We start from the raw sequence: 144,179 nt of genomic DNA, 5'->3' as shown, positions 1-144,179 counted from the left end.
TACATTTACTGGTTACGTTCCCACGTTATGTTTCTATCAGATGAAACATAGAGATCATAACCGGGAACCAGTATGTAAACAAAACAAATCATCTATGAATATGATATATCTCCCCAAAAGAGGCGTGGTTTGAGAAACAGCTGTATTTACAAAGTGCAACCTATAATGTTTTTTGCATATTTTCAATCTTTTGGTAACATGTTTTTACTAGACTCAGTTTTAAAACATTCAGCGTTTGTGTTAAAACTTCTCAATTTAAGATGACAAATACCCCGAATTGAACAATTTGGATTGTAAACTATATCAACGTTATATGTGTCATTGTGTGTATGCTAAATCCTGCCTGTATAGGTGTAAGCAAAATTTCTATACCATATTCATGATATTTTGTTTGAACTTTAAAGACAATTCCTTTTGCATGGCTTCTCCTTTGTGTTCAGTTGATAAACATAGATTGTTTTCTATAACAACTAGTCAATCTGTTCATGATTAGTAATCGCTTAGTTCATATTTGTCGTTATTCAATCCCCCAATACGTAATATATTGACTCATTGTTGACATGGTTTAACATGTCTTGTCTTATTATTATTATAGAATTGTAATGCTGAATATTTTATAACATTTCGTACTGTTGTGGAATCCAATGGTTGTGTAAAGATACAAATGATAATATTTTGTTATTCTTAACAACGTGTTTTATTAAAATTAAAATTATTTCTTAACATCTTAAAGGTTTTCCCTATTAACTGTTGTATGAGTCACACAGTATACAATAACGTTCAAGCTTCCATTTGTTACTGATTACTAGTGATATCATTTTGCTTTTAAATTTCCAAACTTGTCTTTTTGACAAATACAAACTATAAACATATTGAAATTGAGGTTTGTTCTTTTTAAACGGCGATATTGCAACTTGTGTAGAAAGTTTTTTAATTAATATCAATCTGACTACTAATTTTAACATAGAAATATGAAGGTTAACAATAAAAAAAATCAACTTTTCAATTCTATACAATATGTTTTGCTGTTCTTCAAATTAGTTGTGTGAAAGGAAATATTTCCACGATTATGATATTGTTGAGTGTTAGACAAAATAATTAATAATATATAGGCCAATCATGTCAATACATTGATATTGTATTCCTTTTCTTTAATTCTCAATGTTAACATTAATGATTTTTTTAAATAAAGATAATTTCATTCGTTAATGTTTAATGTAGTATAAAGTATCTTACATAATTTGCATTATTGTAAATATTTATATTGTATACAGAAAGAGGTACACAATTCATATTAAAAAGTAAAATCACAAAAATACTGAACTCAGAGGAAAATTGAAAACGGAAATTCACTAATCAAATGGCAAAATAAAAAGCTCAAACACAGCAATTGATTGGATAACAACTGTCATATTCCGGCCTAGTACAGGCATTTTCGTATGTAGACAAAGGTGGATTGAACCTTGTATTATAGCACTAAACATCTCAATTTTACGACAGTCGCAACCAATCGTACTAACCGTAGCATTAACAATATTTATAAGTGATGTATGGTGTTCCGAAATAGCCTCTATGTTTTTTTCCCCCCAGCATTCTTTAAAAAGTAATAGAAAACATCAAAAGGTTGTCAAAATTATATGGCGAAAATGCTACACAATTTATCATTTTATAAATAATTGAGAAATTGCTAGATTACAAAATAGCATTGATTATCTTAAATTTGTTGCGTAATTACCCAAGATCTTTATCACTAGTAGCACGATTTCAGTCCGAAACGGTCATTTTGGTCTGATCACATCTTGATTGACTGGATTTACCGCTAGAGAAATTCGTCAAGATAGTTCAGATCGTTTAGTCGCCGTTCAGATCGATAGCCTCATCAAGTAAATCAGTTCGTTAAGGCGTATAAAGACGGAAAAGACTGAATCGTCTAGTGGGTTGTTAAGACCCGTTAAGACCGTGTCAGACCAAAACAGACCATGGATACAAAATTACGTTCAACATGTTCAGACCCTGTTTAGATCCGTTTAGTATACCGGTTTGATAACACGAGTTGCGCCCCTTCTACTCGATAATGCATTTTAGATTAATTTGTATATTTGTTTTTTTTTATATTAGGATTTGTTTGAAGTATATTTTGATTAATTACAAAGAAAAATTAAATCTTCTGTTGATTCTTTATTTCTTTTCTTGTTTTGTCGAGGAACTAATAAATTATTCGTCTATATATGTTGTTTATTTTTTAATAAATGTTAGTTTATATAAATGTATATTGGTAATTAAATGCAAGGACGTATGTTAATTGTATACACACCAGAATGTATGCCATCAACCTTAAAATGTTGTGAACACAAAATAGCATTGATTATCTTAAATTTGTTGCGTAATTACCCAAGATCTTTATCACTAGTAGCACGATTTCAGTCTGAAACGGTCATTTTGGTCTGATCACATCTTGATTGACTGGATTTACCGCTAGAGAAATTCGTCAAGATATTTCAGATCGTTTAGTCGCCGTTCAGATCGATAGCCTCATCAGGTAAATCAGTTCGTTAAGGCGTATCAAGACGGAAAAGACTGAATCGTCTAGTGGGTTGTTTAGACCCGTTAAGACCGTGTCAGACCAAAACAGACCATGGATACAAAATTACGTTCAACATGTTCAGACCCTGTTTAGATCCGTTTAGTATACCGGTTTGATAACACGAGTTGCGCCCCTTCTACTCGATAATGCATTTTAGATTAATTTGTATATTTGTTTTTTTTATATTAGGATTTGTTTGAAGTATATTTTGATTAATTACAAAGAAAAATTAAATCTTCTGTTGATTCTTTATTTCTTTTCTTGTTTTGTCGAGGAACTAATAAATTATTCGTCTATATATGTTGTTTATTTTTTAATAAATGTTAGTTTATATAAATGTATATTGGTAATTAAATGCAAGGACGTATGTTAATTGTATACACACCAGAATGTATGCCATAAACCTTAAAATGTTGTGAACACAAAATAGCATTGATTATCTTAAATTTGTTGCGTAATTACCCAAGATCTTTATCACTAGTAGCACGATTTCAGTCTGAAACGGTCATTTTGGTCTGATCACATCTTGATTGACTGGATTTACCGCTAGAGAAATTCGTCAAGATATTTCAGATCGTTTAGTCGCCGTTCAGATCGATAGCCTCATCAGGTAAATCAGTTCGTTAAGGCGTATCAAGACGGAAAAGACTGAATCGTCTAGTGGGTTGTTTAGACCCGTTAAGACCGTGTCAGACCAAAACAGACCATGGATACAAAATTACGTTCAACATGTTCAGACCCTGTTTAGATCCGTTTAGTATACCGGTTTGATAACACGAGTTGCGCCCCTTCTACTCGATAATGAATTTTAGATTAATTTGTATATATGTTTTTTTTTATATTAGGATTTGTTTGAAGTATATTTTGAATAATTACAAAGAAAAATTAAATCTTCTGTTGATTCTTTATTTCTTTTCTTGTTTTGTCGAGGAACTAATAAATTATTCGTCTATATATGTTGTTTATTTTTTAATAAATGTTAGTTTATATAAATGTATATTGGTAATTAAATGCAAGGACGTATGTTAATTGTATACACACCAGAATGTATGCCATAAACCTTAAAATGTTGTGAACACCGGAAAATGTTTTTCGTATTTGAAGATTAGTAACGGAAAATCCTAAACGTAACCTAAAAAAGTTAAGGATCCACAGAAATGCACCGGAGGCAAATTAACACATGCATATTTTGGTTTTATGTATGACATTTGCTTTAATTCGTTTTCTGTTGATATATGTCCTAGTTAACCGTTGAAGCTGTTGATTTTTGTTTGCATGTGTATTAATTTAGTGAGATTTACTCTATTTAAGTTGGAAAAAAATATTCCCGACATCCGGAAATTCGAAAAAGACTACTCGGATCCCGAAACCTGATCATCATACTGCATTCATTCAGTCTCTGTCGGGACAGTGTTAAAGTATCACCGTATAATATTCATTTTCTAATCCATATGATAGGTATACTGTACTTAGTGTACATATGGCGTTAACTTAAACAAAATCTATTTTAGTTAAAATGGTCGAGTTCGATGGCACGTGCTAGTAATCAACCGGGTCAACAGGTAACAAAATCAATGATCCGTAACGTAAGAAAGTACATGCCTATTATATATTCCAATTACTCTCATCATCATTAATTCTTAATAGAAAGGTGCCGTAGGGCTAAACGTTAATAAAGAATTAATGAATTTGTGTATACACGTATTAGTGATGTCTGATCGTCAGTTTTTAATATACATGCTTATGTTTTCAAGATTTTAAATTGAGCAAATAAACATGAACTGTTCGGAAGTTTGTTAAGTATTCAAAAGAAACTTTTCGCTTCTCTACTTATATAGTTTACAGAGTATTCCTTTAAATTTTGTCAGTTAAATAAAGTAGTGTGTATTTGTATTCTATTTATTTTGCTAATTGTATCATTATAATATTCATTTTGTATTTCACTACTATATATACTTTAAGTTGTAGTGTGATTGATTGTTGGTTGTTAAAAGTCCAGTGGCAAATATTTCATGCATTTTCAGGACCAGCTGTAAGTTGAAGACATATATGGAACTCACCGGTGTAGTTTTCACGTGTTATAATAGATAAAAGAATAATTAATTTCTAAAATATCGAAACATAAAGGGGGCAAGGCGCATGGAATACCCGCACTTATCAGTTCTTTTCTCTGTTTTGTCTTAAAAAAATAATGTTATTTCTTTATTTTTTTTTATATGTTTATATAATTTACGATAACTGCGGTGTATAGGTGCTGTCAGACGAAAGATAAATATGTGCCCTTTAAATGTCTTTTTTACCATGGATCGCTTGCTTTCGTCGTATTGAATGGAAGCTGCGCTCAAAGTATTAATTCTGTGGCGTATAACGACCAACCATGATGTGAACAATCTTCTAAAGATTAATTTTGAAATGTCTGACATTGTAAAGATCGACTACAGTAAAACTTGTAAAATGCATTTTTTTGTACAAAAAACACTTCATTTTGTTATAAAAATTTTAGTTGGATAAAACCTTTTTTTTCATACATTTTTTGTTCGATTTAAAGCCAATGTTATCATTAACTACGTTTCAATATTATTTTACAAATATTTTATCATATTCCATCCAAAATAAGAGACTAATTTTTCATGTTTTAAAAAATTAAGGTGTTGCAATACTTTTTTCCATGTGTATATATGTTTCTGCATGAGAGATTTGTACAGTTATATAAATACAGATTTAATGTATTTACAAAATGTATTCATTTACACGTAATGAACGAATTTGGTAAGTGTCATTGTTTGTCGGGAATACACGTACTTGTAATAATTATACAATCATTTGACTGTTTTTCCCCGAGGGCTAATCATAACCTATGCCATATGGCATGGAGATATTAATATAATAGTTTGAAAGGGTTTAAGCTATTATTTCGGGCGATATCTATTTGTGCCAAAAAGTAACTCATTTGCGCCACAACTTAATTGCGCCAATACTTCTTTGGCGCCACTTAATTTTCAAAACTATAGGTATCATTTGCGCCAATAAAATAATCATCTAATTGCGCCAATTTTTTTTATTTATATAAAATAACTAAATGATTGACTTCCCTCCTTCTTTATCCGGGCTTCAGATCGGCAGTTTACCGACTGGCCGAGTTAAAGTCATTTTAATAACAAAAAGTATGCTGAATTAAAACGTTCACTTGTATATATATACACAGTTACACCTTAAAATGTCTCTGTACATCATTGAACTGAAGGTGCAGCCATCAATAACCGGTTTGTTTAACCGTACAGTTGCAAGTTAAATGCATATATCCATGCAGGTCAAGATCATGATAATGATAAATGAATGTTGAAACTATTTTGTTCTACATGGCGCTGGACTTTCACTCGTTTGTTCAAAATGCAACAGTCAGACTGAGAGCATATATATATCTTATAAGTGGGTATGGCTTTTTTCCACCTATTTTCAAACATGAAAGGAGACCTCTTTCAGCGACACGAGTCTGGAACATGTACATGTGGCAGTTGCAAGTAATAGCTATATAAATATAAAAGAGAAGATGTGGTATGATTGCGAATGAGACTGGCAACTGTCCAAAAGAAACCAAAATTACACAGACATTAACAACTATATGTCACCGTACGGCCGTCAACAATGAGCAAAGCCCATACCGCATAGTCCGCTATAAAATGCATTTCAAAGATACTATAATTAGAATGAAAGGTTATAGAGTATATTAAAAGTACTTACAAAATATGTCATCTTGTAGAATGTGATTTCACAAATATATTATTTTCAAATTCGCAGTCCAAGTCAACGTAAAATCAGTTACACACATTTTTCATGCTATAAATCCATTTCAACAATATCATTTCAAACACACACTAGCTTGCCTTTTCATTATTTTAAATAATACAAATTCAGCTAAATATTGTTTATTCCCATCAACAGAGAAATCTCACACTTATCCTAGACGTTAATAATACTCATGCACTTCAATTTTATTAAACAATTTATTGATACGGATGACAACACTTTAAAAATACGGTAACATCAGGGTGTAAAAAAAGTGAATTTGTTTTAATTTGAATTCAAAGATAGATTAAACGGTAGCTTTAATAGTGAAATGTACTATTTTTTGAAGACTCGCCTAAATGTATGTTGCATAGATGTATTTGACCCCAACAATTTTATTAAGATCATGCTGTAAATTATATTTATAAAACCTTTCATTTGTAAATACCGCATATATCTGCTCACTGTTTGAATATAGAAACTTGTCGATTTTATAATATTGAGACATATCCGAGATTTTGTAATATGTGTGATAAACAAGTAATTGAAGATGAATATCATTTTATTTTAGTATGTGAAAAGTATAATGAACTTCGAAAGAAATTTATCAAACCATATTGTTGGAGGAAACCGTTGAGTCATAAACTTATAAGACGATCAATGCATTTGAACGGGGACATATAGTTGGAACTCGCCCCTTTTTTTTGTGTGATCGGTTGGGACCCCAATACAGGCTCATAGTATTTTGAAGCATTTTTGAAGTAATCAAATATAATAAACCAGAGACATATATAACTTGTAATTTATGTCTCTAAATGGACGAATGATAATTTTTACGAAAAGAAAGAAAAAGCAAGTCTATCCGAAAGGTGATTGTCTATTTGATATTTAAAAGGAAAATGTATAACTATAGTGTGTTCATTGTAAACTTAAACCATAATGCATAGAATTGTCTCTGCATGTTTATAACAGTCACAAGTCACTTCTAGAATTAAAGGTCAGCGATCGATTAAAAATTCGTGCAATTATATTTTGTCAAAATTTTCCAGAACACGTTAAATTTAATATCAGAGCCATATAATACATGTTTTATATCTTTGACTATTATGCTAGTAGACTAGTATAGTTTTCTCAGGTTATATTCTCCGTTGATATGTATCTTTCCTTTAAAGTCTTGTTTTTTCTCTCTAACACTTTAGAATAGTATATAAGGACCACTTCCGAAAATAATCTTTCAAAATGCAAATTTAAAACTTGTATGTCAAATAATTTGACCACATGACAAAAAATTCTACAATAAACATTGGTCACGCTCGACAGATTTCGATATGAGACAGTCACACGTGCCGTTACAATAGCCAGTGTACACGCATCAGCGCACACATGTATGTCAAATAGGTCTGATTGGAGGAATGTTTCCGAAAACACGCCTACCTCAAACTAATACCCAATCAAACGCCTTTACCAGAAACATAAATAATACTTGGAGATTTGGTTGCGTATTATATTCTTTTATTATTTTATTATTTACTTAATCTTACATTTTTTACTTTTTTTATTCATTTATTTATTCAAATTTTTGCTTTTAAAATTTTTGTTTTTATTAAACTTTCTTATCATTCTAAATTATTTAAATTACCACATGGTAAAAATATTAAATTATTTAATGCCCAAAAAGGCGCAAGCCAGGGCCGACCGTGCAAGGGCTGTATAGCCAGTCAAGGTCGTTAAAAACTTCCATTTGTTGGTTGCGTATTCAACGTTTGAAAAAGTTTATAAAACTCTTTAATTCAAGCTAAGAAGCAAAGAATATGCCCGAAATGCAAGTTTCCCAATAAATTTCAGCTATCTAGTGATGAAAATAAATTTAAAAAAATACAAATTAAAAGTTTTTCGAGTTATATAACTATAAGTCTTTTATCTGGCAAGAACAGCCCAATTTAGCGGACAAGCAGTCAAGTTATTCTTTTTGCTGTTACTGAATATACCAACAAAGAAAATAAATCCCGATATTAATTTGAAACTTTATTACTGAATACTTTTCCAAGAAAATATTCACATCTCTTGGTAACATGCATGTCGGAACAGAAAATTCTCTTGGGACGTCCAGTAGCATATATATAACGTGCATGTTGGAACAGAAAATTTGGCATACAGTACTTCAGAACGATGTTCACATTATAATACATTATACCCAACAATTGTGATGACGAATTCCTTCCTTTGTTCGAGAACAATTTTATTTAAAAAGAAATCAGTGATTTTACTTTGTCCATTACTTCGACGAACCAGAGCAGGTTAAATATCGACCTGTTTTTAATTCAAATTGGTTCTCTTCTTCTTCTTTTGGTATACAATAGTCCATCGACATCCCATGATAACATGCTCAGTGGCGGATCCAGGAATTTTCGTAAGTGATGGCCCACTGACTGACCTAAGAGAGGGACCGCTCCAGTCACGGTTCAGTGATTTCCTATATAAGCAACCATTTTTTTTCCCAAAAAGGGAGGGGGCAAATTGCATGTTTATTTATGTTTAATTGTCATTGTGCTTATTTTCTTTGGTTACATCTTCTGACATCAGACTCGGACTTTTCTTGAATTGAATGAATTTTAAATGTACGTATTGTTATGCGTTTACTTTACTACATTGGCTAGAGGTATAGGGGGAGGGTTGAGATCTCATAAACATGTTTAACCCCGCCGTATTTTTTGCGCCTGTCCCAAGTCAGAAGCCTCTGGTCTTTGTTAGTCTTGTATTATTAAATTTTAGTTTCTTGTGTACAATTTGGATATTAGTATGGTGTTCATTATCACTGATTGAGTGAACTTGTATATATTTGTTTAGGGGCCAGCAAAAGGACACCTCCAGGAGCGGGAATGTCTCGTTACATTGCATTGAAGACCTGTTGGTGACCTTCCGCTTCCTCTTCGATACATTACCCATTTCCATTCTCAATTGTATTTCTTTCTTATGTTCAATATAAAAATGTATATAATTTTAAATTGCAACTATCTATAGTTCCGTAACTTTCTATCAAGGCGTATAAAAGAATGGTCGTTAAGTGCGTATATATATATTTTTGTTAATTTTTCTTGTATGTTTCAAACTGGCCTTCACTTTTGACAACGAGTACTTACATTTCCCCAAATTTACCATTGGAAAAAATGTGTAAGCAAATTTTTATTTTATCAAATCTCTTTTTTGGAATTATTTAAATTTTTAGGAATAATATTCTTTACACCAGAAATGTTATTTATAAACAGTAATCACTAGTGTGTCACTATCGGACACGCAGGACAGAGATGTTTATTATCAAATGATTACCTATGCACCTGAAAGTTTAAAATGGAAAGATTCAAGTTTTTGTCGGTCGTGTACACTGACAGAAGTGAAATGATGCATGAACTTGCAAGTCCGACAGGGAATCGCTTGAATACCTGGAGGTGTCACCTGCCAATACATCTGGGAGTAATACCTTTAGCCATCAGACAAGGGAAGGTCTGAATTTATTTAAATAAGTTTATTACATAAAAGAATTATGGACAAATTAGATTTTTGAAAACAATTTTCACGGAACGTCAGGGTAATACTTGTACAAGACATTAGTTAATTTTATTTACTTTACATTAAAGTAAATAAACCCAATTCAGGAGCCTGTTATTCAGTGGTTGTCGTTTGTTTATGTGTTACATCAAGGATTTGTATAGTGAGACACTATACAAATCCTTGGTTACATATTTGTTTTTGATAATTTATTTTCATAAATAAGGCCGTCAGTTTTCTCGTTTGAATCGTTTTACTTTTTCTTATCGGGGCCTTTTATAGCTGACTAGGCGGTATGGGCTTTGCTCATTGTTGAAAGCTGTACGGTGACCTATAATTGTTAATGTTTGTGTCATTTTGGTCTTTTGTGGAGAGTTGTCTCATTGGCAATCATACCACATCTTCTTTTTTATATTTAAATAGTCTTTTTTGTCTGTAGTGTTTTTGTTGATTGCTGTTTATCACATATTTGTTTGTTTGTAGCTCATGTATACTAGTATAAATCAAGTTGTCATCACTGTTGGGTTCTCGTCTGAATTTTTTACATTAACTCTGTTAGAAGCCTAGCTCTTTCCAAGCAGAGCCATTTATAGGGTGCTCATCATAAAGTTTAAGTTTTTGGTCTTTGCTGAAGGGTGTGCAGTGACCTATTATATAGTGACTAAAAAGAAAATCACTTGGTCTAGATGGTTTATAGTTTAAGTTATGAAAGTCGTCTCATCAAAATTCATACCCAGTGGATGATCCAGGGGGAGGGTTCAGGGGGTTGGAACCCCCCTTTTTTGGACGATCATGGAATGGGGACATATAGTTGGAACCCCTCCTTTTGTCTTGGGTTGGGAACCCCCCCCCCCTTTTTTAAATGGCTGGATTCACCCCTGATACCATATCTCCTTAGGCAAAAAAAAAATTATGTTTGTTTCCAACATGTTCAATGTAGCTTACAGCTTCTGAGAAACAATTCAAACATTGATGACCTTCTGCTGTTGTCTGCTCTGTAGTCGGGTTGTTGTCTTATTGGCACATTCCCCATTTCCAGTCTCTAATTTCATTACGAAGTATCTGAGAAACAAACCTAACCATGTTAACATTGTATTAAACTGAAATAACCTAAATCACTTAAATTATCCATGAAATAAAATTCAGGTCAGGTCAACCTAACCTGATAGACAAGTAGATCTTGCAAGGTACTCATATACAATAAAATGTATCCAATTACATGTAATAAAATGTAACAGTATATTTTACACTCATTCACTGAACCAGCTCTTTTAGCTTTTATAAATGTAAAGCTCTATTAAAAATAGCTTACATCATCACCCCAAGACTGTAATACATATTTCTTGCATATATACAACCAACTTTCATGACTTTCATGTAAGGCGAGACAAAATAAATTGATACTTTGAAGTACATGTATTGTTTAATATGTTCGACTACTACATGTACTAGTATAAAATGCCAGTTTCAGAATGAACAGTAATTTAGAAGATTGTCAACATACATGTAGATTCATTCAGACTATTTGAACTACAAATGTATACAGCAAGCTGTCATTTGACTCTTAGTCCAACCAACAACCGTGCCAGGGCTGTAAAGCTTATCTAGCTTGGTGAAACTTCCATAATCATGCATATATGACACTAACCAATAGTGACGGACCGTGACAGACCCTCACGAAAGGTCAAAAAGGTTTAACAATCCCAGCTGGTGGTACATGAAGCCAACAGTAGCAACGCCAGCACAGAAATTCTTATTATATCCAAATTCTTATTTTAAATGTATAATTATCCAAGGTGAATTCAGATATATATGATCATGATGATGCACTTGTAGTATTGACAATGATCATGATGATTGTAAGATAATCACTGAAACTATGAATTTTCATTATTCCAATTTCCTACTTTTTTTCCTATGAATTTCAAGTTTGCTATTTGTTCAATTCACAATTTCCTTTTTGTCCAATCAGAACATCCCATCAACATCATGGCATAATGCTGTTAGCTTTATCAACGTTATTTCCAATTGCAATAAGTAACTCAAAATTATGAATGAATCCACCGTTTCGCAATTTACAGCTACAGAGGTGAAGTACCGTATGAGAGTAATTTAGTGACACTATATATTTCCTATGTATATATGATATATATGCCCCTTCATAATCTTGCTGGGAATCATGCTCAAACCAATGTGATATCTTATCTACAAAAAAAATTTACATTAAGAATTAAGTATTTATAACTTGTATTACATGCATGACATGCGACTTCTATAACATGTATAAAATTAAATAAGTCAATAGCATTAATACGATTTTATATACTACTGTCAATTCAGAAATTAATGTGAGGTTTTTAATATTGCGAAAAATGCGACTGAGTTGTAAACGCAATAATTTAAACGCACATTTTGTGATATTTTATATGAATTAAACAGGATTTTTCACAAAATCGTAAAAAATAAAATCGCATTTAAGTCTAAAATGAAAAATTCGCAATAATTTGCAAGCAATAATTTCTGAATTTACAGTAACTACATGTATTTGATTTGTGATATTTGTAGTAATAATAATTCAACAAATTCTTTTAATAATACTTTTTTATTCCAAAATAGAATTTGTAGAATATTACTACATACATGACAAAGCAATGGTATGCATAGATTATAACATGTTATATTTAAGTTCTACAAAATTTAGAGCAAAACAAATCATTGATAACAATTCAGGGGCGAGTCCAGCCATTTTGAAAACCAGGACAAAGGGGAGTTCCAATTACATGTCCCAATTCAAATGCATTGATCCTCAAAAAGAGAAAGGGTTCCAACCCCTGGAACCCACCTCTGGATCCGCGCCTGCAATTTAATGAAACATGCCTGGAAAATTATCTTAAATTTCTTATCACAAAAGTGTAAAAAATTGTCGTTAAGGACGCAATGCTGTCACATCATTTGGAATCAGGGCTCAATATCAATATACTCTTTTTTTGCCCCCGGCAATTTAGAGGTTATTGCATATGCAAACCCAAGCCTTGAAGGTATTCATAACAAATATGTGATAAATTATAATTATTGTACATCACCCACCAGTGGCTATATAAATAGGTGCATCATCATTGTAACATACATGTGAAGATTGGTTGGTTATGAGTTATAAAAAATCCAGTGACAGATATTTCATGCAAATTTTAGGACGTGACAGTTATCAATACATTATTAAACATACAATTAATATGAATATGTAGGGTTACTCTAGTCCAAATAATTATGACGTTTGGCAAGGCTATTTAATTTTTTTTCTGGGACGCCTTCCTACAACGTCCTAGGAAGGCGTCCCAGAAAAAAAATAAAATAGCCTTGCCAGACGTCATAATTATTTGGACAAGGGTTACTCCATCAGGGGGTTAGGTCTGGTAATGGCAATAAACAGGTGTGTATCCAGCCCTTTTTAAAAGGGAGGATTTAAACCATAGTTTATATGTGCCTTTTTCAAATCATGCATTGATCTTCCACAAAGGGGGGGGGGGGGGTCCAATCACAGGAATAATTTTTTTTACAAGCCCAAATTCTTACTTTGCCTTTGAACAAGTTACTGTACAAAAATGTGGTGTATTAGAAAGTCAATTCATACCTGTATGCACAAATGTAACAAATGTAAACATCTTTCCTTCAAACTCTTGGCCGGATCAATGATTATTCTCATGTCTGATAGGCATGTTTTAAAATATTATTCATTTCTACTCACCAATTGTAATTTCCAGCTCAGCTTATATTGTGCTGTAGTGTCCATCTACCATCATGGCATGTCAACGAATTTGTGTAAAATAAATTTGCCATTTGAAGATGCCGACATGCGACAAGTAAAGAGGGTACGGTAACGTTAAATCGTTTACGGGCGTATTTTCCGTTTTTAATCAAACTTGTCAGATTTGATTAATTATCGTCAGAAACTGTCCCTTATGGATAGTAATTCAAATTAAACCAGCTTTATTATGCTGTATTCATGTAATATATATAACCTGGTCTTCAAATGTACTTCAGGCACACTGGCCTTTTTCTGCTATAATATTCAAAATTTATCTTTTAACAAAGTCTTCTGGTGTGTAATATTTTTTTTATAAAAGGCTCTCGAATTATAGACTAAGAGAAAAATAAAGATGGAAAGTCAAACGCATGAGTCTGGCAAAAATGAACGGACAATGGCATGACAGTAAACGGAAAACGAGAAAAGACATAGATTCTAGTTATATATATATTTTTTTCCCTGCCTCACTCAAATGCAATTTATATAGCCAACATTAAAAGTTAAATGAATGCATTCATTTACAATATTAAAAAAATGTTACATCTTAAATTTAGTTAAACATAATTATTAAGATCACGCGTTTTCAAGTGTTCACGCACAGAGACAAGTGCCTGTGTGTTCACGGCCGACATCCGTAATTATTTAATACGGGTGTAAAAATTATCTATTGCGTCAACATGACAAATTTTTCACCACCCACGACAGTCTGTAATTGCAAAAACATGTATTGTAATCACTTGTAAACCTTTAATATAAAGGTTCAGGTGCTTACATTCAATGAATAAATGTTATTTCGGCAATCTGTTCAATTTTTTTTTAGTCATTTCGCGGCGGTTTGTTCAGCAGTATGACTTTGAGCTATTTTTTAAAATATATACAAAACATGTTAAATAGGATGTAGTAAGAATTCAAATTGAATATTTTTTTTATTTAATTAACATGATTAAAGGGACGTGGTAGACTTTCAGTTAACATAAACCGTCTTCTTTCTAACTTTTATTTTATTTTTAAAAGGGGAGCAACCCCTGATAAACAATGGGAAAGTTTCACTCGTTTTGTGTCCAAATGATTAAAATCTGAACACGACTGGACACGGTCTGACAACATCTTGACGTAACTTTGTATCCATGGTCTGTTTTGGTCTGACATGGTCTTAACGGGTCCAAACAACCCGCTAGACGATTCAGTCTTTTCCGTCTTGATACGCCTTAACAAACTGATTTACCTGATGAGGCTATCGATCTGAACGGCGACTAAACGATCTGAAAAATCTTGACGAATTTCTCTAGCGGTAAATCCAGTCAATCAAGATGTGATCATACCAAAATGGCCGTTTCAGACTGAAATCGGGCTTCTAGTGTATTCTATGCACAAAAGTGGATTTGCAAGACAGAACTCTTCTATACCTTATGCCTTTTGTATAACTTCTATTATCAATTTAAATGATTCAAATGGCTTATGATGAGTCTTCTTCTATATTTGGGCCTACCTGGCATCTTGAAAAGATATTCGAAAAAAAATCTGATTATATGAAACACAGATAAAATATCATTAGATCCATCACCTTCCCGAACATACTATCAAAACCAAACAAAACTTAAAATTAACATTCTTTGATCTAAGTCATTTATCTTCTGTGTTGCCTTTTTATTTAAAATTGCAATACTTTGGAACTGGTTAATTTTCCGAATAATTTACTTGGTTAATCAAAAGGAAGGAGTATTTTTCAATGTATTTCCATTTCTTTAGTTCAAACATGTTACAAACTTCATTTGATGAACCTTATAGTAATTCAAATATATGTTTTTCTCTCTACGGAATCGTTGTTTTAATTTCTTTTTGATTTTAAATGCAGTATCAAAAGCATTACAAACATTAAAACTGTAAAGGCCTGTACATATGAAGTGAAAGAGACACAAGATTTAATCATGTTTAATATTGAAATACAAAATTTGGTCTATTTACTGTATCTACGAATAATTTTATGGTTTAAGTTAAATATCTGAATAACACATGTGTTGCTACATTTTGTCTGTGTGTTTCAAACTTTTAAACGGCAAATCATGAAACATGTCATATCCAAATTTCAAGAAAGAGGTAGGGCCAATTTGCCTTGTTTTTTTTTAACAGAAGGGCCAATTTCAAAAAGGGCTGAAAGTATAAAGTTTACAATAAAAACAAAGAATAAAAATGCTTTTTGATCAATATCTCGATTCTTATATATCATGAAATGTGTGATAAATATCTCATTTAACCCCCCAAAAAGGATGAAAGTCGATTATGCGGAATTTTTGGTGTTTTTGGGTGGTAAAAATAGGGAATCCCCCGAGAAGGACATTACAAACCAAAAAAAAGTTATGTTTTGTGTTATTGTTGTAATTTATACAACTTTTTCCGACAAAAATGAAATTGGTTAAGTATGTCCGTAATACCTAAAAAAAACAACTTTTTAAGGAAATAAGTGGATCATTGCTAAATTGTACCTATATAGCTTCTTAATAATTATGTCATATACAAGCATCGCCGTGACTCCCTCAGTATTATCAAGAGAAAACAAGAGCATATAACTGCAAAGGAAAGATTGTTTTGAAGATAGGGTTCAAATGTCGCTTAGATGTTTTGCATTGTTTGTGTTGAAATATTAAATTTTAATGTTTCTATCATATATTTTCGGATGCTTGCTTAATTCATAGAGTCATAATGGATCATTTTTACTATAAGAAAAAAAATGTGTCGCTTATTGTGCGCATTCCTGTAACTATCAATATTATTGACTTACTTTAAATTCCTGTGTTTACATTTATTATATATATGCAAGGAACAATTGCCGTCGAACTGAAGTAGGTGTCTGTACATAACCAATAACACGAGAATTGATTATACAGCAATGAGTCTCAAATGTTGCGTGTGTAATATACACATTGTTAAATAAGGTCATTGTAGAAAAGTTTCAAAACAACACAAGCAATTTTTCGAAACCTTGTACAAGATTTTTTTACCATGGTACTATATGTAACTAATGCATTGTTGTCGCCAATTCACCAACTGTGTAGATACTAGTACTGACATTTTTATCACCGTCCCTGAACCGGTACCTAAGCCATCAGAAAATAAAACAACACCACAGAAAAACTCAATTACACTACAAATCGTGACTGTAGGTAAAACATCAACAAGCTGTTGCATCTGTATCACAACGAAGGGCCCATTTGTTAAAATGCCAGAAAAGGCCATAGTACATGTGTTTTAAACACAAGGTGTTCTATGACCAACTGGTGTAAGATGTCCGGTTAAAATATATCTTTTCTTATCGTATTTTAAAGACGATTAAACCCTAAAGACCAGGACAAATACAGATATACATGTATTCAGAACGATAACAACAAAATCCCATTTGAATTTGTACGATATTATTTGGCTTCTTTACAAGTTACGTGGTATGGTACCTTATGCGCATAACAATTAAACAAAATCAATATTAAAAATCGATAGTCTTGGCCTTGTTTTTTGAAGGAATACCTGTTATGAAAATAGATGCTGTGACGTATGTTCATGTACTATAATTAGCATACATCGGGCTGTTTAAAACATGATTTACCTATCTAATCGAATGAACAAACTCCGGGGAAAATGGCCCTGGCTCTTGATCAGATGCATGTGAGACCTGTCAACAAAATTCAGCTAACGTTTCATGTTAAGATGTGTGGTACTGTTTAAGGAATTGATAAGATTAAAGAATAATACAAAATGTGTATCCCTTCTGATATGTGAATATACGACTTGTTTTACCATTTCTTAACCGCCTCGATATCGATTTAGAAATAGATGTCCTATTTCTGTGATGGCATATTGTCGTAAAGGACCAACAATTTAGCTTCTTCACCCATTGAATGTGACCTGTTATAATTTTTATAAAGACATCACATTTATAAAAGGTTGGTAAATTTACTATGCAACAGTCTTAGATATGGTTTACCAGTGAAGTGTCTAATTAAAATATTTTATTATTTTAAAGTATGTGATGTACCTACATGTATACTAATATGGTTATGTACAGACGATACATGTATTAAATACAGAAAAGTATTAAACTCACTAAAAAATTTAACTAAAGACAATTTGATAAATTAAGACAGAAAAAGACAAGAACGTGTTTCAGTAAGTTTTTTTTTCAGACACATCGCCAGAAATGAAAACATTTCTGAAAGATTTAAAGTGATATAATAAAACATACAGATTCGATAGACCGCAGATGGAATAAAAGCATCATCAAGACGTGTTGAAATCTTTATTATCGAAGTCCTCAAACCTTTCAAGATTTGAGGAATACAAGTATCTGTATACTCCTGGCGGACTGTTACAAAAGTATAAGAATATTAATCCACAAAATCCAGGGACAAATGAAGAAGTTTTCAGAAGGATGAAAAAACTGCAAAGAAAGTTGGTCTACCTAAATCAGGATATATATTCCTGGGTTAGTTCACAATGAGACACCAATACAACTGGTCCTTGTGATTAATGTGAAATGCAATGAAAAGACGTAAGTGGGAAGGGTTGAAACGAGAGAGGAAACTGAATGTCTTCGCATTTTAAAAGAAAAAAAAGTAAAACAGTCACTTGCTCCAAAGGTATTACTTGATTAATTTCTCTTGACTGGGCGGGGTTTAACCGGTTTGCTTATTTAAGACCATTCCATCTATAGACAGGTGTTTTGGGATAAACTCATCAATGAAGTGTCCAGTTATTTGTCCCATATAATACAGTCAGTTCATTTTTTATCAGTTTGGTGATTAGAAATCAATTATAATTATAAAGGCCATCATCCTTATCTCACACATCTTCAAAAAGACTGTTCACATGATAATTAAAACGTAAGCTCCGCCCGATCAGTTGAAATAACATTGGTAATATTGCAGGTGTCTTATACAGGGTTTCGATATCCTGTTGCTCATTATTCTACAATTTGAGAAACGTCATTTTAATAAATGCGTTTTTTTTTTTTAAATATATTTGTTCACTCGTTTGGTCTTTTAAAAAAATGTTGTTTGTGTTGTATTTAGACCCCTCTACTTCGAATTTATTTTTACATGAAGAAAATTGCGCTTTTTATCCAACGCAATCATCGGATTGAACGTTGCTGTCAATTTAGACTTTTATATTTATTCCGTTTGGGCTTTGACTATATTTTCCCTCCGGTTTATATAATCCGTTCATCCTATTTCGACTCTTTAAAATTCAAGAGTCTATCATACATTTGGGGTAAATAAAATGGCCTTCTAAATACTGTTCGATCCCTAACATCACTGAAGAGACATTACTTGTCGAAATCCGGATATGGTGTAAAAAATTGAAAGTAAAATAAAAAAATATTGAATTCAGAGGAGAATACACAACGACAAGTCGTAATCAAATGGCAAACACTTTGACTTTGTTTTAACATGTTTAAAGCGACTATGTCTTGGACCCTATTGAGAAAATAGCGTTAACACGTCTTTTCTTTAAATTATAACATAAGAACTGGACACTCTGAAAAAATTCAGGTGTTCAGCCTGAACCATCGAATCATTCATTGTTTGCAGATTATTTGAAACCTCTTGTTTTGCACATTTGGAATATCAAGTCATTTTGAAATTTAAAAGAATAGCAAGGACACTTTTTTTACCGATTTTTCCATTTTCTAGTATTGAACCTTCCAAATTAATACTTCTTACACGTTACGAACTACATTCAAAACTCATCCACAATGGCCAATTTCGATTTTTTTCATGTGAAGTTCGTTTGACGTCTTAGTCTGAATCCAAAAATTGTATTGTATGAAAATGCAGTAAAATACGTTGAAATTGTACAAATGTCAGGTCAAAAACTCTATGTTATGCTTATTCAATGTTACAAGTTTTACACATTTATGCCGTTTTCTCCATGTTCGTTTCATAACCTTTCTAATAATGTGGATTGTAATGTCTAGCTTTCATAAAAAACAAAATCCTATTTAAAATATATGTTTAACACGATTGTATAAAACTACTTTTAAAAGCACAAATTACAGTTGCCGTCAACTTAGTGCACCTTTTATTTCAATTAAATCATTTATAACTAATTTGTTAACGCATCACAAACCTGACCCCAAGGTTTGCATGCAACCTCACAGAATTACCTAAATCCTATACGTGTTGAGAAAGCTTTTTACTAAAAATATTTACATTATTTCAATTAAATGAAAAGAATGTCAATATTGAAAGTAAAACAAAGATAAATCACTTGATTGACTGATTCAATCCGAAAAAAAAATCAATCTTATACAGATGAAAACGATGATTCACATATATTTTTAACCTATAATATGAAAATAAACAGACCCAGAAAAATCCAAAATACACGATAATGTCACTTTAAGATTTATAGATGATGTTGATATAAACAGGAATAAAAGTGACTAGGATTTAGATGCATGCAATTCAATTCTTCAATTCAATGTTTTATTAAAGTCTCATCTCTCAACAAGTACAATCAATCTTTCTATACATTATAAAATAACACTAAATAAAATGAGAGCCATTCTATACAGAATTATAAGAGACTATTAAAATGCATAGATATAATACACAATATGAAATAAAATACTATTTACAATATATACAAGTTATACGCCTTTTTAAAATCAAATGACAGGTTTTGGCACACACACGTATCATATTTACATCTGAGAATAAAAACACTAACTTTTGGTTATCATCTAAAGTATTAAAATTATCTTTAAAAGTTTCAGCAACATAATATAAATGGTTTCTAAAATCGTGATAAAGAGGACATCTGAATAAAACATTCGCTTCATCTTCAATAAAAACGTCACATATATGGCACACTCTGTTTTCTAAAACAATATTTTCATATCTTCCTGTTTCAATCCTTAGGGTAGCAACACTACATCTAAATTTGGCGAAAGCACTTCTGTGATTTAAGGGTAAAGCTATTTTTCTTTAAACAGTCTGTACGTTCGTAGCTTATCGCCACCTCTACCCGATATAGATTGATCAGAATGTAAAACAGCATGCCAATTATCGACATCTTTATCGTGTAATTTTGACATAAACATTTTTACAACATAGTTAGTGTCCATATTTCCAGGACAGGATAAATTACTTGAATTTAGTTCACAGAAGGTTTTCTTTACTAAAAAAATCGAGTTTTTACCACACTGATGATTAATACTCATACTATCAGCCCACTTGTTAACTTTTGCATATAACCGATTTGAAATCATGTTATATAATCTACACAACAAACGAATAATACTTTTCCACTGCTTATCAAAAATAGGTGTTATACCTAAGTCTCCAGTAACTGCTGCATTTGGTGCATATTTTCGTAATCCCAGAAAAAATCTACATGCCCTATTATGTATGGAGTTAATACAAGAATATGTTTTTACACCCCATATACCTGCTCCATATTCCATGTATTCTATTATAGGACAAACCAAACTTTCATATAATTTTACAAATACATCGAAACAAACACCACCTAAAAGTTTACACTTGGCTATTACCAACCCTAAATCTCTATTTGCTGAAGATGCAACGGCTTTTGCAGTAATATTATAGTCTAAATGCTCATTTAAAACGAGACAAACATAAGTATGAATACTTGAAAACTTAATAGTATGACCATTACAAATTAAAATTACGTCAGATCTAGGTATAGATGGCGGTCTAAAATGTACACCGTTACTCTTATTTGCATTAATTGTCATACAATTGTCTTCACTCCATGTAGATAAAGCATTAAACAGAAGTTGTAGCTCTTTTTCATCGTTTGCTATAATAACAACGTCATCAGCATATAATAAAATACACAGTGTGTCATCACATATTTCTATTCCGCAGTCAAATGACTTAAGAAATGTAACTAAATCCCTAATATACAAGTTGAACAAAATGGACGACAAGGGACATCCTAGTTTCAAGCCACAGTTAACATCAAACCAATCTGTGAAATAACCGTTTATTCTTACAGAACATAAAACATTTGTATAAATTGACTTAATAGCAGAACGACCGTCCAGACTGTATTTAAAAAAAAACAAAATAAACAATAAATATATATATATATCGAATTGTTAAAAGTCTTGAGTATAAATAAATACGTCTAAATAAAAAAGTCAAATATTTCCGGATAATGCATATATTATTTAATATTCACAAGTACTGTCATGTGTTACAACAATCTGCAGGTGAAAGGCGAATAATTGTAACTATGAGACGGTAGTAAAGTACGTAACGTCATAAAACAATTACAAAAGGGAGATAAACGTTCTAAAATAAAACATTGAAAGCCAATTGTAACGCTATTGAAAGCCTAATGCGCATTTAGTTTTGGCTTAAATTTGCTTATAAAATATTGTTCCTTTATGGACCTTCTAATGTCACAGTCTACATTAATTTTAACTGAGAAATTTTAAAAAGCCCTCTACCCGAACGATCTAAATGTTCGCTAAGAGGGATTTTCCTATATTGCGGCTGTCGGATGTGCTGTCGATGAATGCGGGTTCTTTCCACTAAACTATAACCGGTTTGTCCGATGTAAATTTCTTTGCAGCCGCAGCATTCAATGCAGTAAATAAATGTTTCACTTTTACACGTCATGTTGGTATTGGCATATATCGTTTGTCCGCATTTTGTCCTAAGTTCGCTTCCGATATATATGTATGCACATGTACCACAACGAGAATCTGTGCATTTCGACACCTTGAATTGTTTTTCCTTTTCGGTTGGGTCGAACTTGGCACGGGTCAATAGACGTTTTAAGTTCTTAGGTTGCCGTTTGCCTTGTACCAACGTTTCTTGGTTTATAAGGGTACTTAATTTTGAATCTTGTCAAAGAATTGCTAAATTTCTCCCCGCTACAGAAAATATATTCTGGTTATGAGAATTGTGTGTGACAACAAACGGTATCCTATCATTTTCGGTAAATTTTTAAATTGTTGTCCGTAGATTTTCAATCGGGATTTGTTTAGCCATTTCAATATCTGTTTTGATTAGGCTGAATGGATATTTTTGTTTAACAAGAAATACTTCGAGTTCTTGTAGTCGTTCATCCCTTAATACTTCATTCTCAACTACTGTGCATATTTTCCTGGCTAGACAGTGGGGTATGTTTCTTTTTGTATGCGCTCGATGGCAGAAATTGAAGTTTAAATATTGGTGTGTGTCAGTGTCTTTATAATAAATATCCATTTTAAAATCAGTGCCTTCTTTAATAATCATAATATCCAGAAATGATAGTTTGTGAGAATTTACTTCCATGGTGAACTTTATAGATGTATAGAGACTGTTTAAAATATGAGAAAACATTTTAAGCTCTTTATGGGATTTTGTCCAAATTATAAAGCAGTCTTCAAGATATCTTTTTCGGGAGGTTTCAAGTTGCCTGGCCATTTCTAAACCAAATGTATTTTTAATCTACTGGTACTATTTCTGTTCTAAAACCCCCCTTACTAATGTAGCGTAAGTTTGGGCAAACTTTGTACCCATAGTAGTTCCTCTCGTTTGTGTATAATTATTCCCATCAAAATAAAATGTATTGTTTTCCAAAATTAATTTTACGGAATCTAAAATGAAATCAATGGTAAAGCGACTGGATATTGCTTCTCTGTGTTTTTCTATCCAATATTTGACAGGTGCAATACCCAAATCATGAGGTATATTTGTATACAAACTTGTTTCATTGAAACTTACATGGCGGGCATTCTCCATTGTATTCTTTGGTAGATGTGATAAAAAATCGATGTCATCTCTAATGTAAATTGGTATATAGGAACATAAAGGTTTTATTATTATGTCGATAAAATTACTTAGGCAGTGAGTCGGACATATTGGTCCAGCAATTATGGGTCTCAGTTTAAGATCTGCAGGGTTTTAAAGTTTAATATATTCATTATTTTGCTCCTTGACTGCTTTTTGTATTTTTTTGGATTTATGTACTTTTGGCAGACCATAAAAGTTGCTGTTTTTTTTCAAAATTGGTTAAGTAGTCATACTCTTTGTCCGTTGTGGCTGATGTATATTTCGATAATAATTTGTTCAATCGCCTAATGATCAAATGATCAATATTATTCGGAAGTTGATGTTAAGACGAGTTGTATATACATTATGTATAAACATCAACCCAATAATGTTAGATCTGTAAATTTGCTTTCGCAAATTTTTTGTTCTTCCCTCGCCTTGATTCGAACCCATGCTACTGAGATATCGTAACACCAAATCGCCTGGACTGCAGCCGTCCCGCTTGATCCTATGACCTCCTGGGATTCACAAAAAAAAAAGCTTTCGGTGGCCGTGTGTTATCTTTCCTCCTCAGTTTTAATCTACCGTCGTACTACAGTACATGATATATAAGGCATGGAGATGTTATTGTTACAGATCAGCTCAATTATCTATAGTAAAGGATCCTGCAAATTAATGTAAGATACAGCCACAGAAAATAATTATATTTATAAGTACGTCTGAGTTAGTGACAACTCTACAACAGATTTATCCATCGGATCACCATCAATGATGGTAATACATGGCTGTGTACATGATGTATAAACAACTCGTCTAAACATCAACCCAACAATTTTAGATCTGTAAATTTGCTTTCGCAATTTGTTTGTTCTTCCCTCGCCGTGATTCGAACCTATGCTACTGAGATATCGTGACACCAAATCACCTGCACTGCAGCCGTCCCGCTAGACCACACGACCACCTGGTCTTAAATCTGTTGTAGAGTTGTCACTGACTCAGACGTATATATATATATATATATATATAAAATGACTGAATAAATAGTCAATGATCAATCTTACAGGGCGATGGATCATGTAATATGATTCTGTACACTACAAAATATAATATATAACAAGTCAAAAAGGGTACAACATCACCATTTAATAACTATAAAATGAACAAATATTAGATATTTCGGATAACAGATATCTTTCTTCAATAATAGCACGATGTCAAATGAATCATGTCAATATATTCAAACTGAGAAACTTTTTCTAAATCTTGAATTTATACAATTTAAGCGAATACCACAGACGCTGATAACATTTTAAAATTTCCAAACACGGCGCAAAGATATGCCAAATGAAAATAATTATTTTCGATGTGAACTGGCACAACAGTTTAGATGTTAAAACTGCATTGAGGGCAGTCCTAAAAAAAAAATCAAAAATGTCCTAACCGATCCAAGTTGGTATAATATTTCAAATTTGACAACGGTAGGGCAATTGCAACAGAAACTACATATTCAAGCCTCCCAAACGAATAGCAGTCTAATAATTATTAGAAAAATAAGTTTTATCTAATGAGATATAATAATTGAACGTGGCTACGTAATTATACATCCATCCCGAATGAATGGAGCCCTGTAATTTAAACCGGTATTTTAATTTTTATAATAATAGATATATTTCTGATATAAGGTTAAACAATTCATTGATTTTGTAGACTTTTGTTATATATGTCAGTTAAAAAGAAATTTATTTTAACAGTAAAAAAAGTAGAGGTTATTTGGTCCAGTATGGTTCAGACTGGTCGAGTATTGTTCAGACTGGTCGAGTATTGTTCAGACCTTTGGTTAAGTATGGTTTAGACTGAAAAAATAGGTCGAGTACAGGTCGGGAATTGGTTAAGACTGTTTCAGACAGGTCGAGTAATAGTTCAGACTATTTGCAATGGTAAAGATAAGGTTCAAGCAGGATTCAGTACAGTCGAGTATGGTTCAGACTGGGGTCGAGTAATGATAAGTAAAAGTCAGACCAATTCAGACTGGTCGAGTAAAAATTAGTACAATCGAGTGCAGATATAGGCCATTTCAGACTGGTTTGTAGTGCTAGCTACGAGATATATTAAAAATCTAATATATGATTTGTTTTGTTCAATCATTAATGAAAGTGAAATGGTTAAATAATTATTCGCTTTTAGCAGCCAGTATGGTACAGTTTTGTCAAAATAAGCGAAGAAACATGTATGATGAATTATTCACTTGCAAGTGAATAATTCGACCTCATTGAATCCGTATTCATGTGAACTTCGATTTAACCCCTTAGCTAGGGAAGGATAAGTTTTTTAAAGGACAAGAATGTCAACATTGAAAGTGAAACAAAGGTATAGCATTTGATTGACTGATTTGATCCACAAAACTAACATTCTTATACAGTAAAAAAACGATGATTAACATATATTTGTAATCTATAACATGAAATTAAACAGACCATGAAAAATCATATAGCACGAGTTCGCTCAATCTATTTATATCTATATTTATGTTTACATCGCTTATATGGTCATCAGATGACTTTGGGGTCATTTTTATCTAGATAGTTAATTAGATGGCGTCTAAATTAAAATACACACGAAACGAAGCTACGTATTATCATGACTATTCCCTGTTAATTGTTTATATTAGACTTTTAATAGTTTCGATAAATGTTTTTCATTGTTATAAATCAAATATGAGAATTTGAGTCAAATCGATGAACATGAATTTGACAGCTAGTGCTCCTTTAAAATTGAATATACTATTGGTCTACTAGTACTTATCTTATAAAATACGATCCTGGAAAAGGAAATTTGATCGACAGGATTTACCAACAAATTAGGTATTATTTTTCTAGTTTAAATAAAATTTACATAAGTACATAAGACAAGATTTTTACAGGACAAATTTGAGGACTTTTACATCAGCAAACAGTTATTTAAGTAGTACATTTTAATGTGGATGTCAAACAATTTTCCTCAATACTTTGCATTCTGTATATATATATTATTTTTCTTATAGTATACACACATGACTCTATATGAACCATTTTAACTGAATAGATTTTTTGTTTTTGTTTTAGTTTAGTTTGCCTGAAAGTGAAGCTACAACGATACAAACATGAAAACGCACAATGGACGTATTACTCTTTAATCTCTGATAGATAATTATTTAGAAAAAGAATATGACATGAGGGCACATAAATTGCACCTATTTCGACAGTTTTTAGCCGACGTGTATGACCCAGACATAAGCATCCAGTCTATGCTTATTTTGTAGATGTATCTTTATTTACTATAAAATTACACCAGTTTAATTGTGAATCCAATTTGAAACATAGAAAAAAAGTGTAAACCGACTTCCAAATGATCCGTGATTCTATAATGAGGATTTCCAAAATTGCATCTTTGCTCAAATTCATATCTTTAAAAATCGAATAACAGATTTTTTGTCTTTTTTCTTCAAATGTTTAGAACAATTTGACATAAATTTATGCTTACTATTCATTTAAAAAAAAAATGGATACTTTTTCCAGCGATTACACAATATGTTGGTATGTACTGTTAATGTGTTGTGTATTTTATAATATTTCTACATATGTTAAAAGATGTGTATAACGCCAAATCATAAAAATACAAATTGTTTAGTCTCAAAGAAAACTTGTATGATTTCCGTTGCTATTTTTGCGAAATAGGTAGTCTTTGATTTGGGTACTCTGTGTTATTAGGTACTGTAACGTTACATACTAGGGAGGGATTTATGTGGTAGCCTTGTTTGCACACAATAATTTCATTTTGTATACAACATACCTATTCAGAAAATTTATACCACAATTATATATATCCAAAATTGATTTCATTTATTTCTTAGATAACTATTTAGTAAACAAAAAATTCTCAGTTTTATGTAATAACAACTCGATTTCTTATAAAAATCGAAGATATCAATTTGACAATATGAATAAAGATCTCGAATAACTTAATCGAGAACTTGTACAAACAATTCAAAATTTTGATTCGTAAAAAATAGTTGTTGATTATTATCTTATCTGGATGATAATACACGGAGACATTGGTAAAACAGTCGTTACCATAGTTTGTTTTAAGGATTTAACAGTTTCCTCGTAAAATTGTTAATGATTCAGGTCAAACTTATAATCAAGTATATATTTAGACAATTTCTGGACAGAAACATACCCTCTGCTCTGTTTAGCGTATCTCAAATACTATGTTTCGCTCTTGCATAGTCACACTAACATTATCAGGGTGTGTTTATAACGCTCCAATAGAGAGGTTGACAAATAAGAAGTGTCTGTGTAGGAACTATCAAGCGACATCTTTTTTTTTAAGTCTACGGTATTCAGAATAGTCGTCTAGACTGTTATTTCACCAATTGTGTCCTATTACCAATTGTTGATTGATTGATTGATTGATTGATTGTTTGTGTGAAACGTTACTTACATTTCTCTTACGTATATATGTAGGTAGTTTTTTTATATCTGGAGGAAGCTGAGATGTTCGTAATTTCCATCGACCTCGCCACATATGGAGTTTGAACTCACAACCACATGGTTACCAGGATTGTGATTCTGTGGATGAAATACATAAACAAATCGGCTATTTCCGGTTGTGACATTTTTACAGAATGTCGATTCATTTGAACACAAAAGTACTGAACACTAGGATAATACTCACAGAGAGAAAACGTCCACCAGCAACGACATGGACCCAGTGGTTAAAAACACATTACAATGATATACAGCTTACAATTTGGTACAGAACATCGAAATTAAAGAATCAAATTTCAGAAGCGGGTTTTTTGTCCGTTTTTTCTATTTGTTTGAAGTTGTTTCTCAGGCTAGCAGCGAAACATTTAATATCATTTAAATATCTATTAAAGTTCTATTTAATAGATATAAGAAGTAGTGTAAAACACAATCCACCATGTGTTAATAGGTTTTAATTTATTTATATAAATACTATAAAAATATCTAAATACGTACTGTTTTGAACCGTCATGTGGCATTATTTAATTTGTTTACTCTCTGTGAGTGGTGATGATTTACTTTTATCTTTTTATAAACCCATTTTGCAACTCGGAATAGTAATACATATTACCATCTGTTGTGTTTCTAAATCACAATTAATACAATTGTATTTTATTTTTAATTGTATGCTATAGTTCCTAGCTGTTTACTATAAGTAATCGACTTAACGTAACTTTTGTTTGGCTTAGTTAGTTCTTACAGACATTTGCATACAGCCAGTAATAAATATTGACATTTTGTAAATTGGACAATGCTCTTGTCTGAAATTTCATCTGATTGTATAATTTTAACATCTGTTACATATAATAGAAAAGAATTATTTCCCAACTATCAAGGAAAACACAGTACTTTGATTGAAATCAATCTCTAGCAAGCAAGACTTAATTAAAATGAGAGTCATAACAGAGATATAAGCGTATTTGATTTTTTTGTATTATTTACTGTTAAACTATAAAGAAACTAAGGCTTCAACTCAGAAAGTGCACCTCAACAAGAATGTGCACTAGTTTAGCGAAAATGAACATAGATAAAATAAATATACAAGACCCATAAAGGTCAGAGGTACAGTTGGGTGCAGACAAAGCATTACATGAAGAAGGGCGGAAAAAGTTAACGCGGCGTTTACTCGCGTGCACTTCATGTAAACGCCGCGTTAACTGTGCGTCAACTCCGAAATTTCAGTAGACATAAAAAGTAAACGAGCGTTTACTTTTGCGTTTACCTCCGCGTTAACACAAAAACGGCGCGTCTTCTATTTTTTCAAAAGAGTGAACGGGCGTTTACTTTGGGTTTTACTTCCGCGTTAACGTGAAAAAAAGGCGCGTCTTCTATTTTCGTCAAAAGTAAACGCACATTTACTGTTTGTAGTAAACACGCGTTAACGCAGATTGTCATCGTATCCTGGATACAATGAACTTAAATATTTTAAATGATAAGGTACATCAAATTAAAAGACCAAGTGGTCATTTTCGATTGATATATTGACGATTACAGGTAATTACAAAATTTATTGATTAATAGGAAATTAATCATAGTAAATTTCTTTTTCTGCACAAATAAACAGTTCAAGCATATTTTTCTTTTGTTCCGAAATAATTAAATCATTACCAAAATCCAGATTTTTCACATGTCAGACTGGCTGACTCATGATGAATCGTATAACAAAATTAGTTGACCCCATTAACCAAAACTGACCATATTTGCACTTTATCATGTAAATCTATATAGCCGCATTCTATAGTATGCAGTTATATTTTTATGTCAGGAGGGACGGTATTATACAAGGCAGTGGCTATTTTGCCGGCTTTCTGAATCAACCGAGAGTACCAAAATGTCCGCTTTGTATTCAAAATATTGAATGGTAAACACATTTCAGTAGTTTTGATATCTCAGACTGACTCACATACCAAAATCATTTGTCCACATCAACCAAAACTGACCATATTTTCACTTTATTGTGTGAATCTTATAGTCGCATAGTACATCAGTAATTTTTTTTATGTCAGAACAGAATGTGAAATAAAGATGACAGTTATATTGGAACACAATGACTACAAAATAATTTCCGCATCAATTCTGAGTACCAACATGACCTCTTTTTCTTTAAATTATTTAAAAATCGTAACAAATTTCAGTAGTTTCTTTGACCGCATCAACCAAAACTGACCATATATGCACCTTATTATGTTATCTAAATAGCCGCATAGTAAATCAGTAATATTTTTATATGTCAGTAGGGACTGTTTAATAAAAATGACAGTAATATTGGGGCACAATGAATACAAACAAATTTGCACATCAATTTACAGTACTAGCATGTCCTCTTTTTATTTAAGATATTGAATGGTAAACGAATTTCAGTACTTTTGATATCTCAGACTGACTCGTATAACACAACTATTTGTCCACATTAACCAAAATAGTTATCAAAGGTACCAAGTGGTGTCAAATACGGCTAAGGTAATCTACTCCTGGGATAAGAAAATCCTTAGTTTTTCGAAAAAATCAAAGTTTTGTAAACAGGAAATTTATAAAAATTACCATATAATTGATATTTATGTCAACACCGACGTGCTGACTACTTGGCTGGTGATACCCTCGGAGACGAAACGTCCACCAGCAGTGGCATCGACCCAGTGGGGTAAAATAGTTATCAAAGGTACCAGGATAATAATTTAATACGCCAGACGTGCGTTTCGTCTACATAAGACTCATTAGTGACGCTCATATCAAAACATTTAAAAAGCCAAACAAGTACAAAGTTGAAGAGCAGTGAGGACCCAAATTTTTTAAAAGTTGTGCCAAATACGGCTAAGGTAATCTACTCCTGGGATATGAAAATCCTTAGTTTTTCGAAAAATTCTAAGTTTTGTAAACAGGAAGTTTATAAAAATGACCATGTAATTGATATTCATGTCAACACCGAAGTGCTGACTACTGGGCTGGTGATACCCTCGGGGACGAAACGTCCTCCAGCAGTGGCATCGATCCAGTGGTGTAAAATAATTATCAAAAGTACAAACTGACCATATTTGCTCTTTATTTTATAAATATATATGGCCACATAGTAAATCAGTAATATTTTTATGTCAGGAGGGACTGTATAATACAAATGACAGCAATATTGGTATAAAATGACTACACAACATTTTCTGCATCAATATAGAGTACCAGCATGTCCTATTTTTATTCAAAATATTGAATGGTAAACACATTTCAGTAGTTTTGAAATCTCAGACTGACTTGTTTAACAAAATTATTTGTCCACATCAACCAAAACTGACCATATTTGCACTTTATCATGGACATATATATATGGCTTCATCGTAAATCAGTAATATAGTAATAATCCTATGTCAGGACGGATTGTATAATAAAGATGACAGCAATATTGGAACACAATGATTACAAAATGCTGTCCACATCAATTAAGAGTGCCATCATTTCCTCTCTGTATCCATAATAATGAACAGTCACTAAAGTCAGTATTTTTGGATGGTTTGTATTCTTCTTCTTTTCTATCATTTCCTCCACTATCTGGAGTACCACTACTTTTGTAATATAGCACGGATAAACAACTGTTACTATCAGCAACTGTTTGGATGTGCAGTGAATATAATCGATGCACAAACCAATATAATTACGCCTATAAATCAATTTTTCAAGATACTGGTATCAGTCATTTCAAAATAAAGTACAAATTCGGAATCTGAACATTTCCAAAAAAAATGTTAAAATAAATGCAAATTAATTTAAAAAACCAATAGCATATTGATTTGTTAATATATTTTCAAAATATGCAATCTTACCAAGACCTGAAAATTTTTTATTCTAAAATTGTGTGCCAGCTTGTGTCAGATTTTGTCCATCCTGTTACTTTTTTTTACTGATAGTAAAAGTGATAATAGAAAAGAAAATATCCAATGAAAAGTGTGGCTCACATTTGCATAGCAGTGTTCATTTGAAATCACATTTACATTCATCATTTATGTAGATTACCCAAAAAATATCTGCAGATAGTCGGTACGTTCAGGAAACTCATCACATTTCTTATTTTTCAAACACTCTTAAAAAAATATTGTGGAGACAGTGGCATTGAACATTTACTATTTTGTCCCTTTTCAATTATACTAACTGGAAACTTAGTCAATAGTTATGTTGATTGTAAAAATTATTTTACACATTTTTTGGGGTAACATGAACGAACAAAGGCAGTAACAGGGAGGACAAAGTGGTAACAGTAGAGACAAAACATAATTTGGGTCACGAAAATCAATAACAAAAACTGGATTTTGAATTTCATAGGGATACGAACGGGAGATATTAGTATCTAAACATTATACACGAACCATTTATACGTGTATCAACCCTGTTCGGGTCAAACAAACAAAACAAAATAAAAACAAATGAAAAATTGGTATTGGTGTTTTTTGTTTTTTTTCCCGCTAAGTATGAAGTAAGGTTTGGTTGCCGCAAGTCGTAAAAATCAGTACATAAGATGACATGCCTTTCTGTGAACTACCGCTTTTAAGACCAAGCTCTGATTCCTTTCACGAATTTGACTTTTTGGACCTTTTGGATTCTAGCTCTTCATCTTTTATATAAGCTTTGGATTTCAAATATTTTGGCCACGAGCATCACTGAAGAGACATGTTTTGTCGAAATGCGCATCTGGTGCAACAAAATTGGTACCGTTGATTGTATTACTACCACTGGGTCGATGCCTCTGCTGGTGGACTATTAGTCCCCGAGGGTATCACCAGCCCAGTAGCCAGTACTTCAGTACTGGCATGAAAATACGGATCTATTGTGTTATTAAAATTTACTGTTACAAAATATTAGAAATTATTATAAATTAAGGAATGTATCTCCCTCATGCAAAGCTCTGATTCCTTTCACGAATTTGACTCTACTTTTTGGACCTTTTGGATTCTAGCTCTTCATCTTTTATATAAGCTTTGGATTTCAAATATTTTGGCCACGAGCATCACTGAAGAGACATGTTTTGTCGAAATGCGCATCTGGTGCAACAAAATTGGTACCGTTGATTTTATTACTACCACTGGGTCGATGCCTCTGCTGGTGGACTATAAGTCCCCGAGGGTATCGCCAGCCCAGTAGCCAGTACTTCGGTACTGGCATGAAAATACGGATTTATTGTGTTATTAAAATTTACTGTTACAAAATATTAGAAATTATTAAAAATTAAGGAATGTATCTCCCTCATGCAAAGCTCTGATTCCTTTCACGAATTTGACTATACTTTTTGGACCTTTTGGATTCTAGCTCTTCATCTTTTATATAAGCTTTGGATTTCAAATATTTTGGCCACGAGCATCACTGAAGAGACATGTTTTGTCGAAATGCGCATCTGGTGCAACAAAATTGGTACCGTTGATTTTATTCAGTATGTTGGTTCTTATTTATTTTTCATATTCTCTTCCTGAATATGCCTGTAAGTGTTCACTGGAGGCTAACCAATCACCAGAACATCCACCCATCGTACCGTCTTAGAGAAGGTTGAAGATATAGGCGTAAAAAGCAAAACTAATTTCATATGTTTAAAACATGAGGACAATTAAAAGATAACAACAATACAACTGAACGAAAATTCAAATTATTTTTTTCTTATTGTCAATGATTCTGATAAACATGTATCTAGTTTCTGACACATTTTATCACTGAAGGTTTGTCATTCTTGGATTTTTGGATCATCTCCATAAGTTCACGAAGAGGTTCTGATTTTATTTGGAATGGTAGCCAATATTCTGGAAGTTGTAGCAGCGTCTCTTAATGGGTTTGAAAAAGAAAAGCACGGAGGCGTCCAAAAAAAAGGGGGATATGTCATTATAAAAATTATAAATATGAATAATACACACAGATTTGCCGCTGGTGTGCGTATTTATATTTGGATCGGCAAATATATCAATGACCTGCAACTTTAAGAAGGCAATACATCAATGGGTAGAAATTCTTATATCAAATAATGGGTCGACCCATACGTACATGATGTGCACCTACTGTAGACTAAAATTGGTGTTCTAATATTTGTATCACCTAATATCATCTCATTTAAGTATGATAGTGGTAGCTGTGAAATATATATGTGACGGAGAAGGGATTTTCACATTGTTATTTTATGAATAGGCAAGGGAGTTCAAACCACAACCGGAGGTATAATATACCCACATTTATATGTTGTGCACCCCCCCCCCCCCCCTTTTTGAAATAAAAGACATAATTTTGTGTCATAAGTGTTGCTGTCGTCTCGCAAGGTCTGTATCTCTATTTGCCTGTAACGAGAAAGTATCGTGTCTCTAAGAAACCAGTACAAAAGTTGGAAAATATGATGATAGTTTTACAACCCAAGCAGAACAAAATAACACATCAAGGAACAAAATGAACCAAATTAGGTTCAGGTATAAAGAAAACATTTAAGTACAAATCGCAAAGGGTAAAGCATTCAAAGGGTATTGAAAAGAAACAAGTCCATATGACACGCTTGAATAATAGCTGTACAGTAATATCGGCAACTGAATTCTAAATAATAGTTGCACAATTAATAATTTTGTCCATCCTGTTACCAGTCAATGTAGCACTTGACTTGTTCTAGAAATACCTCAATACAAATGTACATTTGATGAATTAATATATCGTACGGTACTAAATATGTGTAACAATTTATTTGCGATAATGTAAGAGGCATTTTGAGTTTTCTTACAAAGTATGTCTATCCTGTTTCCATATTTGTCCCTCCTGTTACCACTGTCTTTGTAACAGGAAGGACAGTAACAGGATGGAAAAATTAGTACATAACTTAAATTGCTTTTAAAATAGTCGCTCCCTAATAATTGATGTAGTGTTTTTATACTTCCGGCCCATGCCTAAGTTACGGTAACAAGCGTTTCATTAGTCTTAAGCAATTAAAACTTATCTATCAACTGGTAACATTAAAGACATTATAAAAAGGTACGCATACATCAATACCTACCGATCTTTTGATTCTGATGACCAAAATCTTTCCACATAAAAAATTTCACCATGTCGTTACGTCCTGTATCCACGCCTACGACGTCACCATTAAAAACCGCCGTTATTTGAGGGAGAAACTAGTTTTATTCCGTAAACAAATAAATAGTAACAGGAAGGACAAATATTGATGAACAGACATTCCAGTGACTGTGGAATAAAATTTGTCATGATTTGAAACATGGATAGTTATTTATTTTTAATTATGATGTTACTAAATGAAGAAAAACAGTGTCCTTCTCTACCTTAAATGCAGTTTTATGTACAGAGAATTTCAATGCAAATGTTATTTATCAAAAATTAACGCATGCAAATTGGCGAATTTTCATACTTCAACGAATATAAATAAAATATGAAACTTTTTGCACACTAATATTTGCATGTACTATCTTGCACAATATGTAAACTCTTATGTTAAATTAAAAAAATATGTCAAACTTACAAATAAAACAGACAATAGACAATAAGCGAAAAATGTACATTTTTTTTAAATGACTGGTATAAAGGATATTAACACTGCCTGACGTACCCACCACCAATTTAAAACAAAGCTCTTTAATGGCATCACCAAACACTGATATGACTGATTCATGTACTTTATTATTAAAGTAGAGTGAAAGGTAAGAGAAGTTCTCTTCTTGGATTAGTGTACTGTAAATATTTTATGATCTGTATGTCAGTCGCGCAGGTTTTATTTGACCTTGATCTCATTTTCATGGTTCATTGTTAAATATTTGTGTTTTGGTCTGTTTTTCTTAATTTATAAACTATAGATCAACTATTTGTTGTATGAAATAATTGTTAGCTGTACATACAAGTCTGCCTGCATGGTTCCTGTGACCTTGACCTTATTTTCATGGTTCATTGATAAATGTTGAGTTTTCTTGGTTAATGTTGAGTTTATGTGACAGTTGTAATAAAGCTTTATATTTAGGACTGTCAACATAATATCAATGATTAGTAAAGAAGTCGAGACATTTCAGCGGGTGCACTCTTGTTTTTTTATGTATTTTATTTTGAATAAGAAATTTTGTTACAAAATGCATATTACCAATTGTAGATACATGTGGAATGTGTCATATTTATATAATTATAGTGCTACAGTAATACTTTTAAAATGTTTCTTTTTTCTTTTCTTTTCCTTCTGTGTTACTTCATGGCATTACATTAACTTGACTAGATCCACTTGGAAGAGTATTGCCAATTTTAGAATGCAATTCTGGTGATTAATTTAAAATTCTATATTTTTTTCCAACACAGAACTTGTTTAAAAATATTGACAAAAATAATCATTTCTGAACTTTTAGTCAGAAGATTCCTTGGTGGTTGTTGTTTATATCCTCTAAAAAGGGTTCCATAAGGAGGTTTACAGGAATTCATTGGCTCAAATTGGTTGCAAATAACAGATTTGATTCATAACAATTTAAGACTAGGTTATTTGAGCGTTTGGTTTTACTCATTTGATAATCAGCTTGGATTCAACATAGAATCAATCCATGCAAGTAATGTAAATGTACAGATATTACCTTTTCCTTTGACCAGCCTGCAACATTTATGTAGCGGAAGCTAGACATAATAATCCTATATTCCATCATCGTCAGTGACGGCGTCAACATTTATGCTCAGTCTGTGGATTCAGATTTTTCAGACATCATTAATTTTGCAAAACTTCAATTTATTAAATTTTTACAGAAGCATTTTACGTCCAAAAAGACAGCAATATTAAAACATTGTTTTTCCTTTTTGTCGAGCCGTCGACTTTAGTCGAAAAAGCGAGACATAGCGATCCTACATTTCGTCGGCGTCGGCGTTCACAAATATTCACTCTGTGGTTAAAGATTTTGAAATTTTAATAACTTTCTTAAACTATCCTTGATATCTATCAAACTTGAACAGAAGCTTTTTTATGATCACAAGATAGTATCTAGAAGTAAATTTTGTAAAAGTTGTTTTCTATTTTTCCCGTATTTTACTGATAACTGGACTTAGTTTTTCTGCCAGGAAATATTACATTCACTCTGTTGGTTAAATTTTTTTAAATCTTAATAACTTTCTTAAACTATCCTGGGTTTGTACCATACTTAGAGAGCAGGGTTGTGTCTGATCATAAGATAGTATCCAGCAGTAAATATTGTAATAAAATCCTTTTTTTCCGTATTTTACTTATAAATGGACTTAGTTTTTCTTTCATTAAACATTACAAACAGTCTGCAATTAAAGTTTTTAAAACATTTATAAGATTCAGAAAGATCCCAGATTTTTTCCAAACTTGCACTGAAGCTTCTTACAAAGATAGTATCGAGAAGAATATTTTTATTGATTTTTTTCCCTCATTTTTGTTTATTGTGCGATTAATAGCAAAAGTAGGCGAGACACTGCATGGGTTCCGGGGAACCCTTACGAATTTTCCATATTTTACTGATAAATTGACTTAGTTTTTTGTAATTAACAATTATATAAAGTCTCGGGTTAAAGTTTATTAGTCTTCAATAATTGTGTCAAACCTTCATGGAATATAAATGTTACAGATGCTTTTCTATGATTAAAAAACAATATTCAAGAGTATATAGTCACGAAAATATTTATTGTTTTTCTGTTGGTTACTGATTAAATGACTTAATTTGTTCGCAGTGATCATGTAGAAACAGTCTGGTGTTAAAATTTGAAAGTCACAGTAAGGCCTTTAACATTCGTAAAGGTTGAGTGTATGTAGATTGAATTGGTCTGTACTTGCGATACAGGTGATGTGAACCTCAGGAAGACCAACCCTTTCGAAAGACTTATTGGTCACATACATTAGTATTCATAAGGTGTGGTTGTATGTCGAATAAATTGGTCTGCACTTGAGTTACAGTTATTGTGTACGCGTCGAAAAAACAAAGCCTGTCGATATTTTTTTTATTGTAATACACATTAATATTTCTTAGATTTTGGTTTATCTAAATGTAGATGGTCTTTGTTGGTAATTGAAATTCCTGTTCATTTGATTCAAGTGTATGAAGATTGTTTTGTTCTGCACTTGAGGTACAAATGATGTGAACTTCATGTAGACCAGGCTTGTCGAACGTTTTGATGTAATATACATAAATTTTCATTATATTTGGGTGTATATAGATTTGAATTGGTCTGTACTTGATGCACAGTTGATGTGTACCTCCAGTATACAAAGCCTGTCGAAAGTTTTGATGGTAATAAACATCAGTATTCATTATGTTTCGGTTTATGTAGATTGCATTGGTCTGTATTTGAGGTACAGTTGATGTCTACCTCAAGTAGACCAAGCCTGTCGAGAGTGTTAATGGTAACGATTATCAGTATTCATCAGCGTTGGTTGTATGTCGATTCAATCAGTCGCCGTGGTGTAGTGGTTAGTGCATCGATCTACTATAACAAAGGTTCCTGGTTCGATTTCCGTCTGGGATGAAAATTTCAGGGGCTGAATTTTCGGCCCTCCCTTGACACCATTTGCGAGTATGGTCTTGAGGAAACGATGGTAGTCCGTCGGAAGGGGACGATAAATGGCTGACCCGTGTTAAGAGAGAGCCATATCTCTTGCACGTTAAAGACACCCTTGTAAGATTTCGCAAAAGAGCAGGCTAATGCCGCTACAAGGCAGCACTAGGACCTGCAAAGTGGATAGGGATTAATATAAGTTGCAAAACTTGTTTCCCAATCCACTATAATTAAATATGTTTAAACGAAATTCAATCATTCTGTATTTGAGGTAGAGATGATTTGTATTTCAAGTAGACAAGGCCTGTCGAATGTTTTTGTTGGAAATCACGCCCAGAAGAGAACGTTAACATAACGCGGCATTATTGTATATTCAACATCGTTTACTTGTGACGTTATCTTGTACTTCAGTCATCAATACAAATTCATACAGTTTAGACGTCTTTCTTATTACATATGCAGTTTAAGTAAAACCACTTAACGATGTAGGTACCGTGACTAGAAGAAGATGACTACAAAGCTTCAATCTATCCGAGCGGGACACAGAGGCGCAGTTTTTAGGATTTTAACAAGATTTGACGAAAGGAGTGAATCAGAAGAAAATCCGTTGAAGGAAAAGCAAGATATTCTGGAGGATTTGGATAAGAACATTTTAGAAAGTGTACAGGAGGATATAGAGCAAGAGATACTTGACAAAGATGAATATAAATTTAACTTAGAGACGAAAATTCTCAAAATTCGTAAATTCATTTACGTTGAAATATCTGATTTGAATGCAGCCGCTAGAAATTTTTTCCCAAATAATGAGACACTGCCACTCATTCAAAATGTTGGCCCCGCATATAGCTTTAGAAATGAATCACAAAATACTGGCCCTAATTTCAACTCTTTACGTTCAAATTCAAGCGTCAATAGCAAATACCGAAATTGAATTTACCTACTTTTGATGGAAACGTACTTAAATGGCAATACTTTTTGGATTCTTTTGATCCGGCAATTCACCACAACAACACACTAACCGACGTTCAAAAGTTCAATTACCTAAAGTCTTAACTAGAGGGAGAAGCGTCATACACCATTGCCGGATTTGCTCTTACGCACACAAACTACAACAAAGCTATTAAACTTAAACATGAAAGATTCGGACAAAAGCATTAGATCATTCAATCGTACATGCAAGCACTACTAGAGACACCCGCACCAAAGTATACGCTTACGCACCTTAAAACAACTACGATAGAATCGAAACACACATACGAGGACTAAAATCACTTGGACAAGCTCAAGACTCGTACGGCTCGTTATAAGTACCAGTCATACTCAATAAAATGCCTGGTGAAATAGGAAAAAACTTAACAAGTGAACACGGTTCAACCGATTGGATTCTTGGTAATCTTAGATCTATTTTTAAGGAGCTAGCAATTTTAGAGTCTGGTAGAAGAACAGAAACATTTGAAAGACCTAGCGCTACAGCTACATGCACTTTCTACACAAACACAAAATCACGCGAGATCTGGTCAAAAACCAATTCACCACAGAAATCTTATCAAACAAACTGAACCTCACTTTTCATCAGAATGTTATAAATATACGGATCCAAACGACCGCACAAAAATTGTAAAAGAAGATGAATTGTGCTTTAATTGCTTAGAGCGACACCGCGTAGTAGATTGCAAATCAAAATCTAACTGCAAGAAATGTGAAAGACGTCACCACACAAGCCTATGCAACAAGGAACATGATAAAGAAACTACAAGTACAAGTAGTACAAGTACACTACAAAAACACAATGCGGAGAAATCGGAGACTTCTGTTTTATATTCATCTTTAAACTGTGATCGCCCAAATGTTTTGTTAAAGACCGCAATAGCACAACTAAGCTACAAAGATCAAACGATTGACGCAGATATCTTTTTTGACAAAGGCGCCACAAGGTTATTTATTACAAGTCATTTAGCAAAGAAATTAGAGTTAAAAACCACAGGAAGTGAGGCAATTACGCTATCTAGATTTGGAGACGACAATGAGAACAACACTATTGAACAGATTAACACAGCAACAGTGACGATACAAACTATCTATGGCCACGAAATACCAGTCGATGTTTTGAGTATACCTAAAATCGCTGCACCATTTAAGACTACCATTGAAACTACCATTGAAAAAAAAATGCCATATTTGCAAAACTTAAGATTAGGACACACCGTAACTGAGGACACATCATTTGAAATTAAACTGCTTGTTGGAGCTGACCAATGCTGGGACATTGTCGAAGATGAGATTATTAGGGGCGAGGGACCAACAGCAGTAAAGTCCAAACTAGGATACCTACTCGCAGGAGCACTAAAAAGAACAAATTCAATCAATAAAACACACTTCCGTACTACAAATTTAGGAGAAACAGAAGAGACGCACAATACCGAGGATATTACAGAGAGGAATACTATAAACATTGAACATATTTCTAGAATTGTGGTTTCACTAAAACAATACGATGGAATTGAGAGAGAGAAAATTATGTGTCGTTCTTGGGGTTTATCCAAACCACTAGTTTTCAACCAGCTTGATATTTGTTTACAAAGGCTTCATACGGTACTTATTTGTTTGTATATTTCGACGTTTTATTATTCTTCTAAAAGTAAAAGAAGTTAAAAAAATCATTTCCCGATTTTAAGTCAGATTAAGTTTCATTTTCAAATATATAAAAGAGACTAATGTTTTAAAAATGTTCCACAGTTTTTAGTACAGTATTCACGAATTTTTTTTCAGTATGTGTAAATTTAGAGCTAAAGATATAATTCTGACAGAGAAAGAGAATGCTTCGTATGAATGCCTTGAAAATATGCCTTTACCACATGATGTGTAAATAATTATTTTTTGTAATGCATTATAATCAGAATATTTAAACCTAAATATATCACGCGAAAAAACGAAAAAGCCGACAGAAATATTTTCAACTATAATTTCTTTAAATCTACTTTTCTTAAAGAAGAACAAGTATCACAGGCACTTGTCTCAGAAAAGGTATATAGGAATTTTTTTCTGAGACAAATGCCTGTGGCAAGTATGTTAGAAGGAAATCCGATTTGTATTGTTTTTAACAAATTGTCTACTTAACATATCGTACGAAATAATTTATGAAATAATGACTATGTGCTATGCGCTTTACTCACTGTTGAAGGCCCGAAATATATTACTCAAACGGGTCATATATGAACTTAGTGTGTTGCATATAGTAAAAATGCATTATCTTATTGGTTTCGTTTTGTCCAGTTATACATTTCTTAAAATGTCTTCATATATGAAAATAAATTTTGAACAGTGCACCATAAGAAACAAACTAAAGTGTTCCAGCTCCAAACCAGTCTATTGTTCAAACACATGTCAGTCGTCGCCTGTCATCACATTAAAGCATGCTTGCAAGAAAAAATAAACAGAATAGAGATACGGGTACAAAACACATTATAGATAATGTGTCCGACCACCTGAAAAATAAAATTGGTTCAATCAGAGACATATAATAGAATGTATTATATGTCTCTGGTTCAAGAGACAAAGAACGCTACGAAATATTAGATTAATTTTTCGGTTCTACCGGGCTTATCACAGCCCAATAACAAGATGAATCTAATAAAAACGCAACAAGCATCTGCCGGTTATCCAAACTTCAACACGTACTTTAAAAAAAGATATATATATATAAATGTGAATTAAATATCTATAAAAATTTGTATTTCAGTCACTTATTAATATGAACATCAAATAAAAATCCGACATTAGATATATTTCTCTGGTGACAAATTTATTATTTACAAGAAATATACACTTGAGAAAATACTTCTTCATTCAGATTTTTTTGTTAATAAAATTTCAACAACAATTCATTTATTAGTATCCAACTTTACCAAAAGGATTCCCGTGTAATCAATTAATATGTAATTTGACACGTGTCAAACGGTTCATGGATTTTCGGCACATCAAAGAAAAACAGGCACGTGTCTAAATAATGTTGAATATCTCCTTAATTTATTGAAATTTATGCATTAAATATCAATTTCTACCGTAATATGAAAAGAAATTGCATGTAACAGCTCTCCATATAGTTCTTAGTGGCATGTTATCAGTCCTTAGTGCACTAAGGACTCCTTAGCAGTGTTTAGACACACCCAGAATATCATTCGTAACTAAAACTTTAAAAAAAAAATCATTATTGCTGATAATTTCAGAGATTAAAAGGACAAATCATTTTGCTTTTGTTTTATTTCTCTTCCTATAAATATGTTCGTGTGCATGGCTTTGATGGGCGCCAACTCTTAAATTAGAATATGGTGAGCTTGTTAAAATGTTTATACATGTATTAAAAAGTTTTATCAAGAAAATGTAATAGAAATGTCGACAATAACAAACTGAGATATTCTATGCTGAAAATAGATATAAATATAATTAGGGGTATGAGTGCTAATATTACAGTTGATTTGGCAATGGAGAAAAATGTTCGTATCCATCAAAAAATTTAAAACTTTATACACTCTGTGTTCTCTTTGATTTTTTTTTTATAAAAACCTATCTCCATTTCCAAGGTGTGGTCCCTTACGCGGAATTTTGTTGAAATTTGAAGACTATTAAAAATTTAATAGGTCAAAGAATAGCCTGCAACATTTGAGGCTTTTTATAGCCAAGGCTGCGTTTAGTTTAAACATATTTTATTTAAAAATTGAATAGGTCAAAGAACAGCCTTCAACACGGATCCTTGGAAATTAGAAAATTTGCAATTAGAGGCCGCAAGAATAGTTACAGGTCTACTAATATTTACAAAACCTGAAACTTTATATTCTGAGGTTGCCTGGGAATCTCTTTTTGAAAGAATAAGGATGTAGTCGTAATTGCGTGTCGATATCTTGTCAATCGTACTGTTGTTTTATTCGACTAACTAACTTTATACGGAAAATTTTTGCATTTTTTTTAAATTACCATGGTCTGTTGTTTTTAAACTGTTAATATTGGAATTAAGTAAAGAGTCAAGGTTGAAATCATGAATAAGTGTTCCGTGAAAATTGTTTTCGAAAATATAATTTGTTCATAATTCTTTAAAGTAATAAACTTTTTTCAAATAAATTCTGATCTTCCCTCATCTGATCACCAGCATGGCTTAATGTATTACTTCCAAAGGTATTGTAAGGGGTGTGAGGTGACACGTCCAGGTATTCAAGCGATTTCCTGTCGGACTTGCAAGTTCATGCATCGTTTCACTTCTGCAGGTAATATTCAGTGTACACGGCCGATAACTTATAACTTTCCATTTTGAACTATCAGATGTATAATATACAACTCTTGTCTTACTTGTCATAACTAAACTCATACGCTTGTTTATAAATAAAATTTCTGGTGTAAAATAAAAATATAAATAATACCCAAAAAATAAGATTTGATGAAATTACAATCTATTTAAATATTTTTTCCAAGGTTGACTTTGGGAAAATGTAATATATACTCGATGTCAATAGTGAAGGACAGATTGGAACATACCAGAAATATTGATTTAAAAAAATGTACGCACTTGTCGATGATACGTCTATACGACTGGGTAGAAAGTTACGGAACTATAGCGCAATTTAAAATATATACATGTATACATTAAACATAACAAAAAAACATATATTTTGAATAAATTGGGGTAAAAGTTTTGTAAATAGACTAGTCCACGTATGCCAATAGTATGTAATCATCCAATGTCGATAGACTATTGTATACCAAAAGAAAAAAGACAAAGAAGAAGAAGAGAACCAATTTGATTTAGATACAGGTCGATGTTTAACTTGCTTTGGTTCATCGAAGTTGTGGACATAGTAAAATCACAGATTTATATTGACGTTACGCACGGTATTGGTGCCACTTAGCGTTACACGACGTTCCTAATAAAACAACGATTTTGACGTTGTTCCAAAAAATGTACGCACTTGTCGACGATTCGTTTATACGACTGGGTAGAAAGTTACGGAACAAGACTGAAAAATACGGAACAAGACGGAACAAGCCTGAAAGTTATGGAACAAGACGGAACAAGACTGAAAACGTTTCAAACGTTGACCTTATATTTTACTCATGTGAAAATGCAGCTTAAAGTACAGAGAATTTCGATGTTGCTTCTTTATATGTTTTTATTTTTTTCAAGTGGTTGCAAATGCAAAATTCCATTTAATTAAAATAATTTTTAATATTTGAAAAGAATTGTCTGCAACAGTAACACAAAATAACAATTTGATGTCTTGTAAAATGATTTAAATATATAAAAAAGATGTGGTATGATTGCAAATGAGTCCACATTTCACAAGAGACCAAATTGTCACAAAAAATAAACAACTATAGGTCACTGTACGGCCTTCAACAATGAGCAAAGTCCATACCGCTTAGTCTGTTTTAACAAGGCCCCGAAATGACAATGTGAAACAATTCAGTCGAGAAAACTAACTGCCTCATTCATGTTACAAAATGAACGAAAAAGTCTGTTTTGTATATTTTTTTACTTTTTTTTTTATCTTCGAAATGTTTTAAAACTTTCAAATGTGAGGCTCTTATTTTATCAACACAACACTTTAATTCTTGGACTATTACACTAACGTTAATATAATAGTCCCAGAATTTTATTTTTTATTTTTCTTAAACAGTGACTTATATATTGTAGGCAAATAATTAAGAAAATTCAGGTTATCAAGGAATTTTCACCTTTTGTACACAAATCAGGCCGTTAGTTTTCTCGTTTGAATTGTTTTTACATTTATCATTTCGGGTCTTTTATAAATGACTACAAGGTTAGGGTTTTGCTCATTGTTGATTGCATATAGAAATAAGATTGTTATGTATGCCACTGGACGAACACTAATTGTGAATATTTTGATAGGAAACTATTGAGTATCAAAGTTCCAAATTAATTTCGGGATTTATTTTCTTTCTCGATATTCAATAACAGAAAGAAAAAAAAATTGCTTGTCCGCTAAATAGGGATTTTCTTGTTGAACATCGTTAAAAAGATGTGTGTCTAAGGTGAACGCCATAAGAACCCTGTAATACTAGTACGAGAGTATAGCATGTAAACATTCCTTCTTAATGATATGGTTGTTTTGGAAATCTTTTCTTACAACTCATGTCGGCGCTAACATGTCCTTTAGGTAGTTATTTTTTTTTTTCCAAAAGTCCAATTTCACGTTTCCGCATTTTCGTGCATTACTTTTCCGAAATAAGTAGCGGCGTTTTTACGTTTCCGCAAATTGGTATTACTTTTCCAGAAAAAGAAATTACTATTCCGGAAAAAAAATAATTAAGGTATACCTGTTGATTGAAATAATAAAAAATAAATATTTATTAAGTTAAAGGTCATCATAACAAAGTCTACAGTAGTACATATACATTCACCGTTTACTAGTTTTGTATTTTGGTCAAGAAAGAAGTCCATCTTTTCCTTTTCATATTTCTGAACGTTTTTTTTTTAAAGTTAGAGTTATCATCTTTATGCAAAATTGAATGATTTCGTATACTAGTAGTATTACGTTTTCTGTGTCTCTTAGATTTTTTAAGAATACATTTTCGCATGCTTAAACATGATAAAGAAAGCACGTCAACTGTTGGACTCGTGAAAATATTTTTCAACTTTTTAAAGCTTCATCTGTGTGATCGAAATTGTCGAAAGATTCTTATGACAATTTTAATAAAAAGTGATGCAAGTACAAGGGACCAGACGATATGATATAATTGGCACTAGGGAATGAATTATAGAAGTAAACTATTTCAAAATAAATAATTCAATATTTTATATTAATAACATCTTTAAGAATTACAAAATTTAATGTTTTATCGACACATGCCACGTTCAATATTGATTGCAATCTGTGTAATCGATTGAAATTCATGATCATTCAACCATGGACCGCTAATCACGCACGTGTGTACAAACAGTTTGACTATGAATATGTTTTTTCGGCGACTGTTTTTTCGTCATGTGTTTGGTTTTTCAATTGGTTTATAAAACAAATTATGGATATCAATAGGTCAATCGGGGAAAAAAATATTCCATTTATCATAAAAAGCTTCACAAGTTCCAAGAAATGGTTTGACACGAAATAAAGATATGTATCTGCTTTTAAGCTATTCTATAATATATATATATTATAACGTTACTTAAAACTGCGAAAAAAACCTGAACCATCTGTCGATAAAAAACGGACGAACGAAATTGTAAAAAATATATATTATCTTTAAAATTTTTTAGTATATTTATTCTAGTTTATAAATCAAAGGTTGATCACCAGCAGTATGTGTGCCTTACTAGTTTATAATGTCGTGGACTGTGATGTATGCTGCCACCTTCGAGACGTATTTGCTAACGGTTCATTAAAAAAGAGGGTCAGGATGGGGTCGATGAATAGTGAATAATGGGTTAAAAGTGCCGAATAAAGGAAAATAAATAATGACTACAGAAACATAGAGAAAAAGATAAGGAATAGAGAATGACGAAGTGCTTATATATATAAAGAACACAGAAAAAGACTGAACAATTATAGAATTAAGGACCCCCGTACAGGTCCTCATACAATTGACACATCTTATTTTCACACCTAGCAGTTTCTTGGTATATACACATAGTGGTCAGCGTACATCTGCAATGTTCAATTAGATGTGAAATTTTAATCTGGTAATTAAGATTAAATATAAAAGATGAATATAATGATTATTTCATTATAGTGTCGCACATTGGTCTTACAGTTAAAACAAAGATCGATAGCCAGCCTTCATAAAATTACGAGACACTAAATTTACAATAAAATTAATTAAAATGTATACAATTATGAATTAGTTACAACAAGGATTTGTATAGTTACACACACATCTTTATCAATGAAATCCAGGATTTGTTTAGTAAATCTTTGATGAAATTAAAATAATATCCACATTTGATATAAGCAGAGACATATAATACATAATGTATTATATGTCCCTGATATAAGTAACAAAATAAACGAATAAAATCTTTATTAAAATGCTAATATTCTGATGATGGATATTATAATAAAATTGTCAATTGAAATTATCTTTGCAAAAGAAAATAAAGGTATATAAACTTGGGATTTTATTTGAAACACATCACAGTAACCTTTATGTAAGAAACAAATATGCACAAAGAAAGACAATAATAATACTGAAGATATATTGTTTGTAAATCATAATTTCATAAAAACTTTTTTCTTCTAATAAAAAAACTATTTATTGTACGAGCTAAAAACTTTTGTTTGTATTTACAGTTCATATGAGCAATACATCTTTTCTCTGTGTTCATTCTGTCAAAGTTAATATGTTCACGTGATGTTTTAAAAAGTTCATATCGGAAGTCTGTATATAAAAGACAGACCATTAAAACATGTATTTCGTTTTCCACACAGTTCGAACTACAAAATTTACAAAGTCTATCATTAAATGGTATCTGCGGTATGGAATATCGTTCCGTCTTAACGGCTAGCAAAGTTATGATTTCGCAGAAAAAAATATGAAGATGTTAAATAAAATTATTTAAACCTTTCTCACAGACTTTTTCCCAACGTGTACACTTTGATTACATTTTTGTGACTTTCGTCCTACTTATAAAAACATGTGCGACTTTTCCCTCAGCATACATGTAAATCATGGGATTCGTAGAAATACTACAAAGGACCTCCTTAGTGCACTAAGAACAAAATTGTACACTAATGACCTGATGGTATCACGACGGAAATGGCATCTAGAAAAAGACTTTGTAAAAAATCATAAAATCAAATTTTATAATTATATCATTTTTAATTAGAAAGTTATCTAATATTTTCTCGACACGTGCTTCAATCGGTTGATTGCCACCTTTAGTGTAATCAGTAGAAATTCATGTTCGCTCAACCCTGTCCCGTTTATAATCCTCTTGTATATACCGATTTTAACATGTATATGGTATTTCAAATTGTTCTCTTGGTTTTTTTTTCGTTTGTTTGTTTCTGCCGTGTTTATTCTGTCTGGTAATTTTTTTACTTCTAAGGTAATAGCGTCTTCTCAAATATTTTCAGTTTTTGGAAATGTTTATCCTTTTTTTTTTATTTTAAAAATACAAATAAGTGTAAACACTTCACGGAAAGGTGAGGTTTAATACTTGGTTGCTTAACGTCCAGTGGCCTATACTTCACTTTTTTTTCTGATGTCAGAAACCATGCCTCACCGCAAGGTTTTTAAAAGGATAGAACACAGGCAAATGCAAAAAGATTCTAATGACTATCTTTGCTGCCTAGGTCTATATATAATGATTTATGTTTTATGGGATACTAAACTCCTGTTCTACAAAAACAAATATATTCAGTTTAAGTGAGGTTTTAGTCTGATCTAAGTTCTGATGTGATTTACTGAGAATGTTTCACTTATTTATAAGAGGCAGTACCAAACATGTTTATCTTTAACATGTTGTCAGGTTAAATACATATAGGGTTAAACACTTTCCTCGACATGTTTAGGAGAGGAACATATTTAGGGTACGAACTTGTTTACAAATGCATTACAAAGTATAGATATATGTAATTTGATGTTCAGGCCCCGGCTAAACACATTTTTAGACTGTAAAATATGACTTATTTATTTCTTACAGCTACTTCAATTTCAACGTTTGTGGATAGGTGTTTCATTGACATACCACATCTCCTTTTGCTTATTTTTGTTGTATATATTTTTTTTTTCATTTTCCTTGTCTTTTAGAAAACATTCCATTATAAATTTTATTTGATGCCGAAAATAAGAATACGAAGAGTTATTTGTTAAATGCTATAACTAAGCGAAGTAAAACAACCATTAATAATTGTGTATAAGAGCATCATATATATTTATAAAAAAAAATCAAATACAAGCAGACATACCATTTGTGACACCAATTTCATTTATTTCCAAATCTTAAAATCTTATATTTCCACAGTTGTCCAGTTCTTTAGCGTCTCTTAATAATGACAGAACGGGCTTTAGAGTCATATGATTAAGTTAACTAAATTATTTAGTTCTCCCATGCACATTGTGAATTATATTTCTTACATCACTGCTTATTACATTATACAATAAAATGGTATTCATCTTCAATTGTTGAATAAAGATGAGTTGTTAAAAAAAAAGCATTGACATCAGTTTTGAAGTTATCGTTCATAGAAGACATTTATGATGTATATTCTTTTTTTAAAAACGTAATATAGTATTTACCCCTTGGAGTTTTTCTATATTACTTCTGTAATCGAATTTGAAGAACCCCACGGACGCCACATACTCTCATATGTCTCTTAAGGTATAATGATAGTCTATAAACTCTAGTTTTGTAAATAAGGACATGAAATCGCAAAAGCTTTGTTTCTCACTTTGTATCTCAAAATTGGCTTCTTTAAATAAACAAAGAAGCTTACATAGCAATATCCTTAGAAACAAAATAAAACAAAGGCAAAGTAAACACAAACATTTTGAATTGTGGTTCCATTTTGCAGGCTTTCCCTGAATCGTTTATTCCTTCTATAGTTCCTGAGTGGAATAAACCTGATACAAAACATTGCAGTGTCAACTCTATATCTAAATTTGAGAAAGAATTGAAAACAAAAACCAATATATTTTGGTATGAAATTAAATATTAATTTTTAACGCAATTGCGATGCTCCGCTTTATTCTAAAACTATGAAATTTTTCCAGCTTATATTACAAATGACCTGTTTTGCAAATGTGTGTCAGATATTGTGGATCGGTACGTCTAAATAACAACACAGGACTTCCTGTACGAATAGGGACATAAAAAGTATACCCAAGGCAAGTTATAGATATAGGAAGATGTGGTGTGAGTGTGAGATATAGGATGATGTGGTATCGATATGCATTCGGCACTTTATTTATTTCAAAAAATATTCGTGTATTGAAAAATTTGTGTAAATTAATTAGAAATATCAATATAGACGTATGTTCTCCAGGTTGATCTCCAATCTCTCATTCTTGTTGCTCGTTTTGTGCAAACTTGTCATGCGCAAAATCGGTATGTTATTATATGTAAAAATATCGTTCCTTGTACCATTAAACTTGGTTTTATAAGAAATAAAGAATCTTGATAGAAAATTTATTTTTTGATCTTATACTTTTTGTTTTGATAAAATCAATTCAATATTTGAGAAGCTATTTACAAAAAACGTTAAATACACTTTTCGTTTTGTTTCAACTTTATAATGAAACTCGTCCTCGATTTCATCTAATTTTACATAAAGTATATATAATGAATAAAATGTTCTCTTTAACTATTTTGCCATCTACCAATTTCAATAGACATTTTTTTAATTGTGTTCAAAGTTCTAAATCTACAAAAGAATAACTATTTTTGTAACATTGAATACCAAAGAAAGCTTCGAAAGTTAAACTGTTTTTTGGCATAATTGTTTTTATTCCCCCTTTTCTGAAACTCCTGATAGAATAGAACATCACAAAACAGCTTACACATGCACATTTGTTTAAAAAAATATTTTCCGCCATTAAAACTCATTCTTGTCCCGTATGACATTTCCTGAACGAGTGAAAATCTGAAATAATTATTTTATTAAGCTTATATCTTTATTGCGGTAGCCTATTATTGAAAAAGGTCCATATACATTAATATACATTATATTTCAATGCATGTAGATTAAATTGGTCTATACTTGAGGTATAGTTGATGTGTACCTAAAATATACATATCCTAGATATTGACTGTGGTCACCTCTGGTATGATATTCTGATCACTTTACTTTTTTATATGATTTGTTTGCCTCTGACTTTGATTCCATTTGTTCTCTATAGACATATATTGACTTTCTGTTGACCTCTGCTCACTATAATAACACATATGTTGACCTTGGGTACCAAGGCTCACCTACCATATAACCATAAATTGTTTATTTTGTTACCTCTTTTCAACTTACAAGGATATTACACATCTATTTTACTTTAGTTATATCTGGTCACTTGTACATATATCGACTATGTTTACCTATTGACGCCTAACAAGGACGTGTTGGTCACATTCTACCGATATTCAATATGGTTACCTCTTGTCACCTTACATATATACTTTCTTGGGTAACCTGTGGTCACATTGCACATCTATTGACTGCATTACAATGATGTTCTGGTCACATTAAACAGATATTCAATTGGTTACCTCTGGTAACCATACAAATATATTGATGTTATCTTACACATATATTCATTTTGGTTACCTTTGTCACCTTGCATTGATATTGACTATGCCCTCTGGTCATCTTACAATGATGTTTTAGTTATTGTTAGACGTGATAACTAGTGTAACCTCTGGTCACCTTACTTTCCGATGTTAACTTAAGTTACCCAAATATCATCTATCACAGATATTGATTTCTTTAATTCAGATCACCATACACAGATATTGACTATGGTTACCTCTAGTCACTATATAATGATGTTCTGTTCACTTAACACTTTTATCCCATTTGGTTACCTCTGGTTTCTTTACCCTGATAATGAATTTATTACATCTACTTGATTGACACAAATATTGAATTTGGGAAGTTCTCGTCACCTAGCACATATTTGGTTCTCTTTGTTGGCTTTATACAAATGTTTACTTTGGTTTCCATTGTTCTCTTTACAAATATTGACTTTGGTTACCACTGTTAACAATAATTACACATATGTTGACTTTGGATACCGATGCTCACCTAACATGAATTGTGTATTTTGTTACTTCATGCTAGGGAATACAAGCACGGGAATGTGTTCCCTTACACAGAAATTGATTTTTGATACCTCTAAATACCTTACATTGATGTTCTGGTCACCAGACCCTTATATTTAATTTAGTAACCTCTGATCAACTTGCAAGGATATTGACTATGTGTACCTCTGGTCAACTTACAACGATGCTCTGGTCACGTTACACAATAAATCAATTTGGCAACCTCTGGTATCCTTACACATGTAGTGACGTTGGATACCTCTTGTCATTTACACAGATAATTACTTTGGTTACCTCTTGTCATTTGGTTAATAGGAACCAATTCCCTCTCCTATCACTATGATGATCTTCTGATCATGGAACTTCTATGTTCTGATCAATCAATATCTGTGACATTAGCTCCTGTCGCAAGACTATTTAGAATTGCTGTTAAAGTGTTCAGACCAGAGAGATTCAGCATAAATGACATAACATTAAAATAACTAGTGATTATCAAATGCAATGCTTAAACTGAGCTTACATGCATATTTTACACATGCATTATATATACATGTATAATATTGTTAACAAATATCATAATGAAATGTAATGTGTAATTTAATTAATTACTTTAGTAAAGTAATTGCAATTTGATTATTTACATTTCCAAAACTGTGTAATGTGTAATTAGTGTAATGGATCATTTTTGCAATGTAATGTGTAATTTAATTAATTACATTCCAATGTAATTGACCCCAAGTCTGTAATAAACCATCATCATTACATACACCCCATTGACTTGCAACTACTGAAAAACGAAATATTACATCACTTCCGAATAATACAAACATTTTTTTTGGAGATACCACCGTTGTCAACTATATTTTAACCGCTAATTCTTTGAGCCTAAAATCCATTTATTTTAAAATTGCATAAACATACATTTTAAACTGATCGACCTCTAATCACTATTACTGATATCAATGTTAATTTTGTTAGCAATATCTATGTAAGACTTTGTTATAACAAGTTTGTAAAAGTCATACCATCATTTATAAAAACAACACATCACTTTTCTGCACTCTAATTATTTTTATAAAAGGTTTATAAATGACTTTTTATGATACTTCTGAAGATAATTTATAACTACAAATAACACATAAATAATGATAGGATTATCCTTTTCAAAGGTGAACTATCATTTAAAAAATCATATAAAGTGTCCGCAACTTGTAATTTAATATATTTCTACAGTACATTTGCGTTCCGTTACATTTTTAATCAATGGAAAAGGATTCCCGCCTTCGTGATATAATAGCCTGATTCGCAAAGGTGATAAATGTACGAAATAACTTTGAATAAATGTTTATATCTGAATTTTACCAGGGTGAAAGGGTTGTTTTCGAGACAATTACACAGTAGTTAAACTGAGTTGAACTATGATTCCATTGAACACACAACGTATTTCCGTCTTTAATTTCCACTTAATTACCAGATAGTAATTTGAAATAAACGATATTTTATTTTTAGCCACAAATATCCATTAGCGAGAGAGTCGTCATGAAGCTCAATCGAAATCACTTCATGTAACGTACTAAACAAATTAACATATCTATCGGTGATTTGTGCATTTGCCTTTGATGTGTACTCTCTGATAATGTCAATATCAGTGAACTGGTCGTAATATAAAAATTATTTGGTCAGTTCGCAATTGACATGAACGTTTGCACGGATCTACATAACTTTGATATACAAAATTGCTTTGGATATTTTTCGCACGTTTTTTGTTGGTGAATGAAAAACTTTTACTTGTTTGGACGTGAAGAAATAGCCTTTTTGACTATTGGTGTGAAATTAAAATTTGAAAAAAAAATGTTTGAAAACCCGGATAAACTTATAAAAAGTTTAGGTTATCTGCAAAATTATTGATAGGTATCGTTGCTATGCACAATCACGTATAACCAACATATTGTCCATGCTATGCTATAATTCGGAGTTTAGTATGGCGTCCATTATCACTAAACTAGTATAGATATTTGTTTAGGGGCCAGCTGAAGGACGCCTCCGGGTGCGGGAGTTTCTCGCTGCATTGCAGACCTATTGGTGACTTTCTGCTTTTGTCTGTTCTATTGTCGGGTTGTTGTCACTTTGACACATTCCCCATTCTCAATTTTATTTTGATCTGAGATTTTATCCCTTCATAGCCTGGTGCCAATAAGTTTTTTTGTTTCTTGAGAAGTATATCTTTTACCTGTTTAGTAAATATAAAGTGTTACGATTCATATGTATATGTAACACAATGAAAAGATACCAAAAAGGTACCACAATCGCATGCGATAATCTAGAAAAAAATGAAATGTACACGTTTTCGACATATTACTTGGACCATCATATACAATTCTTATCAGAAGATGTGGTTTCATTGTCAACATACATGAGTAGACAGATATTCGTAGAACAAAGAACACATAAGTAACCAGATTAGAATATTTACTAACTCCGAAAGAATTAAACACTTAAATAAATTTTTGCCACATGAATTCTGGATCCGAATATGTGACTATTGTAATTAATTTGTTCTCAAAGTCACAGACGGAGTGAGATCTCAATCGTTCCCGTTACCTCTAGCCTATGTGGAATAAAGAAACACACATCAATACGCACAGTGTATGGGTTTGAACTCTCAACCACAGGATTGCCAACCACTAAGATACACTCAGGAACGAAACGTCCATCAGTAACGACATCGCACCAGTGGATAAAAACAGACCACAATGATACCAAACTTACAATTTGGTAGATAACAGTGAAATTAAAGAATTATATTTTAAAAACAGTTGTATAGTACGTTTTCCCTATGTGTGTTAAGTTATTTGTTAAGCTGACGCCGACAAATTAAATATCTATTGGATATCTTTTAAAAATATATATTTAGTACATGTTATATGTTGCACTTTGTAAATACAGCTGTTTCTCAAAACACGCCTCTTTTGGGCAGATCTTGAATATTCATAGAAAATTAATTTTGTTTACATTCTGGTTCCCAGTTATGCTCCCTGTGTTCCATCTCACAGAGACATAACTTGGGAATGTAACCTGTAAATAAACATGTGCATATTGTTTACATTGAAATCTGTGGTAACCTTTCATTCGAGGTAGGGGTAGTGTAGAAATTTGGTGTTAGTTTAAACTCTGAGAAGTTCAAGGCATACACACGTTGAAAATATGCCGCACAGCCCTATATTTTGACCTTTGAAAACAATTGTGATGCATATATACTTTCAATTCTAGGATAAGAGTTTTTTCAAAACTTCATAGTAAAAGTGGTACAGTTTAAGACGTAAAAGGAGTTCCTAAGGGAAATTGCATTGTCAATATATACAGAAATGCAACCTATAAGTAGTGTATAACAATATCCACCATATGTTTATAGGTTTATATAAATGTCCCAGACCATATGACGATTTGGACCGTACGCAGAATGAAAACAGACCACAATGATACGTTCCTGATCGTATGCGTATAAACGTGCATTATAGGACGAACTGGAACCATATATGTATTTGGACCGTATGGGTAAATTTTAGACAAACATTTATTGGAATTTACAAATTTATATTATTACAATTAGTTAAATGAAGTGAAATATATCATCAGCCCTACATAATAATCTGGAAATATTATATCAATAACTGGTATTATAAGGGTAACAAAGCTACTTTATTCATACTTTTCGACACGTTTTTATTATATTTTCTCATTGTATTTTCGACGGATTTTAAAAAAAAATATTGTTTAGATTCTTTTACGGTTTTTGTAGTAAACTTCCGCAATATTGTACAATCTTTTCTTTCGAATTATGTTTACTTCTAATAACTTCAATATTCAAAGTAAAACTGTACCAAAAGGTTTAAACATCAAAGTGAGTCGCCAGGCACCGGGACATAAATCCAAAAGATTCATGAGCCGTTGGAATGAAATTCTGTTTAACTGTTCAATCCAGCTTCTTCAAATGTTACTTTCCTTTACAACCACAAATTACAAACAAATTGTAAATGAAATATCAGATATCTGATACTCTTCAACTTCGTACTTTATTTGGCTTTTTAAAACTTATTTTGGATTTGAGCGTCACTGATGAGTCTTTTGTAGACGAAACGCGCGTCTGGCGTATATATAAAATTTAGTCCTGATATCTATGATGAGTTTGTATCATCAACAATAGTAACATTTCTCGTGACGATTTAGCAATAATTAAACGTCGACTCGCAGATATTGAACAAATTGAACTATCGAAACATAAAGAGACACAAAGGAATAAATTTCAAAATGATAAAATTCACACTGTCCATATAAATCAGCATATGAATGATATTAATACAACAGACCATAAGATCCCTAGAAAAAGAAAATTTAAAAGACGGAAACAAAAAACAGAAAGCATTGTTGTAAATTTGTCATCTAAAGAACTTACACGTGCTGAGGAATCTCTTTTAAGTAAAGGTTTAAACTTCTGTCCTATCCAATCAACTGTAAACAACTTTTTAGCTAGACGGAGACCTAGACCAATTCGCTAGACGTTTACGCTTGAAAGATTTTTTCTACAATAGGGGCAAGAAAAACCTTGAAGAAGCCGGATTAACAGATTCAGATACTGACACCAATGAAGAAGTCACGGCAATCCCAAAATTTAGGACAACAAGTTCATGGAAACCACCAAAGAGAAAAAATGATAACTTGGAGTCATTCATTAACTACGTGAGGTCTGATATAAAGTCCTGTATAAAAAATACAAGAAATTATAATTTATCCAAGTCAGAAAGTATAGCTTTGAAAGCGTTAAAAGATCAAGAGGATATTGTAATAAAACCTGCCGACAAAGGGGGCGTTGTGGTTATCATGAATAAAACAGATTATATAGCAGAGGGGAATCGCCAACTTTCTAACTCCATTTTTATAAACAATTAACCACAGATCCAACGCTTAATACTATTCGAAGGATCAACACCGTCCTTCAAGAGATGTTCGACAATAAGCATATAGACAATGACACCTTTGATTATGTCCGACCTCTTGAGAACGAAGCAAAGGCCGGACGATTCTATATGCTGCCTAAAATACATAAAACGGACAATCGAGGTCGACCAATTGTGTCAGCGAATAGTCATCCAACTGAAAATATATCAGAATTTGTAGACCATCATCTAAGACCTCACGTGAAAGAACTACCCTCATTCATTCAAGATACAACTGATTATCTCAAGAAAATGGAAAACCTCAATCCTTTACCAAGCAATACTATACTTGCATCCATGGACGTGTCTTCTATACATACCAACATTCCACAAGACGAAGGAATAGCAGCGTGTGAAGATGCATGGACCACTCGTAGTGAAAAAAAGCCTCCTACTGAGTGCCTTGTTACACTTCTGAAACTAGTACTGGAGAATAACAACTTCCCTTTCAATGAAAAACACTATCTCCAGATAGACGGTACAAACATTTCCCCGTCATATGCCAACATATTTATGGGCCAACTTGAAAAACGCCTCTTGGCTAGTGCTCCATATCAGCCTTTACCATGGTTCCGATTCATGGACGATATTGACTTCAATTGGATAGATTCACAACAACATCTCAATGATACTACGAGTTACATCAAGAACGAAACCATTATAACGGACCTTCATACCAAACAAACGGACAACCATCAATTCCTTTCTCCTAAAAGTTGCCATCCTAAACACTGCTCTCATGGTATCCCATTGAGCCAGGCATTGCGAATCAAAAGAATATGCTCTACTGAAAATACAAAAAATTCTAGACTTCGTAAACATCTAGTTGTTTGAGGATACAATAACAACATCATTGATAGTGCTTTCGAAAGAGCAAACAGAACTAGTCGCCAAGAACTTCTTGGGTACAAAGATAAGAATAAAACAGCTAACAGAACACCCCTTGTACTCACTTACCATGTGTCATCCATTGTTCAGAAGCATTGGAAAATTATAGAAAATAAATTTAAATCTAAAAAAGTTTTTTCATCACCACCAGTCATGGCCTTCAGAAGACCTAAAAACATCAGTGACAAATTAGTGACATCTGTATTAGCACAGCAGCCTAATCCTAATCCATCGCCCGGTTGCTACAAACAATGTGGTCGAAAAATTGTTTGTGTTGTAAATCTGCCAATACAAGCAGTTCTTTCATCAGCTCCGTTACTAAACAAAATTATACCATCTACTCTTATTCCAACTGTAAAACGGAAAACTCAATTTATATATTAACATGTGACACTTGTGGCATTCAGTATGTGGGATGTGGGAGAAACAATTGACAAATTTAATATTCGGCTCAATAACCATCTTTCATCGTACAAAACCAACAAAAACTGTCCTCTCACAAGACATCTTAGTTCAACGAAACATCCTTTTGCTAATGTTACTTTCCAAATTATAGAAGTCAACACCGCGGGACACCACGGCGAGGAGAAGAGAAAACTTTAGGATCCACCAACTCCACACTTTGGAACCTGATGGTCTTTACGAAAAAGACAAAAAAAGATACAGGAAAGATACAGAATAATTTAATACAAAGCATCGTCCTTTTTATCCCGTAATATTGGCCAATGGACGTTGCTATCTTCAACTACAAATTATGTATTTTCAAGGTAGCTAAATCCAAGTGCAACATATACATTGAGCTGCAAAATTTTCTTATTTTCAAAGCAGCTAAATTCAATTGCTCATAGACATTGGGCTGCAAAATTTTCTTATTTTCAAGGCAGCTAAGTGCAACACATACATTGAGCTGCAAAAGTTTCTTATCATCTAATCCGATTTCACCTGGATAGATGCTGGCTTGATAAAGCTAGTTGGTCTAGCGAAATATTGCGTTTATTTTCATCATTTTGTAAATATTTTAAACATTCATATATTTACATACTAAATAGTGTGTTAACATTACATTGTTAGGCAATTATATATATATATATGGGATCGGTAAATTACATATCGGGTGAAAGCGAAGCTCGAATCCGAATATGGAATTTACTGACTCCATTTATATCGTATTAGTTCACTAGCACAGTATGTGACGAATTTATCTTACCAACTATCTCAACATGTGATATTAAGACTTGTGGTCTATAAAAGTGATCAAGTCTTCAATACTGTTAGTATTATGAACCAACAGCCATAGGTCTATTTAAAAACAAGAGCCAACAATAAAAACTTGTTAGCTTTAAATGTGTTGTATGGGATTAGTTCCAATCGTTCATTATCGATTTAAGATTTTTTTTCTCACCGCCGTGTTGTTTGTATAAAGGGACACAACTCCACTACTAACATAATATGGATTATACACTGTCTCCACGTGGTTGCTCTTAACCAATCATATTCTTAGAAATGTATAGGAGGTAAGATAAAATTAAATCTCATGTATTACTGACATGCTGGATACACAATCGTAACATATCAAATTTACGTGACCTTTTTAAACAGTTAAAATATTAAGTTTTATTTCATTTACATTTGAAATTAGGTAGACCCTATGCGTACAGTCTGACCGTATACGCATTTTGAAAAAAGTAGGCATAGATCCAAACAAATACTCATATGGTCTGGAACATAAATACTATTAAATATCTTAATACATACTGTTATGACCCGTCAGTGGCATTATTTAATTTGTGTACTTTCTGGGATTGTAGTGTTGATGGTTTACTTTTATCCTTATTTAATTCCATTTTGCAACTCGGAAATTGAATGAAGATTATCGGCCGTTGTGTTTCCTAATCATAATTAATAGAATTGTATTTTGTTTTAAGTGTATATATACGACAGTTCCTTGCTATTTACTAAGTTAACGATTTAAAGTAGCTTCTGTTTTGCTTAGTAAATTCTTACATACGTTTGCATACAGCCAGTAATGAGTATATATATATATATTGTAAATTTGCCAATCAATTTTCATGGTTGCCACAAAGAAAGCATGAACCTTGTAGATGTCTGTAATTTCATATGATTGTATAATTTTAACATCTGTAAAATTCAATACAAAAGAAATTTTTCTCAACTGTCAAATAGAACACATTTCTCTGATTGAAATAAATCTCTCTCAAGAGAGACATTATTAAAATGAGAATTAAAACAGAGATTTAAATCTATTAATATTTTAATGCCTTTTTAATGCAATTATTACCTTGAGTCTCATGTTTTGTTGAGACCAGATACCAGAGATTAGATTGTTCAATTCATTTACACACATGGAACATGCATATGATGAATAAACCACTCAAGTGTTTCGACAACTATGATCGATTGCTTTAAAATTGAAATTCTTACCGTAATTCTTAATGTTAAATTATAGATTTAATCTCTTCTACGTCAGATAAATAAACCATCAATTCAAATTCTTAAATCGGCAATCCAACCCATATTATTCTTATTATTCTGCATTAATGTGGTACCCAACACTTTCACTAAAATTTATTTGGCTGGTTTAATTTTCATAAAATTTTGTCAAAGTATTAACTTTGACCCTTTAACGAAAATATAAAAATTTAAAAAATTTTGAACCAACCATGTTGTCAGAAAAATTACACTGGTTATATATCAGTTTGACAAACACAAATTTTGTTCATTGAGAAGCCTAATATTCCTTTGACAACACAACGTAATTAAAACGTTTAGCTGACTTTACAGAGTTATCTCCCTGTAGTGTTAGGTACCACCTTAATATACAAAAGTATGATGTAATTTGCGTAATTTTGTTGTATGATGTTCTGGTCACCTTAGCACTAGAAGCCCGATTTCAGTCTGAAACGGCCATTTTGGTCTGATCACATCTTGATTGACTGGATTTACCGCTAGAGAAATTCGTCCAGATATTTCAGATCGTTTAGTCGCCGTTCAGATCGATAGCCTGATCAGGTAAATCAGTTCGTTAAGGCGTATCAAGACGGAAAAGACTGAATCGTCTAGTGGGTTGTTTAGACCCGTTAAGACCGTGTCAGACCAAAACAGACCATTGATACAAAATTACGTTCAACATGTTCAGACCCTGTTTAGATCCGTTTAGTATACCGGTTTGATAACACGAGTTGCGCCCCTTCTACTCGATAATGCATTTTAGATTAATTTGTATATATGTTTTTTTTTTATATTAGGATTTGTTTGAAGTATTATTTTGATTAATTACAAAGAAAAATTAAATCTTCTGTTGATTCTTTATTTCTTTTCTTGTTTTGTCGAGGAACTAATAAATTATTCGTCTATATATGTTGTTTATTTTTTTAATAAATGTTAGTTTATATAAATGTATATTGGTAATTAAATGCACAGACGTATGTTAATTGTATACACACCAGAATGTATGCCATAAACCTTAAAATGTTGTGAACACCGGTGAAAATGTTTTTCGTATTTGAAGATTAGTAACGGAAAATCCTAAACGTAACCTAAAAAAGTTAAGGATCCACAGAAATGCACTGGAGGCAAATTAACACATGCATATTTTGGTTTTATGTATGACATTTGCTTTAATTCGTTTTCTGTTGATATATGTCCTAGTTAACCGTTGAAGCTGTTGCTTTTTGTTTGCATGTGTATTAATTTAGTGAGATTTACTCTATTTAAGTTGGAAAAAAATATTCCCGACATCTGGAAATTCGAAAAAAGACTTCTCGATCCCGAAACCTGATCATCATACTGCATTCATTCAGACTCTGTCGGGACAGTGTTAAAGTATCACCGTATAATATGCATTTTCTAATCCATATGATAGGTATACTGTACTTAGTATACATATGGCGTTAACTTAAACAAAATCTATTTTAGTTAAAATGGTTGAGTTCGATGGCACGTGCTAGTAATCAACCGGGTCAACAGGTAACAAAATCAATGATCCGTAACGTAAGAAAGTACATGCCTATTATATATTACAATTACTCTCATCATCATTCTTAATAGAAAGGTGCCGTAGGGCTAAACGTTAATAAAGAATTAATGAATTTGTGTATACACGTATTAGTGATGTCTGATCGTCAGTTTTTAATATACATGCTTATGTTTTCAAGATTTTAAATTGAGCAAAAAAACATGAGCTGTTCGGAAGTTTGTTAAGTATACAAAAGAAACTTTTCGCTTCTCTACTTATATAGTTTACAGAGTATTCCTTTAAATTATGTCAGTTAAATAAAGTAGTGTGTATTTGTATTCTATTTATTTTGCTAATTGTATCATTATAATATTCATTTTGTATTTCACTACTATATATACTTTAAGTTGTAGTGTGATTGATTGTTGGTTGTTAAAAGTCCAGTGGCAAATATTTTATGCATTTTCAGGACCAGCTGTAAGTTGAAGACATATATGGAACTCACCGGTGTAGTTTTCACGTGTTATAATAGATAAAAGAATAATTAATTTCTAAAATATCGAAACATAAAGGAGGCAAGGCGCATGGAATACCCGCACTTATCAGTTCTTTTCTCTGTTTTGTCTTAAAAAAATAATATTATTTTTTTTTTTTTTTTTATATGTTTATATAATTCACGATAACTGCGGTGTATACGTGCTGTCAGACGAAAGATAAATATGTGCCCTTTAAATGTCTTTTTTACCATGGATCGCTTGCTTTCGTCGTATTGAATGGAAGCTGCGCTCAAAGTACTAATTCTTTGGCGTATAACGACCAACCATGATGTGAACAATCTTCTAAAGATTAATTTTGAAATATCTGACATTGTAAAGTTCGTCTACAGTAAAACTTGTAAAATGCATTTTTTTGTACAAAAAAACACTTCATTTTGTTATAAAAATTTTAGTTCGAAAAAACCTTTTTTTTCATACATTTTTTGTTCGATTTAAAGCCAATGTTATCATTAACTACGTTTCAATATTATTTTACAAATATTTTATCATATTCCATCCAAAATAAGAGACTAATTTTTCATGTTTTAAAAAAATAAGGTGTTGCAATACTTTTTTCCATGTGTATATATGTTTCTGCATGGGTGATTTGTTCAGTTATATAAATACAGATTTAATGTTTTTACAAAATGCATTCATTTACACGTAATGAACGAATTTGGTAATTGTCATTGTTTGTCGGGAAAACACGTACTTGTAATAATTATCCATTCATTTGACTGTTTTTCCCCGAGGGCTAATCATAACCTATGCCATATGGCATGGAGAGATTAATAGAATAGTTTGAAAGGGTTTAAGCTATTATTTCGGGCGATATCTATTTGTGCCAAAAAGTAACTCATTTGCGCCACAACTTAATTGCGCCAATACTTCTTTGACGCCACTTAATTTTCAAAACTATAGGTATCATTTGCGCCAATAAAATAATCATCTAATTGCGCCAATTTTTTTTTATTTATATAAAATAACTAAATGATTGACTTCCCTCCTTCTTTATCCGGGCTCGGGATCGGCAGTTTACCGACTGGCGGAGTTAAAGTCATTTTAATAACAAAAAGTATGCTGAATTAAAACGTTCACTTGTATAAATATACACAGTTACACCTTAAAATGTCTCTGTACATCATTGAACTAAAGGCTGGTATTTGTAGTTGAGAATAGACACATATATAATGTCCTATCTTGAAGCCATGCATGTATAGTATAAAGTTGTTTGAAATATTTTGGACAAATTTTATAGATACCAGCAAAAACTTCCTCTGAAATTGTACACAGAAATTTTAAATTTTAAATTAGCTTTGCATCCTAATAAAATGATCCCGCTTTCTGGATCGTTACACAATACAAAGTCATCATCTTTGTTTGTAACAACACCAATAACATCCACTATTCAGTGAAATTCGGCTGGAATTTAAGTTGAGCCGGTGAAGTTTTCTTCTCTCTATATACATTTACTGACGCACATATTTTAAATCTTTCTTTTCTTAGTTTTCTTCTTCAATTTTGAAGAGCTCTGGATTTATTATTTTTTTAAGGTAGCTCTGACAACATACCATTTGCTTTTCTTTTGCTATAGGTAAAAAAATATTTACAGGTAAATATGGCGCAATTTCATTTAATTAATTGATAAAAAATAAAGGTTCCGTCGTCAGCATTCACGCCGACTAATTCAGCATTTAGGTTCAGTCTGTGGTTAAAGTTTTGTTTTACATCTAAATCGTTGTCAAACATAATGGAATTTCGGAAAATTGGGACATTGGCTTCTTTATGTCCAAAACACAGTATCCAGGGGAAAATTTTGCAAATATTTATTTTCATTTTTCCGTATTTTACTACTAGATGGACTTCGTTTTTCCTGAACAGTTAATTTCATGTTTTGTCTGAGGTTAAATATTTTTGTGCAGCCATCAATAACCGGTTTGTTTAACCGTACAGTTGCAAGTTAAATGCATATATCCATGCAGGTCAAGATCATGATAATGATAAATGAATGTTGAAACTATTTTGTTCTACATGGCGCTGGACTTTCACTCGTTTGTTCAAAATGCAACAGTCAGACTGAGAGCATGTATATATCTTATAAGTGGGTGTGGCTTTTTTCCACCTATTTTCAAACTTGAAAGGAGACCTCTTTCAGCGACACGAGTCTAGAACATGTACATGTGGCAGTTGCAAGTAATAGCTATATAAATATAAAAGAGAAGATGTGGTATGATTGCGAATGAGACAACTGTCCAAAAGAAACCAAAATTACACAGACATTAACAACTATATGTCACCGTACGGCCGTCAACAATGAGCAAAGCCCATACCGCATAGTCCGCTATAAAATGCATTTCAAAGATACTATAATTAGAATGAAAGGTTATAGAGTATATTAAACGTACTTACAAAATATGTCATCTTGTAGAATGTGATTTCACAAATATATTATTTTCAAATTCGCAGTCCAAGTCAACGTAAAATCAGTTACACACATTTTTCATGCTATAAATCCATTTCAACAATATCATTTCAAACACACACTAGCTTGCCTTTTCATTAATTTAAATAATACAAATTCAGCTAAATTTTGTTTATTCCCATCAACAGAGAAATCTCACACTTATCCTAGACGTTAATAATACTCATGCACTTCAATTTTATTAAACAATTTATTGATACGGATGACAACACTTTAAAAATACGGTTACATCAGGGTGTAAAAAAAGTGAATTTGTTTTAATTTGAATTCAAAGATAGATTAAACGGTAGCTTTAATAGTGAAATGTACTATTTTTTGAAGACTCGCCTAAATGTATGTTGCATAGATGTATTTGACCCCAACAATTTTATTAAGATCATGCTGTAAATTATATTTATAAAACCATTCATTTGTAAATACCGCATATATCTGCTCACTGTTTGAATATAGAAACTTGTCGATTTTATAATATTGAGACATATCCGAGATTTTGTATTATGTGTGATAAACAAGTAATTGAAGATGAATATCATTTTATTTTAGTATGTGAAAAGTAATGAACTTCGAAAGAAATTAATCAAACCATATTGTTGGAGGAAACCGTTGAGTCATAAACTTATAAGACGATCAATGCATTTGAACGGGGACATATAGTTGGAACTCGCCCCTTTTTTTGTGTGATCGGTTGGGACCCCAATACAGGCTCATAGTATTTTGAAGCATTTTTGAAGTAATCAAATATAATAAACCAGAGACATATATAACTTGTAATTTATGTCTCTAAATGGACGAATGATATTTTTTACGAAAAGAAAGAAAAAGCAAGTCTATCCGAAAGGTGATTGTCTATTTGATATTTAAAAGGAAAATGTATAACTATAGTGTGTTCATTGTAAACTTAAACCATAATACATAGAATTGTCTCTGCATGTTTATAACAGTCACAAGTCACTTCTAGAATTAAAGGTCAGCGATCGATTAAAAATTCGTGCAATTATATTTTGTCAAAATTTTCCAGAACACGTTAAATTTAATATCAGAGCCATATAATACATGTTTTATATCTTTGACTATTATGCTAGTAGACTAGTATAGTTTTCTCAGGTTATATTCTCCGTTGATATGTATCTTTCCTTTAAAGTCTTGTTTTTTTCTCTCTAACACTTTAGAATAGTATATACGGGACAACTTCCGAAAATAATCTTTCAAAATGCAAATTTAAAACTTGTATGTCAAATAATTTGACCACATGACAAAAAAATCTACAATAAACATTGGTCAAGCTCGACAGATTTCGATATGAGACAGTCACACGTGCCGTTACAATAGCCAGTGTACACGCATCAGCGCACACATGTATGTCAAATAGGTCTGATTGGAGGAATGTTTCCGAAAACACGCCTACCTCAAACTAATACCCAATCAAACGCCTTTACCAGAAACATAAATAATACTTGGAGATTTGGTTGCGTATTATATTCTTTTATTATTTTATTATTTACTTAATCTTAAATTTTTTACTTTTTTTATTCATTTATTTATCCAAATTTTTGCGTTTTAAATTTTTGTTTTTATTAAACTTTCTCATCATTCTAAATTATTTAAATTACCACATGGTAAACATATTAAATTATTTAATGCCCAAAAAGGCGCAAGCCAGGGCCGACCGTGCAAGGGCTGTATAGCCAGTAAAGGTCGTTAAAAACTTCCATTTGTTGGTTGCGTATTCAACATTTGAAAAAGTTTATAACAATCTTTAATTCGAGCTAAGAAGCAAAGAATATGCCCGAAATGCAAGTTTCCCAATAAATTTCAGCTATCTAGTGATGAAAATAAATTAAAAAAAAATAAATACAAATTAAAAGTTGTTCGAGTTATATAACTATAAGTCTTTTATCTGGCAAGAACAGCCTTATTTAGCGGACAAGCAGTCAAGTTATTCTTTTTGCTGTTACTGAATATATCAAGAAAGAAAATAAATCCCGATATTAATTTGAAACTTTGTTACTGAATACTTTTCCAAGGAAATATTCACATCTCTTGGTAACATGCATGTCGGAACAGAAAATTCTCTTGGGACGTCCAGTAGCATATATATAACGTGCATGTTGGAACAGAAAATTTGGCGTACAGTACTTCAGAACGATATTCACATTATAATACATTATACCAGAGACATATATACACATGTGTATATATGTCTCTGATTATACCCAACAATTGTGATGACGAATTCCTTCCTTTGTTCGAGAACAATTTTATTTAAATAGAAATCTGTGATTTTACTTTGTCCATTACTTCGACGAACCAGAGCAGGTTAAATATCGACCTGTTTTTAATTCAAATTGGTTCTCTTCTTCTTCTTTTGGTATACAATATTCCATCGACATCCCATGCTCAGTGGCGGATCCAGGAATTTTCGTAAGTGAAGGCCCACTGACTGACCTAAGAGAGGGACCGCTCCAGTCACGGTTCAGTGATTCCCTATATAAGCAACCAATTTTTTTCCCAAAAAGGGAGGGGGCAAATTGCATGTTTATTTATGTTTAATTGTCATTTTGCTTATTTTCTTTGGTTACATCTTCTGACATCAGACTCGGACTTTTCTTGAATTGAATGAATCTTAAATGTACGTATTGTTATGCGTTTACTTTACTACATTGGCTAGAGGTATAGGGGGAGGGTTGAGATCTCATAAACATGTTTAACCCCGCCGCATTTTTTGCGTCTGTCCCAAGTCAGAAGCCTCTGGTCTTTGTTAGTCTTGTATTATAAAATTTTAGTTTCTTGTGTACAATTTGGAAATTAGTATGGTGTTCATTATCACTGAACTTGTATATATTTGTTTAGGGGCCAGCTAAAGGACACCTCCAGGAGCGGGAATTTCTCGTTACATTGCATTGAAGACCTGTTGGTGACCTTCCGCTTCCTCTTCGATACATTCCCCATTTCCATTCTCAATTTTATTTCTTTCTTATGTTCAATGTAAAAATGTATATAATTTTAAATTGCAACTATCTATAGTTCCGTAACTTTCTATCAAGGCGTATACAAGAATGGTCGTTAAGTGCGTATATATATATATATTTTTGTTAAATCAATTTTTCTTGTATGTTTCAAACTGGCCTTTACTTTTGACAACGGGTACTTACATTTCCCCAAATTTACCATTGGAAAAAATGTGTAAGCACATTTTTATTTTATCAAATCTCTTTTTTGGAATTATTTAAATTTTTATGAATAATATTCTTTACACCAGAAATGTTATTTATAAACAGTAATGACTAGTGTATCACTATCGGACACGCAGGACAGAGATGTATATTATCAAATGATTACCTATGCAGCTGAAAGTTTAAAATGGAAAGATTCAAGTTTTCGGTCGTGTACACTGACAGAAGTGAAATGATGCATGAACTTGCAAGTCCGACAGGAAATCGCTTGAATACCTGGAGGTGTCACCTGCCAATACACCTGGGAGTAATACCTTTAGCCATGCTGGTGATCAGACAGGTGAAGGTCTGAATTTATTTAAATAAGTTTATTACATAAAAGAATTATGGACAAATTAGATTTTTGAAAACAATTTTCACGGAACGTCAGGGTAATACTTGTACAAGACATTAGTTAATTTTATTTACTTTACATTAAAGTAAATAAACCCAAGTCAGGAGCCTGTTATTAAGTGGTTGTCGTTTGTTTTTGTGTTACATCAAGGATTTGTATAGTGAGACACTATACAAATCCTTGGTTACATATTTGTTTTTGTTCATTTATTTTCATAAATAAGGCCGTCAGTTTTCTCGTTTGAATCGTTTTACTTTTTCTTATAGTTATCGGGGCCTTTTATAGCTGACTAGGCGGTATGGGCTTTGCTCATTGTTGAAAGCTGTACGGTGACCTATAATTGTTAATGTTTGTGTCATTTTGGTCTTTTGTGGAGAGTTGTCTCATTGGCAATCATACCACATCTTCTTTTTTTATATTTAAATAGTCTCCCCTTAATTTTTTGTCTGTAGTGTTTTTGTTGATTGCTGTTTATCACATATTTGTTTGTTTGTAGCTCATGTATACTAGTATAAATCAAGTTGTCATCACTGTTGGGTTCTCGTCTGAATTTTTTACATTAACTCTGTTAGAAGCCTAGCTCTTTCCAAGCAGAGCCATTTATAGGGTGCTCATCATGAAGTTTAAGTTTTTGGTCTTTGCTGAAGGGTGTGCAGTGCACTATTATATAGTGACTAAAAAGAAAATCACTTGGTCTACATGGTTTATAGTTTAAGTAATGCAAGTCGTCTCATCAAAATTCATACCCAGTGGTGGATCCAGGGGGAGGGTTCAGGGGGTTGGAACCCCCCTTTTTTGGACGATCATGGAATGGGGACATATAGTTGGAACCCCCCCTTTTGTCTTGGGTTGGGAACCCCCCCTTTTTTAAATGGCTGGATTCACCCCTGATACCATATCTCCTTAGGCAAAACAAAAATTATGTTTGTTTCCAACATGTTCAATGTAGCTTACAGCTTCTGAGAAACAATTCAAACATTGATGACCTTCTGCTGTTGTCTGCTCTGTAGTCAGGTTGTTGTCTTATTGGCACATTCCCCATTTCCAGTCTCTAATTTCATTACGAAGTATCTGAGAAACAAACCTAACCATGTTAACATTGTATTAAACTGAAATAACCTAAATCACTTAGATTATCCATGAAATAAAATTAAGGTCAGGTCAACCTAACCTGATAGACAAGTAGACCTTGCAAGGTACTCATATACAATAAAATGTATCCAATTACATGTAATAAAATGTAACAGTATATTTTACACTCATTCCCTGAACCAGCTCTTTTAGCTTTTATAAATTTAAAGCTCTATTAAAAATAGCTTACATCATCACCCCAAGACTGTAATACATATTTCTTGCATATATACAACCAACTTTCATGACTTTCTTGTAAGGCGAGACAAAATAAATTGATACTTTGAAGTACATGTATTGTTTAATATGTTCGACTACTACATGTACTAGTATAAAATGCCAGTTTCAGAATGAACAGTAATTTAAAAGATTGTCACCATACATGTAGATTCATTCAGACTATTTGAACTACAAATGTATACAGCAAGCTGTCATTTGACTCTAAGTGCAACCAACAACCGTGCCAGGGCTGTAAAGCTTGTCTAGGTTGGTGAAACTTCCATAATCATGCATATATGACACTAACCAATTGTGACGGACCGTGACAGACCCTCACGAAAGGTCAAAAAGGTTTAACACTCCCAGCTGGTGGTACATGAAGCCAACAGTAGCAACGCCAGCACAGAAATTCTTATTATACCCAAATTCTTATTTTAAATGTATAATTATCCAAGGTGAATTCAGATATATATGATCATGATGATGCACTTGTAGTATTGACAATGATCATGATGATTGTAAGATAATCACTGAAACTATGAATTTTCATTATTCCAATTTCCTACTTTTTTTCCTATGAATTTCAAGTTTGCTATTTGTTCAATTCACAATTTCCTTTTTGTCCAATCAGAACATCCCATCAACATCATGGCATAATGCTGTTAGCTTTATCAACGTTATTTCCAATTGCAATAAGTAACTCAAAATTATGAATGAATCCACCATTTCGCAATTTACAGCTACAGAGGTGAGGTACCGTATGAGAGTAATTTAGTGACACTATATATTTCCTATGTATATATGATATATATGCCCCGTCATAATCTTGCTGGGAATCATGCTCAAACCAATGTGATTTTATCTTTTCTACAAAAAAAATTTACATTAAGAATTAAGTATTTATAACTTGTATTACATGCGACTTCTATAACATGTATAAAATTAAATAAGTCAATAGCATTAATACTATTTTATATACTACTGTCGATTCAGAAATTAATGTGAGGTTTTTATTATTGCGAAAAATGCGACTGAGTTGTAAACGCAATAACTTAAACGCACATTTTGTGATATTTTATATGAATTAAACAGGATTTTTCACAAAATCGTAAAAATTAAAATCGCATTAAAGTCTAAAATGAAAAATTCGCAATAATTTGCAAGCAATAATTTCTGAATTTACAGTAACTACATGTATTTGATTTGTGATATTTGTAGTAATAATAATTCAACAAATTCTTTTAATAATACTTTTTTATTTCAAAATAGAATTTGTAGAATATTACTACATACATGACAAAGCAATGGTATGCATAGATTATAACATGTTATATTTAAGTTCTACAAAATTTAGAGCAAAACAAATCATTGATAACAATTCAGGGGAGAGTCCAGCCATTTTGAAAACAAGGACAAAGGGGGGTTCCAATTACATGTCCCAATTCAAATTGATCCTCAAAAAGAGAAAGGGTTCCAACCCCTGGAACCCCCCTCTGGATCAGCGCCTGCAATTTCATGAAACATGCCTGGAAAATTATCTTAAATTTCTTATCACAAAAGTGTAAAAAATTGTCGTTAAGGACGCAATGCTGTCACATCATTTGGAATCAGGGCACAATATCCATGATATCAATATACTCTTTTTTTTGCCCCCGGCAATTTAGAGGTTATTGCATATGCAAACCCAAGCCTTGAAGGTATTCATAACAAATATGTGATAAATTATAATTATTGTACATCACCCACCAGTGGCTATATAAATAGGTGCATCATCATTGTAACATACATGTGAAGATTGGTTGGTTATGAGTTATAAAAAATCCTGTGACAGATATTTCATGCAAATTTTAGGACGTGACAGTTATCAATACATTATTAAACATACAATAAATATGAATATGTAGGGTTACTCTAGTCCAAATAATTATGACGATTGGCAAGGCTATTTATTTTTTTTTCTTGGACGCCTTCCTACAACGTCCTATGAAGGCGTCTCAGAAAAAAAAAATAGCCTTGCCAGACGTCATAATTATTTGGACTAGGGTTACTCCATCAGGGGGTTAGGTCTGGTAATAGGCCCCCCTCCCCCCCCCAATACACACAATGGTTTAGGCAATAAACAGGTGTGTATCCAGCCCTTTTTTAAAGGGAAGATTTAAACCATAGTTTATATGTACCTTTTTCAAATCATGCATTGATCTTCCAAAAAGGGGGGGGGGGGGGTCCAATCACAGGAATAATTTTTTTTACAAGCCCAAATTCTTACTTTACCTTTGAACAAGTTACTGTACAAGAATGTGGTGTATTAGAAAGTCAATTCATACCTGTATGCACAAATGTAACAAATGTAAACATCTTTCCTTCAAACTCTTGGCCGGATCAATGATTATTCTCATGTCTGATAGGCATGTTTTAAAATATTATTCATTTCTACTCACCAATTGTAATTTCCAGCTCAGCTTATATTGTGCTGTAGTGTCCATCTACCATCATGGCATGTCAACGAATTTGTGTAAAATAAATTTGCCATTTGAAGATGCCGACATGCGACAAGTAAAGAGGGTACGGTAACGTTAAATCGTTTACGGGCTTATTTTCCGTTTTTAATCAAACTTGTCAGATTTGATTAATTATCGTCAGAAAATGTCCCTAATGGATAGTAATTCAAATTAAACCAGCTTTATTATGCTGTATTCATGTAATATATATAACCTGGTCTTCAAATGTACTTCAGGTACACTGGCCTTTTTCTGCTATAATATTCAAACTTTATCTTTTAACAAAGTCTTCTGGTGTGTAATATTTTTTTTATAAAAGGCTCTCGAATTATAGACTAAGTGAAAAATAAAGATGGAAAGTCAAACGCATGAGTCTGGCAAAAATGAACGGACAATGGCATGACAGTAAACGGAAAAAGAGAAAAGACAAAGATTCTAGTTATATATATATTTTTTTCCCTGCCTCACTCAAATGCAATTTATATAGCCAACATTAAAAGTTAAATGAATGCATTCATTTACAATATTAAAAAATATTACATCTTAAATTTAATTAAACATAACTATTAAGATCACGCGTTTTCAAGTGTTCACGCACAGGCACTTGTCTCAGAAAAAAAAATTCCTATATACCTTATTATAATAAGGTATATAGGAAATTTTTTGGCACTTGTCTCAGAAAAAAAAAATTCCTATATACCTTATTATAATAAGGTATATAGGAAATTTATTTTCTGAGACAAGTGCCTGTGTGTTCACGGCCGACATCCGTAATTATTTAATACGGGTGTAAAAATGATCTATTGCGTCAACATGACAAATTTTTCACCACCCACGACAGTCTGTAATTGCAAAAACATGTATTGTAATCACTTGTAAACCTTTTTATATAAAGGTTCAGGTGCTTACATTCAATAAATAAATGTTATTTCGGCAATCTGTTGAATTTTTTTTAGTCATTTCGCGGCGGTTTGTTCAGCAGTATGACTTTGAGCTATTTTTTAAAATATATACAAAACATGTTAAATAGGATGTAGTAAGAATTCAAATTGAATATTTTTTTTTATTTAAATTAACATGATTAAAGGGACGTGGTAGACTTTCAGTTAACATAAACCGTCTTCTTTCTAACTTTTATTTTATTTTTAAAAGGGGAGCAACCCCTGATAAACAATGGGAAAGTTTCACTCGTTTTGTGTCCAAATGATTAAAATCTGAACACGACTGGACACGGTCTGACAACATCTTGACGTAACTTTGTATCCATGGTCTGTTTTGGTCTGACACGGTCTTAACGGGTCTAAACAACCCGCTAGATGATTCAGTCTTTTCCGTCTTGATACGCCTTAACGAACTGATTTACCTGATGAGGCTATCGATCTGAACGGCGACTAAACGATCTGAAATATCTGGACGAATTTCTCTAGCGGTAAATCCAGTCAATCAAGATGTGATCAGACCAAAATGGCCGTTTCAGACTGAAATCGGGCTTCTAGTGTAGGCTATAATGAAAAATAAGGTTTCAACTCAGAAGTCCGTAAAAGCGCTTCTGACGCATGCCAGTAATACACGTATAATAAAACCTTCAAATTGAAAAACAGTTTGTCTGATCTATTTTTCATTTTTGGACACTAAAGTATGTTTAAATAACAGTAGAGTAAAAGTCGATTTAGGGATCCTTTATTTTGACATGTTTCAATAATAGTCCGATAACTTCGATAGCATTTCAACTCAATGTGAGCCTATTTAGGACTAGTTCCCTACATGCAACGACACTTATTAAATTAGATTTTTCATGAGATATAGGATGTCGGGACGTACGATAGGTAAACTTATAGTACCACCAGGTGGAAGGAGATAACTCTGCAAAATATTCTAAATATATGGCATAGTAGTCAGAAGAAGAAATACCCCTAAATTTTGTTAAAGTACTCCTACACTCCGCCCCCACAGGTACACTTTTAAAATTACAATGTTGAATAAATTAACATAAGAAAATACCAAAGCAAATAAATGCTGATGCTCGTTATAAACTTGTGAATCATCGCCTTTTCCTATGTTATATTCATTATAAACTTGTGATGTGCCCATACACCGGAGTTAGGCTCATAATTGAACGGTTATTTTAGCGCATATTTGTGATTTGGCCTTGGGTGTCGAGTGACCAATATGGGTCTATCTTTCAAGTTTGTTTACTGTTTAATGGTCATTATTATTTCTACAATATATTGGATGCAAAACTGCAGATTTATTTTCTTGATATATATTAATGTGATAAAATGTGTATATAGATGAAATAACCGATCTACTTGTATATATTTATTTGATTTTAAGAGCAGATTATGGAGTGTGGCGTACAATAGTACCTTTTCGTAACAGACACGTTCATAGCCTCCAATTTTAGCTCTTAGCCTTAATCTAGTCTTCACAATTAATCAGATAGAGAGAGAGAGACCGTTTAATTTCCCCGAAAAAGTTTTTCATTTTTGCTATCACTGTAAAAGCACGAGCATTTAACTTCAGGGGTTATACCTTTTCCTAAACAAATATTCTGATTTCCAATTTGACAAAAAAGTATTGTGGTCAAGCAGATTAATGCTGTTTTACCGGATCAACCAAAGACTCTTTATTGTTATTGTTTAAATGTAATACGTGCTTCATTTACGTTCGTTCGTACCTTTTGGCAAAACATAAAAAAGCTCTATGAAAAGAGTATATTGATATTTGGTCTCAAAATTGAATTGAATTGAGTGTTTAATTCTAAAATACCGGGATGTTTCGATTTTGTGTTTATTGCAATTAATAAGTTTATATAAGATTAAAACAAATGATTACAATCTAACAGGCGGTTACTTACTAACTACACGGCTCCAGATAACTGTTTCCCTGTCATTTGTGTAATATCTGGACAGATGCACAATTGAAACCTTAAAAATTGTGGTTTCTCATATACACAATATCATAAAAGAGGGACGAAAGATACCAGAGGGACATAAGTTGCCATTTAAATTTCAGTATAATTTCATAAATGGACGATGAAATATCAAATAATTGTACAAAATTTAATGTTGACATTTTAGATTTGTGGCTGTTTCTCCCTACATTTATCAAAATGTGTTACTCTTTACATTCCAAATTAATGACGTTTTTCCCTTGACTCTTTTTCCGTGAACCTATTTCAACTAGATAAGGTATGCCATAACTGTGAAATAGTTTCGAAATATGAACGAACGAAACATCGTTTAAGTGCATCATAGAAAAGAGAAATACATTATATTGTTCTTTAATTTACGTTTTTAATGAACACAAGCTTTTTCTAACCAAATATAACTGAAATCATTTTATATATTTCATCAATACAGCAGTTCTAGATATAGAGTATTTGGAGGCCTGTGCAAGGCCGACTCCGACTGAATATCAAATGATATCCTAAACTTGTCATTAAACAGGCTAACTTTAACATAAAAGGTACTGAAGAAAAGTTAAATAAATGAATATTCTTAAAACATTATAAAAACATCAAAAGTTAAATACTAAAATAGTTAAATAAATAATTCTTACTTTTATCTTACTATGTTTAAACCAAATCAAATCTAAAATAAACATTTACATACTAAATAATTAATCTGTCCAAATTAAGGGGAATTAACCTAGGCACATCAAGGCACATCTATTACAAATGTATAGAGTTTTATATACCTATATGGAGTTATTTTCTTTCAGAACGTCAGGTCATTCTTTTTCAGAATCAACCCGGACGATACCAAGTTTCAATGGTATATGCTCCAAGGCATAACCTGTGTAAGGTCATTATTTCCATTGATAAACATGCAATCTATGATTACTTTAAAATGTTATTCGTGTAATAGTTTTTTGTTGCCGATTTGAAAATTTATTTTCTAAAGTTAAACTGATGATAGATGTAAAAGAAACCGTCATTGTAGTCCCGCAATTTAATTTTAGAAACAAATAACGTGAAGTTTTGTTGATTTATCGCTATGATAAAGAAACATTATCATATATGTCAGATGCATTTTAATGTAGACTTTCATAAAATAGATCCAGATTTAACATATTCTTGTGTAAGATTTTGAAAATCTTATTGAGTCAAACTGAATAGGTTGATTGAGTTTTGGTTGCTTGCTTAACGTCCAGTGGCAAATATTTCATGCATGTTCAGAACGATAAACATTGAATATAAAATCATACTGTGACCTACATGTATTTATATTCGTCTTCGTGTCAGTTCTTATCTTTTGAAAATTTATGTATACCTTTTACTCTATATCAAATGATCAACTAATAAAATAATCTTATATTCTATTGAATAACATTAACGTAACTCACGAAAGGGTCGGGTGCGGATGGTATATAATTTTATCCTGATTATCTTTTAATAAAATGTATTGCTATTCGAAAGACAATCTCTCTGAATTTTTCATTCGATTCAAGTAAAATGGTTAAATAAATAACAACTTTTCCGCGATAGAAAAAAAAAACATACCCTCTCCCCCTTTTCCATAAGCTAAGTGGTTAAATAAATAACTTACAATTTGTCTTGTATTTGGCATACACCGTTATCGGATGGTAACAATACATTTGTGTCTTACTTCATGCAGTTACAGTAATATTTGTATTGTGTATGGATAACAATTTTTAATAGGTGTATATCTAAATTATTTAGTGAGTGTTATTTCACATTTTAAATGAGCCGCAGGGCGTATTAAAACCTTAACGCATTAGAAAGGAATATCCCACTTTAGTGTTGTCGGTAAAAAAGGATACTAAATTTTACAAATCTTTATAAAATTAATATTTTTTGACGGTATATAAGTCAGATAATGCATATTTTAAGGTTTTTCTTGTCGTAGAACACACCTTGGGGTGTCAGGATTGTTCAAAGAAATACCTCCCTCCGGTCGGTCTTTCATTTGATCAATCCTGACACCCCTCGGTGTGTTCTACGACAAGAAAAACCTTAAAATATGCATTATCTATAACTTATTCAGGAAGAGATTGCTAAAAATGGGGAACGAAGCAACGTAAACCATGATGTTTATATCCCGTCATATAAAAATAGTTCTTCGATGTGTTGGATAACCTGTCTATCCGCCTCGATATTTGTACCAAAAAAAAGAAAATATATAGAAAATCTGCTATTCAGTAAAGTTATTCATGTTATTGGGACTGATTTTTTGTAATTAATAGAAGTAAACATTTCGAATTAAAAGTGTTTTTGAATTGTTCTGGTTTGAAACACATATACGTATAATATTAAGATAAAAGTCGTTTTAATAAAATAAAATGTACAAATGAACACAAAGTTTATTTCTTAATGTACACAATCAATTAACGCGAAAAGTAAACATGTAAACGCGGGTTTACTTTCAATTGCATGAATACATACACTTGTGAAATCTGTAGTTAACGCCCCTTTACTTTTATGTGCACGTAAAAATAAACTTGTGAAATCTGAAGTAAACGCCCATTTACTACTAACTAAACGGACACAGAGTAAACGGGCATTTACTCGGGTAGACAGTAGAAATTTCCATTTTGACCGTGTTAACGTAATTGAAGTAGGTTATATTGGTATTAACTTTGTTTAAGTGTATCATATAAAAGAGAAAGTCGTTAGCTCGTTTTTAAATTTACGTTGTTAATTAAAACGAGCTTTTTCTAACCAGAAATACACAAAAATCACTACATATATCCCTTGACTTACCAATACTGTAACAACAATTCTCCATTATAGAAAACCTTCGAAAATTTCAAAATACTTTTTTTTTAGGAGACATTACAGTTGCCAACATTATTATACATATCAACCATATGAGCCCGAAATACATTGTCTTTTATTTTCTTTTTTTCAGATTGGCCTAAATATACAATTTAAACATGTTAAACTGATCCACATCGCCTCACCTATTATTGATATTAATGTTGGTTTTGATACCAATGTCCATTTAAGATTTCGTTATTTATACAACTTTGTAAAATTAATACCATAATTTATAAAAGGTTTTCACACAAAAAGACTGATTTTGGAAGTTGGATTCATCTGTATAAATTTGACATTTAGTGATCTTTTGCACGGTGATAAATTTTATAAAGCTAACAGGAATGATAATTGTGTTCATTCATCTTGTTTGACTTAATAGACGTACTAATAAAGATACTATTTATTTGGAAGCGAAATGTAAACAACTTTTTATTGCACTTCTAAAGAATAATGATAAGATTAACCTGTCGAAAAAAAGAACTAGCATTTAACAACTCATATAACATGTCCGCAACTTGTAATTTAAGATATATCTACAGTACATTTACACCCTTTGTATCAATCGAAATGGATACCTGCCTTCGTGATCTAACAGCCTGATTCGCCAAGGTGATAAATTTACTAAACAACTTTAATTAAATGTTTGCATCTCACTTGTACCGGGGTGAAAGGGTTATTTTCGAGACTTTTACACAGTTGTTAGACTTATTTGAACTATCATTCTTTTGAGCATAACATATATTTCTTTCTTTTATTTCCACATAAAGTTTAGCCACATTGTCGTCAACATAAGATAATAATTTGAAATTGAAATATGTTATTGGTAGTCAAATATGTCAGATAGCGAGAGATTCGTATGAAAGCCAAAACGAACTCACTTCATGTAATGTCGTACTAAACAGGTAAACATAAACTAAAACCAAGCAGGATTGCTTTTATAATATATTGAACTAATAATAAATATCTATACATTTTTTGGACTGACTAATTCGTCTACTTCGATCTATGGATTACTAAATGGAGGAAAATTTGTATCAACTTCGAAAAATTAAACTATACTGAAAATTATATTTGCCATATGAAATACCCCGTGGAAAACAAATAGGAAATGATGTTGTAAATTCATGTTGCTAGGTCTGAAGTTTTCTATGTTGTGATTTGCGTACAGTTGTTTGTCTGTTTGTCTTTTTCGTTTTAATCTATGGCGTTGTCAGTTTATTTTCGACTCATGAGTTTGAATGTCCCTTTGGTATCGTTTGCCTCTTTTTATACGATGTAAAGGTGATACCTATGTAAAAAGGGCAATTCTTTGACGGCTTCGTATTCAGTTGTTCGTCATATACCTGGTACCAGTTTGCAACAATTTGACAGTTGTTTTTCATTCGTTTGATGAATTTGAGCTTATGATTTTACCATTTGGTAAAAGACTTTCGTTTTGAACTTTCCTTGGAGTGCAGAATTTTTGCTTCTTAATTTACTTTATGCAAACATATGTATGACGTTTTTTTGTTAAATGAAGAATTTTAGAGAAAAAGAAAACAGAGCAAGGTCATTGAACAGAGAATAACAAATCTAATATAACACTGACATTTTAAGAATGAAATTAGCAATTCATTTTGTATTCAAGGCTGTGCGATCAATAGAGAGTAAATACTCATGCCTCTTCCACATTTCAACTTAAGGCCTAATTTGAATATGTAAAAGTCCATGCAATATATTGCTTATCTAACAAAGGACCCATCAAATTTTATTTCACTTTGGCTGTTTTACAACTCGTTTTATCGTGTTTTTGTCTGGTTCTCTGACTTTTTATCAAGAACTAGATTTGTATTTTGGTAAAACAGGCTTACCGTTCGTAATTTGATGATAGTTTTTTTTTCGATAGCCAAGATTATTTTTTTATTTTCTACGGATATTTACACAAGATATATGCCCCGATGCTTGTTACTACCCAACATCAAATTGGCAGTATTTGGCCACAATATATAGATATAGGAAGATGTGGTGTGAGTGCCAATGAGACAACTCTCCATCCAAATAAGAATGTATGAAGGTAAACCATTATAATAGGTCAATGTACGGCCTTCAACACAGAGCCTTGACTCACACCGAACACAAAGCTATAAAGGGCCACACAATTACTTGTGTAAAACCATTCAAACGGGAAAACCAACGGTCTAATCTATATGAAAAAACGAGAAACGAGAAACTTGTATAAATTACATAAACAAACGAAAACTACTGCACATCAGATTCCTGACTTAGGACAGGTGCAAACATTTGCAGCGGGATTAAACGTTTTAATGGTACCAAACCTTCTCCTTTTTTCTGAAACAATAGCATAACATCACAACATAGAAAACCACACGATAAAATATCAATTGGAAGGCTTAACTCAATCAAAAAATGTAAATTTACACATTATGAACGAGTAAATTTGATCTGCGATACCTGAATGCAAATGCACAGTTAATAAAATATTAGGGACACACATACAAAGCCAAAAAGTAAACAAAAAAAACTAACAAAGCCATGGCAAAACACCACCGCGAAATATATAACCCTTTGAAAATAATCACTTTTGAAAAAAAAAACGGTTTTCATAATATCTACAGGTAAATGAAAAATAACTTTGTCGTTTTAGGTATACAACTCATAGTCTATATTGGTATTATTATTTAAATTCATACATATTGTATATAAGTAGTATTATTTAAATTGATACATATTGTATATAAGTAGTATTATTTAAATTGATACATATTGTATATAAGTAGTATTATTTAAATTGATACATATTGTATATAAGTAGTATTATTTAAATTGATACATATTGTATATAAGTAGTATTATTTAAATTGATACATATTGTATATAAGTAGTATTATTTAAATTGATACATATTGTATATAAGTAGTATTATTTAAATTGATACATATTGTATATAAGTAATACCAATATACATGTATGTATTTGCCACATATCGCTGGCAATGTAACCGTTACTGTTATATTTGAAAATATGAGGTTACCGGCATATCTCTGATTATGGCAACCGTACTATCAAATACATATAAATGACTACCACATATTGTGGTAACTGAAGATAACATGAAAACAATTTGGATCCATGTGGGAACACAGGTGAAGTATCAAACCCCTTATAGTGTTAATCTGTAGTGACAGATACCATTTTTAAAACGAAATGTGTTTTAATGCAGCGAAATTTGCTACATTGACTGTAATAGCAGACCGTGGTTATACTGTCAACGTCCATAACGTAGGGGTTCGCTGCCGAGCTGTGTGTCAAATACATTACCCAATAATCAAAACATTTCAACATAAATTATAAAGTGAGGTCATTCGTTTACAAAAATTAAAAATAATTGTTTTGCCGCTATTCAAACTAGATAATTAAGGATATTTATACATCCAATTTCTGTTTCAGTAGTTGAGAATTTATACTCACCAATAAACTCATCATAGATACCATGATTGAAATTTTGTATTTGCGCCAGACGCGCGTTTCGTCTACAAGAGACTGATCAGTGACGCTCGAATAAAAAAAAAATAGAAAGATCAAATAAGGTACGTTTTGCCAAATGCAGCTATGGTAATATATTCCTGAGGTCGTAAAACCTAAGTATTTCAGAAATTCATAGTGTTGTTAACAGTTAATTTATGATTATGACCCTATCAATTATATTGGCTTGAGCATGAGCAACAAAACAACCTTAATGTGTATAACAAAAAAAAATGTTTCTAGTTAATGATTGCTGTACCCCGTCAATTTTAATATATTTTCACTTCTGGAAATGTATCCCAATTTTCAACAACCAAATCTTGACGGATTTCGTCTCAAATCTGTGTACAAATTTGTGTATTTTTGTCCATTTCTGAAAAAAAATTAAGTTGTTTCAGAACTATAAGGCAATGCCCCTTTTATTGCTAAACTTATCTATTCTGAACACAATGTATACGTATACTTAATGTCTTTCAGCATACCTTCACTAGTCATAATATGGACAAAACATCTGATGATAACCTCAAACTACGTACCATACACTGGCCCTGTCAAACCACTCTAAACTACTGTGAATGTCATTGTTATCATATAAATAAAGTGCAATGAAGAGCAAATTTTCAAACTTGTCCTTTCACATAACATTAATGTATGTGATTGAAAACCACTTATCAGTGAGAAATGCACATGAGGATTTTAAGGAAACATTGTGACATCACACGTAATACGATGTCATTAAATAACTACCGATCAAAATAATGCTAAGAACAGATGGCAGTGTTGCATGGAGAAATAGTTGCCTCAAGGTTTAACTCGAAATATCGAGCCGAAAAGATCATTAGCTAAGCATTTCTTATATACTATCAAGACCATAGCAACAGTTTTTATATCAGCATATTTTCAACATTCTGACTGTTATTTCACTTGCATAAATACCCCTAATAAACAATATAGAGCTTGCTTAATAAAACAAAATACTTACCAGTTATTCAGAACTTTTTTAAAACCTCTAATTTGCCGTCTCAGTTTAAATAGCAATGATATGTCTGAAACAGAAATAAGATTACTCAGGTTTTGTTATCATTTGATTTAAATGCATAAGTAGTATCATGATTATTGAGAGAGAAAAAAAAATCTTTGAAAGTTAACACAAAAAAGAGAGATGCTTCTCCCTTGTGGCTTACAAACCTTCATTTAAACCTTTTATACGAGGAGCAATTAGAAGTAGCTTAATAGCTGAATAGTTGTAGCGCTATTTTTCCAAAAGGTTTGACCCTCCACATTTTTTTGGAGAAAAGACAATATCTTGCGATTTGCTAGTGTGCATTAAAATATAATTATTCATGATTTTCTTAAGACATGTTTGTCTGTTATTTGCATAATTATTCTAATGACCAGCTTATAATTAACGGTCAAATTATTGGTGTAAAGCACACGTAATGATGTATCAATTTTTATTCGTATGAAGTGTATTATTTTCCTTGATTTTCAGTTATTCCTGTAGACTGGAATGATAAGTACATAATAATGTCTTTAGTGTGTCATGTTTACTTACAATGTAATACTACTAAATGTTTCCATAAAACGTTCGTGCTTTTCAAGTCAATAACAAGTGCCTTTCGGCGTCTCTAGGGAGTTTTGATTGTGCCTAAAAGAAGTGTTCAATTTGATCATGCTAGCAAAGATTTACCTAATAACCAAATACTTGTTATCTCCCCAAACACTGTTATTTGTGATCACAACTCCTTCGCTACAGTAAAAGATTATGACAAATTTATTTTATAAAATTGCTCGTTATATCCTTCGCATGATTTGTCCAATTTCGACCGAAGCAATATGAACGCTCCATATGAGAGTTATTTCCCCTTTTGTATTTGAAATTTTGAAATGTATTTTAAACTGGAACACCATAAGTGATAGAGACCTAGGATCTTTTGATTTGAGGTCCTTGGTCCAAAAAAATGAAAATGAGGTCAAGGTCAAAGGTCAAGGGCATGTTCTAAATTTAGATTTTTGCTTATTTTCACTGATTTTTAAATACTGTATGACATATCTACAAATAATTTTTCATAATTTGCTAGTTGCGACATGTCATTACTTGTATATTTTAGTTGAAAGGGTGCGAAGACAATAAATGGGAGTTTTTGCCGATCTTATATTTAGAATTACGCGTAAAGTGATATTACTCTTTAACCAAACATATTATAGACCTAGGGTCTTTTGATTTAAGGTTATTGGTTTGTGACCTTGGAATTCAGGTCAAGGTCATAGGTTAATAGGACGTTCTTGATTTTGACCTTTGTTTTAAATTCATATTAATACATCATAAAGCCATAGGAACTAACATTTTAAACTGATTTTTCATATTTCAATATCAAAATAGATCTTTACTAGTGGAAAGACCTCTGAACAATTGGTTTTTAATTATTATTATTATTATTATTAGGTCTTTCCACTTTTCTGTGAAAAGACCTATTGTTTTTCTTCTGATTATTTTTTTCTTCTTCCTTCTAATTTTGTTCTTGCGATAAATATTTGTTTCGCAATATGTCGCATAGATATTTTGTATATGATATTGAACAGTTTATGCGCTTTTGAAATTTACCCTATGTAACCGAATACTTTTCTTTGTAGGAGTTATCTCCCCAAACACCTTGTGATCACGACTCCTTCGCAACCGTAAAAGATTACGACAAATTTATTTTATAAATTTGCTCGTTATATCCTTCGCATGATTTGTCCAATTTCGACCGAAGCAATATGAACGCTCCATATGAGAGTTATTTCCCCTTTTGTATTTGAAATTTTGAAATGTATTTTAAACTGGAATACCATAAGTGATAGAGACCTAGGATATTTTGATTTGAGGTCCTTGGTCCAAAAAAATGAAAATTAGGTCAAGGTCAAAGGTCAAGGTCATATTCTAATTAGGCTTATTTCCACTCATTTACAAAAACCATATAAGATATCAACAAATTATTTTGACTTAATTGTTAGTTGCGACATGTCGTAACTTAATAATTTTAGTTGAAAGGGTGCGTAGACAATGAATGGGAGTTTTTGCCCCTATCATATCTAAAATTATGTGTAAAGTGATATAACTTATTAACCATACATATTAGAGACCTAGGGTCTTTTGATTTGAGATGCTCCATTTGTGACCTTGAAATTGAGGTCAAGGTCATAGGTTAATTTGACGTTCTAGATTTTGACCTTTGCTTTAAATTCATATCTTTACATCATAAAGCCATATGAACTGACATTTTAGACTGATTTTCAATATTTTAATATCAAAATAGATATTAACTGGTGGAAAGACCTTCAATTGTTCTCTGAACAATTGGTTTTTAATTAATATTTTTTTTTTTCTTCCGCCAAATTTTGTTCTTGCGATAAATGTTTGTTTCGCAATATGTCGCTTAGATATTTCTCATATTGTATCGTTTAGTTTATGCGCTTTTAAATTTCACCCTGTTAAGCCGAACCACTTTCTTTGTAAGAGTTATCTCCCTATTCACTGTTTATCATCAGAGTGTATCTCCTTCGTAACAAGAAAAGATAGCGACACAAATTCTTTTTACAAATTGTTCGTTACATCCTCAGTAATTTTTGGCTAATTTGGGTCGAAGCGATTCGATGAAATTTTATAGGAGTTACCTACCTTTACAAAAGAAATTTGTCGGTATGTTTTTTTAACTCATAAACCGTTAACCGTATAACCCAGGAATGTTTTTATTTGAGGTCCCTGGGTCCTAACTTAGAAATATAGGTCAAGGTCAAAGGTCAAGGTCATATTTTAGATTTTCATATGTCTTTGATTTCCCTATAATTCGTGAATGGTTATAGATACAGAAAATTTAAGCAGTGAAAAATGCTTAGTACTTCAAGGGGCAACTTTGTTACAGTATGACTGTATTGGTTTTACCATTCTGTAAGGGACATAACCCCCATTGATGGTTTATAAAAAGCCATTATTAGGCAAAACTCTTAAACAAAAGGTCCTTGGCCCATACGGTGTTTTGCAATGACATTGTAGAGCAAGACGAAGGTCAAAAGGTCAAAGTTCAAAGTCATATACTAAGAGGCAAATTATGTGATTTTTGGCACTATTTAAAGAGTTTTATGTGTGTTTCAATTCCAAACAACCAACCAACCAACCAATCAATCAATCAGTGCATGAATGTTTCTGTCTCATGTGTTTAATCAAGATCTTTTTTGTTTCTTTTTCGCTGTTTCAATTGCCCTATCCAACGTGTTTAATCAATCAATCAATCAATCAATCAATCAATCAATCAATCAATCAATCAATCAATCAATCGATCAACCAACCAACCAACCAACCAACCAACCAACCAACCAACCAACTAATCAATCAATCAATCAATCAGTGAATGCAATTTTCTGTCTCATGTGTTTAATCAAGATCTTTTTTGTTTCTTTTTCGCTGTTGCAATTGCCCTATCCAACGTGTTTAATCAAGCAATCAAACAAACAACCAACCAACCAACCAACCAACCAATCAATCAATCAATCAATCAGTGCATGCAATTTTCTGTCTCATGTGTTTAATCAATTTCTTTTGTTTCTTTTTCGCTGTTTAAATTGACCCTATTCAACGTGTTTAATCATTCAATCAATCAATAAATCAATCAATCAATCAATCAATCAACCAACCAATCAACCAACCAACCAATCAATCATTGTACGTATGCTTCCGTTGTGTGTGTTTAAAACGGGGTCCAAGTTCTCAAGCCTTTTCAAGAGACCTTATCCCAAGTGTTTAAGTTATAAACCAACCAACCAACCAACCAATCAATCAACCAGCCAATCAATCGATCAATCAATCAGTCAATCAATCAATCAATATGTATGACAGTTTATTTATTACAGTATATTTAAAACAATATGGAAAGAAAAAAAAAGGTTCATAAAAAAACTTGGTGCAGATGTCTCTCAAGACTTTTCCTAGAGATAAGAAATAGCAATGCCGTAAAAATCGCTTGCTACGTCCGTAAATCTCAGTAAAAACCTACAATAAAATGTCCGCTCCGAGATTGAATTACTAATCTGTGTTACAAACAGGTGCTGAAAAATGTACATTATCAGAAAATAATCATTAAATGTGTTTTAAAGTTACACTGCCCGTGAACTGTGATCAAAATGTCAATTTCCTACAATGAGAAAAGAAATTACATTGTGTGCATTCCGTCTCTATACATGTTGTCTGTTCAACGTCCCCACCTAAAAAGAAATAAAAATACTAAGTTTTCGTTATTATAAACCAGCGTCACGTGATGTCTCCTCAATCTGGCGCGCGCGCTGAACCTAAAATAAAATAAAAACTTTCCAAACTGAACATGAAACTTCTCCGGTAACAATAATATAGACCCCATACAGAAACAACCCCCCCCCCCCCCCCCATTCAATCAATTCCAAAGGGGGAAAGACCGCCTCCAATTGCTTTTTAAAAGCAATTGATTTATATTTGTATTAATTTTTCATCACCTAGAAATCTATTGTCAAATAAAATTACAAGTGTTTTTAATGTCGATATTACAATCGATTTACTATTTTGTCGGGGTGATGCGTTGAGTACTGAAGAAAATTATGTTAAGTGTCTGTCTTTTCAAAAGTATATAAAAATACCGAACGTTTTTCTGTGCGTTGATAACGGAAATTCCCTTTAAACAATACATGCGATTAAAATATTTCTATATAAGGGCTATAACCGAATGATATTGAAGTATAATTACTATCATATTATGTTACCAATTACAATTCATTGAATGTTAATGGAAGAATACGAATTAATTAATAGTTACCGGTGTTTCTTGTATATCCTTTCCAAACAAAACAACGTGTATATTACATGAAGAATTATGAGTATGAACAAGCTATATCTCCACAAGATTAGATGGCGCATCTAAAAATTACACATTGGAAAGTCGGTGGGCTTATTTTTATTTATATTGTAAATAAAATGCACTTGATAAAAATCCATTGATTAGTTTGAACAGTCTCATTTAAGCTTCGTGTTGTTATGTTTTGCTATTTTCTTCGTATAGAATATGTAATGCGTTCATTTATAGATGTGTATTTTTCTTATTGCTACGGAAAAGACGTTATTAAGTTGTGAACGTATGGCTGATCACTTTGTCAATTTTAACCATAACTATATGTTACGTAAATGAAATATCATTATGGATTATATTTTAAAGAGAATATTCGGGATTGAGTCTTTTTTTGTTGTTGTTTTTCTTTCAATTTGAAAAAAAAGAAATATTATCCATTAATAAGGTTTCTTGATAACATTTACAGTCTGTCCATGGATAACGATCATGTCCGTTTTGTAATGTTGAATGCTGATTAACAGGAAGACAAAGTAGAAAAGTGTTTTCTTTTCTCGACAACGACATCGTGTCATACAGTGCAAAACTGAAAAGTGCAAAGGGGGTTTGTCTTCATACTGTCATTATGTCATTCAAATGTATCATGTTACACAGGTAATACTGGTCGTTATTGAAGTAAAACAAAATATATTAAATGAAGTCCTAGCATGCTGGATTTAAACCTTTGCAGTAAGTTTATTGATTTGTATTATGATTTCTTAAATGGTTAATTGTAGAAATTCTTCATTTTTTTGTTTTGAAATTTGAAGAACAGTTCTGTCCTTGCAAATGCTTGCCAAAGGTTACATTTGATTAAAACATGAACTGTATTATATTGAACGTTATTTCTCTCTTTTTTTAAAAAGCTTTTATCACTAATGTTCCAAAATGAACCTGGATTTTTTATCAAGTAGACCAAGGTTACCCGGCTTCCCTTTGCACCTAGTGCAGACAAAAGTATTGCCGTTGAACATTTTTTATTAACTTTTCTGTAAGGGTGGAGAAGGGTGTCCGACCCCAACTTTGAACCTACTTTGAATAAAACTAAGCCGAACAAGACCCTGGATTTTTCTCAAGTAAACCTCAGCTATCAAGCTTCCCTTTGTACCTAGTGCGGACAAAAGTATTGCTGTAGAACATTTGTCATTAACTGTTCACTAAGGGTGGGGTAGGATGTCCGAACCCAACTTTGGACCTACTTCGAAAACAAACTAAGCCGAATAACACCCTGGATTTTTTCTAAAGTAGACATAAGCTACCCATCTTCCTTTTGCAACTAATGCAGACATAGGTATTGCCGTAGAACATTTTTTATTAACTTTCTGTAAGGGTGGTAAAGGGGTTTCCGACCGCAACTTTGGACCTACTTATAAAAAAAACTAATCCGAACAACACCCTGGATTTTTTATCAAGTAGACATCAGCTACCCAGCTTCCCTTTGAAACATGTGCGGACGAAAGTATTGCTGTAGAACATTTTTTTATTAACTTTTCTGTAAGGGTTGGATAAAGTGTCCGACCCCAACTTTAGACCTACTTTAAAAGAAAAAAAAAATTAGCCGAACAACACCCTGAATTTTTGCCCATGAGGTAAACCTCAGCTACCCAGCTTTTTTTTGCTCCTAGTGCGGACAAAATTATTGCTGTAGAATATTTTTATTAACCTTTCGGTTAGTGTGCGGTAGGGTTTCCGAACCCAAATTTTGACCTACTTTAAAAGAAAACACCAAGCCGAACAACACCCAAGATTTTTTGCCCATTAAAACCTCAGCTACCCAGCTCTATTTGCACCCAGTGCGGACAAAAATATTGCCGTAGAACATTTTTTTATTATCTTTTCTGAAAAGGTGGGGTAGGGTGTCCGACCTGAACTTTGGATATACTTAAAAAAAAAAACTAAGCCAAACAAAACCCTGGATTTTTTCTCAAGTAGACTTCAGCTACCCAGCTTTCCTCCTAGTATGGCAAAAGCATTACGGTAAAACATTTTTTATTAACTTTTCTGTAAGGGTGGGGTAGGGTGTCCGACCCCAACTTTTGACCTAAAAAAAGTAAGCCGAAGAACACCATGGATTTATTCTCAAGTAGACCTCATCTACACAGCTTCCCTTTGCACCTAGTCCAGACAAAAGTTTTGGCGTAGAACATTTTTTAGTAACTTTTCTGTATGGTTGGGGTCAGGTTTCCGACCCCAACTGTGGACCTACTTAGAAACAAAAGTAAGTTAAAATTCACTATGGTTTTTTTCTCAAGTAGACTTCAGCTACCCAGCTTCCATTTTTCCTAGTGCGGACAACAGTATTGCCGTAGAACATTTTTTATTAATTTTTCTGTAAGGGTTGAATTAGGTGTCCGACTCCAACTTTGAACCTACTTTGAAGAAAACTAAGCCGAAAAACACAATGGATTTTTTTATCAAGTAGACCTCAGCTACCAAGCTTCTCTTTGCACCTAGTGCGCACAAAAGTATTGCCGTAGAACATTTGTTATTAGCTGTTCACTAAGGGTGGGGTAGGATGTCCGACCCCAACTTTGGACCTACTTAAAAAAAAACAAAGCCGAAGAACACCCTGGATTTATTCTCAAGTAGACCTCAGCTACCCAGCTTCCCTTTGCACCTAGTGCGGACGACAGTATTGTTGTAGAACATTTTTTATTAACTTTTATGTAAGGGTGATTAAAGGGTCTCCGACCCCAAGTTTGGACCTACTTATAAAAAAAACTAATCCGAACAACACCCTGGATTTTTTATCAAGTAGACATCAGCTACGCAGCCTTCCTCTGCACCTAGTGCGGACGAAATTATTGCTGTAGAACATTTTTTTATAAACTTTTCTGAAAGGGTGGGATAGGGTGGCCGACCCCAACTTTGGACCTACTTTGAATAAAACTAATCCAAACAACATCCTGGATTTTTTTCAAGTTGTCTCAGCTATCAAGCTTCCCTTTGCACCTAGTGCGGACAAAAGTATTGCCGTAGAACATTTGTCATTAACTGTTTACTAAGGGTGGGGTAGGATGTCCGAACCCAACTTTGGACCTACTTTAAAAACAAACTAAGCCGAATAACACCCTGGATTTTTTTCTAAATTAGACATAAGCTACCCATCTTCCTGTTGCAACTAATGCAGACAAAGGTATTGCCGTAGAACGTTTTTTATTAACTTTTCTGTAAGGGTGGTAAAGGAGTGTCCGACCGCAACTTTGGACCTAATTATAAAAAAAAACTAATCCGAACAACACCCTGGATTTGTTATCAAGTAGACATCAGCTACCCAGCTTCCCTTTGAAACTAGTGCGGACGAAAGTATTGCTGTAGAACATTTTTTTATTAACTTTTCTGAAAGGTTTGGATAAAGTGTCCGACCCCAACTTTAGACCTACTTTAAAAGAAAAAAAAAATAAGCCGAACAACACCCTGAATTTTTGCCCATGAAGTAAACCTCAGCTACCCAGCTTTTTTTTGCACCTAGTGCGGACAAAATTATTGCAGTAGAACATTTTTATTAACTTTTCGGTTAGTGTGCGGTAGGGTTTCCGAACCCAACTTTTGACCTACTTTAAAAGAAAACACCAAGCCGAACAACACCCTAGATTTTTTGCCCATGAAGACCTCAGCTACCCAGCTCCATTTGCACCCAGTGCGGACAAAAATATTGCCGTAGAACATTTTTTTATTATCTTTTCTGAAAAGGTGGGGTAGGGTGTCCGACCTGAACTTTGGATATACTTTAAAAAAAAAAAAACTAAGCCAAACAAAACCCTGGATTTTTTCTCAAGTAGACTTCAGCTACCCAGCTTTCCTCCTAGTATGGCAAAAGCATTACGGTAAAACATTTTTTATTAACTTTTCTGTAAGGGTGGGGTAGGGTGTCCGACCCCAACTTTTGACCTAAAAAAAAGTAAGCCGAAAAACACCATGGATTTATTATCAAGTAGACCTCATCTACACAGCTTCCCTTTGCACCTAGTCAAGACAAAAGTTTTGGCGTAGAACATTTTTTAGTAACTTTTCTGTGTGGTTGGGGTCAGGTTTCCGACCCCAACTGTGGACCTACTTAGAAACAAAAGTAAGTTAAAATTCACTATGGTTTTTTTCTCAAGTAGACTTCAGCTACCCAGCTTCCATTTTTCCTAGTGCGGACAACATTATTGCCGTAGAACATTTTTTATTAATTTTTCTGTAAGGGTTGAATTAGGTGTCCGACTCCAACTTTGATCCTACTTTGAAGAAAACTAAGCCGAAAAACACAATGGATTTTTTTATCAAGTAGACCTCAGCTACCAAGCTTCTCTTTGCACCTAGTGCGCACAAAAGTATTGCCGTAGAACATTTGTTATTAGCTGTTCACTAAGGGTGGGGTAGGATGTCCGACCCCAACTTTGGACCTACTTAAAAAAAAACAAAGCCGAAGAACACCCTGGATTTATTCTCAAGTAGACCTCAGCTACCCAGCTTCCCTTTGCACCTAGTGCGGACGACAGTATTGTTGTAGAACATTTTTTATTAACTTTTATGTAAGGGTGATTAAAGGGTGTCCGACCCCAAGTTTGGACCTACTTATAAAAAAAAACTAATCCGAACAACACCCTTGATTTTTTATCAAGTAGACATCAGCTACGCAGCCTTCCTCTGCACCTAGTGCGGACGAAATTATTGCTGTAGAACATTTTTTTATTAACTTTTCTGAAAGGGTGGGATAGGGTGGCCGACCCCAACTTTGGACCTACTTTGAATAAAACTAAGCCAAACAACATCCTGGATTTTTTTCAAGTAGTCTCAGCTATCAAGCTTCCCTTTGCACCTAGTGCGGACAAAAGTATTGCCGTAGAACATTTGTCATTAACTGTTTACTAAGGGTGGGGTAGGATGTCCAAACCCAACTTTGGACCTACTTTAAAAACAAACTAAGCCGAATAACACCCTGGATTTTTTTCTAAAGTAGACATAAGCTACCCATCTTCCTTTTGCAACTAATGCAGACAAAGGTATTGCCGTAGAACGTTTTTTATTAACTTTTCTGTAAAGGTGGTAAAGGGGTGTCCGACCGCAACTTTGGACCTGATTATAAAAAAAAAGTAATCCGAACAACACCCTGGATTTGTTATCAAGTAGACATCAGCTACCCAGCTTCCCTTTGAAACTAGTGCGGACGAAAGTATTGCTGTAGAACATTTTTTTATTAACTTTTCTGAAAGGTTTGAATAAAGTGTCCGACCCCAACTTTAGACCTACTTTAAAAGAAAAAAAAAATAAGCCGAACAACACCCTGAATTTTTGCCCATGAAGTAAACCTCAGCTACCCAGCTTTTTTTTGCACCTAGTGCGGACAAAATTATTGCAGTAGAACATTTTTATTAACTTTTCGGTTAGTGTGCGGTAGGGTTTCCGAACCCAACTTTTGACCTACTTTAAAAGAAAAAAAACACCAAGCCGAACAACACCCTAGATTTTTTGCCCATGAAGACCTCAGCTACCCAGCTCCATTTGCACCCAGTGCGGACAAAAATATTGCCGTAGAACATTTTTTTATTATCTTTTCTGAAAAGGTGGGGTAGAGTGTCCGACCTGAACTTTGGATATACTTTAAAAAAAAAAAAAAATAAGCCAAACAAAACCCTGGATTTTTTCTCAAGTAGACTTCAGCTACCCAGCTTTCCTCCTATTATGGCAAAAGCATTACGGTAAAACATTTTTTATTAACTTTTCTGTAAGGGTGGGGTAGGGTGTCCGACCCCAACTTTTGACCTAAAAAAAAAGTAAGCCGAAGAACACCATGGATTTATTCTCAAGTAGACCTCATCTACACAGCTTCCCTTTGCATCTAGTCCAGACAAAAATTTTGACGTAGAACATTTTTTAGTAACTTTTCTGTATGGTTGGGGTCAGGTTTCCGACCCCAACTGTGGACCTACTTAGAAACAAAAGTAAGTTAAAATTCACTATGGTTTTTTTCTCAAGTAGACTTCAGCTACCCAGCTTCCATTTTTCCTAGTGTGGACAACAGTATTGCCGTAGAACATTTTTTATTAATTTTTCTGTAAGGGTTGAATTAGGTGTCCGACTCCAACTTTGAACCTACTTTGAAGAAAACTAAGCCGAAAAACACAATGGATTTTTTTATCAAGTAGACCTCAGCTACCAAGCTTCTCTTTGCGTCTAGTGCGCACAAAAGTATTGCCGTAGAACATTTGTTATTAGCTGTTCACTAAGGGTGGGGTAGGATGTCCGACCCCAACTTTGGACCTTCTTAAAAAAAACAAAGCCGAAGAACACCCTGGATTTATTCTCAAGTAGACCTCAGCTACCCAGCTTCCCTTTGCACCTAGTGCGGACGATAGTTTGTTGTAGAACATTTTTTATTAACTTTTATGTAAAGGTGATTAAAGGGTGTCCGACCCCAAGTTTGGACCTACTTATAAAAAAAAACTAACACCCTGGATTTTTTATCAAGTAGACATCAGCTACGCAGCCTTCCTCTGCACCTTGTGCGGACGAAATTATTGCTGTAGAACATTTTTTAATTAACTTTTCTGTAAGGGTTGGGTGAGGTGTCCGACCCCAACTTTAAACCTACTTTAAAAGAAAAAAAATATGAGCCGAACAACACCCTGGATATTTTCTCAAGTAGACCTCAGCTTCCCTTTGCACCTAGTGCGGACATAAGTATTCCCGTAGAACATTTTTTTATTAACTGCTCTGTAAGTCTGCGGTAGGGTTTCCGACCCCAACTTCGGACCTACTTTAAAAGGAAAAAAAATAAATAAAAAACTCTAGATTTTTTCTCAAGTAGACCTCAGCTACCCAGCTTCCCTTTTTAACCTAGTGCAGACAAAAGTATTGCCGTATAACATTTTTTATTTACTTTTCTGTAAGGGCGGGTTAGGGTGTCCGACCCAAACTTTGGACCTACTTTAAAAGAGAAAAACTAAGCCGAACAACACCCTATAATTTTCTCATGTTGACCTCAGCTATCAAGCTGCATTTCCACCTAATGCGGAAACAAGTTTTGCCGTACAACATATTTTTATTAACTTTTCTTAAAGGATGGGGTAGGGAATCCGACCTCAACTTTGGACCTACTTAAAAAAAAATAAGCCGATGAACACCCTGGATTTTTTTCTCATGTAGATCTCAGCTACCCAGCTTTTGCACCTAGTGCAGACAAATGTATTGCCGTAGAACATTTTGTTTTATAAGCTTTTCTGTAAGTTTTGGGTTGTGTGTCCGACCGTAACTTTGGACATACTTAAAAACAAAACTAAGCCGAAAAACACCCGGGATTTTTTTTATCAAGGACACCTCAGCTACCCAGCTTCCCTTTGCACCTAGTGCAGACACAAGTTTTTCCGTACAACATGATAAATAATCTTTTTAGTAAGGGTTGGGTAGGGTGTCCGACCCCAAATTTGGATCTAGTTAAAAAAAATTAAGCAGTACAACACCATGGATTTTTTATCAAGTAGTCATCAGCCACTAAGCTTCCCTTTTCACCTAGTGCGGACGACAGTATTGCCGTAGAACATTTTTTATTAACTTTTCTGTAAGGGAGGGGTAGGTCATCCCTATATCTGGAAGTGATTATCATAGAGTTTCTGTGTTGAAAGCGTTGTAAAATGTTTTGAAGAAACACAAACATTGTAAGGTCCGCCCAAGGTTTCACGGTAATGTTTATTGTTAAATATCAATTCATTTTCATTTTTTTCTCTAAAATAAGCCTTAATAGGCGTTGTATACTGTCCTTTGTTGGCACTTTGATTTCATTCTTGCTTGGATCAATATTGATCAGTTCCCCGTTTGTGGCTTCCAGTATGTCATTAAATGTAAAACAAGTGTACATATAATTGGCATCGAATGCTACTTATCGGTAACAGTCACGTTTGGGTTTTATATTTTCAATCGAATTAATAAAACTTGACTTATCTTTTTTATATATTAATATTATTTTAAGTTCAGCGAGGTCCGAAGGGCACCGTTTGAGCTTTGACTAATACTTGGCGTCCGTCGTCGTCTGTCGTCTGTCGCCGCCAGTTTTGGCCTATATCAGAGAAACTAAAGCATTTAGAGCAAATCTGACAAAGGGTAAACTGGTTTAAAAGGTCTAAATTTATTAGCCCTGAAATTTTCAGATAAACCGAAGAACCCATTGTTGGGTTGTTGCTACTCAATTGGTTTTTAAGGAAAATAATCAGTTTTTTGTTATTATCTTGAATATTAATGAAGATTAAGATAAATTGTAAACAGCAAAAATTTTCAACAAAGTAAGGTCAAGGTTTTATGTTACCAAAATTTTCAATTGACCCGTTATGGATGTATTTGCTCTTTAAGGACAATTTTACACATGTTGTCTATGTTTTTAAACAGATCTTCGCAAATGAATCTAGGATAAATTTTGTATTGTATTTACTTGTTGTAAGTCTAGAAAAAAGTAAAAACAGAGACACTATGGCTAAAATGCATTTATTTGCTTTTGAAGAAAATATGACTGATACTATGCACATTTGAATTGCATTTTTAAGCCACATATTAAAATACATTAAAAAGCAAAAATGATCATTGATGAAAAATTTCAGTAAAACAATAACAGGTGAGCGATTTAGACTCTTGAGAGCCTCTTTTTTAACAAACGGAACAGGAAAATAATCGATATAGTGTCCACTATTGTGTAGAGGTGTTTTACACAAGGATACAATTGGTCTGCTCGGAATTAAATTTTCTCGTCTAGCTGTTTCATTTCTCTCCATTTCTGTTAGTATATTTTCAGATAGTTTATGTATTTTAGGCAACAGATAGAATTTTCCTACTTTAGTTGTATTTATGTTTTCTTTCAAATATCTGAATGTTATATTGTCAAATATGATTAATATTATGTAGGTTTTTGTAATACTGAACGACATTTAAGCTACCTCCTTTACTTTGTATTCAGCAATTTCTTCGTAATAAATATTATGTTTTTTTCACAACAAATACATTCCTTATTCTAAAGATAGTTTGTTACAATTATACTTTACTGTCCAAGCGCCAGTGGAGTATTCCTGTGAGAAAAAAAAACTCTGAGTTGCCAGGAACATACTCACAATATAATCAACAATATTACATAAACTATTATATTATATGCACATTATTCTATTAAATCAATTTCTTCAAATTTATGAAATATACACTTCGAGAAATTATTTTGCTTTCATTCATAACCCTTCTTAATTTCTTTATAAACAATTCATACACATCTATATACATGATATATTTCAATTTCTGCTCTGAAACATAGTATAATTTGAAAATGCAAAAATCTAAAACTGTCACGAAATAGTTAAAACCATAAGAACCCTTATCTGATATGTTGAATCCAAATACTATATGTTTAACTGATATTTTATTTAAAAAATGTATTTCTGCAAGATGTTCTACGTCATCCCTAAAGTATTTTAAAAAATAACACGTTATAAAGAAATGAAAGTAATCTTCCTCTTCTGTTTAACAAACAAAATACATTCATTTTTATCAGAAAGTTTCCATTTAAATAGTGATTACTTTGTTGGAATAATATAATGTAGTAGTTTCCATCTAAACATTTTCATCTTATTCTCTCTAAAAGATTTAGATATAAAATCGATTACGAATGAAATGTAGCTTGTTATCTAACTATAAATTGCTTGTCCAAATATTTATACCAATTGCCTGTGGATATTTTTGATCTACTAGACTATTATATAACATTTTATTATAGATATATTTTGATTGTATTTGTTTATTTCCACATATCAAACTGTCCTTATTGATACTGATTTTACTCTTTAGAGGGTTTCCTTCAATTCCGTTGGGATGGAAGATTTTACGATTGTAAACTTTACAATCCAATTAAACTTATTGTTTAATTTTTCTAAAATAAATAAAACAAAACATCTGATCACTTTCCCGCACGATCAAGTAAGTCGTTGATATAAATCAATTCACTTGCTACCCAGTTTTGAAAGAACAAGCTATTGTTGCAATGTTTAACGTATCGATTTCCAAAAACAATCTGTTTTCTTATATTTCAATTTTGTAAAACTTTCTCCTGTTTTTACCCCGTTTTGAATTACTTGTAAATAAAATTCTAGCATATTTTCAAATCATGTTAGTGATTTAACTCACTTAATTCGACCATTAATTCTAATATCAATGCGATACTAATAAGAAGTTGATATATTATTGATGATGATGATGATGATGATGATGATGATGATGATGATGATGATGATGATGATGATGATGATGATGATGATGATGATGATGATGATGATGATGATGATGATGATGATGATGATGATGATGATGATGATGATGATGATGATGATGATGATGATGATGATGATGATGATGATGATGATGATGATGATGATGATGATGATGATGATGATGATAAGGATGAGGAGGATTGAAATGATAATAAGGATGAGGAGGAGGAGGAGGACAACATCTTGTAAAGCAGAACATCTGTATAATCAAATTCAGCCCTTGTAAACAAATATAACGTGAATAAATGTTAAGAGTACACACGACATTTAAGTAAAAAGAAATACTTTTAAATTTATACCTGTTCAACAAACAGGAGTAAAAGAATAAAGTAGCAAATGTGGCGTCCAGTACAGGGAATAATTTAAATGAATAAACTTGTCATACATCGTAGACAAAAAACGTAGTTTAATTCATTTCCAGCAATACTTGTCAAACATCGTAGACAAGACATCTTTTGTTCTTATTAACATTAGCACTTGTCTTGCATCAAAGACAAGATAATTATATTTTAAGATAAAATAACTAAAAAGAATTTAAGTAAAGTGTTGTTTTCACTGTTTAGAACAAGTGCATATATACTATGGTCAAGGTCACCGGCCATCTCTGGTCTGGTGGTTATGGTTTGTTTGTTTAAGGATGTATTCTTCTGACTCTTCAGTCTCGTCCAGTCTAGTTGAAATCTCGTTCTTGAATAATTTCCAAAAACATGTGATACAAGTGTAGAATATCAATGAATTTTAAAAAGATTATAATTAAACATAACGCTGTCAAAAAATTGTATTTTTTACAATGAATGGTTTTTGAGTTATCCAGTTTTCAATTTTACGAAAAATCAAGTCTGTATTTTTACAAATGTTTTTAGCCAATATTTTGAGAAAATGGGTGAGGGATACAAAAAATGATTTTATAAGAATCATGTTCATCACATGTCATTTTGGTCCGTTCAAATTTCTAAGATATGTATTTTTTTCAATCATTTACAACAAAAAAGTTGAAATTATATGCTTTTTGTTCATAAAACTAAGAAAATAACAAAAATGTAAAATTGACCATGGTACACCTACCTATAGTTTTATTAAGTAAAATTTAGTCAGATTGGTCCACTTTATTTTTGTAGAAAGTATGAAAAAAAGTTTAATTGTGGAACTGTGATTTTTTTCATGATTATAGCCCAAAAATAGGTAAAAATCGATGAGAAATGGGAAAATCATCACAATTGGGCATTTTCAAAGGGCTGTAGCAGAAAAAGAAGTGCACCACGATATGATTTTTTCTTCACCAATGATTTTATTACAGTCTTATAAACTCAAAAAGCAGGTTTAGAAAAAAAGTTTAATTCCAGAAATTGTTGGCTCCTCAGAGGTGTACATCCTTAAACATAGATATTACATTGCGCCTCATAGAGACATTAAGGTAATTCATTTTTTGAGACCTAAAGGCGAAATATGAATAAGAATCAACTGTACATATATTCTACGTAATATACCGGCACTATAGAATGTGCTTTACTTTAGCTTAAAAAAAATACTTAAAAAGTAGGCACGTAAAACAATCTTATCCTATAGCAAATGCTAATAAAATGACGTTTTTCTTTTGCAAGGAGAGTCTTTAATAAGTCGAAACTAGTAATAATGTTTGCCAAACACTAGATAAGTTCTTTTATAAAAAGATTATTTTAATGAACATAACAATTATTATTTGATTGTTCATACAAGAAGTCGTAAACGCATTCGAACACATATATCTGCATTCGAGGTTGCTGACTATTTTTGTAAACAAATCTAGATGAACTTTAACAAATTTGATATTTCCATTGTTCATTCTAACTTACTTCATTAATATTCAATATTGACTCTTTTTATTATTAGATTCAGGAGAATTTCCAAACTTGTGGAATAATCTCACTACATCAGAAGCAAAACTTTTGGCGAAGTTTTAAACAGGTATATTCGAATGACTGTCAGAAAAAAACAAAACATCGAAATCAAGATAATCAATTGTAGATTTATTCTTCCTAAAATAACGGCACGATTGAATGAAAAGTTAGTGTACACTGTTTTCCATTGTATAATGATTACTATCTGCAATGATATTCAATTATTGCCTTGTTTTTCTATTATTGATTTCAGTAGAATTTCCAAACTGATGGAATACCCTTACAACATAAGAATCAAAACTTTTGGTGACTTTTATTGTTTGTTTTATAGAGATTAACATAATAACACAATGTCCACTGCTGTGCCTCTATTTTTGACATTTTTACTTATTATGTCTGTTTGTTTTCTTAAGATTTTTATACGACAATCATACAAGTGAGAGGTTTAACTAGCTTTAAAACCAGGTTCAATCCAACAGTTGTTATAAAAGAAAATGCATGTACTAAGTCATGATTATGACAGATGATGTTTATTGGTTTGATATAGTCATTATTTTCTATTGTTCTTTGATTACTATCTTCATTAATATGCAATCATTGACTATTTCCTATTATTAATTTCAGGAGCATTTCCAAACTTATGGAATGATCTAACAACATCAGGGTCAAAACATTTGGCGACTTTTACAAACAGGTTTATTGGAATGACTGTTAGAATAAACTATACATCAATATCAAGATATTCAACTGTACATTCATTCTACCTTATATAACGGCACTATTGAATGTAGTTTACTATTGCTAAAAAAATTATAACAAAAGTAGGCACGTAAAACAGTCTTTCCCATAAACAATTGTAAATAAAATAACGTTTTCTTTTGCAAGGAGAGTCTTTAAAAAGTTGAAACTAGAGGAAAAGTATGCACAAAAAAAAAAGCACGGTTATTACAGGATTATTTCAATGAACATAACAATGGTAGGGTCATTTGTCAGACAATTAGTCTTAAATGAATTCGAACACATATATGTCTATACAACTTTTTGTCCATATGCCTTTTTGTGTTTATTTCTTACATATGACGTGGCTTTGTACTTATACATTCCATCATTATATTATTGTGCCATGGTTATTGTTTGTTAATATATTTGTATATTTTATAGGGATTAAGATAATAACACAATGTTGACTGCTGTGCTTCTATTTTTGACATTTTTACCTGTTATGTCTGTTTGTTTTGTTCACAAATCGTTGTCAATATAATGGATTCAAACACGACAGTCAAACAAGGGAGAGGTTTAGCTAGCTTTAAAACCAATTTAATCCACCATTTTTTTATCAAAAGAAAATGCCTGTACCAAGTCAAGAATATGACAGTTGGTGTTCATTGGTTTGGTATGGTCACTATTTTCTATTGTACATAAATTACTAATTACATTAAACTTCATTAATATTCAATTATTGACTCTTTCTGTTATTAATTTCAGGGTAATTTCCCAACCTGTGAATAATCTCACAACATCAGAAGAAAAAGTTTGGCGACTTTTATAAACAGGTAAATTCAAAGGACTGTTAGAAAAAAAGCAATATATCAAGATCAAGATTATCAACTGCACATGCAATCTGTCTAATATAACGGCACTATTAAATGTGGTTTAATTTTGTTAAAAAAACAAGTAAAAAAGGTATGCACGTAAAACGGTCTTATATAAAAGCAATTAAAAATAAAATGATGTTTTTTTTTCTATTGCATGGAGAGTCTTTGAAAAGTCGAAACAAGTGACAAAGTATAATAAAAAAGAATAAGTAAACGCTTTTATCATGTTTATCAAAAGACGCTTTCAACAAACATAAAATGGTAAGTTCATAGTTCAGACAATTAGTCGTAAACGCATTCAATCAAATATATCTGAATTCGAGATTACTGATTATTTTTGTAAAATGAACTAAAGCAAATTAAGTGTACACTGTTCTTTATTCTTATGTGTGCATTGAAGTCAAACCTTTGCTATTTTGAAATAAAAAAATACATTTTGCAAATTACTCTGCAATTTATTAAGTTCATTGTTTGGAAAAATGTAACAAACATCTTTTGACATCAACTCATAAAAATCTTTTCCTGAATGCAATTTAAAATTTGAGATAATACCTTTTGATTTCATGAGGATATCTAAAAAAATATAAATTTTTAACAGTATAAATAAATAAAACATTTGTATATGTATTTGATTTTAACGACATCAATCTCTGTATTACTAAAATATATTACACCATGGTTTTCTGTATCGCAAACTAGTCATTACATTCACTAAATTGTATCAACGGTACAATGACACCATTCGCCAAAAAAAAAAAATACAAATCAACACACAGACATGTCATATGTTCAGATCCACACATCAAATCTTATTCTGTAACGGTAATATTCTATACAAAACACAAATATGTCGGCATTCCCCTCAAAAGAAAACCAAACAGGCTGATTCAAAAGGGATACAATTACGATACTGTCCTTAAGGATGGCATATTTTAGTATAGATATTTATTTACTCATAGGGTTTTTGCATTGTAAATAAACAAATTTATTATAAAACAAGTTGTTGGCATCCATCGGGTTATGTTCTTTTCACATATTTTGTGATGATATCATACAAAAACCCTTAATGAGAGAGATTGTGCTAGAAATTCAGTTGAGGAAGACATTATCTTTCAATCAGATTAATTTATGTCTGAAGCGGGCATGTCAGTAATTGCTAGTAGTTCGTTGTTAATGTATGTATCATTGTCATTTTGCTTAGTTTTGAAATCTATTACGCCCGAGACCACAATTCATTCCTCTATCAATCCTTTATAACGTTTTGTCGCATTAAAAACAAATCTATTTTTTTTGTTTTCTGTGTGTGTGTGTAATGTAATATATATATCCAGTATACATCATACACATCATACACATTTGGTAAATACACATCCATACCCCTATAGGCAAGTCAAGAGATGTTCCAAAAAGTGTAAATATAACCTTTTTGCACCTGGCCTAATCACTCTTTCCATATAAACATCAGTTAAAATGAAAAATTCAAAAGTGTATTTAAGCTCTCTTCTATTATTTCCACCCCAGAAAAACTAAGAAATCTGTGAAGAAGGGAAAGAAAAAAAATACACTATTATTAAAGGGAACTATATTCGTAGACAACGAAATGGGGATCGTTAATTGTGGTTTTGGGCCAATGAGATATCTGAGTTTTAATGTGCGTGATTTCGTGTCTATGTATATTCTACATTGTTTAGAGGTATTAGATGGTCTAACAATACATATTTATGTCCAAGTCAGGAGCCTCCGTCTTTTGTTAGTCTTGTTTATGTTTTGTCAATTTAATTAATTGTTTTCTTATATATTGGACTTGTGTGTAACTTCTATTTTACTGCATACGCACAGATGTTAAGGGGCCAGCTGCATGAAGCACACCTTCAGGCGCTGGAATTTCACCCTGTGTTGAAGACCAATTGGTGATCTTGAGCTCTTGTTTGCCCTTTGATCGGGTTGTTACCTTTGTTACACGTTCCACATTTCCATTCTCAATGTTATCATAACATTTAAGGATATTTGTAATGTTCCATGCACGTGTAGGTATTCTGTCGTGTGTTCTGCGGGTAAACTAATAAATAAAAATTCACATCTTTTTGGTCATTATTGTACCTTTTAGTATATTTCTCGTGTTCAAAATTAGGTGATACACACATAGTGCACACGTATGCATAATCAACAAGTACTTCAAGATGTTTTGCTTAAAACGAGGAAAAAGAAAAAAGAAACCGTGAATAATTTTAAAATAGTGTCGACAATTTGAATATTTAAAACACATTTCATTTCATTTTAGATATACTCATTAAAATTAAAAAAAAATGATGCAGTTTTGATCATCTTTTCAAATCTTATATTGCGAAGTAATTTCAATTCAAAATGGAAAATGCATTTTTCATTTTTCAACATGTAAAGTCAAATTGAAAAATGCTTAATGTCATCAATTTAAATTTTTCGTCTGAAATGAACTTATATTATTTTTCTTTCTAAAACAAGCATCTGCAAATTATTTGATGTATTCAAACTGTTGAATTATTATCTTTTTTTAATATCCTTGTGAAATCAAAAATTGTAATCCCAAATTTCAAATAAAATTAAGAAAATGATTTTTCAAAAGTCACTTCAAAAGAGTTTTGCATCATGTTTAAAGTGTGAAGAGCAATTTGCTATTCTTTTGTTTTTCAGTTAGACATGCCATGTGTTTGGCGTGAATATACACGGTCTTCTATTGTACATTGATTACGTAATACTACATTTATTTAGTATTCAATTATTGACTATTTTTTATTATTAATTTCAGGAGAATTTCTTAACTTGTGGAATAATCTCTAAACAGAAGAACAAAAACTTTCGGCGACTTTTACAAGGTTTGGACCCTACTTAAAAAAAAACTTCAAGTCTAACAACACCCTGTTTTTTTTTCTCAAGTAGATCTCAGCTACCAAGCTTCCCTTTTCATCTAGTACGGACAAAAGTCTGGTCGTAGAACTTTTTTTATTAACTTTTCTGTAAGGTGGGGTAAGGTGTTCGACCCCAACTGTGGATCTAGTTTAACAATAAAAAAAACTATCGAACAATACCCTGGATTTGTTTTCTCAAGTAGACCTCAGCTACCATGTTTCCCTTTTGTGCATCGTGCGGACAGATGCATTGCCGAAAAACATTTGTTGATCAACTTTTCTGTAAGGGTTGTAGAGGGTGTCAGACCCCTACGTTAGACATACTTAAAAAAAAACTAAGCCGAAGAACATCCTGATTTTTTTCTCAGACAGATTTCTGCAACCTAGCTTCTCTCTGCACATAGTAAGACAAAAGTGTTGCCGTAGATCATCTTTTTTTGTAACATTTATTCAAGTAGAATTTTAGCTACCTAGATTTATTTTCAACCTAGTAGGGACAAATAAAATGCTATAGAATATTTTTTAGTAACTTTTCTGGAAGAGTTGGGAGCGATGTCCTGTCCCAACTTTGGACCTACTTTACAAAAAAAACAACAACCGTAAAACACCCTTGCATTTTTCAAGTATACCTCAAGTACCCAGCTTCCCTTTACACCTGTTGCGGACAAAAGTATTGCCGAAGAATATTTATTTATCATCCTTTTTGTAATGTGCACCTTGTGCTGTGAAAAGTATGGCAGTTTAACATTTTGGTTTAACATTTTTCTGTAAGAATTGGAAATGGTGTCCAACCCCAATTTTGGACCTACTTAAAAAAGAAATAAACAGAACAACACCCCGGATTTTTATTTTCAGGTAGACCACAGCTACCCAGGCTCTCTTCGCATTTAATCAGACAAAATGATTGCCGTAGAACAATTTTTTATTAATTTTTCTGTAAAAGATGTCCGACCCCAACTTTTGACCTACTTAAAAAAAAAGTAGAAAATCACCCTGGATGTTTTCCATTTAGACCTCAGTTACCCTGGTTCCCTTTACACCTAGTGCAGACATTGCAGAAGAACATTCTTTTATAAACTGTTGTGTAAAGGTGGAGTAGGGTGTCCAACCCCAACTTCGGACTTCTTTCCAAAAAAAATAAGCCGAGCAACTCCCTATATTTTTTTTTGTCAAATACATCTCATCTACTCAGCTTCCCTTTGGGTCTCATGCATACAATAGTATTGCCAAAGAACAATTTATTTAATTTTTTTCTATAAGAGTTGGGAACGATGTGCGATCCCAACTTTGGACTACTTAAAACAAAAGTAAGCCGAAAAACACCCTGCATTTGTTTTCTCAAGTAGACTTCAGTTACCCAGCTTCCCTTTACTACTAGTGCGGACACAAGTATTGCCGAATAACGTTTTTCTATTAACTTTTCTGTAAGGGTGGGGTAGAGTGTCTGCCCCCAACTTTGGACTACTTAAAAAAAACGATAAGACGAACACACCGTGGATTTTAACTCAAGTTGACCTCAGTTACCCAGCTTCCCTTTACACCTATTGGCTTTTGCGAACAAAAGTTTTGTCGTATAACATTTTATATGTACTTTTCTGTGAGAGTTTGGAAGAAGTCCGAACCCAACTTTGGACTTACTTGAAAAAATAATTGTTCTCCAGTAAACCATTGCTACCGAGCGTCCCTTTGCACTTAATGTGGACAAAAGTATTGTCGTAGATCCTTTTTTATTAACTTTTTTGTAAGGGTGGGGCAGGGTGTCCGACCCAAACTTTAGACCTACTTAAAAACAAAAACAAATGAGCCCAAAGATACCCTGTTGTTTTCAAGTAATCATAAGCTACACAGCTTCCCTATGCACCTACTGCTGACAAAAGTTTTGCCATAGAACATTTGTTATTAACTTTGTCTTTGAAAATTTCAAAAAACTAAACTTAGCCGAAGAACACGCTGTGTTTTTGTTTCCAGTTGACCACAGCTTCCAAGCTTCTCTTTTCCCCTAGTGCGGACAACAGTATTGCCGTAGAACATTTTCTAATTACTTTTCTATAAGGTAAAGGGGTAGGGTGTCCAACCATAACTTTTGACCTACTCAAAGAATAATAAAAAAAACTAAGCCTGGATTTTAACTCAAGTAGACCACAGCTACCCAGCTTCCCTTTGCGCCTATTGCAGACAAAATTATTGACGTAGAACAGTTTTGATTAACTTGTCTGGAAGATAGTAAAGTATACTGTCCGAGTCAATCGTTGGGCCTACTTTAAAAAAAATAAACTAAGCCGAAAAACACACTATGCTCTTTCTCAAGTACACTACAGCTACCTAACTTTCCTTTACACTTAGTGCGGACTAAAGTATTGACGTAGAACATGTTTTATTAACTTTTCTGTAAGGTAGTGAAGTAGACTGTCCGAGTCAATCTTTGGACCTACTTTCAGAAAAATAAACTAAGCCGAAGAACACCCTGTGTTCTTTCTCAAGTACACCACAGCTACCTAGCTTTCCTTTGCGCCTAGTGCAGACAAAAGTATTGAAGTAGAACATGTGTTATTAACTTTTCTGTAAGGTAGTGAAGTAGACTGTCCGACTCAATCTTTGGACCTATTTAAAAAGAAAATAAACTAGGCCGAAAAAAAAACCTGTGTTCTTTCTCAAGTACACCACAGCTACCTAGCTTTCCTTTGCGCCTAGTGGGGACAAAAGTATTGACGTAGAGCATTTTTTATTAACTTTTCTGTAAGGTAGTGAAGTAGACTGTCCTACTTAATCTTTGGACCTATTTAAAAAGAAAAAAAAAAACAAAGCCGAAGAACACCCTGTGTTTTTTCTCAAGAATCCACAGTTAACCAGCTTCCCTTTGCGCCTAGTGCAGACAAAAGTATTGACGTAGAACATTTTAACAACTATAGGTCACCGTAAGGACTTTAACAATGAGCAAAGCCCATACTGCATAGTCAGCTATAATAGGCTCCGATAAGACAATGTAAAACAATTCAAACGAGAAAACGTACGGCCTTATTTATGTAAAAAAATCTCTATTAATTTTCATGTAAGGTGATGGGATAGGGTGTCCGACCCCAACTTCGGACCTACTGAAAGAAAATAAAAAGCCGAAGAACAGCCTGTGTTTCTTCTCAAGAAGACCACAGCTACCCAGTTTCCCTTTGTGCCTATTGCGGACAAAAGTATTGACGTAAAACATTCTCTATTAACTTTTTTGGTACGGTAATGGGGTAAGGTGTTCGACCCCAACTTTGGACTTTAAACTAAGCCGAATAACAAATTAACCTGTGTTTTTTCTCAAGTCAACCACAGCTTCCTAGCTTCCCTTTGCGCCTAGTGCGGACAAAAGTATTGACGTAGAACATTTTTTATTAACTTTCTGTAAGGTAGTGAAGGAGACTGTCCGACTCAATCTGTGGACTTACTTTAAATAAAATAAACTAAGCCGAAGAACACAGCATGTTTTTTGTCAAGTAGACCAAAGCTATCCAGCTATCCTTTGCGCTTAGTGCGGACAAAAGTATTGACGTAGAACATGTTTTATTAACTTTTCTGTAAGGTAGTGAAGTAGACTGTCCGACTCAATCTTTGGATCTTTTAAAAAAGAAAAAAAAAACACAGCCGAAGAACACCTGGTGTTTTTTCTCAAGTAGACCACATCTATTCAGCTATCAATTGTGCCTAGTGCGGACAACAGTATTGACATAGAACATGTTTTATTAACTTTTCTGTAAGGTCTTTTGACCTACTTAAACAAAATTAAACTAAGCAGCAGAACACCCTGTGTTTTTTCACATGTAGACCACAGCTAACCAGCTTCCCTTTGCGCCTTAAGCAGACAAAAACATTGACGTAGAATATTCTTTATTAATTTTTCTGTAAGGTTGTGGAGTAGGGTGTCCGATCCGAACTGTGGACCTACTTTAAAAAAAAACTAACTGAAGAACACCAAGTGGTTTTTTTTCATGTAGACAACAGCTACCTAGCATTCTTTTGCGCCTAGTGTGGACAGGATTATTGACACAGAACATATTTGATTAAAATTTCTGTAAGATAGTGAAGTAGACTGTCCGAGTCAATATTTGGACCTAATTTCAAAAAAATAAACTGAGCCGTAAAACACCCTGTGTTTTTTCTCAAGTAGACCACAGCCACCCAACTACCTTGTGCGCCTAGTGCGGACAAACGTATTGACGTAGAACATGTTTGATTAACTTTTCTGTAAGGTAGTGAAGTAGACTGCCCGACTCAATCTGTGGACCTACTTTAAATAAAATATACTAAGCCGAAGAACACCGTGTGTTTTTTGTCAAGTAGACCACATCTATTTAGCTATATTTTGCAGCTAGTGCGGACACAAGTATTGACGTAGAACATGTGTTATTAACTTTTCTGTAAGGTAGTGAAGTAGACTGTCCGACTTAATCTTTTGACCTATTGAAAAAAAAAGCAAAAAAAGCCGAAGAACACCCTATGTTTTTTTCTCAAGTAGACCTCAGCTACCCAGTTTCCCTTTGCAACTAGTGTGGACAAAAGTATTGACGTAGAATATTCTTTATTAATTTTTCTGTAAGGTTGTGGGATAGGGTGTCCGATCCGAACTCTGGACCAACTTTAAAAAAACAAAACTAAGTCGAATAACACCCTGTGTTTTCTCTTAAGTACATCACAGCTTCCTAGCTTCCCTTTGCGCCTAGTGCGGACAAAAGTATTGACGTAATACATGTTTGATTAACTTTTCTGTAAGGTAGTGAAGTAGACTGTCCATTTCAATCTTTGGACCTATTTAAAAAAAAACGAAGCCGAAGAACACCCTGTGTTCTTTCTCAAGTACACAACAGCTACCTAGCTTTCCTTTGAGCCTAGTGTGGACACAAGTATTCACGCAGAACATGTTTTATTAACTTTTTTGTAAGGTAGTGAAGTAGACTGTCCGATTCAATCTTTGACCTTAATAGCTTAATATTTTACAAAACACTTAGACATTGTGAGAAGGGAATATTTGGAGAATAATTACATCACTAGTATTTTTCCTATTCTAGTGTGTTCATCACAAGTTAGGGATAACAATGAGAAAGTAAATTCTGATCGATTGGAGACTAACCATATCGAGGCTGCTCGAATAGTTACGGAATCAACAAATAACGATAGTGGAAACAGTATCCTTAATGAGGCGTAATTTGAAAAAAAATTAACGGAAGATGGGAGGTTAAAACACTAGTTTTTTTATAAGATTAAATAACAAAGCTCCAGATTATTTGGTTCCGAATTTTGTATCAGATATTAATTATAATAATTTGAGTAACAATCAGAATACCACAATTCCCGTAAACCATTCATCAACTACTCCAGTCTTTTTCATCATCCATTACATTGTGGAATCCTTTGGACAGAAGTGTTAGAACTATTGCTTAATTGTTTTGTTTAAACGAAAGTTGCATAAACTATATTATAGAAACAAAACAATCTCCGAGATGTTTTTTGAGGAAGACCATTTGCGTTTTTTACAACAGATAAAGCGTTCTGCAATCTGACTTTAACAAATCAAATTTGATACAACGTATTAATTGTTCCTGTGGTTCAATCAATGAAAATATCGACCACTATTTAATTTATTGTATTAATTTCTCATCACCTAGAAATCTATTGTCAAATAAAATTACAAGTGTTTTTAATGTTGACATTTACAGTCTGTCCATGGATAACGATCATGTCCGTTTTGTAATGTTGAATGCTGATTAACAGGATGACAAAGTAGAAAAGTGTTTTCTTTTCTCGACAACGACATCGTGTCATACAGTGCAAAACTAAAAAGTGCAAAGGGGGTTTGTCTTGATACTGTCATTATGTCATTCAAATGTATCATGTTACACAGGTAATACTGGTCGTTATTGAAGTAAAACAAAATCTATTAAGTGAAGTCCTAGCATGTTGGATTTAAACCTTTGCAGTAAGTTTATTGATTTGTATTATGATTTCTTAAATGGTTAATTGTAGAAATTCTTGATTAATTTGTTTTGAAAATTGAAGAACAGTTCTGTCCTTGCAAATGTTTGCCAAAGGTTACATTTGATTAAAATATGAACTGTATTATATTGAACGTTATTTGTCCCTTTTTTAAAAAGCTTTTATCACTGATGTTCCAAAATGAACCTGGATTTCTTATCAAGTAGACCTAGGTTACCTGGCTTCCCTTTGTATCTAGTGCGGACAAAAGTATTGCCGTAGAACATTTTTCATTAATTTTTCTGTAAGGGTGGAGTAGGGTGTCCGACCCCAACTTTGAACCTACTTTGAATAAAACTAAGCCGAACAAGACCCTGGATTTTTCTCAAGTAAACCTCAGCTATCAAACTTCCCTTTGCATCTAGTACTGACAAAAGTATTGCTGAAGAACATTTTCTTATTAACTTTTCTGAAAGGGTGGGATAGGATGTCCGACCCCAACTTTGGAACTACTTTGAATTAAACTAAGCCAAACAACATCCTTGATTTTGTTCTCAAGTATACCTGAGCTACTTAGCTTCCCTTTGCACGTAGTGCAGACACAAGTGTTGGCGTAGAACATTTTTAATTAACTTTTCTGAGTCAGACCCCAACTGTGGACCAACTTAAAAACATAACTAAGCCGAACAACACCTTGGTTTTTTTCTCAAGTAGACCTTAGCTGCTTTGCATACCTTTGTAACTAGTGCAGACAAAAGCATTGCCGTAGAACATTTTTAATATACTTTTCTGTAAGGGTGGGCTAGGGGTCCAACCCCAACTGTTGACCTACTTAAAAACAAAACTAAGCCAAACAACATCCTGGATTTTTCTCAAGTAGACCTAAGCTATCAAGCTTCTATTTGCACCTAGTGCGGACAAAAGTATTGCCATAGAACATTTGTTATTAACTGTTCACTAAGGGTTGGGTAGGATGTCCGACCCCAACTTTGGACCTACTTTAAAAAAATAAAAAATAAACCGAAGAACACCCTGGATTTGTTCTCAAGTAGACATAAGCTACCCCTTTTCCCTTTGCAACTAATACAGACAAAGGTATTCCCGTAGATCATTTTTTTTTTAACCTTTCTGTGAGTTGGGGTAGGGTGTCCGACCCTAAGTTTAGACCTACTTTAAAAAAAGACTAACCCGAAGAACACCCTGGATTTTTTCTCAAGTAGACTTCAGCTACAAAGCTTCCTTTTACACCTATAGGTGCATACAAAAGTATTGCTGTAGAACATTTTTTATTATCTTTTCTGTAAGGATGGGGTAGGGTGTCCGACCCCAACTGTGGACCTACTTAAAAACTAAACTAAGCCGCACAACACCCTGGAATTTTTCTCATGTTGACCTCAGCTACCCTGCGTCGCTTTGCACCTAGTGCAGACACAGTTTATGCGTAAAACATTTGTTGTTAACTTTTCTGTAAGGGTGGGGTAGGGTGTCCGACCCCAACTGTGAACCTACTTAAAAACAAAACTAAGCCGAAAAACACCCTGGATTTTTTCTCATGTTGAACTCAGCTATCCAGCTCCATTTCCACCTAGTGCAGACAAACATTTTGACGTACAACATATTTTTATTGACTGTTCTGTAAGGGTGGGGTAGGGTGTCCGACCCCAACTGTGGACCCACTTAAAAACAACTTAGCCAAACAACACCCTGGATTTTTTTCTTAAGTAGAACTTTGCTGCCGAGCTCCCCTTTGCAACTAGTGCGGACAAAAGTGTTGCCATAGAACATTTTTTAGTAACTGTTCTGTAAGGGTGGGATAGGGTGTCCGAACCCAATTTTGGACCTAGTAAAAAAAAATTAAGCCTGACAACACCCTGGATTTTTTATCAAGTAGACATCAGCTACCAAGCTTCCATTTGCACCTAGTGCAGACAAAAGTGTTGCCGTAGAACAATTTTTATTAACTTTTCTGTAAGGGTGGGATAGGATGTCCTACCCAAACTTTGGACCTAGTTTAAAAACAATTTAGCCGAACAACACCCTTGACTTTTTATCAAGTAGACATCAACTACTAAGCTTCCTTTTGCACCTAATGCAGACAAAAGTATTGCCGTAGAACTTTTTGAATTAACTTTTCTTTTATGGTGCGTTAGGATGTCCGACCCCAACTGTGGACCTTCTTAAAAACAAAACTAAAACGAACAACACCCTGGGTTTTCCCCAAGTATACCTGAGCTACTAAGCTTCCCTTTGCACGTAGTGCAGACAAAAGTATTGCCATAGAACATTTTTAATTAACTTTTCTGTAAGGGTGGGTTAGGGTGTCCGACCTCAACTGTGCACCTACTTACAAACAAAACTGAGCGGAACAACAGTCTGGATTTTTTCTCAAGTAGACCTCATCTACCCAGCTTCCCTTTGCACCTAGTGCAGACAAAAGTTTTGCCGTAGAACATTTTTAATTCACTTTTCTGTAAGAGTGGGTTAGGGTGTCAGACCCCAATAGTGGACCTACTTAAAAACATAACTAAGCCAAACAACACCTTGGATTTTTCTCAAGAAGACCTTAGCTACTTTGCTTCCCTTTGCAACTAGTGCGGACAAAAGTATTCCCGTAGAACATTTTTAATAATCTTTTCTGTAAGGGTGGGTTAGGGTGTCCGACCCCAACTGTGGACCTATTTAAAAACAAAACTAAGCCGAACAACACCCTTGATTTTTTCTCAAGTAGACCTCAGCTGTCCAGTCTCCCTTTGCACCTAGTGCAGACACAAGTGTTGCCATAGAACATTTTTTATTAAGTTTTCTGTAAGGGTGGGATAGGGTGTCTGACCCCAACTTTGGACCTAGTAAAACAAAAATTAAGCCGAACAACACCCTGGATTTTTTATCAAGTAGACATCAGCTACCCAGCTTCCTTTTGCATCTAGTGCGGACAAAAGTATTGCCGTAGAACATTTTTTATTAACTTTTCTGTAAGGATGGATATGGTGTCCACCCCAACAGTGGACCTACTTTTAAAGAAAAAAAATAAGCCGAACAACACCCTGGATTTTTTCACAAGTAGACCTCAGCTATTTAGCTTCCCTTTGCACCTACTACGGACAAAAGTATTGCCGTACACGATTTTAAAATTAACTTTTCTGTAAGTGTTAGTTAGGGTGTCCGACCCCAACTGTGGACCTACTTAAAAACAAAACTAAGCCGAACAACACCCTTGATTTTTTCTCAAGTCGACCACAACTACCCAGCTTCCCTTTGCGCCTAGTGCGGACAAACGTATTGACGCAGAACATTCTCTATTACTTTTTCTGTAAGATAATGGGATAGGGTGTCCGACCCCAACTGTGGACCTACTTAAAAACAAAACTAAACCAAACAACACCCTTCATTTTTTCTCAAGTACACCTGAGCTGTACTCAACCGACTCAATCTTTGGACCTACTTTAAAAATAAAAAACTAAGCCCAAAAACACCGTGTGTTTTTTTCTCAAGAAGACATTATCTACTAAGCTTCCCATTTCACCTAGTGCGAACACAAGTATTGACGTAGAACATTTTTAATACAAATTTAAGTAAGGGTTGGGTAGGTGTGCGACCCCAACTTTGGAGCTAGTTCAAAAAAATAAAATTAAGCCGAACAACACCCTGAATTTTTTATCGAGTAGACTCTAGCTACTAAGCTTCCCATTTCACCTAGTGGACGAAAGTATTGCCGTAGAACAATTTTTATTAACTTTTCTGTATTAAGGTTGGATATGGTGTCCACCCCAACTGTGGACCTACTTTTAAAGAAAAGAACTAAGCCGAACAACACCCTGGATTTTTTCTCAAGTAGACCTGAGCTACTTAGCTTCCCTTTGCACCTACTGCGGACAAAAGTATTGCCGTACAAGATTTTAAAATTAACTTTTCTGTAAGTGTTGGTTAGGGTAACGGATCCCAACTGTGGACCTACTTAAAAACAAAACAAAGCCGAAGAACACCCTGTTTTTTTTTTCTTTCATGTAGACAACAGCTACCTAGCTTCCTGTTGCGCCTAGTGCGTACAAGATTATTGACATACAACATGATTTATTAAATTTTCTGTAAGGTAGTAAAGTAGACTGTCAGACTCAATCTTTGGACTTGTTAAAAAAATCAACTTAGCCGAATAACACCCTGTGTTTTTCAAGTAGACCACATCTTCCCAGCTTCCTTTTGCGCCTAGTGCGAACAAAAGTATTGACGTAGAACATTTGTTATTAACAATTATGTAAGGTAGTGGGGTAGGGTGTCCGACCAAACTTTGAACCTAAATAAAAAAAAAATGAACTAAGCCGATAAACATCCTGTGTTTTTTTTTCTCAAGTACACCACAGCTTCCTAGCTTCCCTTTACGCCAATTGCGGACAAAAGTATTGACGTAAAAAAGTTTTGATATCTTTTCTGTAAAGTAGTGATGCAGACGGACATACTGAATCTTTGGACCAGTTCTACTTTAAAAATTAAAAACTAAGCCGAAGAAAACCGTGTGTGTTTTTCTCAAGAAGACCACAGCTATCCAGCTATCCTTTGCGCCTAGTGCGGACAAATGTATTGACGTAGAACATGTGTTACTAACTTTTCTGTAAGGTAGTGAAGTAGACTGTCCCGACTTAATCTTTTGACCTATTTAAAAAAAAACTAAGCCGGAGAACACCCTGGATTTTTTCTCAAGTAAACATAAGCTACCCAGCTTCCCTTTTTACCTGGTGCTTACAAAAGTTTTGTCGTTCAACATTTTTTATTAACGTGTCTGTAATGTAATGGGGTATGGTGTCCAACCCTAAATTTGGACTTTCTTTAAAGAAAAATAACAAACAGAAGAACACCCTGTGTTTTTTCTCAAGTAAACCCAGCTTCCCTTTGCACCTTGTGCGGACAAAATTATTGTCGTAGAACATTTTTTTTTAACTTTTGCGTAAGGCAGTGGGGTAGGGTGTCTGATCCCAAATTTGGACTTTCTTTAAAGAAAAATAACTAAGCCGAAAAACACCCTGTGTTTTTTCTCAAGTAAACTACAGCTTCCCGGACAATCTTTGCCCCTAGTACGGACAAAAGTATTGCCGTAGAACATTTTTTTTTAACTTTTCTGTAAGGTAGTGTGGTACGGTGTCCGACCCGACCTTTAGAGCTACTACAAAACATAAACTAGGCCGGAGAACACCCTGGATTTTTTTTCAATTAAACATAAGCTACCCAGCTTCCCTTTTTACCTTGTGCTGATAAAAGTTTTGTCGTTCAACATTTTTTATTAACTTTTCTGTAATGTAGTGGAGTAGGGTGTCCGAATCTCCATTTGCACCTACTTTAAAAAAAAATAACAAAGCCGAAGAACACCCTGTGTGTTTTTCTACAAGTAAACCACAGCTACCCGGTCTTTTTTGCACCTAGTGTGGACAAAAGTATTGCCGTAGAGCATTTTTTATTAAATTTTCTGTAAGGTAGTGTGGCACGGTTTCCGACTTCAACGTTAGACCTACTATCGGAAAAAATTAACTAAGCCGGAGAACATCCGGGATTTTTTCTCAAGAAAAGATAAGCTACCCAGCTTCTCTTTTTACCTTGTGCTGACACAAGTGTGGTCGTACAACATTTTTTATTAACTTTTCTGTAAGATGTGTGATACGGTGTTCGACATCAACTTTAGTTCTACTATAAAAAAAATAAACTAACCCGGAGAACACCCTTTGTTTTTTGTCAAGTAGTTTACAACTACCCAGCTTTTCTTTAAACCTTGTGCGGATCAAAGTATTGCCATTAAACAAATTTTTATTAACTTTTCTGTGGTACGGTGTCCGACCCTAACTTTAGACCTACTTTAAAAAAAAACTAAGCCAGAGAATACCCTGGATTATTTCTCAAGTAGAAATAAGCTACCCAGCTTCCCTTTGCACTTCGTGCTGACAAAATTGTTGTCGTACACCATTTGTTATTAACTTTTGCGTAAGGCAGTGGGGTAGGGTGTCCGACCCCAAATTTCACTTTCTTTAAAAAAAAATAACTAAGCTGAAGAACACCATGTGTTTTTTCTCAGGTAAGCCACAGCTACCCGGACAGTCTTTGCACCTAGTGCGGACATAAGTATTGCCGTAGAACATTTTTTATTAACTTTTCTGTAAAGTAGTGTGATACGGGATCCGACCCCAACTTTAGACCTACTATAAAAAAAAACTATTGACAAACTATATAAAAAATTGAACTTAGCCGTATGACAACCTGTGTTTTTTTTTTCTCAAGTAGACCACAGTTACCCAGCTTTTCTTTAAACCTAGTGCGGACAAAGTTATTGCCATTGAACATTTTTTTATTAACTTTTCTGTAAGGTAGTGGGGTACGGTGTCCGACTTCAGATTTAGACCTACTATCAGAGAAAATAAACTTAGCTGGTGAACACCCTGGATTGTTTCTCATCAACAGATAAGCTAGTATAAATAAGCTACCCAGCTTCCCTTTTTACCTTGTGCTGATAAAAGTGTTGTCGTACAACTGTAAGGTAGTGTGGTACGGTGTCCGACCCCAACTTTAGACCTACTATCAGAAAAATCAACTAAGCCGGTGAACACCTTAAATTTTTCTCAAGAAAAGATAAGTTACACAGCTTCCCTTTTTACTAAGTGCTGACAAAAGTATTGTCGTACGACATTTGTTATTAACTTTTATGTAAGGCAGCGGGGTAGGGTGTCCGACATCAATTTTAGACCTACTATAAAAAAAAATAAGCCAGAGAACACCCTTATTTTTTTTTTCTCACGTAGACTACAGCTACCCAGCTTTTCTTTAAACCTTGTGCGGACAAAAGTATTGCCATTGAACACAGTTTTATTAAATTTTCTGCAATGTAGTGTGGTATGGTGTCCGACCCCAACTTTAGACCTACTTTAAAAAAAAAACTAAGCCGGAGAATACCCTGGATTATTTCTCAAGTAGAAATAAGCTACCCAGCTTCCCTTTGTACCTTGTGCTGACAAAATTGTTGCCGTACACCATTTGTTATTAACTTTTGCGTAAGGCAGTGGGGTAGGGTGTCCAACTCCAAATTTGGACTTTTTTAAAAGAAAAAATAACTAAGCCGAAAAACACCCTGTGTTTTTTCTCAAGTAAACGACAGCTACCCGGACAATCTTTGCACCTAGTGCGGACACAAGTATTGCCGTAGAATATTTTTTATTTTTTTCTGTAAGGTAGTGTGGTACGGTGTCCGACCCCAATTTTAGATCTACTATAAAAAAAAAAAAAAAAAAATAGGCCGTAGAACACCCTGCGTTTTTTCTCTCCAGTAGACCACAGCTACCTAGCTTTTCTTAAAATCTAGTGCGGACAAAGTTATTGCCATTGAACAAATTTTTATTAATATTTCTGTAAGGTAGTGTGGAACTGTGTCCGACCCCAACTTTAGACCTACAATCAGAGAAAATAAACTAAGCCAGAAAACACCCTGGATTATTTCTCAAGTAGAAATAAGCTACCCAGCTTCCCTTTGCACCTTGTGCTGACAAAAGTTTTGTCGTACAACATTTGTTATTAACTTTTCTGTAAGGCAGTGGGTAGGGTGTCCGACCCCAAATTTCACTTTTTTTAAAGAAAAATAACAAAGCCAAAGAACACCCTGCGTTTTTTTCTCAGGTTAACCACAGCTACCCGGACAATCTTTGCACCTAGTGCGGACATAAGTATTGCCGTAGAACATTTTTTATTATCTTTTTTGTAAAGTAGTGTGATGCGGGGTCCGACCCCAACTTTAGACTTACTATGTAAAAAAAAACATAAACTAGGCCGGAGAACACCCTGGATTATTTCTCAAGTAAACAAAAGCTACCCAGCTTCCCTTTTTACCTTGTGCTGATAAAAGTTTTGTCGTTCAACATTTTTTATTAACTTTTCTGTAATGTAATGGGGTAGGGTGTCCGACCCTCCATTAGCAGCTACTTTAAAAAAAATAACAAAGCCGAAGAACACCCTGTGTTTTTTTCTCTCAAGTACACCACAGCTACCCGGCCTTTTTTGCACCTAGTGTGGACAAAAGTATTGCCGTAGAACATTTTTTATTAAATTTTCTGTACGGTAGTGTGGTACGGTGTCCGACCCTTACTATGGACCAACTATATCAAAAAAAATAAACTTAGCCGTAGAACACCCAGTGTTTTTCTCTCTAGTAGACCACAGCTACCCAGCTTTTCTTTAAACCTAGTGCGGACAAAGTTATTGCCATTGAACACATTTTTATTAACTTTTCTGTAAGGTAGTGTGGTACGGTGTCCGACCCCAACTTTAGACCTAGGCTTCTATCAAAGAAAATAAACAAAGCCGGAGAACACCCTGGATTTTTTCTCAAGAAAAGATAAGCTACTCAGCTTCCCTTTTTACCTTGTGCTGAAAAAAGTGTTGTTGTATAACATTTTGTATTAACTTTTCTATAAGGTAGTGTGGTACGGTGTCCGACATCAACTTTAGACCTACTATAAAAAAAAACTTAGCCGGAGAACAACCTTTGTTTTTTTCTCAAGTAGACTACAACTATACAGCTTTTCTTTAAACCTTGAGCGGACAAAAGTATTGCCATTGAACAAATTTTTATTAATTTTTCTGCAATGAAGTGTGGTAGGGTGTCCGACCCCAACTTTAGTCCTACTTAAAAAAAAAATAAACGAAGCCGGAGAACAACGTGGAATATTTTTCAAGAAAACATAAGCTACCCAGCTTCCCTTTTTACCTTGTGCTGACAAACGTTTTGTCGTTCAACTTTTTTTATTAACTTTTCTGTAATGTAATGGGGTAGCGTGTCCGACGCTAAATTTGAACCTACTTTAAAAACAATTAACTAAGCCGAAGAACACCATGGATTATTTCTCAAGTAGAAATAAGCTACTCAGCTTCCCTTTGCACCTTGTGCTGACAAAATTGTTGTCGTACACCATTTGTTATTAACTTTTGCGTAAGGCAGTTGGGTAGGATGTCCGACCCCAAATTTGGATTTTTTTTTAAAGAAAAATAACTAAGCCGAAGAACACCCTGTGTTTTTTCTCAAGTAAACTACAGCTACCCGGACAATCTTTGCACCTAGTGCGGACACAAGTATTGCCGTAGAACATTTTTTATTATTTTTCTGTAAGGTAGTGTTGTACGGTGTCCGACCCCAATTTTAGATCTACTTAAAAAAAAAACCATAAAGTAGGCCGTAGAACACCCTGCTTTTTTTTCTCTCCAGTAGACCACAGCTAACTAGCTTTTCTTTAAATCTAGTGAGGACAAAGTTATTGCCATTGAACAAATTTTTATTAACTTTTCTGTAAGGTTGGATATGGTGTCCACCCCAACTGTAGACCTACTTTTAAAGAAAAAAACTAAACCGAACAACACCCTGGATTTTTTCTCAAGTAGACCTCAGCTATTTAGCTTCCCTTTGCATCTACTGCGGACAAAAGTATTGCCGTACACGATTTTAAAATTAACTTTTCTGTAAGTGTTAGTTAGGGTGTCCGACCCCAACTGTGGACCTACTTAAAAGCAAAACTAAGCCGAACAACACCCTTGATTTTTTCTCAAGTCGACCACAACTACCCAGCTTCCCTTTGCGCCTAGTGCGGACAAACGTATTGACGCAGAACATTCTCTATTACCTTTTCTGTAAGATAATGGGATAGGGTGTCCGACCCCAACTGTGGACCTACTTAAAAACAAAACTAAACCAAACAACACTCTTGATTTTTTCTCAAGTACACCTCAGCTGTACGCAACCGACTCAATCTTTGGACCTACTTTAAAAAATAAAAAACTAAGCCCAAAAACACCGTGTGTTTTTTTTCTCAAGAAGACATTATCTACTAAACTTCCCATTTCACCTAGTGCGAACAAAAGTATTGACGTAGAACATTTTTTATACAAATTTAAGTAAGGGTTGGGTACGTGTGCGACCTCAACTTTGGACCTAGTTCAAAAAAATAAAATTAAGCCGAACAACACCCTGAATTTTTTATCGAGTAGACACTAGCTACTAAGCTTCCCATTTCACCTAGTGGACGAAATATTGCCGTAGAACAATTTTTATTAACTTTTCTGTATTAAGGTTGGATATGGTGTCCACCCCAACTGTGGACCTACTTTTAAAGAAAAGAACTAAGCCGAACAACACCCTGGATTTGTTCTCAAGTAGACCTGAGCTACTTAGCTTCCCTTTGCACCTACTGCGGACAAAGGTATTGCCGTACAAGATTTTAAAATTAACTTTTCTGTAAGTGTTGGTTAGGGTATCCGATCCCAACTGTGGACCTACTTAAAAACAAAACTAAGCCGAAGAACACCCTGTGTTTTTTTTCTTTCGTGTAGACAACAGCTACCTAGCTTCCTGTTGCGCCTAGTGCGGACAAGATTATTGACATACAACATGATTTATTAAATTTTCTGTAAGGTAGTAAAGTAGACTGTCAGACTCAATCTTTGGACTTGTTAAAAAAATCAACTTAGCCGAATAACACCCTGTGTTTTTCAAGTAGACCACATCTTTCCAGCTTCCTTTTGCGCCTAGTGCGAACAAAAGTATTTACGTAGAACATTTGTTATTAACAATTATGTAAGGTAGTGGGGTAGGGTGTCCGACCAAACTTTGAACCTACTAAAAAAAAATGAACTAAGCCGAAAAACACCCTGTGTTTTTTCTCAAGTACACCACAGCTTCCTAGTTTCCCTTTGCGCCAATTGCGGACAAAAGTATTGACGTAAAAAAGTTTTGACATCTTTTCAGTAAAGTAGTGATGTAGACTGACATACTGAATCTTTGGACCAGTTCTACTTTAAAAATTAAAAACTAAGCCGAAGAAAAACCGTGTGTTTTTTCTCAAGAAGACCACAGCTATCCAGCTATTCTTTGCGCCTAGTGCGGACAAATGTATTGACGTAGAACATGTGTTACTAACTTTTCTGTAAGGTAGTGAAGTAGACTGTCCCGACTTAATCTTTTGACCTATTTAAAAAAAAGACTAAGCCGGAGAACACCCTGGATTTTTTCTCAAGTAAACATAAGCTACCCAGCTTCCCTTTTTACCTGGTGCTTACAAAAGTTTTGTCGTTCAACATTTTTTATTAACGTGTCTGTAATGTAATGGGGTAGGGTGTCCAACCCTAAATTTGGACTTTCTTTAATGAAAAATAACGAAGCAGAAGAACACCCTGTGATTTTTCTCAAGTAAACCCAGCTTCCCTTTGCACCTTGTGCGGACAAAATTATTGTCGTACACCATTTTTTATTATCTTTTTTGTAAAGTAGTGTGATGCGGGGTCCGACCCCAACTTTAGACTTACTATGTAAAAAAAAACATAAACTAGGCCGGAGAACACCCTGGATTATTTCTCAAGTAAACAAAAGCTACCCAGCTTCCCTTTTTACCTTGTGCTGATAAAAGTTTTGTCGTTCAACATTTTTTATTAACTTTTCTGTAATGTAATGGGGTAGGGTGTCCGACCCTCCATTAGCAGCTACTTTAAAAAAAATAACAAAGCCGAAGAACACCCTGTGTTTTTTTCTCTCAAGTACACCACAGCTACCCGGCCTTTTTTGCACCTAGTGTGGACAAAAGTATTGCCGTAGAACATTTTTTATTAAATTTTCTGTACGGTAGTGTGGTACGGTGTCCGACCCTTACTATGGACCAACTATATCAAAAAAAATAAACTTAGCCGTAGAACACCCAGTGTTGTTTCTCTCTAGTAGACCACAGCTACCCAGCTTTTCTTTAAACCTAGTGCGGACAAAGTTATTGCCATTGAACACATTTTTATTAACTTTTCTGTAAGGTAGTGTGGTACGGTGTCCGACCCCAACTTTAGACCTAGGCTTCTATCAAAGAAAATAAACAAAGCCGGAGAACACCCTGGATTTTTTCTCAAGAAAAGATAAGCTACTCAGCTTCCCTTTTTACCTTGTGCTGAAAAAAGTGTTGTTGTATAACATTTTGTATTAACTTTTCTATAAGGTAGTGTGGTACGGTGTCCGACATCAACTTTAGACCTACTATAAAAAAAAACTTAGCCGGAGAACAACCTTTGTTTTTTTCTCAAGTAGACTACAACTATACAGCTTTTCTTTAAACCTTGAGCGGACAAAAGTATTGCCATTGAACAATTGCTTAGATATACGGCCATTTACAATTAAAGTTAACTCAAATATGAATTTTCTTTGTATTGGGATGTTGTATATTTGGTGTCAGCAAAGTTCCACTCAAATGTTTTGTTTTCTACTGTGTGTTGCATTGCTAGGATACATAGAAACAATGAGCTCCTGTCGATTTGGTCTTTTAAGTGCTACCATATGTGCATTTCAAACCATATTTCAATAAAACACATATCGGTTTTTTTATTTACTCAGGTCGCAAGATACCTTCACCTAATATGTTTTTATGTGAAATGATCCTATTCTATTTTGAAGGAAATTTACTCATAAAGAAAAAAAAGCTAGAGACTCCAAGAGGCAGGAAAAGAACAGAATAGGCAATCACAAATCATGTACATGTATCACAATATCAACTGTAATTTTCATTAATGATTTATTGAAATAAATAAATTTTCTGTCTTTTTTTGTTTATCAGAATTCTGTGATAAATTATGATTAGTTTGATGTGCTGAAATCATGGAAATAATCTCGACCCTTAATCATTCTCAAGATGGTTATTCAGTTGTCAAACTGCTTCTTTATAATCAGTTTGCAATTGTAATTGATTATTTTGAATGAGTTAATTTACATCATGTACTGCTGCTGAATGATGCTGAATCATCATAGTCCTGATGTCACAGTGTACAAGCGGACAGTGACACAAAACGGAAGTTGCTGATATGGCGATCGGCTCGTTGTTTTTCCAAAAAATATAGAATATCAACACAAAGTGTCCCATAATGGATTGTTCAGCAGCTCAAGGTAAGTGAATAACTACAATGATGTATTTTTGACCATTTAAAGCTTATTTTATGCTTTTAGCATCAACCGTCTTTTTAAAATAACTCCTGATCATGAAGAGGGGTCAAAATTTTGCGATTTTTCGAGTCATAAATCTTAACAAAACTCCGAAAATTCAAACATTTTCAAGATTTTTAATCGATACATAGTTGAATAATCATATTCCGCATACACACACAAAAGTTTGGTTCATTTTTTTTTTATTATATTGTCACAATTGAATCTTTTCTATTCAAAGTGTACTGTCCGCCTCGTTGCCACCGTATGTTTTCATACTGTCCGATTCGTTGGTCATATTCATGATCGATATCTTAAGCAAAAGTAAGATTGAAACATGCAATTTATCCACATTCATGACCGATTTCCTAGGAAATATCAACATTTATAAAATGTTACTGATTATTACATATAAAAAGCATTGTTAATGCATGCACATGAAAATTTAATATACGTTTCTCTAGTTTGTTTTAGGAAAATGGGGCACGTAGGTGATTTTTATGGTATATTTATTCATACATTCATGTGGAACATTGTTATTTTTATCACTTAAAAACATAAATAGGGGTAATAACTTTTCATGAAAAATACAACCATGCAACAAAAGTTATTTCTAGGCCTTTTATAGCTGACTATGCGGTATGGGCTTTGCTCATTGTTGAAGGCCGTACGGTGACCTATAGTTGTTCATTTCTGTGTCATTTAATTTGTTCTCTTGTTTAGAGTTGTCTCATTGGCAATTACACCAAATCTTTTTTTTTATATTTATAAACGTTTGACACAGAAAATCAAAACAATAGTTTTTTACACCCAGTTTGCGTCTTATTTCACCAATAATCAAACAAATCTCATGGCTTGGGATTCAAGTCAAAAAGAATCAATTGAAAAGTTACGGTGTACTTGAATGGTCCATGAGTTTGTTTTCCTATTGCCTTAGTAGAGGTAAGAATACTTATATACACACATTTAACATGAAGTATGCGGTGAAGCCTTTCTTGTTAAATTTTTTATCATAACTTGCATTTATTCTGTATGAGTTATTATTCAATTCTTATATGTACAAATCATCGATTAAATAAATTAATATGAATACATTCACGTTACTTAATACATGTATTTGTAATCGCTTAGGCAGTTGCGGATCCAGGCGGTCGGGGGTCCGGGGTTGGGAACCCTAGTTACTTTTTTTTTAATCTTTCATCTGGGTATGAATTCTCTCTTAACAATTTCTGGATCCGCTCCTGAATTATATTTTTGTAAGTTTAAAAAACACGAATATCAGTGAAATAAACAAATATGGAAAATATGGGGCAAAAAATACCCGTCCCCATGTACCTACGATTACATCTATGTTATAGTATACATTATGATCGAAATGTTAAAGTCTGATCACGGATGCAAAGTAAGAGCGTATTTTCCTTTTGAAATGTCTGTGAAGAAAAGGACACGATAATTTTAAATTATTACATGGCATTTTCCATATCAACCCTGGTATCAGCCCTAGACTTCCATATCAAGCCAGAGAGCTTTAGCCCGAGGGCTTGATATGGGTCGAAGGCTGAAACCAGGGCCGATATGTAAAATGACATGTCATGATCTATTTATCACATATTTCCAAGTTTACTGGGGCTGATATGGATTTTCAAAAGCTAATATCGATTCTCAAGGGCTGATATCGATTTTCAAAGGCTGATATCGATTTCAAGGGCTGATATCAATTTTCAGGGGCTGATATGGATTTTCGGGGGCTGATATGGATATTGGAAAATAGCCAACTTTAACTTCCTGCTTTATCTGACCATGCAAAAGCATACATATCAGTTCAAAATGTGTGATAAAAATACATATAAATGCTTTGATAATTATGCTGAACGATTGATCAAATATAAATCAATGAAGTTATCAAATATTATTATGTTCTAAACATTACACGCCGTATACGAACATGGCATAAGCTGAACAAAAACGGGCGTGGGCCCCCAGGCCATCCTTATCGGTTTTAATTTCATTTAAAATTTACAGAGATTGCGAGTCAACTTGTTTTGTGTCCGCTCCTCCATTCTTGATGCAAACATTAGTGGGACCCCTTTTATTTTATAAAATCTGGATCCGCCTCTTATTGGTCATATGCTTTAAGTAAATCTTTTATGACCATATCTAAATCAATATCTTGATTGTAACCTGCGTCATCGAAGTGAAAGAAAGTCTCGTAACCGCTATACTTCGTCATTCACTCCGTCCGTCCGTCCGTCCGTCAATTATATTTTTGATTTACTGTTTTAATTTTTTCAAAAAGTATTGGCAGCAATTGCCGCATTTCTTCAATATCAGAGTCAATGTAATTGTCATCCGATATAGAAAGATCCAAAAGTTCTCTCGACAGATCTGCATCGATATCGAAAAATGATTTATTCTTGTCTCCTTCAGTTTCCATTTCCTCGTCTGTCTGTTCCTTGAGGTCATGAGAAATATCAGATTTGCGGGGTGTTGATGTGGAGATTTTTTGTCTTTTGGCAACTGGGCTTCCAATTTCATGCGAGTTATCATTTTCAATTTCAAAAAGAGTGCTTGCTGTTTTCAAAAGATCACATGTTTTTCCTATATTAAGAGTTTCCTTATAATTGTCACTATGTATGTAATAACCATCCTTTTGTAGTTGGTTTGGTATAACACAAAAGTTTTTCGTCTGAAGAATGCATTTATTTTGAATATAAACCTTTATTTTAAGTGTTTGTTCCGGATGGCGAATTATATTGTGGTCTATTATTTCGGAAAATATTTTGCACGAAAACAAGCATGTTGTACAACTATAAGGATTACTAGTACTCATCATGTATATCTGAAAATATAAGCAAAACATTATTTAATTGATGTTCTTAAGTGCGCTGCATCACTCACTATCATCTACTGTTGTTTTAAAATAACTTTTAAACAAGAATGTGACCATAGTACACGGATGCCCCACTCGCACTATCGTTTTCTATGTTCATTAGGCCGTAAAATTGGATCAAAACTCTAATTTTGCATTAAATTAGAAAGATCATGTCATAGGGAACATGTGTACTGAATTCACCATGCATTTATTAGAATATTATATCGGTAGAGAATCTAACAACAAGGTCCGCAAACGATGAATACGAGCAGCAGACATGAGTAAAGGTTCTGGAAGAGTGACCAATGTCTCCCTTTAATTGACACGAGATCCAAGATGAATATATAATCTTTAAAAATTTTCCATATATAATCAAAGACAGTATCTGTGTTGAATAAAGTTTAAATGTGGATAAATTGCATGTTTCAATCTTACTTTTGCTTAAGATATCGATCATGAATATGACCAACGAATCGGACAGTATGAAAACATACGGTGGCAACGAGGCGGACAGTACACTTTGAATAGAAAAGATTCAATTGTGACAATATAATAAAAAAAATGAACCAAACTTTTGTGTGTGTATGCGGAATATGATTATTCAACTATGTATCGATTAAAAATCTTGAAAATGTTTGAATTTTCGGAGTTTTGTTAAGATTTATGACTCGAAAAATCGCAAAATTTTGACCCCTCTTCATGATCAGGAGTTATTTTAAAAAGACGGTTGATGCTAAAAGCATAAAATAAGCTTTAAATGGTCAAAAATACATCATTGTAGTTATTCACTTACCTTGAGCTGCTGAACAATCCATTATGGGACACTTTGTGTTGATATTCTATATTTTTTTGAAAAACAACGAGCCGATCGCCGTCGGACAGATCAGCAACTTCCGTTTTGTGTCACTGTCCGCTTGTACACTGTGGATGTATGAAATACAATACAAATTTTATATTGCTGCTGGTATGTTTTAGTCTTCAATAGAATCAAGGTATATTATATAAAAATATGTGGTATAATTGCCAATGAGACGACTCTCCACAAGAGACCAAAATGACACAGAATTACTAATTATAGGTCACAATACAACCTTCAACAATGAGCAAATCTCATGTATACATGGTATATATATTTATAATACTTTCCAGTATTATCTAAAGAAAGTTCCCAAACATTTAATTATTTTTTTTAAGTCATTTGTAATTACACGATGTCATATATATCAGTCAAGCTGTACAAAAAAACAGTTACATGGCCAGACATAACCAATTTTCTAATTGTACATGAGTATTTACTACACTGAAGAATAGGTCCATCCAATAAAATAATTTGAAAAATAATCATTGTTATACATTTTGTAAGCCTCGGTCACACCTTAACGGATAGCTCCAACGGATGCCTAATGGATTACTTTTTTCAATCCGTTCATGTCCGTTAGACGTCCGTTCTTATCCGTTAGACGTCCGTCCATATCCGTTGCATCTCCGTTAGGCGTACGTTTTATCCGTCGACGTCCGTTCTGTCCGGTGGAAAATTTTGAGCATGTTTAGAGTTAGAATTAAATGTCCGTTGAAGGTCCGGTAGGCGTCCGTTTTGTACGGTACTCATCAGTTTCGTTCCCGTTTTGTATCCGTTACGTGTTCGTTATACATCCGTTGGAGGTCTGGTAGATCAATTCAAAAACGGACTTCCAACGGACATCTAACGGATGAAATGGATGTTAAACGAATGTGAAACGGACTTCTACCGGACGTACAATGGATAAAACGGATGATTAACGGATCTGAAACGGATAAATGCCAATGGAAAATTTCGCGTCAGAAATGCCAATTAGATTTCTAAAGGTTCATGAATTCTTATTATTCATAATCGATCTTAGAGTAAGGGCACGTCTTCACAATCAACCAGCTCTTATTCAGGCCAGACACTGCCCTTTGGCAGCATTTTGAAGAAAAAACCAAAACCAGTTCCACAGAAACATTTTGAATATTTATGCGATTTACATGTATTATTATTGTCGCCTTTAATATATCTTGTTCATCCGTTTTATCCGGAACGCTTCTGTTGGGTGTCTGTTTTATGCGGTACTCGTCCGTTGGATGTACGTTCGAAATCCGTTCTTTCCGTTATGTTTCCTTTTCTCGTACGTTGCATCTCCGTTGCATGCCCGTTATGCATTCGTTAAGCGTCTGTTTTATTTTGCCAGTACACCAACGGAATCCCAACGGATAACAATTTTGTCAACAGACAACTTTTATTTCTATCCGTTAGGCGCCCGTTCGAGCTATCCGGTAAGGTTTGACCGAGGCTGTACATTCATACATCATTACAAGGAGAAAGTACCTATGTTTATATGTTCCAGACCATATAAGTATTTGGATTGTACGTGTATGGTCCAGTACGAGTATACTCATACGGTCTAGTACGAGCTTGACCATACATGTATTTGAAACACACGAGTTTATTTTAGACACAAAATTATCGAAAAACTTTTATTGAGTATTACAATTTAATATTATTACAATTAGATAAATAAAGTGGAAAACATTACATCAACAGAAATTGACTAATTCTGTATTTAACTGTCTGTTTCAATCGTATGTTAGCACTCTCTCCACCGGTGATACTTACTGGCACAAGGATCTTATTTTAGCACTCTCGCCACCGGTAATACTTGCTGGCACAATGAACATCAGATTTCTTACATTTACATGTTTTGTTCATGTCTGTTCCTTTGCATTTGCATCTCTTGTTTGTTTTCCTGCAGCTTGCAATGCAATTCCGTATGTTTTTCAAAGTACATTTTTTAATGTGTATGTCAAAAGTTCTATTGCACTCATAACATAACACGAGTTCAATATGTCAAATAATAGTTTGTACAAATTTGCATCCTTACCAAAAATATCAGCAACCCTATATCCCCAGTTGCTTTTCTTACAGTAACAAAGAAACCTTTTTCATCCTTTGCTTATTTTTCAACACTTTTTTATCATAAAATTATTTTTTATTGTTTTTTTAACAGATTTTTATATACTTAATGTCCAGTTTCTTCCCTGACATACAGGAGATTAACTTTTAAATAGTTACAATTTAAAACATTTTAAAAGTTTGTATTCCAATTACAATTGAACTTTTTATATTAATAATAAGATTTCAGTTATGTTGATCTGTAATGTCAAGGCATCAAATAAAAGTCTTATAACCTGGCAGACCGTTAGAGAACAATCTAGACCATATGCGTATTTGTAAAAGTATGCATACAGACAGAACGGTACGCGTTTGGTCCAAATACTCATATGGTCTGGAACATATATATATAAATGATTAAATCATTAATCGATTTTAACAGAGTTATCTCTCTGTAGTGTTATGTACAACCTTAAAAGTTTTGTAAGTAAAATCACATGAACATATGAAAAAAGGAAATATGGGGTGTATGCAAATTGCAATTATGAAACAGCAACTGCAAACACAACCAAAATCATATAGAGGTCCACACAGCTATTGAAATGTAATAAGACCAGCTCTTAACCCTCCAGTCTATATAAGTTTTTTTATCAATATTAAACAGAAATAATAAAACAACTACTACCAACAGATATATATAAAACAATATTAAATCATATTATATTAGGAGTAAACAATAAAATACTGTATCATAGAAAGCTCAAAGTTCTTAAATGGCTTCATATGAAACCAGACTGTATTAAACTCTAAATGTATTTTTCGAAGTAAAATACTGCTTACAACATCAAAAAGCATTTAACACTCTTTATCGACAACTTGTGTGTTGTTGTATAATGCTTTCCCGGGAAAAAATAATATATCCAAACATTGAAAACAACCATTTGGAAAGCTGAATACTAAAATTTATGATAAAAGGGAGGATTTTTCATTTCCTATCGTTAATTATCCGTTTTTAGATGGTGACGTTCCCTTGTCACCATCTTACGGTGTTTATATATCTCAACTTGTACGATTCGCTCGTGTATGTAACAATGTTTTCGATTTTAACGAGAGAAATTTATGTATTACTGAAAAATTATTACACCAGGGTTTTCGATATCACAAACTAGTCAAAACATTTACTAAATTTTATCATCGGTATAAAGACATCATTCGTAAATATAGCTCAACATGCAGACTTCTAATACGTTCAGGTATTTCACATCCAATTTTTTATGGAAATATTCTTTATAAAGCACAAAGGTGTCAGTATTCACCTCAGAAACTTACAAAACCTTTGAATAGACTTATTAAGAAGGGATATAATTACGATACTGTTGTCAAGTCATTAAAGATTGCATATTTTGGTGTTAATATTGAGTCACTGATAAGGTCTTTGCAACGGAACTAAACACATTTATTCTAAAAACAATTGTTGGCATGACACGGGTTATGTTCTTCTCATATATGTTATGATGGTATGATACTAAACCCCTAACGGGAAGGATTGTGCCTGATGTTCATATGATAAATTCATAATCTTTCAGTCAGTTTAATTGAAGTCTGGAGCTGGCATGTCAGTTAACTGCTAGTAGTCTGTTGTTATTTATGTATTATTGTCATTTTGTTTATTTTCTTTGGTTACATCTTCTGACATCAGACTCGGATTTCTCTTGAACTGAATTTTAATGCGCCTATTGTTATGCGTTTACTTTACTACATTGGTTAGAGGTATAGGGGGAGGGTTGAGATCTCACAAACATGTTTAACCCCGCCGCATTTTTGCGCCTGTCCCAAGTCAGGAGCCTCTGGCATTTGTTAGTCTTGTATTATTTTAATTTTAGTTTCTTGTGTACAATTTGGAAATTAGTACGGCATTCATTATCACTGGACTAGTATATATTTGTTTAGGGGCAAGCTGAAGGACGACTCCGGGTGCGGGAATTTCTCCCTACATTGAAGACCTGTTGGTAACCCTCTGCTGTTTTTTTATTTGGTCGGGTTGTTGTCTCTTTGACACATTCCCAATTTCATTTCTCAATTTTATTATAACTGTTTGTAATAAAATAATTATGTAAGTTTCCTAGGGTAAACTATAACTATAGAACTCTTATCTTCAAAAACTCAACTATACCATACTAATATGGAAGTCCCTGTGTGTATCATCAACTCGGTAGTCATTGCTTTTGATTAGCATAATAAACCTTTATTACATCATGTAATCTGTTCAAATTTTAATATGAAACCTTCAATCAAATTCAGTGATGAAAATTTAACCTTTTATAAATTTGGTAATTCTTTTCTAAACATTTGGCCAAACACCGCGGGACGTGTTTACACTTAAAACTTTTATTTTTTGGGTTCTGAATGTTTCTGATGAAGTAATATAATAAATAAATCCCTTGTTACGCATATAAATATTAAGTGGCTCTTCTAATTTGAACGAACACAAACCCTAACAATTATACACCAATTCTGCTGGTACTAATTATTGGTTCTACAGGTTCAGTATTCTAATCAATTGGTAAAAAATACTAAACGTGTATAATAAATCGATGCATTGTGTAATTCAAGATTGATTTCTAACAGAATGTGTCAACAAAATTAAGGAATAATTATGGAATATTTACTAAGCAGATTTTGTACTCTCATAAACACCTAAAAAATATTCATGACTTACCAATACTGTCTGAACGGTCAGTTTGATTTTAATATCATCAGAACATCTTGAACGTAAAAACGTCAAGCCTTCTTATAAATTAAAGTTATCTTTCACATTTTTATTTGTTTGTTAACTCAGTGCTGTTACGACATAAGTCATCCAGAAATTGCAATTCTAATAAGTAGCTTTTCATTCAACGCAATTGTGTTCCCTATTCAACTCAGTATTTTGTTGTCTAGTACAATACGATACGATTTATTTAACAATTGGTAAAAATTAATTGAACGATCTTAATTTACTTCAAGCTAAAAATCTGAAAAGTACTGAATTCACCGAAGTAGAGGAGTCTAAATGTGGCTTGAAAAATTACCATGACTTAGTTTTATATTGCGCAGCCTGTTATATCTGGTCAATTAAAAAGATTCAGATTTTCAGTTCTAGGTTAAAATCGGTTTACAAGTGTTGCTTACATGCAATTTCAACAATCCAGTTCACGAGTATAGCATTTGATTATCAATGTAAAAATAAAGGCAAGAGTAGTATACCGCTGTTGGAAAGTCATTAATCGATTGATAGAAAACAAATCAGGGTTACAAACGAAAACCGAGGGACACTTATCAACTATAAGAGGAAAACAACGAAACAATAGAAACACTGAAGTACAATAAAAAAAACCGGCAATGCAACACACACAGAAACAAACTACCTTCCATTTTCCTGACTTGGCTTGTATGGCAATGTTAAATATACCACTTAAATGACAACATGACATGTCAGGAATACAGTAACATAACAATCAATAGTTTAATGCGGTAACGCCCATTTGAATAAGAAAAAAGTCGAATTTCTAATCATTATGTTCCAATTGAAAAGCACTATTATAATAATCAAAAAGAATGTGCAATACGTCTTTGATTTGTAGTGCAAATCTGTCATGATGTAGACATTTTGACTATACCTGTTGTGTATCTTTTAATCCACTGTCAATCTGATAAAAACTGGAAAAACGAACATATTGTATGTTCCATACTTACAGCGGGTGGTAAACTAAAAGCTTCAAAGAAGCAACTGAAATACTGAAGAAAAAAAAACACACAGACAAAGGCGATTTGCAAAGAGTGTTTAGTTTTTTTGTACCTATTTATGTTCTGATCGGCTTTTCCGACTATGATTGTGCATTCAGAAAAGATGGGTTGATAAATAAAATCCTCAACAATTTATATTTACAATTATGTAGAAATATGACCTTCTGTAGTTTGATACTGTAAATTAACGATGCACATAACGGCTTCTTAATATTGTCACATATAGTATCTTTTAGCCGAAAAGTGTAAATTGCTCAAAGTAAATGATATGCTTGAAAAAGTAGTTAAAATTCAACAGTTAATATATACAGATACTTATATCGTCGACAATATGATTATAGGTTCCAAATTTGAGGTAAGTCATTTACACGATTTAAACGATGCACGGCGGTTTACAAACTTGAAAATTAAACAATAAAAAAAAATCAATTTATCAGAAACGAAACAGAGAGGAATAAGATACAAAATGAAAATTCAAACTCATAAGTCTAAAAGGAACCGACAATGCCACTACAAAAAAAAAACAAGAACCAAACAAAAGACAAACACATATATTAACAGTCCTTTCGAAAAAAAAAGGCTTTATCTCATAAAAATAAGCCAAGCACACCTTGGATTTAGTGTCAAGTAAACCTTAGCTATTCAGCTTCCCATTGCACCATGTGACGAAAAAAGTATTGCCGTAGAACATCTTTCATTAACATTTCCGGAAGGGTTGAGTAGGGTGTCCGACCTCAAATTTGGACTTAGTTTAAAAAAAAATAAGCCGAAGCACACCCTGGAAGTTTTGTCAAGTAAACTTTAGCTATTCAACTTCCAATTGCACCTAGTGGCGAAAAAAGTATTGCCGTAAAACATTTTTTATTTACATTTCCGTAAGGGTAGGGTAAGGTGTCCGACCCCAACTTTGGACCTAATTAAAAAAAAATCTAAGCCGAATCACACCCTTGATTTATTGTCAAGTAAACCTCAGCTATCCAGCTTCCCATTGCACCAAGTCGCGAAAAAAGTATTTCCGTAGAATATTTTTTATTGACATTTCCGTAATGGTGCGGAGAGGTGTCCGAACCCAACTTTGGACCCAATTTATAAAAAAAAAAAGCCGAAGCAAACCCTGGATTTTTTGTCAAGTAAACTTTAGCTATTCAGCTATCCATATCACTTAGTGGCGAAAAAAGAATTGCCATAGAACATTTTTTATTAACATTCCGTAAGGGAAGGGAAGGGTGTCCGACCCCAACTTTTGACCTTAATAAAAAAAAACTAAGCCGAAGCACACCCTGAATTTATTGTCAAGTAAACTTTATCTATTTAGCTTCCTATTGCACCAAGTGTGGAAAAGAGTATTGCCGTAGAACATTTTTTATTAACATTTCCGTAAGGGTGGGGTAAGTTGTCCGACCCCAACTTTGGACTTAATTTAAAAAGAAAAAAAGCCGAAGCACACCCGAATTTATTGTCAGGTAAACTGTAGCTATTCAGGTTCCCAGTGCACCTACTGGCAAACAAAAAGTATTGCCGTAGAACTTTTTTTATTTACATTTCCGTAAGGGTGGGTTAGGGTGTCCAACCCCAACTTTGGACTTTATTCAAAAATTAAACTAAGCCGAAGCACACCTTTGATTTATTGTCACGTAAACCTTTGCTATCCAGCTTCAAATTGCACCAAGTGGCGAAAAAAGTATTCCCGTTCAATATTTTTTATTGATATTTCCATAATGGTGAGGAGAGGTGTCCGACACGAACTTTGGACCTAAGGTATAAAAAAAATAAGCCGAAGCACACCTTGGATTTTTTGTCATGTAAATTTTAGCTATTCAGCTTCCCATTGCACCTGCTGGCGAAAAAAGTATTGCCATAAAACATTTTTTTAGTAATATTTCCGTAAGGGAGGGGTAGGGTGTCCGACCCCAAATTTGGACCTAATTAAAAAAAAAACTAAGCCGAAGCACACCCTTGAATTATTGTAAAGTAAATCTTAACTATTCCGCTTCCCATTGCACCTAGTTGCGAAAAAAGTATTGCCGTAAAACAATTTTCATTAACATTTCCGTAAGTTAGGGGTAGGGTGTCCTACCCAAACTTTGGAACTAATTTTAAAACAAAATAAGCCGAAGCACACCCTGAATTTTTTGTCAAGTAAACTTTAGCTATTCAGCTTCACAGTACCACATAGTGGTGAAAAAAGTATTGCCGTAGAAGATTTTTGTTAACATTTCCGTAAGAGTGGGGTAGGTTGAATAACACAACCAGTGCTCCATGTGGATAATGGTCTTTATTCTCTTGTTTAGCACCTTAGATAATTTTCAGTTTTTGATTGGGGTCTTGTTGCTCAGTCCTTAGTTTTTGTGTTTAAATTTTTTGTGAAATGTTTCGTCTTTTTGTCGTTTATCGTATTTTTCAATTTCTTTGTAAATTTTATTTCGACTGTATATATTTGATATCCCTTTTGTATCTTTCGCCTATATTTTAAATACCTTTACTGGTTTTTATGATGAATGTATTTACAACCACTTGGTCGATGCCACTGCTGGTGGAGTTTTCATTCCACCGAGGGTATAATCAGCCCAGTAGTCAGCACTTCTGTGTTGACATGAATTATCATTGATATGGTCATAATTTAAAACTATTCACAAAGCTTTGAATGTTTGAAAAACGAAGGCTTTTTTTACTTTAAACAATAGATCATCTAAGCTGTATTTGGCAAAACTTTGAAGATTTTTTGGTTCTTAAAGCTTTTCAACTTTGTACTTTATATTTACTTTTTAACATTTCTTATTCGAGCGTCTCTGACGAGTCTCCTGTAGACGAAACGTGTGCCTGGCGCAAATTTTAAATCTGGTATCTATGATGATTTTATTTACATAAGCTATTGAAAGCAGCTCCCATGACACAATGTATTTCTTTGAACATTATTTTTTCATATATTATCAATAAAAATTAAGATGAGACTAACTGAAGGAATAGCATAAACTCTAAAAGAAATGAGGCCGGTAACTTTGACAATATCAAAGTCACAGGATCTGCATCATTCACTCACCATGTGAATCCGTAATCAGTCAAGCAATTTGTATTGGGTATAACATTCAATCACTATAATTACATATTATACGACTTTGATCATCTAAGACATCGAAAACATATCGGAAGAGAGTCGAGATACATCCATATCGTATCATGCAACTAATTCGTGAAGGTGAATTTGAAACTTTTAAAGTGTCGATTTCAGTCGTTCTTTCTCAGTTGAAGCAGATGTTGTGTATTCTACTTTGATACGCAGTCAGCATATTAACAACACCCAAAGGATCAAGTAGATATGGAGCAGACCGTCCGGTGATAATTACACCCTTAATATTATATTGTAAACATGAAACAAGGACGCACTGATAAGTGGGTTATTACGAAGTTACTGGTCATCATCAATATATGTAAAGGTGACATTCAAGAACCTTGAAATTTTCTTTTTTTATGTTTTTAAGATGATTTTGCATGACTGTTAATTCCTTTGAAGACAAAACTGTGTCAACTAGCAGTGACGCACTTTTAGCACATATTGGAATATCCACTGTCTGCTGAAATGATGATGTCATTCTTGGTAAAAACAAATCTGGAATCGTTACAGTTTTTCACAATGATATATTTTCTAGGGCATACAACATGATATGTGTACCAAAGAACTATTATAAATAAAAGTCTGCTTAATGAGACGATGTACTTAATACTTCAATAAAGTAACGTGGACAGTAATGTGTAGCGTAAGAAAATCAACGCATTTATTACTCCTTTGTTTTTATTAAAATTGTAAAATGTGTGATGAACTTTAGATCGGTAAATTTTTCAATAATTCACACCTGATGACACCGCCTATGGTTATATTGCATCACACAATTTATGTGGTAATGTTTTGTGACGGTTAAAAGGGAGACGAAAGATACCAAGGAACATTCAAACTCATATGTCATAAAGCTTAGCCTGTAATGAAGTGGTTGTTGATAGTTGCTGTATATCATATTTGCTTCATTTTTAGCTTTTGTAATTTTTTGTGAAAATAATTCCATCGTGTTTGCAATGATTTAGCATAACTCTTAAAGACATGAATTAAGTATTTGATGTATAGATTGTGTGATTTTAGATTAAAAACGTATTATTGACGGATACGTGCCATCATTTTCTCGTCCATAGACTTCTGACGTTCTTTAAGTGTTCACTATAACCTGAGACTACGTCACTCACTAACAATCGTTATGACGACAATGTTGAGGTTCCAATTGTGGTAAATAATGTCGTATATACTCTGACAGTTTCCTAAATGTATACTGACATCTCGGTGTTTTCCAATCTACACATTTGTTATCCATTTAATCCGTAATGTCGAAAGATATTTGGTAATGTCATCCATCAAAACCCTCACTTTAGTCTAAACTATCAACATAAACACTAGCAAAGCGAGCCAATTGAATAAATACACCCTAATAAGAAGCCAAATTAATATCACTGTCAAAGAGAAATCGACAATTTGTGTGTTGTTGTATAATGCTTTCCCGGGAAAAAATGATATATCCAAACATTGAAAACAACCATTATAACTGTTTGTAATAAAATAATTATGTAAAATTCCTAAGGTAAACTATAACTATAGAGCTCGTATCTTCAAAAACTCAACTATACCATACTAATATGGTAGTCACTGTGTGTATCATCAACTCGGTAGTCATTGCTTTGACTGGCATAATAAACCTTTATTACATCATGTAATCTGTTCAAATTTTAATATGAAATCTCGTTCTGACTCAGTGATGAAAATTTAACCTTTTATAGATTTGGTAATTCTTTTCTAAACATTTGGCCAAACACCGCGGGACGTGTTTACACTTAAAACTTTTTTTTTGGGTTCTGAATGTTTCTGATGAAGTAATATAATAAATAAATCCCTTGTTACGCATATAAATATTAAGTGGCTCTTCTAATTTGAACGAACACAAACCCTAACAATTATACACCAATTTTGCTGGCACTAATTATTGGTTCTACAGGTTCAGTATTCTAATCAATTGGTAAAAAATACTAAACGTGTATAATAAATCGATGCATTGTGTAATTCAAGATTGATTTCTAACAGAATGTGTCAACAAAATTAAGGAATATTTACTAAGCAGATTTTGTACTCTCATAAACACCTAAACAATATTCATGACTTACCAATATTGTCTGAACGGTCAGTTTGATTTTAATATCATCAGAACATCTTGAACGTAAAAACGTCAAGTCTTCTTATCAATAAAAGTTATCTTTCACATTTTTATTTGTTTGTTAACTCAGTGCTGTGACGACATAAGTCATCCAGAAAAAGCAATTCTAATAAGTAGCTTTTCATTCAACGCAATTGTGTTCCCTATTCAACTCAGTATTTTGTTGTCTAGTACAATAACATACGATTTATTTAACAATTGGTAAAAATTAATTGAACGATCTAAATTTACTTCAAGCGAAAAATCTGAAAAGTACTGAATTCACCGAAGTAGAGGAGTCTAACTGTGGCTGGAAAAATTACCATGATCTTATTTAATGTTACGCAGCCTGCACTATATGGTCAATTCATTAAAAAGATTCAGATTTTCAGTTCTAGATTAAAATCGGTTTACAAGTGTTGCTTACATGCATTTCAACAATCCAGTTAACGAGTATAGCATTTGATTATCAATGTAAAATAAAGGCAAGAGTAGTATACCGCTGTTGGAAAGTCATTAATCGATTGAGAGAAAACAAATCAGGGTTACAAACGAAAACCGAGGGATACATATCAACTATAAGAGGAAAACAACGAAACAATAGAAACACTGAAGTACAATAAAACAAAAACGGCAATGCAACACACACAGAAACGAACTACCTTCCATTTTCCTGACTTGGCTTATATGGCAATGTTAAATATACCACTTAAATGACAACGTGACATGTCAGGAATACAGTAACATAAAAATCAATCGTTTAATGCTGAAACGCCCATTTGAATACGAAAAAAGTCGAATTTCTAATCATGATGTTCCAGTTGAAAAGCACTATTATAATAATCAAAAAGAATGTGCAATACGTCTTTGATTTGTAGTGCAAATCTGTCATGATGTAGACATTTAGACTATACCTGTTGTGTATCATTTAATCCACTGTCAATCTGATAAAAACTGGAAAAACGAACAGATTGTTTTGTCCATACTTATAGCGGGTGGTAAACTAAAAGCTTTAAAGAAGCAACTGAAATACTGAAAAAAAAACACAGACAAAGGCGATTTGCAAAGAGTGTTTAGCTTTTTTGTACCTATTTATGTTCTGATCGGCTTTTCCGACTATGATTGTGCATTCAGAAAAGATGGGTTGATAAATAAAATCCTCAACAATTTATAATTACAATTATGTAGAAATATGACCTTCTGTAGTTTGATACTGTAAATTAACGATGCACATAACGGCTTCTTAATATTGTCACATATAGTATCTTTTAGCCGAAAAGTGTAAATTGCTCAAAGTAATTGATATGCTTGAAAAAGTAGTTAAAATTGAACAGTTAATATCTACAGATACTTATATCGTCGACAACATGATTATAGGTTCCAAATTTGAGGTAAGTCATTTAAACCATTTAAACGATGCACGGCGGTTTACAAACTTGATAGATAAAACAATGAAAAAAAATCAATTTATCAGAAACGAAACAGAGAGGAATAAGATACAAAATGAAAATTCAAACTCATAAGTCTAAAAGGAACCGACAATGCCACTACAAAAAAAACAAGAACCAAACAAAAGACAAACACATATATTAACAATCCTTTCGAAAAGGCTTTATCTCATAAAAATAAGCCAAGCACACCTTGGATTTAGTGTCAAGTAAACCTTAGCTATTCAGCTTCCTATTGCACCATGTGACAAAAAAAGTATTGCCGTAGAACATCTTTCATTAACATTTCCGGAAGGATGGAGTGTGGTGTCCGACCCCAACTTTGGACTTAGTTTAAAAAGAAAATAAGCCGAAGCACACCCTGTATTTTTTGTCAAGTAAACTTTAGCTATTCAGCTTCTCATTGCACCTAGTGGCGAAAAAAATATTGCCGTAAAACTTTTTTTATTTACATTTCCGTAATGGTGAGGAGAGGTGTCCGACCCCAACTTTGGACCCAATTTATATAAAAAGAAGCCGGAGCACACCCTGGATATTTTGTCAAGTAAACTTTAGCTATTCAGCTACCCATATAACTTAGTGGCGAAAAAAGTATTGCCGTAGAACATTTTTTATTGACATTTCTGTAAGGGTGGAATAGGGTGTCCAACCCCAACTTTGGACCTGATTTAAAAAAAAATAAGCGGAACCACACCCCTTGAATAAATGACAAGTAAACCTTAGCTATTCAGCTTCCCATTGCAACTACTGGCGAAAAACGTATTGCCATAGAACATTTTTTATTAACATTCCGTAAGGGAAGGGTAAGGTGTCCGACCCCAACTTTGGATCTAACTTAACAAAAAAATAAGCCGAAGCACACCCTGAATTTTTTGTCAAGTAAACTTTAGCTATTAAGCTTCCCATTGCCTTATAGTGGCGAAACAAATATTGCCGTAGAAGATTTTTTATTAACATTTCCGTAAGGGTGGAGTAGGGTGTCCGACCTCAACTGTTGACCTAATAAAAAAAAAGCTGAGCCGAAGCATACCCTGGATTTATTGTCGAGTAAACCTTAGCTATTCAGCTTCCCATTGCACCTAGTGGCGAAAAGAGTATTTCCGTAGAACATTTTTTATTAACATTTCCGTAAGGGTGGGGTATGGTGTCCAACCCAACTTTGGACCTAATTTAAAAATAAACTAAGCCGAAGCACACCCTGGAATTATTGTCAAGTAAACTTTAGCTATTCAGCTTCCCATTGCACCTACTGGCCGTAGACCAATTTTTATTAACATTTCCGTAAGGGTGGGGTTAAGTTGTCTGACCCTAACTTTGGACCTAATATTTTTAAACAATAAACCGATGGACACCCTTAATTTTTTGTCAAGTAAACTTTAGCTATTCAGCTTCCCATTGAACATAGTGGCGAAAAAGGTATTGCCGTAGAACATTTTTTATTAACATTTTTGTAAGTGTGGGGTAGGGTGTCCGACCCAAACTTTCGACCTAATTTGAAAAAAAAAGCCGAAGCACACCCTGGAGTTTTTGTCAAGTTAACTTTAGCTATTCAGCTTCCCCATTGCACATAATGGCGAAAACAGTATTGCCATTGAACTTTTTAATAAACATTTCTTTAAGGGTGGGGTAGGGTGTCCGTCTAAACTTTGGACCTAATTTTGAAATAAATAAGACGAAGCACACCTAGAAATTAATGTCAAGTAAACCTTAGCTATTCAGCTTGCCATTGCACCTAATGTCGATAAGAGTATTGCCGTAGAAAATGTTTATCAACATTTCCGTAAGGGTGGGGTAGGGTGTCCGACCACAAATTTGTACCTAATTTAAAAAAAAACTAAGCCGAAGCACACCCTGGATTTTTTGTCAAGTAAACTTAAGCTATTAAGCTTCCCATTGCACAGAGTGGTGAAAAAAGTATTGCCGTAAAACAATTTTTATTAACATTTTCGTAAAGGTGGGGTAGGGTGTCAAACCCAAAATTTGGACTTATTGTAAAAAAGACTAAGCCGAAGCACACTTTGGAATTATTGTCAAGTAAACCTTAGCTATTCAGCTTCCCATTGCACCTAGTTGCAAAAAGAGTATTGCCGTAGAACAATTTTTATTAGGGATGTCAAAAGATCTGAAATTTAATACTCGGTTACTCGGTCATAATACTCGAGTACTCGCAAGTACTCGGGTGAATCTTAAACGTCTATTGAAAAGTTTAAGTTAGATTTTAGGTGGGATGCAGTGCTTATGTTATTACCTTTCATAAACACATTGACGAAATACAAACGTACTACAAACATAGCTTGCTCCTCTGTTTTTTTTGTGTTAGTGGAACAATAAATAAACGACTGCCGTTTTTACAAATAACCTATCATAATAGCAATTATTTTTTGTTTACGTGTTTATGAACCAAAATTCAATAAAATTAAAATATTTTATAAGCAAAAATCTAAAATATTTGCATTTTAAGTCCGACAAAGTAGACAATATATTTAGCATCTGTTCCTGAGGAGTTGGTATTTTTTTATAACACGACTTGTCTATTTAAAATTTGTCAACAACAATTATGATATTGGACTTCAAATTACTTGTGCTTTTTCTTGTTGCTCAGTATTACTTTTTTCTGTTGTTTTTTTTTTGCACTATCGTTTGTCTGATTTTCTTTTTTTTTTCTTTAGCCATGACGTTGTTAGTTTATTTTCAACTTCTGTGGTTGAATGTCGCTCTCATACTTTCGCATATCTCTAAAATGTAAATTAAACAATTATAGTTAAGCTTTAAAAAAAAGAGTAATTAAATTAATTTAAATATACATCTCATACTAATCAAAAGTCTTGATTAACAAACAAAGGTACGTTTTTACGGCTTGTGATGAATTAATTATTAATCCATTAAAGTGTTGATCCGTGTACAAACACCGTTAAAATGTCTCAATCAGTTGTGTAGGGTTCCCCGCAGGTTACTTTGATTTTGTGTTCGTTTAAAAATATGATCTGGTCAACAATTTCAGACGAAAGACTGTTAAACTCTCTATTTTTTTGTTACAAAGAGTGCACATGGAAATATTCCCTCGAAAGGAAAGGACGTTGCTGGTACTATTATAACAGATAGTTTCCTCAGTATAAACATAGTTATGTTATTAATTTATTTTATTGAGTATTACGAAGGAGAAATTTCAACAGAACTAAAATTGAGTGGAAATGTGAAGAGAACTTTCTCAAGATGTATAAAAAGCAAACGAGTATCCGAGTACTAAAACTGTACTCGAGTACTCGGTCTTCCGAGCGAGTACCCGAGTACTCGAATACTCGTTGCCATCCCTAATTTTTATTAATATTTCCGTAAGGTAGGGGTAGGGTGTCCAACCCCAACATTGGACCTAACTAAAAAAAAACTAAGCCGAAGTACACCCTGGAAATATTATCAAGTAAACTTTAGCTATTCAGCTTCCTATTACACCTAGTGTCGAAAAGAGTAATGCCGTAGAACAATTTTTATTAACATTTCCGTAAGGGTAGGGTATGGTGTCCAACCCAACTTTAGACCTAATTTAAAAGCAAATTAAGCCGAAGCACACCCTGGAAGTAATGTCAAGTAAACCTTAGCTATTCAGCTTTCCATTGCACCTACTGGCGAAAATGAATTGCCGTAGATCATCTTTCATTAATATTTCCGTATAAGGTGGGGTAGGGTGTTCAACCCTAACTTTGGCCCTAACTAGAAAAAATCTAAGCGAAGCACACCCTGGATTGATTTATTGTCAAGTAAACCTTAAACTAGTAAGCTTCCCATTGCAACTAGTGTCGAAAAGAGTATTGCCGTATAACATTTTTCATTAAAATTTTCGTAAGGGTGGGTCGTAAGGGTGGGGTAGGGTGTCCAACCCCAACTTTGGAACTAAAGTAAAAAAAATTAAGCCGAAGGACACCCTGGAATTATTGTCAAGTAAACTTAAGCTATTCAGCTTCCCACTGCACCTACTGGCGAAAAAGTATTGCCGTAGGACTTTTTTAATTAACATTTCGGTAAAGGATGGGGTATGGTGTCCGACCCCTACTTTGGACCTAATTTTAAAAAAACTAAGCGAAGCACACCCTGGAATGATTTATTGTCAGGTAAACCTTAAACTGTTCAGCTTCCCATTGAAACTAGTGTCGAAAAAAGTATTGCCGTATAGAACATTTCTTATCAACATTTCAGTAAGGGTGGGGAAGGGTGTCCGACCCAAACTCTGGACTTAATTTAAAAAAAACACTAAGCTGAAGCACACCCTGGATTTATTGTCAAGTAAATGTTAGCTATTCAGCTTCTTATTGCACATAGTGGCGAAAAAGTATTGCCGTAGAACATTTTTTATTAACATTTCCGTAAGGATGGGGTAGGGTGTCCGACCCAAATTTTGAACCTTACTGAAAAAAAACTAAGCCGAAGCATACCCTGGATTTATTGTCAAGTAAACCTTATCTATTTAGCTTCCCATTGCATCTAGTGGCGAAACAAGTCTTACAGTAGAACAATTTTTATTAACATTTCCGTAAGGGTGGGTAGGGCGTCCGACCAAAACATTGGACCTAATTTAAAAACAAATTAAACCGAAGCACACCCTGGAA

At 33.2% G+C, this 144,179-nt stretch overlaps 3 long non-coding RNA genes across 4 annotated transcripts; 2 read left to right on the top strand and 1 right to left on the bottom strand.

The window, feature by feature from the left end:
* The first annotated feature begins 88,441 nt into the window (after window positions 1-88,441).
* LOC134700066 (uncharacterized) lies at window positions 88,442-122,907 on the top strand. 2 transcript variants are annotated; one of them, XR_010103766.1, is made up of 6 exons: window positions 88,442-88,479; window positions 99,939-100,013; window positions 100,571-100,640; window positions 101,432-101,499; window positions 104,327-104,393; window positions 122,815-122,907. It is a non-coding gene; the product is annotated as an uncharacterized LOC134700066 (long non-coding RNA). The 2 variants fall into 2 exon arrangements; XR_010103765.1 differs by having other exon boundaries at window positions 100,571-101,499.
* Window positions 122,908-123,457: 550 nt separating this feature from the next.
* On the bottom strand, window positions 123,458-133,051 carry LOC134700037 (uncharacterized). Its single transcript, XR_010103744.1, has 3 exons — window positions 132,955-133,051; window positions 127,002-127,129; window positions 123,458-126,175 (listed from the first exon to the last, which is right to left on the bottom strand). It is a non-coding gene; the product is annotated as an uncharacterized LOC134700037 (long non-coding RNA).
* A 122-nt stretch (window positions 133,052-133,173) lies between these two features.
* Window positions 133,174-137,057, top strand: LOC134700045 (uncharacterized). Its single transcript, XR_010103749.1, has 2 exons — window positions 133,174-133,257; window positions 136,382-137,057. It is a non-coding gene; the product is annotated as an uncharacterized LOC134700045 (long non-coding RNA).
* The last annotated feature ends 7,122 nt before the right edge of the window (window positions 137,058-144,179 follow it).

The sequence above is a fragment of the Mytilus trossulus genome, unplaced genomic scaffold (genome assembly GCF_036588685.1).
Source record: "Mytilus trossulus isolate FHL-02 unplaced genomic scaffold, PNRI_Mtr1.1.1.hap1 h1tg000110l__unscaffolded, whole genome shotgun sequence".
NCBI lineage: Eukaryota > Metazoa > Mollusca > Bivalvia > Mytilida > Mytilidae > Mytilus > Mytilus trossulus.
Note: the sequence above shows the minus strand (reverse complement) of the source record. Positions and strands in the feature narration are given on the sequence as shown.